Here is a 123,081-nt window from a genome sequence, read left to right on the forward strand (position 1 = left end):
AAAGCCAGTCTCACTGGATCAAGTTCACAACCATGTTGGTGTATTAATTAAACGAAATACTTTCAACTGGATTTTGAATAAATGCACACTTAATTGTTACTGGGGTTTTTACTGTTTTCCCTCAGCAAATAGTAAACTGCTGTTTTAAATAATACTTTTCACAGGAGGCACGGGGGATGAGTTTATTGAACCAAGGGCACAGTGGCACAAAAAGTTTTGGGAGCCACTGCTGTAGACCAAGGAGAAGAAAACGCAAGTCTGTGGGCCAAATGTGGCCCCCCAGAACACTCCCTCTGGCCCTCAGCTCAGGTTACACCCCTTACTGGTGCCACGAGGGTGTGGGGAATAGATGTCTGTGCCCCTCCCAGGCTTCACCGCCTTTCATATCAGAAGGCAACAAGCACAGAAACAGTAAAGGCAGGTTATGATATCAAGGAAACCAGAAGCAGTGGTGGGGACCCCCAGGTCCTGGTGGCTGCTGGGAGTTGTAGTTCAACCACTTCTGGAGGGCCACAGGGTCCCCACCCCTGATTACAATGCAGCATATTGTTATTTGTTTGAATTCCACCAGGCCCTATTTTCCTAGTCTGAAAATGTAATGGAGGGGTGGTCAGAGAGAAGCCATAATCTAGAGACCACATCCTGTCCTGTGTTTAACATACACCAGCCTCAGGCCGTTCTGCAAGGTAATCATAAAAATAAATAAAAAATGCAGGAGACAGATACAGGCTCTGACAGGTGCGAAGATATAAACAGCAATAAATGTCCAGGGTGATAAAGTAGGGAGGAGAGACTTTTCTGTTCTCTTATTTTTTAAAATGTCATTTTAACAAATATAAGAAAGGGGGGGCAGCGACAACAATAAGCTCTGTAAAAGGAGCATCTTAAAACCTGTCTGAGGTATAAAAGTGACCAGCTACAACGGTCTGAAAAATGGTACCTATGAATCATCAGCACGTCACAAAGCTGAGAGCGACAGAAGGCATCCGTGTTAAAAAATCAGTGTATTAATAGAAAACCTCCTGAACCTGTGAATCCCTGATACTGGTCTATGAGTCATTCTCAGGCCTTTCTCTAGCCCCAAGTGTCAAATGCAGCCCCCTAGGGCTAACTGTCCTCATGCCACCCCCTCTCCCCAGTCACACCCCTTCTTCCCAGGCTAAACCCCTCACTTCAAGCCTCCCTATTTGACCCACAGATAGATAGATAGATAGTCTTGGAGCTAGAAAGTTCTGGGGCAACCTTGGCTTTCTCCAAAATGGAAACCGTTCTCTCTCTCTCTCTCTCTCTCTCTCTCTTTCCAGTTTGATGCACTGTGCAAAACAAGGTTGGAACGACAAGTTACTTTCCAGCTACAAAAAAATAAAAGGCCCACCTCTTCCCAGAATTGCCACTTCACTGTCTTGGGCACGAATTCAGACCCTACTCTGCACCCTCAGGCAAACAGGACCACGCTCCCCAAACCGCCTCCTTCATTCCACTCTGCCAAGTTTGCTTTCAAGCACTCCCGCCATGCCGTTAACGGGAACTGCCTCTCAGTCCGGCCACCTCCCAGCCTCAGGCACCTTCCATTATGCTCACCGGTGCTTTCCTCTTTAATAAGCCGTTAATATCTTAATAAACTTTTATTGAATGCATTAAAGGGAGAAGCCGAGGAGCTCTTGCCTCTCGTTCCTCTGCTAAATCTTCCTCAGTGAGTGCTCTATAATTGTTTCAAAGTTTATCATTTATTCAGGCCGGGAATTGCTCACGCAGTGAAGAGACGGCTGAGGCATGCAGACGGTGCTCCGCTGCGTCCTGTGGAACAGGGAGAGGCCTCTCTTGTGGAACTGGGCTTGGCTTGTTACCCTCAGGGCCTTCCCAGAGGCGACCAGCCCAAATCAGAAGTGAACAGGGACCACTTCCAGTACATGGCCAACTCTACCATTGGGCAGAGTGAGACAACAGTCTTGGATGGCAGTCTTGGGTGGCAGATGAACTCACTGGAAGGACAGATCCTGAAGCTGAGGCTCCAATACTTTGGTCACCTCATGAGAAGAGAAGACTCCCTGGGAAAGACCCTGATGTTGGGAAAGATGGAGGGCACAAGGAGAAGGGGACGACAGAGAATGAGATGGTTGGATGGTGTTCTTGAAGCTACTAGCATGAGTTTGATCAAACTGCGGGAGGCAGTGGAGGACAGAAGTGCCTGGCGTGCTCTGGTCCATGGGGTCACGAAGAGTCGGACATGACTAAACGACTAAACAACAACAATACTTATTCAATATATCCTTTCTTACAATCCTTAACATTCCCACAGGAAACTCAGCTAAAGAATCCCTGGTGGGTGGCCACCCAAATCTTCCAATGCTAGAGAACTCATCACCTTCCAAGGTAGCCCCTTCCTTACTGTCAGAAGAGCTGGTCTGCCATACATGGTTGTCATAAAGGTGACAAGATAATTTCCATAAAGTGCCTCGAAAAGGGTTTTCTTTTTTTTCTCTTCCCCTCATTATTATCTGGCAACAGCTCCTCTGAAGGGACTCGGTTGGGATCTCCTTCTCTCTTCCTACTGTATCGTGAAACTGGCTTGCGTCCCCAGGAGGGACACAAGACACTAGTCCTGAGGAAGGTCACAGGCAGACGGCACTGAGCTCACCAGGCTCCGAGAGGCCTTTGGAGGATTCTCCTCGATGGAGATCGGTTACCGACAAGGGCCGGCTGTGCCAAGGTGGAACCTGAGCCACTGAGAGAGGGCGCGAGCCGCAGCGCCGAAGTTCCCAGCGCACATTAAGGAAATTAAATAATTCATTGCTGGGAAGCCCTGGCAGGAAACCAAATGTGGGAAAGGGGAATCAAAGCAGGGGGCTTGGGTCTGGGGGTGGCTGGGGTATCAGAATTGGCTCCGGTGCAGCTGAGAGAGAGAGGAAACTGAATTTTTGCACAACGCAATCCAGAGATGGCGTCCTGGAACCAAGCCCCGCGGAAGTTCAATGGGATACGCAGAGGAGCATCGTTGGAGATGCATAATTATGATTCTTTCTTTCAGTTATGGATCATTTCCCCCGGAGGCTCCCCAAAACATTTTACAAGACAATGAAGGCATATAGAGAGCTATTGCATATATAAAAGAGGTTTAAAGCTTTGCATATATAAATACACATACCATTTCAAACAACAATGTCTGTAAAAATCAGTTCAATTCAGGTATCAGCTGGGATTTAAAAAAATAAATCCTGTCTTGCTGCATGGAACAGTCTACCTCAGAAAGTGATGGCGTATTAAACAGAGGTTGGGTGGCCATTCATCAGGGATTCTATAGCTGCGGTTCCTGAGTTTCGGCGGTTTGTCTAGATGACCCCAGGGTACCTTCCAACTCTACAGTTCTAGAACTTTTTGTAGATTAGGATTCAAAACTGTCACCCAGTCTCAGTCAATTCATTGTATGCGTTTGAATGCCTTCATTAATCAATTAAATCTGCATGAATCTGCAAATAAAGAAAACAATCATTCTGAAGGGAAACACATTCATTTTTCTTTTTCCCTTTGCTTTTTAGAACATCAGCACGGGCATAATGGAGCAAACTCTCCCTTACAGGATCTGGAGAAGGAAGTGGCTCCTGCCAACCCTCATTTTTCTAATTATGGTTTTAAAATAATTAATGTTTAAGGGTGGGGGGAGACCTGCCACTCAGCTAACTGGGAGCCCCTTTTGAATTGATGCCAATGTTTTTTTGACTGATTCGCCTTAAGGATTCATTGATGCAAGGCTACATTCCGAGAATTCAGATCCAAATCAGCTGCTGTTTAGGGGACAGGGTTGTTGTCAACCAAGCCCTACTCAGAGTAGGCCCATTGTGATTGTGGAGCTCAGTTAGGATGCAATCCCAAGCAATCCAATGTGACTTAAGCTGGCGTAGAGTTATACCAGATCCAAACCCGCTTTGCCTGCAGGCTTGCTGCTGTTCCTCTGCCTAGTCATTTATTGATTTATTCATTGCATTTCTATTCCAGCTGTTTCTCTGCAGAGCTCAAGGTAGCACACATGTTTCTTCCCCCTCCTCATTTGTACTCCACAACAACCATGAGAGGCCGGTACTGGCCCCCAAGGACACCCAGTGAGCTCCATGACTGAGCAGGGATTTAAACCCTGGTCTCTCCCAGGTCCTAGTTCAACTCTCTAACCACTACACCACACTGTCTCTCCCCTTGAGCTCCAGCATGTAAGAAAGTGTGTGGTGGATCGGGCCCCTGGGCCAGCAACTCAGCACCTCCACACAGCGAGGCTGGCAGACACGCCAGTGTTCCTGTTCTTTTCTCCTCACCCTTTTCCTTTTCCTCCTGCTCCCTCCCCCCACACACAGATTCTAGGTCACTGGGTTGCCACTTCTGCTCATCGAAGCCTCGGGATATGAAGCAAGGAGAAAATAAAAAATAAAAAACAGAATCTATCCCAGAGCACCGCATTACTTTTACAAGAGGGAAAAACAAAACACCCAGTCAATAGTTGTGACTTAATCTGCATACTCTCATTCAAATATAAATGCAACCCTAAAACTGTCTGCTAGATTTATTTTATTAACCTCTTTGAGCCAGGCATGTCGACCCTTCCTTGCTTGTGAGCCGTGTGGAATGAGGGGTTGCATCCAACTTAAGCCGCATCCACACTGTGCATGGGACAAGGCAGCTCAGGAAGTTCAGGACCATGGAGAGCTCCGGCGGAGCAACGTGAACCGACAGAGGCTCAAAGCAAACTGCATATCTACACTGCATATCTGTAATGGTTCTAGCAGTTGCTCGTGCGTAAGCTCATCCCAACCTCTGGCTGGGTTGCCTGAGTGAACCTTTCCTGTCCGGACAGCCACTCGCCCGTGACTGTCTCAATCGCTGGCAGAATCCGTCAGTGGGCGTTTCTTAAACTTCTTCCAGCAAAGAAGCTCTTTGACGCCAAGTCTCCGCCTACTCTCCCTGCGCGGAAGCCTTCTGCGCAAGGAGGGCGTAGGCAGCGGAGGACCCTTCCTCTCCCCGCTGGTCCCCGGCAAGGAGTCATGTGACCACCTCTCCGATTCCCCCATCTGCCCCCCTTCTCCACTGGAGCTATGCTGATTCTCCAGAAGACGGGCTGCCTCTCCCACTCCTGGGACGCTCTCTGGGATCCCTTTGGAGCTTGCTCTCTACCCCAGACTCTGATGGCAGTTCCCTGACAATATCATACCACTTTAAACCATAAAGGCTTTCCCCAAAGAATTCTGGGAGCTGTAGTTTGTTAAGGGCACTGAGAGTTGTAGAAGATCTCCTATTCCCCTCACGGAGCTACAACTCCCAAAGTTCCCTGGGAAGAGGGATTGATTGTTCAACCACTCTGAGAATTGTAACTGAAGGAGGGACAGAGGAGTCTGCTAGCAACTCTCTAAGCCCCCTCAACAAACTACAGCTCCCATGATTTTTTGGGGAAGCCATGACTGTTCAAAGTAGTATCACTGTTGTTGGCATCCGTCTGTCTCGAGAGACAATGGAGTCCGCCTCCAGGGGTGAAGTCAAACCGTTGCATTGGTAGCACCAAAGTGACTTTCCCAGGGCACAAGCCTGGGCTGCCTAGATGACAAGACCCCCCTCTCAGCCTCACTGATGTGGTCCAAAGGAAAGCAGAGAAGAAGAAGAAGAGTTTGGATTTGATATCCTGCTTTATCACTACCCATAGGAGTCTCAATTCGGCTAACATTCTCCTTTCCCTTCCTCCCCCACAACAAACACTCTGTGAGGAGAGTGAGGCTGAGAGACTTCAGAGAAGTGTGACTGGCCCAAGGTCACCCAGCAGCTGCATGTGGAGGAGCGAGGAATCGAACCCGGTTCACCTGATCACGAGTCTATCGCTCTTAACGACTACACCACACTGGCAAAACATTTGGTACCAGCTTGGCTGCAGGAGTTGCCGGAAGGAGGCATACAAGGTGTGATCCAACTGTCTCAGGGACTCTACTCCAGATTTGTGTAGGGTTTACTCCTTAGACTTATCTTCTCCTGAAGATATTCCGCAAGGCACTGGAGGTTTAGGACCAGAGTTTTCCTTCTCCTAGATGAGCTGCCTGCCCAGGTGAACGAGCCCCGTCTGCCCCTCACTTCCCTCTACAGCACATGTAGAAACCATCTTCTTGACCACTGGGCCCACCAGTGGTCTTGTTTGCTCAATTCACCAGAGCCTGTCTTCTCGCATGCAGGGAAAGCCCCTTAACTCACTGTTTCAACTGTTTTAACTTTCACCACCATGACTACCCTCCCGCCCCCCAAACAGCTTTTCTCTTTTAAAAATGCAGTTGTTGGGGTTTATGCCAGAAACCCCATCTGGAAACTCCAAATCAGGGACATGAAGGATATCCTGGCTGATATGAACTGGCTGGCTTTAGAGGAGGCCGATTCAGGCTGGACCAGGCACTGATTTTGCAGCATTTGGTGGAGAAACAGACCCAGAACGTCTCTTCTCAGTCCTATCATTGTATGTTACGTGTTGCAATGATTTGAACTGCTCTTTCCCTGCCCACATCAAGTTTTAAAGTCATGAGGAGGAGGTTGGCTGTTTACGGCCCCGGCATTTCCCTCCCCTCCCCTCCTTGCCTTCTGCTCCTTATTATCTTGCCATATGAGGCTGTGGCTCCAAAGGACCCATTAGATATTCCTTGATCGACTCTCTGCTCCAGGGGCCTTCCTAAGGCGCTTTTCAAAATCATTAAGCTGTTAGCTGTTTGAATGCCGAATTAGGGACTCCATTAGCTCCAAAAATAGCTGCCCACACGGGAAACCACACTTAGGCTGCGATCCTGCTGTGCCCCGTCAGAGGCAAAAGGGCTTACTTCTGAGTAGACCTCCCTAGGATTGTGTTGTTTACAGATGCAATCCTAGGCACACTTACAGATGAGGTGCGGCCTACTGTACATAATGGGACTTACTTCTGAGTAGACATGTATAAGGTTGTGCATGGACTCGCATACTTTGTCAATTGCTTGGTGGGGCATTGGATTAGATAACCCTCGGGGGGTCCCTTCTAACTCTGTGATTATGTGATTCTATCCAACTTTGTATAGTTTAACTTCAGGCTGTTTGCCTTCATCCATCCGAAAACCATATCCAATAAGCAGTTCAGGATTTTAGCATCCTCCATGGGATCAGAAGGTGCAAAAGGGAGGCAAAGCTGGGCATCATCATCCCTGCACCCCAAAGCTTTGGACACCTTCTCTCTGCAGTTTCATGTAAACGTTTGAAGGCCTTAATAACAATAATTTATTATTTATACCCCACCCATCTGGCTGGCTTTCCCCTGCCTCTCCGGGCAGCTACCAACAGAATATTAAAATCATGATAAAATATCAAACTTCCCTAAACATGGCTGCCTTCAGATGTTTTCTAAAAGTCAGATAGTTGTTTATTTCCTTGACATCTGATGGGAGGACGTTCCACAGGGTGGGTGCCACCACTGAGAAGGCCCTCTGCCTGTTTCCATGTAACCTCACATCTCACCATGAGGGAATCGCCAGAAGGCTCTCGGAGCTGGACCTCAGTGTCTGCGCTGAACGATGGGGGTGGAGATGCGTCTTCAATCCCTGGCCCCTCTGTGTAGGACAGGAAATGCGTCTGAGTACCCTGGAGATCTGCTGCCAGTCAGTGCAAACATTACTGAGCAAGATGGACCAAAGGTCTGTCTCTGCCTGGAAGGCTTCCTAGGCTGGCCGCCCCCAGCCCACCTTTGCTCTCGTGGCAATTAAGCCTCTCCGATAAGTGGAGGCACAGCTGTCCTGGGGGGGTGTGCAAAAGGGCCCCCTCTCTCCTCCAAAACCGAGGATTATGCAAAGGCGTTCATGTATAAAATTGCTTCTTGTACCGAGAGGCGAGCAGGGACGCCAAAAATCAGCCACTCCGGGGGGTTCCAGGCACTGCGGCGGACAGAGACCTGCCGGGCCCGCTCCGCTGCACCGCCGCTCTATCTGGGCCATCCACCACTCGAGACTTTACATGCCTCCAGCAAGCGGCGTGCAGCACTGAGTGCGTTCTTTCTGCTCCAGTAACTGCGGAAAAAGATTTGTCGGAAACGAGCGGGGAGGGAGGGGGCGAGAAAGAGAGAAGGAGCAAGGAGGGACCGCCTGAGTTCCGCAGCCGTTTGTTGTTTTTTTTACCCAGGGTGTCCAAAAAGTCAGTAGTTTGACTAAAATGAAGTGAAAGGGAAACTGAGGCCCGGTCAAGGCTGGCAAGGATGGGACTGAATCTCTCTGGAGCCTCGTCTAAAAATAAAAAAAGGATATTGAAGAGTTGATAAAGGTCCCAGAAATGGCCCACCCAAATAGTCAAGGGGATGGAGTTTAGGGAAAAGGCGAGTGGAAAAAAAGGTAAAGCAACTTAACGGAAGCTTGTAAAATTGTGGGTGGAGAAAAGCTTTTCTTCCTCTCTTGTAGTGCTGGAACTTGTGGGCATTCAATGAAGCTGAATGTTGGGAGAATCAGGACATGCAGCACAGAGTTAAACTCTGGAACTCATTGCCACATGAGTCTAATGACTAGAAACTAATAAATCTGCTCTGATCTCTTCCCCTCCCAATTATGTCAGTCACTTGTACAACTCAGAGCAGGGCCTTAAGTGTGATTGCCCCTGTTCTGTGGAACAGCATTCCCATCAAGGTGTGACAAGCGCCCCCTAGTGGCACTTTCTGGAAACAGATGGAGGCACTTTTGTTCCAACAGTCAGTCTTTCTTTCCCAGCTGGATAATTGGGTATTTGCTACAAATGTCTGCTTGTTAGGGTATACTTGCCATATATGAGTGGTGGGGGGAGGGGGTTTAAGTGTTTTTAATTATTCTTATAGTACAACACCTTTAAACATTGTATGAAAGGTAAATAATAAATCAGTGAGAGCAATAATAAGTCTCCCCAGATCTTGCACCTGCTCCAAATAATTAGGATAGCACTGTAGAGCATATTTGCTGCTGCACAATGTCTGTACTGTATAGCTGTTTGCAAAAATGATTTGAGGGAAGTCTAGCTTAGCAATACCATCACCCACCTTTTAAGTGTGGTGGTTAGAGTGTCGGACTGTGGGACCTGGGAGACCAGGGTTCAAATGCCCAAATGGCCATGAAGCTCATGAAGCAATGATGACCTTGGGGGGCAGTCACTGCCTCTCAGCCTAATCTACAACACAGGGTGGTTGTGGGGAATAAATGAGATGGGGCAGAACCTGTTCCCTGCATTGCAGAGGGTTGGACTAGATGGCCATCAGGGTCCCTTCCAACTCGACGCCTTGAGCTGCATGGAGAAAAAGGTGGGATTTAAAGGGAACAGACATGATGGTACAGTGGACTCTTTTGCTGCCATTTCCAGGTTAAAAGCATCAGATAACTCCCCTTGAACCCAGAACTGGTGTCAGTCGATGTGAACCACGTTGACCTGGATGGGCCAATGGTTTGATTCGGATTCCTTCTCTGTAAGGAAGTTTTAATACAATTGTCACATATTTTTGAATGCCACCTTGCAGTGGTGGCCGGTGCCTGAGATAGCACAGAAGGCGGGGAGCCCAGCAGCAGGTGGCGCCAGAGCCAAGGAAAGGCAAATACAAGCCCTGATTGGCTGCAAGTAAGAAGATAGGCAGAATGCAATGCAGGAATCTTTTGCCCAGCATGGAACTCAAACCGATGACCCTGGGATTAAGTCTCATGCTCTACCGACTGAGCTATCTGCCTGAGGTCAGGCTGGGGTTGGTGGGGCGCTGGGCTCATTGTTGTGAGGATTCCTTGAAAGGTGGTCTACAAATAATTTAAACAAAAAATGGAATAAAGTATAAACGCATCTCTCCACCATATGCCAGGCCAGTTACAAGAAAGAAGATGTCTCTGTGCATGTGCTGAGTGCCATAACTGCAGCCGCCTCCCATGGATCTCAGGCGCTGGAGAAGTGGGGCCCTGAGCCCCACAAACCCCACCATTTCAGAAACAAAGCCTGAAGCCACCGCTTTCGAGGCAGCAGCCTCCAGCTGTGTGTTAATTGGATTACGGCACTTAGGCCTTGCGGAGAAGTTGACAAAGGGCCCTCCGGGGCTCCGCAGTTTAGTGAGAAATACGAGGTCTTTGGGAATAGAAGAACCCGAAAATTCCGCGGATGTTTCTCTGCCAAGAACCCGGCAATGCCTTGTCCTCTACTGCCCCCTACAGGGGCTGAAGCTGCAGCACAGTTTAATAATCATAGAATCATAGAGTTAAGGACCCCAAGAGTCATCTAGTCCAACCCGCTGCAATTAAGGAATTCTGCCCCCAACCACCCCTGGGTGGGCTCAAACCACTGGTGGAAGAAGAATAGATTTCTAGAGTTGGAACAGACCCCAAGGGTAAGTCCTACATGGTAAGGTTACCAGATTTTTTTCAATTAGTAAGGGTAAGGTTACCAGATTTTTTTCAATGAGTAAGGGGACGTTTTTGGACTTCAGTAGGAATGATAGGATTTTGTATGGGGGCTGATTTGTAAATCCGGGGACTGTCCCCGGGAAATGGGGACATCTGGTAACCTTGCAAGGGTCACCCAGTCCTCCCCCCTGCAGAGCAATGAGGAAGCATGACTCCCTAGTAACACCATGGGCGAAAGAGGCATTGAAATGAGACCCAGTGGAGGGTGGTTCCTTAGGGCAAAGGGGCACCACCTCCCCATTCTCAGTCTGTCCTCATCCAGCCCTGATCTGCCTGCCTTCTTGCTGTCAACCAGTCCAGGGGGTGGCCTAGTTGTCAGCCTCCTCCTCCTCCTCCTCCTCCATCTCAGTTTTGCCCATGTAGGTCTCAGCAAGGAGGAGGATGGAAACAAATCTGGAGCGAGTTGGATCCTTTGGATGAAAAAGAACAAAATGAATTTCAGTAGGAACCAATGTAAGGTTTAGGCAGGAATAGGCAGACACACAAATATAAGACAGGGGACACCTGGCTTGGCAGCAGTACATGGGGAAAGGACCCAGGGGCCTTAGCAGACTATATGCTTAACATGAGGCAACCGTGTGATGCAGCAGCAAAAAAAGGCTAATGCGATTCCAGGCTGCATCCACAGAAGTCTAGTGTCCTGATCAAGGGAAGTCATTGCACCGTTCTATTTTGTCTTGGTCAGACCCCACCTGGAGTGCTGTGTCCAGTTCAGGGTGCCACCGTTTAAGAAGGATGTTGACAAGCTGGAAGGAGGGCAACCAAGATGGTGAAGGGTCTGAAGCAAGCCTTTTGAGCAGGGGTCAGCAAACTTTTTCAGCGGGGGGCCGGTCCACTGTCCCTCAGACCTCATAGGGGGCCGGACTATACTTTGGGGCGGGGGGGGCAATGAACGAATTCCTATGCCCCACAAATAACTCAGAGATGCATTTTAAATAAGAGTGCACATTCTACTCATGTAAAAACACGCTGCTTCCCGGACCGTCTGAGGGCCGGATTGAGAAGGCGATTGGGCCGGATCCAGCTCCCGGGCCTTAGTTTGCCTACCCATGCTTTTGAGGAACTGTTGAGGGAGTTTGGGATGTTCAGAGACAAGAAGACTGAGAGGTAATATGCTAGCCATCTTCAAGTATCTGAAGGACTGCTCCATGGAAGATGAAGCAAGCTTGTTTTCTGCTTCTCCAGAGATTAGGACCCAACCAACAGATTGAATGGCAAGAAAGGAGAGTCTCACAAAAAATGACAAAGAACTTTCTGAAAGCAAGAGTTGTTCAAACAGTGGAACGGACTCCCTCGGAAGGTGGCAGACTGTCCTTTGTGGGAGCTTTTTGCACAGAGGTTGGATGGACCATCTGCCAGGGATTCTTTAGCTGATGGTTTACTGAGGGGGTTAGACTGGATGACCCTTGGTGTCCTTCCAATTCTACAGTTCTGTCATCCTAACACATTGCCAGTGTGATATATAACAATTCTGCTGTACTTGATGGCATCGTGCTGGTTTTGTTGTTGTCGTTGCTATCATTCTTTGTGGGGCCCTTTGGGGGCATAAAACAGGCTCAGAAATAGATCAGAGAAACTTTCATCCGTCCCCCTGCCTGCCGCCCCCTTCCAAAATAGTGACACACATCCAATTCCTTTCCACCTATTGCAAAAACAACACACTATCCACATCAGTGATGTAGATGTGAAGGACAAATATTAGAGGGTGGGGAGATTTTGCCACGTTCTGAGCAACGCCACCACTTTCAAGTTTAAAGCTTAGAAATCAGGTGGCTAATGTCACCACTTTTCAAGGTGCGCAGAGTCTCTTTTTCTCTGTAATCAGTGCAGCTGCAGTTCCCTGATGCAAAGGCAGGGCAGGCAAAGTGAGGGGGAACCACATCCCTCTCCGAGGAACATCTGTGCATCCTCCGCAGCTCGGCGGGGGCTCCCTTGGCTACAAAGCCGAGATTGTCAAGCCCCCGCTGTATTTCAAAAAGCAACGAGCCGAAATTCTGTTCGCCTCGCTCTGAAGTGCGGCGACAGCCGACGCTGCCGCTGTTTCAGAAGAGCTGCGTGAGGCGGTGTCAGAGCGCCTCTGAAATCCGGAGATGAAGGGGCTTTGTTGTCGCAGGACTCGGCGACAGTCCTTCCACCGAAAAACAAAGCAAGGTTCTAGTCCAGTTCTGAACAAAAGGGGCAGTTTAAACAGGAAGCTGCCTTATGCATAGTCAGACCACAGGGTCCGTCTAGTTCAGTACGGATTGGCATAGCGTGGGTGGTTGCCCCAGCGCAAAATGTTTAGGGGCACAAGATATCAACACCTGGCGCTGCTTCAATACAGCTCCAGACAACGGAATGACTCTTCTTTTCTTATCTCTGCAGCTGCAATCTCCTGGGTGGGGCGGATGCCACTAGGCAGTTGAAAGTGCATGCATACTCTGTTTCCTTCCTTCCCTCCCTCTGCATGTCCCCGGGCACTGGCAACTCACGCTATGCCACTGCTGTTTCAGTCAAGGAACATTTGCAGGCCTACCTGGAGTCGCCATTGGGAAATGAAGCTCCTGTTTGCAACAGGCCATGCTTCTCCCTTTGAAAAGTAAGATTCCAGTCCTCATGCTTCTGAATTAATGTATTTGTTTGTTTTGCATTGTAAGTCGCTTGAGGCTTCCAATGCGATAAATTTAATAAATAACTAATAAATTAAATTGGTGTGTGCAGAGGTCTTTGTGCGCAAGTACATAGCTCCACATCACGTCCAGACGCATGCTTCTTTGACCTTTCTGCAAACCAGCCCGAGTTTCATGCGAAGAAACTCCAAAATCCTCCAAAACAAGTGTTTCAAGCGACAAGTAAGATATATGACACACAGACGTGCGTTTCAATTAAATAAATAAATCGCCAAGGACATTACGGAAGGCCCTATTTAAAAACCCGACTTTAACCTGGAGGATTTAGGGATCTTCGAAGCCTGGCAAAAAGTTTCCCCATCATCAAAGGCCTCTCTCTCGTCCTTTAATAGACGGATTAAAAAGCTCCCGACGCAAACGATCCATGAATATTTAACTCCCATCAATATTTCATTATCGAGGGGGGAGAGAAAGAGCAGAGAAAAAGAGATTCCTGGCGCGGACCGCACTTTCTGGAACTTGGCCGCCTGACGCAGGAATCCTTTGAGACCTTTGGCTAGGAGAAAGTCTTGCTGTGATGTGGGAGGACAGTGGATTAATTGGGGGGGGGGTGCAGGGCCCATTTCCAGTTCTCCAGCCTAAAGATTAACCTCTCCCATTGCAGAGAAGTCATGTACCTGTTGGTACCACCTAATACCCATTCTGCATGTGCAAATAATCCATCTTTTAGTGTGGCTGCACCTACACTCTGGAACTCCCTGCCTCTTGACCCCAGGCAGACTCCTTCGCTGTTCTTTTTAGCACCTGTTTAGACAGGTCCAGACATGCAGGATGTTGGCGTGTATTTCAGTCTGCTTTTAGTTTATTGCTGATATCTTTTGAATTTTTAAAGAGATGTTTTTACTGATACTTTTATTGTTTGCTCCTCTTCGCAAAGTGCTTTTAAACAATCACACAGTGTATTTTATGATTATTATTTTTAAATGCAAATCCCCCACTCTAGAGACATGGAAAGCTACCTTCAGGAAAGTCAAAGCTGTGCTCCATCTAGATCAGTATTATTGACACTGGTAGGCAATGGCCTCTCTGGGGTTTCAGGCAGAAGTCTCCCCGGCCTCCTTGGAGATGCTGTTGGGGACTGAACCAGAGACCTCTTGCATTCAAAATGTATGCTCTGCCACTGAGCTGCGGTGCCTTCCCTTAAAAGAGAAATCAAGGTGCTGGTCCTCATGGTTTCAAATGTTTAAACAAGAGAGGAAGCTGCTTTGTACTGTATCAGACCCTGAGTCTGTCTAGTTCAGCATTGTCTCTGCACTAGGAGACGGGGGCTCTCTAGGTTTCAAGAAACGATCTTTCCCTGCCGTACCTGGAAAGGGATGGAACCTGGGATCTTCTGCGTGCAAAGCACATGCTCTACCCACTGAGCTATGGGTTCTTCCCATGAAAACAAACCAATTGGTCCAACCAGCTCAGTATGGTCCACACTCCCATCACAGCCCTATAAGTGTGTTTGCCAAACTTGGGTCTCCAGCTGGTTTTGGACTACAACTCCCATCATCCCTAGCTAGCAAGCCAGTGGTCAGGGATGATGGGGACTGTAGTCCGAAAACAGCTGGAGACCCAAGTTTGGGAAACACTGAAACATACTCGGGAACAGCCAAAGCGAAAATAAGGGACTTAAGCCCAGTGCTTTCAGGAGGTCTACGCTGGGGTGTGACTTCGCTGGATACCAGCCCCTGCTGAACTTTACATGCTTCAAGTTGCAGCTAAGTACAAATCCACCTGTCTGAATTTCATTATGGATCAGTGGGAAGGCTCCCGACGAGAAGCGCCATGAATCAAGCTACTTATTTTGAAAAATATTGGCAGCAACAACAAAAAACACCCGCTTACCTGCAATGGCAGAAATAAGTTTGCCTTCCTGAAATTCTTGTGCTCTGTGTGGTGCAATGAATCTTTGCAGGGCACAGCTAAGAACCTCACATTCATTGGACGCAGGCAGGGTCTTCCCAGCAAGTGCATTCCGGATGGTTCGGTCACAAACAGAGTTACTGATTGTTTAAGGCTGTATGACCACGAAGATCGTGGCACGGGGTTATTTCTTCGGGCCAGAAATGCAGTCTCAAGAATGACCAGAATGTAATAAGCAGGAGTGCGCTTGCAGATGTTTCAACGGTAACGGACAGCTTCAGGGAGGGATGGGGAGAGAAATTGCTCTGGGTTTGTGTTGAGGCCCAATGTGGTGTAGTGGTTAGAGTGCTGCACTAGGACCTGGGAGACCAGGGTTCAAATCCCACCCCCAGCCGCTGCCTCTCAGCCTAACCTCCCTCACAAGATTGTTGTGGGGATTACAGTGGTACCTCGGGTTACATACGCTTCAGGTTACAGACTCCACTAACCCAGAAATAGTGCTTCAGGTTAAGAACTTTGCTTCAGGATAAGAACAGAAATCAGGTTCCGGCGATGCAGCGGCAGCAGGAGGCCCCATTAGCTAAAGTGGTGCTTCAGGTTAAGAACAGTTTCAGGTTAAGAACAGACCTCCAGAACGAATTAAGTATTTAACCTGAGGTACCACTGTAATTGAAGAGAGAAGGAAAGCATGCACGCCTCCTTGAGAGTAAGTGACTGGCCCAAGGACACCCAGGGGACTTCATAGCCAAGTGGGGATTCAAACCCTGGTCTTCCAGGTCCTAGTCTAACACTCTAACCACTACTCTGACTTTCATAAACTGTTACTAATAGGGTCACAGCCTTCTGCAAACAAGGCTTTCCATGAAGACCCTTATCCCAAGCATGTAGGTAGGCTTTAAATGTTATTTGATGCAACCAACTAATGAAAACGGGTGAAGAAATCCCTCTGAGAAGCCCGTGCTCTCCCAACTATTTGACCCAGGATACTTTTTTAATTATCTAGCATGATGAAGCCTTCCTGGGATGCTCCAAAGCATGTGTGCTGCTTTATTTTGGGACCCGTTGATTGGCCTAATGGAAGTATTGCTCCAGTATGTGCTTTGGAATTTCTCTGCACATTTGAGGGGGGGGGGGGGAGAGGAAGGAAAAGAAACATATTTGTACCATCTGGTGAGTGTTTGAATAAGTGGGGAGAAATTGGCTCTTGCACCTATTTCTTTCCCTGCACTGCCACCTAGTGTTAGAGAAAAGGAACATCCACAGGGCTAAAATCTGGCAGGGAGCTTATCAGCATCTGGGCAGTACTGGAATATTTTATAGCAGGGATGTTTTATTCCTGCATCGTAGGGGGTAGGACTAGGTGACCCTTGAGTCCCTTCCAACTCTACGATTCTATGATTCTAATTACTTCTATTCTGGATAATAATAATAATAATAATAATAATAATAATAATAAATAATAGCATTTATTTCCACCTTTTTCTCCAAGAAGCTTAAGGTGGTGTACATGGTTCTTCCCCTTACTTAATCCCCACAACAACCCTCGGACGTAGGCTAGGCTGAGAAACTGTGACTGGCACAGTGAGCTTCATGGCTGAGTGGGGACTTGAACCCCGGTCTCCCAGGTCCTGGTCCAGCACTCTAACCACTGCACCACACCGGTCAGCAAAAGGGTATGCTGTGCTACAGTAGTTAAGAGCAGAGCTGGGAAAACGTTTTGTCCCACTGGGCTAGATCTTTACCTTCCCCACTGCCTTGGCCAACTGTGACAGGCAGACAGGCCCACGCAGCTGCCAATCATCTAGCGCCATAATGATGCCAAGTGATGGGTGGTCCCAGCTGATGTGGACCTGAACTCTCATCACACAGAGAAATGAGTAAGAGAGGGACACAAGTCCAACCACAACCGTAGGTCCGGGAACCACTTCTTACACCATTCATAATTGTGAAGGGGCAGATTTCATGGAGATGGACACAGACTCCTGTTTTCTGCACGATACTCCACAGTTCGACTGCACAATTGAAAATAAAACTGTTCATCGTGCCATTATACAAATCAATGGTGCTACCATATTTAGCATAATTGTGTACGGTTCTGGCTAACCCACCATGTAGAGTTGGGAAAAGGTTCAGAAAAGGATCATCCAGAATGATCAATGGGATGCACCCCTATGAAGAAAGGCTGAATCATTTGGGACCTTTTAGAGAAATGACAAGTAAAAGGTGACATGACATAAGTTTAAAAAATGATGCACAGCTTAGAGAAAGTGGAAAGAGAGCAGCTTTCCTCTATCATAGCACTAGAGCTCGCGGACATCCAATGAAGCTGAATGTTGGAAGATTCAGGAGAGACAAAAGAAAGTCCTTCACGCAGGGCATAGTTGAACTCTGGAACTCACTGCTGCAGGAGGCAGTGACGGCCATCAGATTGCATGGCTTTAAAAGAGGAGTGGGCAAATTCAGGGAAGAGAGGGGTATCAATGGCTACTAGTCTCCATAGTTGGAGGCAGTATCGGTTTGTTGGGAACCACAGGAGGGGAGAGGGCTTTTGTGCTCGAATCCAGCTTGCTGGTCTCCCCCCGGCATCCAGTTGACCACTGGGGGAACAGGATGCTGGAGGAGACAGCCCACTGGCCTGATCACTTGCCCCACTGCCTCCACCACCTTCCTGGGTGAGAGGAACAAGTTGTGCCAGGCTTAACACGTCCAGTTAAGAAACGAGGCATTGACTACTATACAAAAAGACAGTGAATGCAAGAGAACCTTGTTGTGGAAGAGGTTTAATTTCATTCAACAGCAATTCAGTAACAGCAGCAGAGTTAGGAGAGAATGTACGGACCTGGAAACCAGAATTAGCACCTAAGGGCGTCACAAAGAGAGGAACAACGGCAGGGAAAGGAGCCCCCTTCTTAAGGCAGAGGTGGATATTATCTGTAGCCCTCCAGATGTTGCAGGACTTCAACTCTCAGCACCTCTGACCACTAGTCCTGTTGGCCGCCAGGAGTTGGGATATCCTCAATGACAGCTGGAGGGACTCACAGATGCATGCACCCCTGCTCTCAGAACGGAAGTGGTAAAATACAAGTTCTCTGCGGTCAGCTTTGTCTGTTCCACCCATGTACCTGGGGTTAAGGAGCGAACGCCATAAAAATATTTACCTTTCGAGAAACTCCGAAGAGCTCACAGAATAAAGGAACACAAAGGAAGCGAGGACACAAATGGATCACAGTCTCGGTCTGAACTTATTGCAAAAAAATGGAGAAGGGCCCTGAACAGCAAAACAGCTGTACTCACGCTCTTTTGGCAGACTTGTGGGAATCTACTTTGTTATTTTACGAGAACCCCAATATCCACCAGCTGGTGCAAAAGACATAGGCTTAGAAAGAATGAGTCCTGAGCCCTGGAATGAATTCTGAGTACTGCAACTCAACTGAGCTCACAGTCCTGGGTATCTGAGGGGCTGCAACACGGGTGGAAAGTGGACTCTCCTTCATTTGGGGTTTTAAAACAAGGGGTTGTCAGGGATTCTTTAGCTGTGATTCCTGCACTGCAGTGGGTTGGACTAGATGACCCTCAGGGTTCCTTCCAACTCTACAATTTTATCATCCTATGATACTTTTCCTTCTTCTCTGACTTCCTCTGTGCTAATCAGTTGTAAACAATAGTAAACTTTGAAAGCCTTATCACCTCATTTTTCACCCTGGACGAGATGACCCTTGTGTTTCCTTCCAACCCCATGATTAATTTTTTTCTTTTAAAGGAATTCTGACCCCAAGAATCCTGTCTTGGGGTTAACTGAGCTCACTGTCTTTCCTACATAAAACCCCACTTCTGGAGACTCTTTCCCACCTTCTTACCTCTTCATTTCATCAATATCGTTCTGCCTTGCAAGCCAAGGTGTTTAACCATCACAAGCCACACGTTCTTCCTGATCCCTCCCTGCAGATTCCTCTCAATTTCCTGTCTGGCCTTGGTTCCAGAAGCTGCTCGAAAAACAAGATACTTGGAAATCTACTCCACAGTTCATCAATGATCTGCACATCTACAAGTATGATGGTTAAGACTGGAAGATCCGGGGGCCAGGGGAAGACATGCAAAAAAGTGGCGATTCCAAAACGTGTTGTACTGCGGCATCAAGCCGTTGACACTATAAAGCACAGCTTCTCTCCTTGTGTCGTTTGAAGGGGCTGAGAAATTGAAAGTCTTGTGTCTGCTTTCCCTGCAGAAGGTCCCAGGCTCAAATCCTGGCACCTTGAGGTTAAAGGGATAAGGAAAGACCCGTCTGAAACCCTGGAGAATTGCTGCCAGTCAGTGTGGACAATACTGAGCTTGATGGACTGGCTCAGCATATAAGGCAGCTTCCTATGCGCCTGTATTTGCAGGTTTGGCATTCAAAAAACAAAACAGAACCAGAAGTCACTGATACTTAGGATGAATTTAATAGCAGGGGAAACAGCTTTGCTCTTTGCAGCCAAGACCTTCTAAGATAGGGTCGTGCGCCACCCAAACCTCCCAGCCCTTCGCCAATCCCATACAGGTGTAGAAAAAGCATCAGCTACGGGCCAGTTCATCAATTCAGGCTGGCAAGTCACTGTGTCTGAACAGCGTCATCGGTTCTCTGGCCAAAGGGAAGAGGATTTGACAGGGTGGGTGGACCCAGGCTACTGAAAGACTGGGAAAGAGGGGCAGGAAGGAAAGAGACCCAATTCAGTGGAATATGGACCCTTCCAGTGAGCTACTGGTAAGGAAGGTGTGGTCAGAGACTTCACTTAAACCCAGCGCTGAGGAAAGGCTACAGAACGTTACAGATATAAATCCCAAAACAGATATATATACACAATACGGTCACATCTTACACGGGGGGGTTGGTTCCAAGGGTTCTGAATATACCCCAAAACACATATGCTCAAACAACCCCTGCATGAGCATCCCTAGCCTTCCAGAGTCTGCATTGCTGAGCATACAAACACACCCCAGGAAGAGAGCTGAAAAGCTGGTGCAAAGAGAGGTTTTAAGCTCTCCACCTTGCTTGCGTTGAACGTGCAGGATTTCAACCAGCCGGCCTTCAACTGCACGTGATTGGAACTGTGCGGGTTAAATGTGTGTAAGACGCACTCGTACTGTATATCCATAGAAGTGATGCCTGCAACTTCGGAAGGTTAAGGATTCCACAGAATCTCGTCCCGCTATTGTGTCAAATAATACGAGGAAAGGCAGGGAAAGGGGAAGAGGGCTGGTGTGGTCTTCTGCACCCATTACACATTCCATGTCTCTACCCTGGCTGGCCTTCTTTGACCCTGCAGGTACATATCTGGTCTTCGCGTTGCACTAAAGCCAGGCTGAAATTCCAGCTAGAAGTGAACATTACAGGGCTACGTATATACACGCTGCCCAGTTTTCTCTAACGCAGGGTGTCGTTTTGCCACAATTACAAACAATGCTTTGCAATGACAAAACATTTCAAGGTTGTTTTTATTTTTTTTAAAGGGAGAATGGCCACATTTTTCGAGCACGTTTAATCCCACACTGATGATGGGCCAAATCCTGCTTGCTTTTAGAGCAGTGAAAACTGGCTCATAAGCATGTGGGTCCCCCCCCCCCCCGCCCGATTTTGCTCTGACTTCGAAGAGACCCAGTTGTGCTGAAGGACAACACTGGAAGAAAGGGTTATTTTCATCTCTCTCTCTCTCTCTCTCTCTCTTTCTCTCTCTCTCTCTCTCTCTCTGTATAAATTCAGCTTGCACCCACCCACGTGCCCTCTCCAGATGTTTTGAAATACAGCTCCCATCAGCTCCAGCCAGCATAGGACACCTGATGGGAGTCAAAGTTCAAAACATCAGGAGGGCACCAGATTAGGGGAGACCAGAGTAACTGGATGAGGAATTGTGAATATTGAGGAGATGGCCTTGGTCAAGGTATACAGTTAAGATAAAGCAAATTGTTTCCCACTACAAGGTTCTAACTTCCTGCCATTCCACCTCCCCACAATTCCTGGGGAGGGGGGAAAAAAACCTGTAAGCAGTAAATTTAACTCATTGACGGTAAAGAAACAAAAACCAACATTTAGCATTCCTTACCAGATGCCATGCAGGTGAAAGCACAAGCCCAATATTGCAGACCTATTTACAATTGTTAAATATTTACTTTACAACATATTTCCTTCTCCCCGCCCCCAAGAAGGAATAAAAGAGTACCATTCTAGTTTTTTTTAACCTACAACTTGGCATCCCTTGCAAAGTGCTGATAACCACCTTATTTTTTATTTTTGAAGCAGGAAAAAAATACCAGCAAAAACTTCACTTAAAAAAAGAGAAACAAACCAAATATCACACACACACACATGCATACCTTGAAGGGAGAACAGGGGGAGCAGAGAAAAAAACCACCTGTGTTTCTTAAAAATTATACCGGATTTGTGTAAAAAGGAAGAAGTTAAATTGGGTTCGAGGAACACGCAAAACCCATAGCCCTCATAGTAGCTGGCTAACTCTGGCTAAAATAAGTATCATGTGACACACTTGCCAGCAAACAGTACCTTTAAAATGTGCCGGTTTTAAATTCCTCTGATTTTCCTGCCCCTCTTTAGCCCTCTCCCCAAGCAGAGGAAAGCGGGGTGGGGGACAGAGAGGGAGGGATGTCTCTGAGCCCCGGAAGGTGCTCATCACCCAGCGTAAACCTGGGGCTGCAATGGAGGCGGCAGCTTGTCATTCTCCACGTTTTCAGAGTCAATGGCAGCCAAGGCCGGATTGGGGGGCTTGATTTCCAAGGGATACTTCTCCACGATCTCCTGGACCTCCTTGGTGATCCCGTCAGTCCAGTCAATGAGGTCCCGCTCAAGTTTTTTGGCCTCGCTCACAATCCTCTCCTGCCGCTCGTTGAGCTGGGAGAGGAGGTCAAGGTTCCTGTACATCTGCCGGACCCCTACGCAGACATCGGCCGGCCAGCCCTCCGGCTCCTGCTTTTTCGGGGACGCTTGGCCGGACATGTAGCGGTCAAAGTCTTCCTCACTCAGGTTGAGGGACTGGGCATCCAGCTTCTCTATGAAGGCGACGGCACAGCACTGGAGGCAGGGGGAAAGGCACCACATTTACTCCCACGCTACACAATGCACAAGATCCATACACACACATAGCACGCCCGACTAGCTAAGCCACTGTTTTTATTCCAGCTGCTTGAAGTTACTCTTGAGCAGCGGCCGTGGAAGAAAAGGGCGAATTCTATGGTAGGGAGTGTTAGGAAAGGAACTGAAAATGAAACAGGCAATATCACAGTTGCAACCCCCACCCCGCAATGTACCTACCAGGTTTGTAAAGTAGTAACCATCTTCGCCAGACATCAGCCGGCTGGGATTGCAGAACCGAGTGATATACTGGATGTTGGACTGGAGGCGAGGAGGGTTCCCCTTCAGGACAATGTAGATGAGGGTGGGCAGGAAGTCATCGGCCGAAGCCGGCTCGTCCTTCGTGGTCCGGATGGCGGTGAAGATTTGTTTGCTGCAGCTGGTGATGCAGGCCAGCTTGTCCCGGGGGACACGCTTGGAATCCATCTCGATGATGTCTGCAAGACACGGGAGAAGCCCAGAGGGTTATGGAGGGGTGCAATCTCCAGTAGCCACATGCCCACAGAGGCTCTGGCAGATAGGAAGGTCAGAGGCTCTGGTCCGTCTGGGTCAGCACTGCTGACACTGAACGGCAGCAGCTCTCCAAGGTTTCGTGCTGCTATACAAGCCGGTGGCACGACCGCATTTGGAATGCGGGATGCAGTTCCAGTTACCTCCCCTCATATTGTAGAGGTTCAGGAAGGGTCAAGGGGATGAAGAGGCAAAGGTTGCAGCCTTTGGGGCGTTTTGGCTTGGAGAGAAGGCAAGCCGAATGCGCCCTCTTCAAAACTATGCATAGCATGGAGAAGGCAGGTAGAGAAAAGTTTTTCTCCCTCTCGTCCTACTCGTGGGTACCCAAGGAAGCTGAACGTTGGAAAATTCAGGATGGACAAAAGGAAGTAACTTCATGCAGCACAAACGGCGGAACTCCCTGCCACAGGAGGCAAATGCGGCCACCAATTTGGGTGGCTTTAGAAGAGGATTGGACAAATACGTGGAGAAAGGTATTGATGGCTACTATCTATGTCCTGGGACACGGGTGGTGCTGTAGGTTAAACCATGGAGCCTAAGACTTGCCAATCAGAAGGTCAGCGGTTCAAATCCCCGCAACAGGGTGAGCTCCCGTTGCTCAGTCCCTGCTCCTACCAACCCAGCTGTTTGAAAGCACGTCAAAGTGCAAGTAGATAAATAGGTACCGCTCCAGTGGGAAGGTAAACGGCGTTTCCGTGCACTGCTCTGGTTCGCCAGAAGCGGCTTAGTCATGCTGGCCACATGACCCGGAAGCTGTACGCCAGCTCCCTCGGCCAGTAAAGCGAGATGAGCGCCACAACCCCAGAGTCGACCACGGCTGGACCTAATGGTCAGGGGTCCCTTTACCTTTACCTATGTCCTGCCTCCACATCTGGAGGCAGCAATGCTGCTGAATTTCTGCTGGTTTCCCTTTTTGGCATCCGGCTGGCCACTATGAGAACAGGAGGCTGGACTAGATGGGTCTTTGGCCTGACCCTTGAGACTCTTCTGATGTCCTTGGGACTCTCCCTGGGCCACGCTCTCTCACCACCGCTACTTCCTATTCTTCTGGAGTGTTTCTGCCTAGCTGGAATAAGCCCTTTAACTCTGGAGAACACAGGTCCATGTATGTACAGTTTTCTGACTTAGATGTGGCCCAAAACGTAGCCTACTTTTCCCTCTGGCTCTCAAAGTTAGGTAGCCCTACCTGGACATACTGAGGACCTGGACCTAGCAGAGCTTTCTGTGGGTAGTGCATGTGTTCTACTGCTGAGCTTGTGGCCCTGAGCAATAAACATTGGGGAATCTTGTAAGAAACACAAAGATGCCCCTGTTTCTTGAGCGGTCAATCCCGATCCAATCTTGGATTGTTTTCCATGGAAACATGCAGAAAAAGCCACACACCATGGGCTGCGTCCAGGTTCTTGAGGGCCGCCTGTTATGGTGCTTTAGCAGAGAGACATATTTGTTTCTGTGTCGGTGATTTTAAGGCTGGGCAATGGTTTTGCAAAGAGATCATGGCATTGCACCCGCCCTTGCGCCAGCTGGGACCCAGCATCCCTCAGCATACCTGTGATGGCCTTTACGACCATGTCGGAGACTTCGGGGATTTCTTCATTGACAGGAACACAGAGCATCTGAGGAGTGACCCAGTGCAAAGCTCTGAAAGTACAGGAGGAGAGAAAGAGAAAGCTCTTAAGAAATCAAGTTGGTAGAGCATGAGACTCTTAATCTCAGGGTTGTGGGTTTGAGCCCCATGTCGGGCGAAAGATTCCTGCATTGCAGGGGGCTGGACTAGACAACCCTCAAGGTCCCATCCAACTCTACAATTTTAAGATTATGGATTTTGGGAAAGCAAAGTTACAGCTACACTTAAAGCACTCTCTTATCGCTTTAACAGACATGGAGAACCCCAGAACTGTAGTTTGTCCAGGGTGCTGGGGATTATAGATTGATGTGGTCAATCCCCTTAAATGAACTACAGTTCCCAGGATTCTTTGGGGGAAGCCATGACTGTGGCGTGAGAGTGCTCACGTATGGCATGAATGTGGCTGTAGTTTAACCTTCTTGGCAAACTAACATGCTCAAAAAGCTGAAAATATTTTAAAACAAGACTTTAAAAAAAAAAGGAGAAAAAATGTGAGAGAAAAATATTATAAAAACTGAACACAACCACCAACTACTTATTTTTGTATTTCTTGGGCTTGGTGTGCTAATATATAATCTTCAAATGAAATTGATTTAATCTTATTTGTAAAATTAGTAACTAACCCATGTAATACTCCTTTCTGAACCTGATGTCCTGCGGTAAAAACCATGTAAAAATAAAAACTGACAATTAAGTAAATTACAGGGATGAATAGCAGAAAATTGCTTTTTTCAAAACATCGTTTTGCTGCTGCTATTGTTATTCTGTTTTTAATACAGTGTACAGAATACAAATTACAAGACATTAATCCTCCTTTCATTATCAGGAGCAGCCCGATTAGACATTCATCACTAGGGATATACCATGCACCATTTTATTTTAAAGGCTGGTGGACCAAAGTTGACTGTAGCAGAAAATTTATTGGGGGAGAGGGATGAGACATGCAAGGGGAATCCAGCTAAACATGTACATTTGATAGTGCGCAGCGGCCTCTAACTTGCATGATCCAACTACAGGGTCAGGTTCCTTCACCTGCCACTCAAAAATCTATGTGGCTGGGTAAGATTCCCAAGCAACATTGGTTGCTGGCTTGAAAACTACAGGGGCTGAGACCAAATAGCACACAAAGGCTTATAAATGGGCTACTCGTTTACTGTGACTGTGTAAAAGTCCTGTGGAACGCTCTGCCACTGGAGAGTCAAGCAGACGCCTTCTGTGCCAACTTTTAAATGCCTGCTGATTTTTTTTTTCTATTCCACCAGGCTTATGCAGGTAATTAAGAATACATCGTCTTCCACAATGGGTAACAAATGTCTGCTTTTCAAAAACGAAGATGATAGTTTTTGGTATGATTTTCTCTTTTTATTGCTATAAATTTTTAATTGCTATACAGTGGTATAAAAATATGTTTTTAAATGAGTAATAAAATGAATTCAAAATCTCTTGTGTTCCCTGTAATGCTAGGGTCAGTGGTAACCCACCCAGACTGTGTTTTGTCTTAGCTTAGTGGACTATATTCCTGCTTGTTTTTACATTTTTTATTTGTTTGCATACTTTACCAAAAAGGTCATTTTGAAACTTTTTTTTAAAAAATGGGGGTTTACAAATGAGGCAAGGACACCCCTTGGTGCCACCCTGAAGCAGGCAGAAGCGTAGCAACTACATAGAAGTTTATCAAGCTGAGTGAAGGCAGAACAACTTCCCCCAAGGGGGCACCCAGCCACACCTGATCCTCCTTTGGACAGCAAGGTCCTTCTTCTCATCCTCCGTGGTTTCCGGGCAAAAAACGTATTTGTAAAGCCGAGTCATGACGTACTTCTCGATCTGGTCCATTGCCTTCTCCGCTTTTTCCGGGGACACTGAAAAAAAGACATCCCGAGATCAAAGAATACCTGGCTTCCCCATACAGTTCAAAGAAGCGGAGGCAGAGTCTGCACCAAACTTCCGGTTCTACCTGTTTTTAGCCAAATGCCGCCTGAGAAAACACCTGAGCATCTTCTAGTCAAGAGCTCTCCTTTAAGAGCTGCCCTGCTAGATCAGACCAGGACTGGGCTCCCTTGGACCAGCTAACTCGTTCAACCCTTTATGTATGCTACTACTGCGGCCTGTGTTTTGCTAGCCCATAAATGGAAAACGAGTGAGGTCCCAACCAAAGATGAATGGCAACTTAAGTTGACAGAATATGCACAGCTTGCAGACTTAACATACAGAAAAAGAGAACAAGAAGAACATAAGTTTAGAGAAGATTGGCAAACGTTTACTGAATATATGGGAAATAACTGTGCGCAGCTGAAAACGCTGGCAGCATTAAGATAAATTTAACAGTGTAAAGAAGTTTTGATGGATGCAATAATGGAATACTGAATGGTATAGTTTTTGTAAAATATGCAGGGAATAATGATATGTAAAATGAACCATGGAAAGAGAAGAAGGGAAGTCACTGGTATCTTAAGGATGTAAAAATGAGGATTTTAAACTGTAAAACAGAAAATTTAATAAGTATATACAAAAGAGAAAAGGAAACTCGTTCAGCCCTGACGCTGAGATCCAGCTCCAGCTCCGAGGGCTTTCGGGTGGTTCCCTCATTGCAAGAAGTTAGGTTATAGGGAATCAGGCAGACGGCCTTCTCAGTAGTTGTGCTTGCCCTGTGGAATGCTTTTCCATCAGTTGTCAACGAAATAAACAACTGACATTTAGAAAACATCTGAATATGGAAGTTCTTAATGTTTGATGTTTTACTGTGGTTTTATAATTTGTTGGAAGTAGTCAGAGTGGCTGGTCGGAATGGCCAGGTGGGGTATAGATAATAAAATTGATGTTGTTGTGGTTTCTGAACTAGAAGCTTGAGACCGGCTCAAGTGCCACGGGTCAGAGGGCCCATTTTCTGAACTCTTCAGCATCACAGGACCCAGCCCTTGTGCCCTAAATCCCTTCTTGTTGTTGGCTCTCCTCAGTGTCAGGCGCTCACGCTGTGTTTTAAAGTTCCCTCTTGCATGCTCCCACAGAAAAGAGGCCCACGCAATCACGAAAAAGGCTATGGAGGGCTACTAGCCATGATGGTTCTGTTCTGCCTCCACAGTCAGAGGTGGAAATACTTCCAAACACCAGTTGCTGGAAACCACAGGAGGGGAGAGTGCTGCTTGAGGGTTTCCCACAGACATCTGGTTGGCCGCTGTGAGCAAGATGGGGTAGCTGTGAGGTCCAACTGTGAGGTTACCAATGAATGGACAACTGTGTTCAAGTTTTCCCAATCCCAGAACGGCCGTAGCTGTCTTGCAACCGAAGCTGTAATGTGTGTGCATGCCTCTCTCCCAAGCCCCACTACCTATCAGCAGCTAAGAGCAGAAATGAGAAATACCTTTCCAGCGGCTCTGCAACTTATCTGCCACGTTCTGGTAGAAGTCCTGGGCATATTCGGACTGTTCCTCAATACTCAGGTCCTGGAAAAGAGCACCAGTCGCGCAGGTGAGAACAGGCAATGCAAAGTTACGAGAAAGAAGATTCCGACGAAACATCAGGAAGAACTTTCTGATGGCAGTAGCTGCTCAGCTGTGGAACAGACTACTTCAGAAGGTGGTCCACCTTCCAATGAAAACAGAGGCTGGATGGCATCCTGTCAGAGGGTCTTCAGCTGTGATGCCTGCATTGGTTTTCCTCAATATCTATTTCCAAAGCTTCCCCACCCCCTTGTTTGCCAACTATCCCCAAAAAACCAACATAAAATCTGAGTAGATTATTTTAAGATGTGGCAGCTCCATCTGGGCCAAATTTCAAATATTCCTGCAGTAAAGACTGAAGAACGTATGCATACTTTCCCCATAAATATAACAAAAGCATACTACTTGAGCAGATAATCAGGACATTCGCATTCTTTAAAGGGGCATAGTTATTTTCTATTTTCACAAGTCAGCTCAACACCTAATATACATTAATTTCACGCCTTCAAAAGCAAGTCCCTGGTTTTAATTCCACCCACCCTCACTCCCAGAGCCTCCGACGGAAAGCGAGGCCTCTCCGCTCTTGCGACAGGGACCTACCCGCTTGTGGTGCATGTTTTCCAAAAAGTGTTTGCACTGCTTGTAGATCTCCTGGCCGGATTTATGGTATGTCTTGAGAAACTCAATGAACTCCTTGGACACCCGGTCCGTTTCGATGCTGACTTGCCGGCTGATCGAAGGGCTGGGAGCCTTAGTGTCTGGGACATCTGCGGGAGAGAAGACGGCACAACCTTTAGGGCACCCTGTTATTTGACTTCACTCCTGCCAAGTTATGAACTGCAAAGGGGTCACTAACCATCACTGGGCCATTTGGAATGTTGAGAAAGCCCCTGGTGCGCCTGTCATAAAATGGCTGCCAAGGGAGGGGGAGAACACAAAATGGTTGCCACCTCTAAAAGAGCAGAAATAGCAGCCCAAAAAATGGTGTGGGCGCTGGGGGGAGGGGGGAATCAACACTGAGCTTGCTCACAGAGAGAAGCGCATTGCATCTATCCTCTGTTCGGAAGGGAAGGGAAGAAGTGGGTATCCAATTTTGGCACGTTCAATGCAGGGAAAGCCAAGCCAGTGCAAACAGAAACTGAGCTGGAGGAGCAAAGGGTTTGCCCTGCGCTGTGGATTTTTGAGGTGATATTTCGCTGGCGCCAGAGGAGGTACTGGCACCCTCATGGCCCCTTATGCCATAGAATAATGGTTTGGGAGAACTGTACCTGAGTAGAAGCTTTATATGCAGAAAGCACAAAGCTCCATTCAGGCACTTCCAGATTGACAAGGTTTCCTCTCCCTCAGATGTTGCCTGGGGGCAGCCTTACCACCAGACTGCCTCAGTGGGAAAGATGGGAAGCAGGCGGCTCACTCCATCAGCTTTGCCAAAAATCCAGCTGCTTTAGGCACCTCCTGCTCCTGAACTGCGACAGCTAATCGTTCTAAGAACTGTGCTGTAGGGGATTGGACTAAATGACCCTCAGCGGTACCTTCCAACTCTACCATTCTATGATTCCATGGTGCCTAAGTTTGGTTTTTCCTCTTCCCTGCCCATTCCTTTTCCCTTGTGTGTTGCAATTTCTGTTTATGGATTGTCAGCCTGTGTGGGCAGGGACTATCTTGATGCAATTGACTGCATGCTAGCCGCTACAGGAGCCCTTTCAGCCAAAGAGCGGGCTCCAAAGGCTGCCAATAGATAAATTAAGCAACACAATGTTTTAAAACGGCCACCAGCCCCGATCAAAAACGAGACGAGACAGCGTTCCGCAGGCCGCACACATATAAAAAGGCGCAAGCAAAGCCAAACATTGTCACGGTGTGCTCCAAAATGCAGTGGAAAGTCACCCACCTCTCCGTTTGCCAACCAGGACTGTTCGGAATGGAGGGATGGAGCGTGAGAAGGCGACGCAAATGGAGCAGGGCGGACGAGCAAAAAGCGATGGAACGAAAAGAGAGGGGAAGAAGGAGAGAGAGAGAGAGAGAGAACAAAACACACAAAGGACAGTCTCAGTTTGTGTTTCACAAATACAACAGCGAGCAAAGCACAAATATGTCAGAGGCAGGGCACACGATGACAGATGTCGGTTTGCAGCAGGGAGGGGAGGACACCAGGAGGCGTTTCACCATTTCGGGCTGGGGCCCAGGCTACCTGGAAGATCGCATCTCCCTGTACAAATCTGCCCAGGTGCTAATGTCCTCGGGGAGGACCTTCCCTGCGTCCCTGGCAACCTGAAAGAGAGCCTTTTCTGTGGCTGCCCCCACATTCCACACTGTGGGACCCCCTTCCGAGAGGTCAGGCTGGCTCCCTTCTGACGGCATGCTAAGATCTTGCTGTTCAGAGAGGCCTTTGGAAACTAAGGTGCAGGCAATGCACCTGATATATTTTAACTACTAACTAGGTTTTTATGACTAATTTGTGTTTTGCAACAATGTTTTTAAGTGGTGCAAGCTGCCTCAAATCCCAGCTTGGGAGAAAGTGTGGGATATAAATAGATTAAATAATAACCCTTCACAGGGTTGCTGTGGGGGCTAAATAAGGAAAGGCAGAACCATGTATACCACCTTGAGCTCCTTGGAGAAAAGAAAAGGTGGGATACAAATGTTAAATAATGGCTGTTCAGCAACCATTGCATCCAACCACCAGGAGCTCCTTGGTATGCAGTGATGCAAGATGGCAATGAACTGCTTATCACTGCTCTGTGGCAGGGCTGCTCCAGGTAAGCTGACCTTCCCACCGGAGCAACTTCTTTTAAACATGCACAAAAACTCTCCTCGTTTAACCTATTTTCAGCTACCTGACTTCTGAGTGCCTTCCCTCTGCATTATACATGCTTACACACACACTTAGATAGACAGATACACACACACACACACACACACACACACACACATGTTCTTCCCTTCCCCCCCTTCTTTCATCCCCTTTCCCCCACCTTCTTTCCTTCTCTCCTTCCTTCATCTCTTTCTTCCCCCTTTCTTTTTTCCTTCTTTCCTGCTATGGTATCTTCTCTCTTACATATCCTGTCTCAATTATTATTATCACTATCAGTTTTATTTCAATGCACCTCTCTCTACTGATTTCCCGGGGGGCAGGGGGAAGAGGGAGAGAGCGTGTGTCCCTTTCATATTTGCTTAGACTAACCTCATTTCCAATGGATGGGGTAAGGAAATTAAGTACATACAGACCTAACAAAATTGAATATCAACTTTTTCGTATTTTAGGCACCCCCTCCCCCCTAAAAAAACAAACCATGATGAGGCACCACTAAGATGTCTGAACCACATGGCAATACAAATGAGTTTATCTGAGCTTTTTAAACACAAACAAAAAGCACATACACCCTTTTTGGGTTTGTGTATCTAGCTCAGGGGCAGGGGCGCAAGAGAGGGAAAATGTATGGATTAGGAAATTAGTGGGGCTGTGGGACTGAGCACAAGACACACACACAAACACAGAAACACACACTGAAGACAGAGAGTGTCCAGGAAACAGTGTTCTACCCAAAGAGGACACACAGCCTGGCATTATCTTTTAAGTGACTTCTACATGGGGGTCTTGAAGACGTGCAACTGGTCACACCAAGCGTCTTCACTGTTGACTTTGCTGCAGCCCAATGTACACGGCGGAGGCTTAAAAGCACGCCTGCCCCTTTGGAGCCCCTTTCACACAAACACCAAACCCCCAAACCATTTACTTGAACAGGTGGGGCGGGGGATAGGAAGGTGGAGACTCACCGCAAGACACAGAAATACACAGGAAGCTCAAAGGCACGCAAAGCATCAGTGAAAACTGTCATCTAGAGGAACATCCACATCAGCCTAAAGCCTCGCACTACGGTTGTGCCACTTTCCTGGCTAAGCAAGTGCCAGAGGATTGTAATTTCTCCAGGACTACAGGAAGCAATGTGTTCCTTCTTCAGAGCCCCCCCTCCCCCCGCTTGAGGGGCAGGGAGTGGGGTTATAGCCCTCCAGCCACTGCCATGCTCCATCTCCCATCAGCCCCAACCCTTGGTCAAGAGTTGATGAGAGTTGTGGTTAAGATAAGAAGAAGAGCCCAGCTGAATCAGGCCCACTTATGTCTAGCATCCTCTTCTCACAGTGGCCAACCAGATGCCTGTGAGAACTCGAACGCAGTACCAGAGCACAAAAGTCCTCTCCTTTCCTGTGGTTTCCAGCAACCAGTATTCAGAAGCATCACTGTAACTGTTGAGAGAGAGCATAACCATCATAGCTAGTAGCCATCAACAGCCCTCTCCTCCAGGAATCTGTCTAATCCTCTTTTAAGGATTTGATTGTGGTTAAGAGACCTGATCCTCCCCAAACACGCCAGCAGGAGTGGGGCCCTACAGCCCTCCAACAACTCTCCCATTGCCCCCGACCACTGACCAAGCTGAGCAGGGCTGAAGGGAGATGGAGTCCCTTTGTACCTGGGTGCCACAGGTTCCTAGCTCTTGTTGTAGCATTATGGGGAGGGCAGAGAGAAGACGGTCAGGAGTCTAAATATCACGGGCGATATGATGCCCAATAACTGTTCAGAACAGATGCACTTCTGGAATCTTAGCAGTTTTACGGAGAGCAAGGATTTAACTCACTAGACATTTGAGGCCATTTAGGCCAGGTTTTGAACCACACGTCCTTCCTCGTCAGTGACATTTGGAGCAGAAATCAGGAAGGTAGGTTATCACAGAGGGCAAATTCCAGAGGCAAGAAACTAATCAGGGAATCTTAGAACTATCAGAAGTGATGGATCCTTTCATGCTGGATGCTGGGGTCTAGGATTTGGGACACCATTGCTACTATGCCATGCTGGGAGACACTCCAGCATCATCTAGCTGGCTTCTGCCAGAAACCCCTAGCTTAATCCAATGTGGTGTAGTGGTTAGTGTTGGACCTGGGAAAGACCAGGGTTCGAATCCCCAGTCAGCTCTGAAGCTCACTGGGTAACCCTGGAGCCAGCCACTGCCTCTCAGCCTAGGCAACCTCATAAGGTTATTATGGGGATTAAATGAGGAATCATGTATGCCACCTTGGGCTTCCTGCAGAAAAAGGTGGGATATAAATGTGATAAATAACATAAAATAAATCTTTAAAAAAAAACATAAAATAAATCTGATCCAACCTTTTACTTCAAAAATACGAGATCCACCTTTTGGGTGAGGAGGGAGGGAGTACAATTTCTTGAAACAGCCAATCAGGGCAGCTCATAAGAAGTTTGGCAAAAAGCAGCAAGGAAGAGGAGAGCCCTACTGTGATCAGAAGAACACAAAGAAGTAGTGCTCAGGAAAAGCTGGGGGACCTAAGGGAGGGCTGCAGCTCAGTGGCAGAGCATCTGCTTTGAATGCAGAAGGTCCCAGGTTCAATACCCAGTATCTCCGGTTGAGCTGGTTGCTCTGTCTGAAACCTCTGGAGAGAGGCTGCCTGCCAGTGTAGACAATACTGAGCCAGATGGTCCAATGGCCCAACAGAAAGGCAGCTTTCTGTGAAACAAGAGTTGTACGGCCCTGTAGTTTAAGCACATCAGATCTAGCTCTGTGGCAGCAGGGAAGAGCCACAGCTCAGTGGTGGATAGCATCTGCTTTGCACGCAAAAACGTCCAAGGTACAATCCCCAGCATCTCCAGGTAGCTCTGGGAATACTCTAACTGGAGAGTTGCTGCCAGTCAGTGTAGGAAGCACCATGTTAAATGGACTAACATCTGCCTCAGCATAATATAAGGCAGCTTCCTGGGTTCCCATCGGCCTTCCAGACAGATATGGTGAATGGGCAATGTGTCATGCAAGCACAACAGAAACCATGTAGGAAACTGTTTCTATGAAAATTGGACCCCACAGAACCCTTGAAAAACAGGTTAGGGAAAGGCAAAGAAACAGAAACAAAAACCGCTGCAGATAGAAAAGCTTGGATTCGGAAAGCCAAAAAAAGTGCAGGATACGGCTGTGGATACACACAGCTCTCTTTTTATTCCTTAAAAACTTGTTTGTCGTCCTTATTGGGACAAAGGTAGGGTTGGAAGTGTGTGGGTTAAGACTGCTTAATTTTTAGAAGCAAGAAAACTGGTCAAGCAACTGGAGGGGGAGCATCTTCCCCAATACTAACCATCTCAGACCCTATGACCAGCAAGTGAGGCCTTCTTGGTGGGGCTGCCACAGGGGCTGCCCACCTGGTGCTGACCCACAACAGAGCCTTTTCAGTGGAGGTTCCCTGGTTGTGGAATACCTTCCCTAGTGAAGTGTGATTGTCTCCCTCCGTATTCAGGAGAAATGTTCCTATTGACCCTGGTGCATACGGTGACTGAAGAAGACTGTTCCTGGCAACCCTGAGAACATGGGATGGAAAAATGTGTTTAATGGCCTGTAGAGTAATTTTTTGAACGGTAAACTGATTGTAGATGTTTTTTATTATGTTTTTAGAATGTTTTAAAATATTTGCTTTGTTTTTGTTTCAAATGGTACATCTGTCTCCTGCCCATGGCTCCTCAGTGAAGAGGAGCCGAATATAAACTAGACTGAATTGAATTGAACTGAAAAATAAAATAAAATTAATTCAGAGTCCCTGCCCCTCCCAAGACTAGCAAAACTAGAATTATGTAAGGTCAGTCAATTTGCAGACTAGGGGCAGAGTCATAGTGTGTGGTTATAATTATGACAAAGGGCACCTTCAGCCCTGTTCTATTTCTACATTCAAAGACTTGCTTTTTTAAAGGAAGAAGAACACTAATAGTTGACCTAAAAAAAATTAGAAATAATATAATCTCATTTCTGTCACATACAACTCCTAATTTCCCCTTTTCACTGTTATGGCCTGGAGGGGCAGCTTTGATCCAACAGCTTCTATCTCTCAGAGCCTTTTTTAAAAAATCTGCCCTTCTTAGAGCCGGAAGGAAATATTCCAATTCAGAACAGTCTCAAGGCCTGAGAATTTTTAGTTTTGCTTAAAACCTAAGAAAAGAAACATCAATGCACACAAGAGACTCCATTATGCACATTCAACACTTTTGTAAGTTAAAACCGTGTGGAATGCAGCAAGTATTTTTATCCATATTTTCTTGAAGGAAAGAACCAAGTTTTTAGGCTCCTAAGCTAGCTTCTGGAATGTTTTAATTACATTTATAACCCTCCCTTCCTCCCAAAGGAACATGGGTAGCTTCTGGCTTCTTATTTTATTTATCTAAACAAGATTTACATACTGCTTAATGGCAAGAAACTCTCTAAGAAAAAGCCCCTGCAGGCCCCCAGCAAATTGTAGAGCAGCCTTTGCTGATCAGGTGCTCTCCAGAGGTTCTAGACTACAATTCCCATCAGCTCCTGGGCAGCTGCCTGCTCCTTCCACAGCAACTAAGGTCGTCTGACAAGGTCCTCCTGGCTGTGCTGCAGCCTGCAGAGACTTGCCTGACTGCAACCAGCAGGAGGACATCCTCATGGAATAGCCTCTCTTCCGAATCAAGGCAGGCACATACACAGAATACCCTTCAGCATCTCACTAAAAACATATTCTCTCCCACCTTTGCTAGACCCTGATACCAGGTGATCACAACAGCTTGAAATATATCTGCTCTGGCCCAATGCCAGCTGCTATTTTATTTATTCTGCATGTATTTTTGTACACAGCCTTGTGATGCTCAAATACCTAAGAACACAAGAGGAGCCTGCTGGATCAGGCCAGTGGCCCATCTAGTCCAGCATCCTGCTCTCACAGTGGCCACCCAGATGCCTCTTCTGGGAAGCCTGCAAGCAGGACCTGAGCACCACAGCTCTCTCTCTCCTCCTGCAGTTTCCAGAACAACTGGTATTCAAAGCATTGCTGCGTCCAACCGCAGAGGCAGAGTAAAGCCATCACGGCTTGCAGACAAGGATAGCCTTCTTATCCTCCATGAACTTGTCTGATCCTTTTTTAAAACCATCCACGTCGGTGGCCATCACTGCCTCCTGTGGAAGCAGGTTCCACAGTTCGCTCAGTGCAGCCGCCTCCATGTTCTTGCATCCTCATAGTAAAATTGCTCCCTTCTACAGTGGTACCTCTGGTTGCGAACGGGATCTGTTCCAGAGGCCCATTCGCAACATGAAAAGAATGCAACCTGCAGCAACACGTCTGCACACACGCAGGTTGTGATTTGCTGCTTCTGCGCATGTGCGTAACATCATTTTTGCGCTTCTGCGCATGCGCGAGTGGCGAAACCCGGAAGTAACCCTTTCCAGCACTTCCAGGTTGCCGCAGGACGTAACCTGAAAGAACGTAAGTTGAGGTATGACTGTATTGAACTGTAACTTTCTACTCCATAGCCCAAGCTAGCAGAGGTAGAAGTACCAATGTAGCATAATGGTTAGGACTATGGTTGGGACTACGACCTGGGAGACTAGGGTTCGAATCCCCACTCAGCCATGAAGCTCACTGGGCAACTTCGAGGGCCACTCGCTGCCTCTCAAACTAACTGACCCTCACTGGGTTGTTGTGGGGGATTAAATGAGGAGAGAAGGCAACCATGTATGCCACCTCGTACTCCTTGGAGAAAAGGTGGGACAAAAATGCAATATATCAATAAATAGTAAGACCTGCTGCTTTAGTTCTTTGCTTAACTTGAGTCATGGTCTTGGCCCTTCCGGCAGAAAGTTCAACCAAAATAATAGAACCGCTATTTGTGTCGTCTTGCAGGGAAATGATGAACGTGCTCAATTTGAAGGACTGCGGTGTCTCCAATTCCAACACGGGAAAGGTGGTAAGGAAGCAGTTTGATCAATTGATGAGAGGCCCTATTGGAGCTACTCCTGGCACAACCCTAGCTTTGGATTCGGCAAAGCTGCTAAAATGAGCAGAGAGGCAGGTTTGGTGCGGCTGGGCCGCGTTACCTTCAGCAGGAGAAGAGAGTTCCCAGGGTGGAGTAAAAATCTCCTTCAAGTCCCTGAGAAGGTTATCAGCACTGAGCTCCTTCCCAAGCTGTCCGGACTTAACGCTGGACTCCTGAGCGGCTGGAACAAATGCAAAAAAGGCAAGGACTCCCAAGGGTGATACAATTAATGGAGAGGGAGGAGAGGAGAGACCAAAGATCTGGCAGTTCTCGTTCGCAGACAGGAAGGGAGGCCCTGATGAAGCGCAGGTAGTTTTATAGTGTTGGAAGTGTGGGATAGGACTTGCTGAGAAGGGTGTGTGAAGGGGTTAAAACAGGCAGAGAGGGGAATCTCCCAGTGCCTACACTGTCTCTTCCTGCCCTGTCCTTTGAAACTGCAGACTGATACTCTTGGGTTGCAGGCTCTGGCTTCCGCCCCCCCCCCCCCGGCCCTGGCCCCCTTCTTCCAACCCTGCGCAGAAAGGCCATCTCAAAAATCATCTCTGCTGAGAACAAAGGACCAAACATGGCTCTCAATGCTGTCATTAGCTGTAGCATTTCCTTTACAATAAAGGTAATGCAGCTGTTATGTTGTGTTGTGGGTTGTGAACTTTGAGAGCTCTGCTGGCTTATCATAAAATAATATTTTTCAGAGTTAAATGATGACTCAGACCAACTGATTTAAGAGTCTGGAAAGGGCCACAATAATTGCTGTCTACTAATCCAAAAGACTAGTGAAACAGAAAAACCTGAAATCATTACCCAGCTGTTGTTTTTAAAAGCCCCCCTAACCGCTCTCCCCCCTTACCCTTCTTAGCTCCTGGTCGAGATGACGCCCCAAAGAATTTCTTCACCGTCGTCACCTTCCGTGATTTTTCGTTGGTTTTCTTCTCCTCAAACTTGGTGAATGTGAGCGACTGAGCCCCTTGAGGGTGCTGAGTGCTTGCATAGGCCTCCTCCTCCTCACGCTGAAGCCTGCAACCGGGTGGAGAAAACAGAGCCACATTTAGTTCCAACAAAAAGCACTGCTGCTGAGTTTCACCGGCAGCTGGGAATCTCTCCTGTCTCCTCCAGGGTCAGATTCTAGCTCCACAATAAAATCAAGTCACACATTTAAGCATAGCTGTCAACGTTCAGATTTGAAAATAAGAGATCAGCAGCCTCAAAAAAAGGGATCAGCAGCCTCACCTGTCCCGGGGACAATCTATGGGATATCTAACAATCCAGGATAGCAGCGGGAAACGGCGCTGGGATAAGGGAATTTCCCACACAAAAAAGGGAAGGTTGACAGCTATGCATTTAAGCCAGGCTTCTGGCCTACACCTTGCAGCAGGCTGGGAATGGCAATACTATAGACTGCAGTAGGTGTATACCATTTCTGAATGTGCCCCCCGCAAGCAGAAGAATTAGCAGCTCAAGCATAATGGTTTTATCTCGCTCATTTCAGTCTGCCAACTTTCTACTTGCAGAAATTTCATTTATTCATTTGCAGCCACAGCACAAGAATGTGATCCCTTTATACTGTGTGAAGGGATGTTGAGGTCCATTCCAATGCGTGAGCACACACACACACGTACACACACACCAAGCGTAAGAATTCTGAAAGCTTTCTTCTACCCTATCCAGACAATTGCCCAACCAACTTTGGTATAAATCTCAGCTTATTTCCCCTTAGCTGTCCCAGGAGGGATGGAAATGCAAGAACAGAGACAATCAGCTGCTAGACCAAGAACGGAGACAATCAGCTGCTAGATCATATACAGTGGTGCCTCGGTTCTCAAACGAAATCCGTTCCGGAAGCCCGTTCAGCTTCCGAAATGTTCAAAAACCGAGGCATGGCTTCCCATTGGTTGCAAGAGCTTCTTGCACTCAGCGGAAGCTGTGTCACACATTCAGGTTCTGAAAAAAGTTCGAAAATGGAAGCATTTACTTCCGGGTTTTAAGCGTTCAAGAACCAAAACGTATGACAACGCTGTACTGCTACATCCTGCAGCAGCAAATTCCACAGGTTAACCATGTGCTGTGTGAAAAACCACTTCCAGTTGTCATCCAGTGTTCAGTTTTCTTGGGTCTTCGTTTTATGAGATGAGAGGTGAGAGAGAGAGAGAAACTTCTTCCACTGTGAATAATTTTGTGAATTTCTATGGTTTCCCAGACTCTCCATTCCTCTGTCTAAACTAAAAAGCCAAAAACGTTGTTCCTCAATGTGCTCCAAACCATTGATCGGTTTGGTTGAAGTAGGCACCCTCTATTTGCCCTCTACAGAAACCGCTGGAGATGTTTTTGGTTCCAATAAGCTTTCCCAGTTGGATACCACAAGCATCCACTTGTTTTAGTCTTCTTGTAAATGTATATGCTGTTTCGTGTTTTAATTATCTTGTGCGTGAAGAACAACAACTATGGGCCTTATGAAACACTGTGGGGGTTTTTTCTCTGATCAAGGAAAGCTTTTTAAAAGAAAAGGCTGGAAAAGACTCCTTGCCTGAAACCCTGGAGAGCCACTGCCAGTCAGTGTAGGCAATACTGAGAAAGAGGGACCAGTGTCCTGATTCAGTATGAGCTGGCTTCCCATGTTCCTTACTGCTTGGGGAACTCTCCACATTGCAGTTTCAGCCCAGCCATGACCAAAACGCCCCCTCTCAGTCACACACACACATACACTTCAGCTGTCCCCACCCAATATCCTACCAAAGAACTGACATGTTACTAAGCATTATCTTTGTAGAGGGCTGTTTAAAAATGCAATTCAAGCCACAAATTAACATGCAATTTGTGGCAATGCTACAAAAGCTGGAGCTAAGCATTTCTCCCTGATGCCAACACCTCCTTACCTCTCAGCCAGCTCCCAGTCCTCCTGGATTTGCTTCTGCCTGGCCTTTTGGTACTCCTCCCTCCAGCACTTGGAGCAGAAGCCCTGCCAAGCCGGGTTGCCATAGTAACCGCATCCTTTCTTGCAGAGCAGTTCGGACTGGTCCACGTGGATGCCTCGGCGTTCCGACTTCAGGCTCATCTTGCTCCTGCTGTGGTGGGAGGGAAAAGGGGGTTATTTTTAAATGTCACTCAAATAAGTAAAAGTGGGGGAGGTCCTACACAAATCAAAGAAACCAGCTGGGGAAAGTGGCATGTGCAATGCCAGGAATAAAATGCCACAGCACCTCCCCTCCCTAGTTCCTCAGGAGTTCAAGATAGGTATTAATAAAATGCTACTAGAGCAAAGCCATCTTCCAAGTTGCAGAGCTCCTGTTATGCAATCCTAGAAATCCTTCTTTCTCAACGTGGAGCCCTCCAGATGTTTTGCATTACAATCCTCAGCAGTCCCTGCCAGCACAGCTGCATGTTGCTGGGGGCCAATGGGAGCTGTAGTTCAAAACATCTGGAGGGCACCAGGATGGGGGAAGATGTCATAGAGTGTTGTAACTAGATAGATTAGCAATGAGTTCCATGAGTCTCGTCATGGAGGAGAAGGCTATCAATGGGGATAGCTCAGCTGTGCCGTCATGGTCGGAGGCAGCAATGCTTCCAGATACCAGCTGCTGGAAGCCACCGCAAGAAAGAATGCAGATTTCCCACAGGTATATGGTTGCCCACTGTGAGAACAGGATGCTGGACTAGATGGGCCATTGGCCTGATCCAGCAGGCTCCTCTCATGTTCTTAGAAGGTAATACGCTGCAAGATTTAGCAGCAAAAGGAAAGACACACACACACTGGCCAAGACAGTCCAGAACTTGAGCTATAAACATAAAATGGTCCCAAAAAACAATATTTGAGGCCAAGCTAAAGAGCAGCCTGGCTGGTGACCAGCTTATCTGCACTGGAAAAAGAGAAAGTCTTGGCACCAAAATCACTATGGGAGTTTGTCAACTATTTCACCAACCTGCCCACCCAAAATATGAGTGCTGTTTGACTGAGGCTATGCCATGCTTTGCATTCAGGGACTGTAATTTTTACACATGCATCCCTCTTATCATGGCAATGCCTAGAGTGGGCAACACAATTATATACAGGGCTATGTGTAGTCTGTGTGTAAAACAGGTCTGTGACTATCGTTCTTCCACCATTCTGGCAGAGATGAGTCAGGCTGCAGAAAAAGCCAGGGGTTCTCCCCCTCCTGCTGTGACCAGCTCACCTCCCCCCTGGTCTCCCAGAACCAGAAGACGGCAAAGCAAAGACAGAAGAGGGATGAAGAGGGTGGAGCAGACGGGCATGGCGACGAAGTTTCAGATTGATTGGGATGGAATCAGGGGCGGAGGAGGAGGCTTAGGCAACTGTGGAAAGGCCAGGGACCTTCAGTCTGCACAACTGCCTTATAGGAGCAAGATTTACTGGGACGAGTTGCTGGGCTCACTAGGCCCAGCCTCCTGAGTTGACCTTGTTTCCTTGAATAAAAAGTTAACTCTACTAACGCCATGTAATTTATTGCCATCCTGCTCCTGACAGCCAGCAACACACACCCAAACATAAGAGAAACAGCCTCCTGGCATCATGTGATAAGAATATGAGTTCACAGCGATTCAGTATAATTGCAGGAACAAGAGGCCAACTGCAGAAAACTATCAAGACAGCACAGAGAGAAAATGCATTATCAGCCACCCTGATAGCTATGAAGTTATCACCAGGACCTAGAAGGAAAAACTGACACTGTCAAGATTTGTCATGCAAGGTACGTGCTGTTATGCAACTCACTCAAAGTGTGTCTGCAAGGAGATTATGCAAGGGCTAGTCAAGCAAACTGTGTCCCGCCCAGTGGGTGGAGGCCTGCAAGGACAGTCTGTCATTCCTTCAAATGACCAAAATAAAACAAGTAAATAAATAAATAACAAGTAAATAAAACAAAATAAAACAAGTCAGCAAGGAGGGCCCAGTTGGGGCAGGAACTGCGTGCAAAAGCAACCTGCATAGAGCTGGTAGGCAAGGGAAGTGGTCACTTCACAAGATGCAAATATGAAAAATATACAGAGATTAAAACTGGAGGTAGAGTGTTCATCCAAAGGGAGAAGGAATCCAAGAGTAGCAGCCTTTATTGGAACTAAACAGTCACCAAGCAAGAAAGCACTGAGTTCCTCAGCATACTTCTTCAGGTTAGGGGTGTTTTATTGCGGGGTTTTTTGCTTAACATTAAAAAAAATGAGAAAGAAATAATGCCATTGTACAAGACTGAAGAGCCCCAGAATCTGCACACTTCAAGTTGGAACAGGGGAAGTATCATGCAAAATTACTCAGCCTAGGCCACCCTTGAAGCAAAGAGCTCTCATTCTACCCAACCTCTCCATCCAGAAAGACAGGGAAAATATCCTTCTGCCCAAGATGGTGAGGAGCTTCTTGGTTTAGCTGTCCCAGTGACCTCACTCAGAATAAGGGAACTGCACAGGTTCATACGGAACAAGGAACAAACAGAAAATGATTAAGCCTGTCCTAACTAAGCCACGAGAAGGCAAGCAAGTCTTCTGCTGTTCCTCAGGAGCAGCTGACAACCAGTGAGTGAAAACACCCTTTTTCTAAGTAGGAGGTTGAAAGCAAACTTGGCAGCCCAGCACTGATGGGGGAAAAGGAGAGCTGCTTTTGCAGGCCAGGAATACATCTAAGAGTGTGCAAATGTTTGCTCCTGCTGAGTCAAACACCAGAGACTCAGGAATGTCACCGGTATGTAAGAAGCCTTGGGAACGGAAAGGACCGGGATGACTTCATCATCAGGATTTTCCATGAATCCTCTGCAGGATCTAGGAGGCAACTCGACTCCCCAGCCGCACTCAGCACACAGTGGGATAGCTGCCCTTGACCCATTTAATCCAGAAAGGTGCTGAGAAAGAGGGGGGAGGGAGGCGTTCTGCAACCCCTGACAGGCATTTTGAAAAGGCAGTCAAGTTGTGAGGTCACCAGAGAATCATGGGGAGGGGCTGAGCTGCCTGCAAGTCAAGACAGCAGCCAGAGCTAGAAAGCTGTAGGGGTCAGGAGCTCATTTTTATAAGGGCAGCAGTGTCAATCTGCTACAAAAAGAGAAACGGAAACAGTAGCCGTGCAGCATTCCAGCAGCTACATCTGAAAAATGGAGTGGACAAGGGAGGGAAGGGCAAGAGCCGGGGGGGGGGGGAATCAGTTCCCAGGAAATCCTCTTTAACACAGTTACCAATCTCTTGCTAGTGACAGAAAGGGGGGGTGAGAGAGAGGGCACAAACACAACTGGCTCCTGGATTTAGCCATGTGGTGTCCAAATGCTGATCTTCTGAACACAGGGTAGGGAATTCAACTTGTACCAGAAAGTCTGGGGTGCACACCTTCACTCAAGGGGGTGGGAGAAACTCCTTAAAAGTTTCACTTTCCAAACCACAGTAACATACCAACATCAAAATTGTTCTTCCAGCACAAGCCCCTAACATTTCCAAGCTTGCTTCCCCAACGCATCCCGCCCTTTTCCGATCTAATAAACTAATCAGCTCCAGATGATTAATCTTCGGAACAAACTGGCTGGAGCCACGTCTGCGCTAGAGGCAGCACCACACTCAGTGGCCTGGGGAAATGCAAGGGGCAGCAGGCAGGGACAGAGGGAGAGAACTGGGATTCAAGCTGCAGAAAGGGCCGAGGAAAGGAAGTTGGAGTCTTCCTCTAGTTTCAGAACTCCAAGCATCGTTGCTCTTCAAAAGCGTGAGAGAAACACGAAGAAAAAACACTGGGCAGATTGCCGTGCTGATGGGTCACCATCAGCGAAGAGCCACTGTCTCTTCCTGGTACAGCACACTGTGCTGTGTATGCAAAAGGTCCCTTCAGTTATGGGATGCCTTAGGCTGAATCAGTTGGCCCCTTTAGCTCAGAACTGTTTACACTGGCAGCAGCTCTCTAGGGTTTCAGACTCAGGTTTCTCCCAGTGCTACCCAGAGAGGCCAAGGATGGAAGCTGAGCCCTTCTGTGTGCAAAGCAGACACCCAACCACTGAGCTACAGAATTTGCCCTTTAGGAGAACCATAGAATTGTAGAGGTGGAAGGGATCCTTAGGATCATCTAGTCCAGCCCCCTGCAATGCAGGAATATGCAGGTGGCCCGTAAGGTATCAAACCAGCAACTTTGGTGTTATCAGCACCACGCTCTAACCAACCGCTAGTGAGAGTCAACAGCACTAGGGGACATGAACCAAATGTCTAACGAGAGTAAGGCATCTTCATATGTCCAGAAACACTTCAGTTTAGTGTGTCTACGGGTAGATTTTTAAATCTGCTCACAGGACAGAAATGTCTGTTTACCTCCTTGTACTCAATTCTCTGTTAACCCCCATAGGAAGCCTCCCCATCCCCTCTACCGCCCTTGGGATAATGTTAGAAATTAACCAAGTGTCCAGCACCTTTTGCGACTGACACTTGTCCAATTGCAACCACATGGAGATATCTGGATGTCATGTTGGCGACAGACATCTCCATCTAGCTGGCCCCTCCAGCTCTCTTAAGCAGATAAGCAGAAGGGCTTCCTTATTGCATTTATATCCTGCCTTTTTCTCCGAGGAGTCTATGGTTCACACTGCTCCTCAGTTAATCCCTCCAATAACCCTGTGAGGTAGTTTAAGAAGCTGTGACTGGCCCAAGGTCACCCAGTGAGCTTCATGACTAAGAGGGGATTTGAACTGTGATCTCCCAGGTCTTAAGTCTGACACTAACCATTATATATAAAGTATATAATTGTAGGTAACATACCATTTGTGGTCATAAAGGACCACCTTGTCCTCAGGGGAGGAGAGAAGTGACCCACTACGCAGCACTTAGGGTGACCAGTGTTGGTCCTACTCAGAGTAGGCTCACTAAAATGAATGGGCATGACTTCCTTAAAGGTAAAGGGACCCCTGACCATTAGGTCCAGTCGTGGCCAACTCTTTTCTCTAAACTAAAGAGTCCCAAACACGGCACTTTTTCTTCATACTGACACATCATCTACTGCATGAAGTATCTTAGGAGATGCTTCAAGGAGTAAAGGTAAAGGGACCCCTGTCTGTTAAGTCCAGTCGCGGACGACTCTGGGGTTGCGGCGCTCATCTCGCTCTATAGGCCAAGGGAGCTGGCGTACAACTTCTGGGTCATATGGTCAGCATGACTAAGCCGCTTCTTGAGAACTAGAGCAGCACACGGAAACGCCATTTACCTTCCCGCCGGAGCGGTACCTATTTATCTACTTGTACTTTGATGTGCTTTCGAACTGCTGGGTTGGCAGGAGCTGGGACTGAGCAACGGGAGCTCACCCCATCATGGAGATTCGAACCACCGACCTTCTGATCGGCAAGTCCTAGGTTCTTAGGCCCCTTCATTTTGGTGGGTCTCCTCTTGAGTGCAGTTTAACTGGAAGCAACTCAACAGATCTACTGCCAGGTATGACTATTACTATTATTAATTTATCCCTTTATAGATCACCTTTCACTTAAGTCTCAAGGGCAATGATAGCCATATAATCAAAACAATAGGTTGAAAAACGGTTTTAAAAATCAAAGATAGATTTAAAAAGGCAGAGACCTCAAAACATTCATGCAGCTGGAAACAGCAGCTAACATTTGATAAGATCCATAATGCTAAAATTATTTTTAACATTCGATGCCATCATTCACTGATAATATAATGTACAGTTGATCCATAAGTAATAAAGATAGAATAAGGTAAATATAATGCATTAACTGATAAGCACAGAGTTATAGTTAACTTGCAAAATAAAGCCATCGTAAATATGATTGACACAACATATCTTTCACTTTGATCTTAGCCACATAATACGATGGGTTGCACCCAATTCTAAGCTCTACCCAAAGCTGACCCAGTGAAACCACTGAACCTAACTGAGCCAGTGTGGTGTAATGGTTAAAGTGTTGGGCTGAGATCAGGGTTCAAAGCCCCATTAAACCATGCAGCTCCCTGGGTGACCTTGGGCCAGTCCCTGTCTCTCAGCCTCGCCTACCTCACAGGGTCGTTGTGGGGATTACACGGAGAAAGGGGGAGAAGAACCACGTTCCCCACCTGGAGCTCCTCGGGGGGGGAAGAAGGTGGGACATCAATGCAATAAATAAATTAACAATAGCAGGGCCATTCAGTGACAAACACGATAATTGCAGCAATTAAAGCTCCCAGATTACTCAAGAAGGAAGGAGAGATGGGAGGGTGCGGGGTCCTTTCACTCTCCTTCCCCCCCACCCCCCAACTCCATAGGGTTTTGAAACCCCTTTCCCCCTCCCTCTTTGGCCCCACAGCCAGCCAGGCTCACCTGGGGGGCCCTTCGCCGCCTCCTGCGTCTCCTCACCAGCTTGTTTCTCCTTCTTCTTCCTCCTCCTCCTTCCCCCGCCCTTCGGCGTCCTTGCGTCACTTCCGCAGCGGGCCAAGCGAAGGGCGGCGCCGGGCGTCCGATCGCTCTGCGCACGTGACGGAGGCTGACAGAGGGGCGGGGCGGAGGGAGGAACTTCATAGACGCTGTAGAGATATGGAAGTTTGTAGAGATGTAGGTAGCCGCTCGCTTCCGGGTCCCCGTGTGGTTAGCCCGGCTTAATGCGCGGAAGCACCACGCGTGTGCACGTGTGCAGTCATGACGAGCACGAGAGCACTTTTGCCTCTTCGCGAAGCCAGCTGTTGGTGCATGTCTCACACATACCCAAAAAGGAGGGAAGAGCGCGAGTGGGGAAAGTTCCCCATTCCTGATATAGATTTTTTTTTTAAGTAATGAAAGTCAGGGGGTTTTTTTGGGGGGGGGGATATTTGGGAGCTGTTTTTACAAACACACACACAGAGAAACATAAGAGTGCTGAGAATTGGGGATACTGTATTGTTCTGTTCACCATCCTACGCACCTATGCAGCTAAAAGGTAGTTTTGTTGTCTGTATTTTTTTTAAAGTTTATACCCCCTCACCCTGTCTACTACTATTATTATTATTATTATTATTATTATTATTATTATTATTATTATTATCCATTAATACCCCACCCCTCTGTTTTGGCATGCACAAGGGATAGGCATCATTGTGTCCTTTCACATGTTGGACTCCAAGCCCCATCAAGCAATAGTGGTGTAGTGGTTAGTGTCAGGCTAGGACATGGGAGACCTGGGTTCAAATCCCTGCTCAGCCCTATCTCAGCCTAACTTACCTCACAAGGTTGTTGTGAAAATGGGAAGTGGGGGGAACAATATACTCCACCTTGAGCTCCTTGGAAGCAATTGTGGGATATAAAATGTAAAGTAATTATCATTATACCAGCATTGCCAGTTACCAGGAATGGTGACAGTTAGTGTCTGTCATTTGGAGAGCATCATGTTGGCTGGCTGCCAGAACTATTTTAAGAGCTACAGCTTCCAGAACAGATACCTGAGTGTGCTTTTTTCCTCCTCCCTACCTGTCCCTTTTTCCTCATCTTTCATTGCTTTTTTTAGGTTGTAAACCTGAGGACAGAGACTAGCTTGCTGTTGTTTTTTGGAGCTATTCTGGCAGAAAATAAAAGTGGTAGGGGGTCTCCTAAAGGGAGGAGCATATTATGATACCCACCCAGCCCTGCTTTTAGTGTTTGGCAGCCTTAAAAAAAGATAATTGTGAGCGAAGTTAGCTAGTGACCATAGTGAGATAATTTATTGCACATTACTGAGACACAACACGTTTCAATACAAAATATGGGCTGTAAAAGGGGAGAGAGGTGAAATAACATACTTGAATGGTTTTATCATTGCAATATCCACTGTTTGAAGACAACAAATAACTCCCACCTTGCAAATCCATTTACATTTCTCATTTTTGCAGAAGGCATTGAAGGTCGTAATGCATAGAGACATCTGGGTAAAATATACTCTTAAAGAAATGTTTTAACAGTCATAATGAATTGCTTGCCAAATCTACTAAAGGAGTATGCTCAGAATCCTTTTTTATCTCCCCATAAACGAACATCAGCTTATTTGTACTGGGAGGGCAGGGGGAGAGGGATGAGAACAATTCATAGAACCCCAGACCACTCTAATCGCGTGTCTTCCTGGAAATAATTTCCACTGGGTGGCATTCAACTAAGTTTTACTCAGAGTAGACTCACTGAAATGAATGAACATAAGCCATGCTGGATCAGGCCAACGGCCCATCTAGTGCAGCATCCTTTTCTCACAGTGGCCAACCAGATGCCTCTTTTGGTAAGCACGCAAGCAGGATCCAAGCACAAGAGCCCTCTCCCTTCCTGTGGCTTCCAGAACTGGTATTCAGAAGCATTACTGCTTCTGACCATGGAAGCAGAGCATAATCACTGTGGCTTTCAGCCATTGAAAGGCCCTTTCCTCCATGAATTTATCCAATCCTCTTTTAAAACCATCTAAATTGGTGGTCATCACTGCCTCCTGTGGCGGAAAGTTCCACAGTTTAATCATGTGCTCTTAATTCAGCCAATAATAGGCCAATCCAATAAAACATCTGGCTGCGATGATCCTGCATGCTCCAATCCCCAAAGAAGCATGCCAGCCATCGCCAAGCTGAGAAAGTTTCCATGCTAACAGTAACTTCTGGCCATGAGATTTGGGGCTGGCTCACTGACACTTCATCAAAGTGCGGGAGAAGTTTCCATCCAGGTATAGTCAACAGCTAAAGCACCCAAAGCAATAAACAGGCACATTTATATATATATATATAAAACCGTTATTTTTGAATTCATTTAAGAATGCAACCTATGTGGTCTGAACAAGCACCAAGGAGTTAAAAAGAACCACCCAACACCTGGCCTTTGGGGTCAGGGGAGTGGAAATAAATTAAATTTCAACACAAACATGTAAAAGAATTAACCAATACAGACACATAAATAAAGCAGGGATTTAACACAGAGAAAGTTCAGACATTTGTAGAGATAATTCACTTCTGAAACCTCAGCATCTCTGAAAAGTACTTTGTCCTTCTGTCCTGAAGGTCGGAACAGCAGCAAAAAGTCACATGCCAGTGGAAGTGGTGTAAAAATAAAGTGCTCCTGTGCACTTCCAACGCCAGGTGGCTACAAAACAGCTAACTATGTCTCCAGGGGTGCAGTTGGAAGGAAGATTGTGCAATGGTGTGGCGGTGCCCCCTAGGCAAGTGCAGGCAAGTGAGACCAGCGTGGGCCGAAAAAGGCTTGAATTGCAGGTTAGAGCCCTTCCAAAAACCTCAATACACACCAACTGGCATATACCTCTACTGGGACCCTGTGTGTCAGCCACAGTAGCATGTGTCCTTCCAGAAGGATTTCTCTTCCTTGAAGCAAGAATCACAGGAGAGACCCCAGTTTGCTGCATAGCTATGAATGGAGGTCAAGTTCTCTTGCCAAGCACGCTATCAGCAGTGCCACCGTTTCTCGGAACGCAGGGCAACAAGGCCATGGAGAAGATGGCAAAACCAGCCAGCTACCTCTACCTCACCACCACGTGATCTTGAATTCGTAAATGGGGCGCTTGCAGTAATAGTGGTTGATCAGGTGCTTATCGCAGACCCCAATGCACTGGTGGTCCACCGTGATGCCCCTGCTGGAGAGGTCCGTCACGATGCAGTGGAGGAGGTCGTACACGTCCGCCACGGCCTCCCAGGGCCCAAAGGACACGTCCACCTCACAGTGGTGCTCAAAGAGCTTGGCCTCGCCCTCGCTCCGCTCAAAGCGCAGGGAGTTGAAGAGCGGGCACTCGTAGGGCGTGATGGGCATCTCCTCCTTGAAGACGCAGATCTTCAGCTTGGCAAAGCGGGCCTTCCGCTGCATGGCGCGCAGCTTTGCAATCTCCACAATCCGCTCTAGGTGCTCTGAAAAGCAAGGAGGAGAGGTGTGTGAAAAAACAAACATTGAGAAGATGCGCATTCCTCAAACGGATGCCTTCAGATGTTTCAGGCTTCAACCTTCCACAGCCCCAGCCAGCACAACCAAGCTCCTTTCAGACCAAGTACAGTGGTACCTCGGGTTACATACGCTTCAGGTTACATACGCTTCAGGTTACACACTCCGCTAACCCAGTGCTTCAGGTTAAGAACTTTGCTTCAGGATAAGAACAGAAATTGGGCTCCGGCGGCACGGCGGCAGCAGGGGGCCCCATTAGCTAAAGTGGTGCTTCGGGTTAAGAACAGTTTCAGGTTAAGAACAGACCACCGGAACGAATTAACTACTTAACCCGAGGTACCACTGTATTATATGGCTGGGATGCAGGTGGTGCTGTGGGTTAAACCACAGAGCCTAGGACTTGCCGATCAGAAGGTCAGCAGTTCGAATCCCCATGACGGGGTGAGCTCCCGTTGCTCCGTCCCTGCTCCCGTTGCTCAGTCCCTGCTCCTGCACGTCAAAGTGCAAGTAGATAAATAGGTACCGCTCCGGCGGGAAGGTAAACGGCATTTCCACGCACTGCTCTGGTTCACCAGGAGCAGCTTAGTCATGCTGGCCACATGACCCAGAAGCTGTATGCCGGCTCCCTTGGCCAATAAAGCAAGATGAGCGCCACAACCCCAGAGTCAGCCACGACTGGAACTAATGGTCAGGGGTCCCTTTACCTTTATTATATGGCTATGCTGGCTGCAGGTGATGGGAGTTGTAGTTAGGGGCAGACCTTAGAAATATGCCACCCTGTGCACGCCACTTGCACTGCCCTAAATCTGCTTCTGTTGCAGTTCAAAACATTGGCAGGGCACCGTTTCAAAAGCACTTCTGGCCTGCTGCAAGACACCCCCACAAGCTTCCTGCCCCCACCCCTTCAATTTACCTTTGTAATATGGCATCAAGCCCAGGAAAGCCTGCCGGACTTTTTCTCCTTTGAGGGGCTGGAGCTCTTCAAGAAGGTCTAGCAAGGGTCCAATGGAATAATATTGGGCTTCCTTGTAAACTGCCCTCACGCGTTCCCTTGGAGGCAAGTCTCCAGACCGCAGGAAATTGAGCACATCCCTAAAAAAATAAAAAGTGGAAGGAACTTGAGTATACATGTTGGTTGATGGCTACCTGTTCCCAAAACACACACTCCATCTCCTTTTCATTACATTGCAGGCAACAGTGTTCAAAACTAGGGCTGTAGCTTTCAATAGACTAATTGGTTAGATCAGCGTTTCCCAAACTGTGGAACTCATACCTCCGGGAATATGCAAAAGGGTTCAAAGGATACAGGGCAGATTTTTTAAATCTTACTTTATCATACTCTAACTTTTATATAACTTTTATATATTGCATTTGCTCCAGACTAGATAATATAATGTTATTAAAGCTACCCCAGAATTATCTTCACCCAAGAAACTCCAACTGGCCCAAGCAACCCAAGCAGATGCTTAGATCCAACCTGTTTCAGTGAAGAAGCCATATACCACAGGGGATTCTGGGATGCACATGGTGGAACAAATGCTGCAGGCCTTTGGGGCTAGCCCAGAGAGGGAAATTCTCTCAAGGGGAATCATACTGTCTTCATGTTTGTCAAGATAACACTGCACATGTGTTTCAGAGTTTTCAGCCATTTCTATTTTAAAAGTTGGGATATAGGAACAAAACAAAATGGGGTCTATTTGTAGGGTTGCCATATTTCAAAAAATGAAAATCCAGACACAAAAGTTGTTGAGTTTTTTTTTAGCAAAAAAAAAATAAAATCCCACCATGAGGCTTTGAGCTATTTTTAAGGGAATTCAGCTAAATCTACACTTCCAACATGGCTTCCCATATGTCTGGATTTTCCTGGACATTTCAGCTATTTCCACCCAGATGCCATTTCCGAGGGCTGAATCCCAGCTATGTCCGGAAAATTCCAGACGCATGGCAGCACTAACTTAAGTAGCTGATTTTGCAAGGTCAGGATATTACACATTTATTCTGAAACAGGAAGGTCAGCATTCCAAGGGCTGAAGAACCTTTTAATATTCTGTTTCCAGAGGCAAAAGCAGCACAGTCACTTTGACTAATCAATCCTATTAGTGACCACATGCAGCACAAACAAAGGGCATCTGTTACTTGCCATCTGACCCTGTCCAGTGCTCAAAGTCAGGGCATGAGACGGAAAATCCGAAGGGTGCCCCACCCCATTCCAACCATCTCTTGAGCTGAAGCTCTTATGCAGTTTCCATTCATATTATTATTACTGTATTGGCCTGAACATAAGCCTCACTTTCCCCCAAATTAAGACCATGAAAAGTTAAAGTACGGCTTATATTTGCAACCTTATGGTATGCAGCCAGGAGCATGGGGCAAAGAGCGCCAGGAGTGCAGCAAAGCGGCGCCCTCCCCGCGCGTACTCCCCAATCCTCTACCCCAAGGCTGGGAAGGGAGAGAGCGAGGAAGGGGAAAGGCTGTTGGCATCTCAACACGGCTCCCCGCCCCCAGTATGCAGCCAGGAGCAGTGAGGAATGGGGCAGCTTATATTCGGGTATTTTTCTTTTCTTTTCCTCCCTCCAATTTTAAAGGTGCAGCTTATATTTGGGTGTGGCTTATATTCAGGCCAATACGGTATTGTTAATTGCTTGATTAAACTTATTAGTCACTTTTTTACAAAAGGAACTCAAAAGCGATTCTCAGAAGGAATTAAATAGCATTTACATCAAAACTAGCATTAAACAAAACAGCTAAAAAAGACTTAAAGCAAATTTGCATTTTTAAAAGGCAAGATTAAGACATCCCACCCACTCAAGAGAGCCAGTGTAGTGTACTTTTTTTTTTTTTAGAGTGTCAGACTAGGACCAGGAGACCAGGGTTCAAATCTGCGCTCAGCCATGAAGTTCATTGGTTGTGTCCTTGGGCCATTAACTGCCTGTCAGCCTAACCTACTTCACAGGGTTGTTGTGGGGTTTAAACGAGGCAGGATGAGAACCACATACATCACCTTGGACTCCTTGGAGAAAAAGGTGGGGTTTGAGTTTAATAAAGAGGCCACAGATAATTAAAAGCCAAAAGCCTGACAGAAATGTATTTGCCTGGTGCCTAAAAATATGTAATGATGGCACCAGGCAAGCCGCCCTGTGAACAATATTCCACAAATGTGAATCCAGCACGGGAAAGGCCCATTGCCACACTGCTACCCTCTGGATCTCCCTACCACCCAAAAAAGCACTCAAAATCCACCACTTCCAGTAATACAATATATACCTCCAACCACAGGAATATGTCAGGGAGCCCTGGTCCAGCAGAGTGCAGACATTCTGACCACAAACAGCTCCAACATTGTCCTTCAAAACAATTACCCCCAGTTCTTAGAATAACAGCAGCATAGACTTGTAAAGTTAGAACAGACTCCAAAGGTCATCTGCTCCAACCCACTGCAGCAAAGGAATCACAGCGAAAGAATCTCTGGCAGTCATCCAGCCTCTGCTTAAAAACCCCAAATGAAGGAGTCCACCACCTTCTGAGAGAGTCCGTTCCACTGTTGCACAGCTCTTCCCATGAGAAGGTTCTTTCTCATGTTTAGTTGGAATCTCCTTTCTTGGAAGTCTAGACCTTGTCAGCTGCTGTTCTTTGGCCGCCTAGAGCAGTTCCCCTCACCCCAATGGGAACATGAGTGTGAAGATAGAAGGGGCATACAGATCACACTACCTCCAAGGGACAGAGGAACCGCCTTGCTCCTGGAGCTTTTGTGGCTAAGGGAGTGCCGCAGGCAAAGAAGACATACCCAAAGAACTTCCCATCTCGGTCAATAAAGTATCTCCCCTCCGCATCCGTTGGGATGTAGTGTCGGCCACTGAACATAGCCGAGAGCATTGTGTCTTCGTGGCGCCGCAGTGTTGACAACCTGGTAGTGAAATAAGCTCCTCCAACATTCAGTGGAACCACTTCAGGGAACTGGGAGGAAGAAACAATTTGTGTCGAAATTCAGCACATAGGTCGGCATTCAAGTATCATTTCCCATCAGTTGAAAATTTACACTTGCCCAATAAAACTTCCCAATCTTCCCCATGCCCTACATCCTACCCAAATCTGCCCCCTAGAACAGATTTAGAGGGTATGCAGTTCCTCGCAGTGATGGATCAAGTTAATTCATGCTGCATTGAATACAAACAAGCCAGTGTGGAGAAAGTGGATGAACATTTTTCTCTCTCTTTTTATACTTTTGATTTTTATTTTATTGCATCTGTATTCCAAATTTTCCTCCAATGAACTCAAGGTGCCATACATAGTTTTCCTTCTCTCCATTTTATCCTCACTACAACCTCACAAAGTTAAACTGAGAAGTAGTGACTGCCCCTAAAGTCACCCACTGTGAGAGCTTCATGGCCAAGTGGAGATTTGAACCCTGGTCTCCAAAGTTCTAGTCTGAGACGCTAACCACTACACCATGCTGGCTCTCAGAGTACTAGAACCTGATTGGGTAATCTTAGAAAGCTGAAGAGTGAGAGATTCAGGGCAGGCAAAAGAGAGGACTTTGTCACACACTGCGGAAATCCCTGCTGCAAGATATGGGCAATGGCCACCAGCTCAGAGAGCTTTAAAAGGAGACTAGACAAATTTGAGAAGAAGGAAGTGGTCTATCATTGGCTATATTTTACTTCTTTAAGCGAGTGTATATCTTTCCTTCCTAATTACTAATCTATTTACAAAATAAAATAACATGAGCAAAACAGTAAAATCAGTTAAGAACAATAAAAAGATGAATGTACGGCAGATAAAAACAAGGGGACAGCTTGAAACTTTAATTTTTAAAAAACAAAAACAAGGGGACAGTTTAACTATGTGCTATGTGAAGAATGGCGGGTTTTTTTTACCTGTTCTTAATCTTCCACCCTTCAGTTTCATTGGATGTCCACGAGTTCTAGTGTTATGAGAGAGGCAGAAATTTTTTTCTCTATCCACTTTCCCCATGTCATGCGTAATTTTATAAACCTGTATTTTGCCACCTCTTACTCACCTTTTCTCTAAACTAATGAGTCCCAAACGCTGCACTTTTTCTTCATACTGATACATCATCAACTGCCTGAAGTATCTTAGGAGATGCTTCAAGGGGTAAAGGTAAAGGGACCCTTGACCATTATGCCCAGTCGTGGATGACTCTAGGGTTGCAGTGCTCATCTCGCTTTACTGGCCAAGGGAGCTGGCATTTGTTCGCAGACAAAGCCGCTTCTGGCGAACCAGAGCAGCGCACGGAAACACCGTTTACCTTCCTGCCAGAGCAGTACCTATTTATCTACTTGCACTTTGACGTGTTTTCGAACTGCTAGGTTGGCAGGATCTGGGACCAAGCAACGGGAGCTCACCCGTCACAGGGATTTGAACCGCCAACCTTCTGATCAGCAAGCCCAAGGCTCAGTGGTTTAGACCACAGCGCCACCCGTGTCCCTTCAAGGGGTAGCCCCACACAAAGCAGCAATCCAGCCTATGGCACATGCCTTCAGGTCTGAAATTCCCAGGTGGTGCACCAGTCTCAGATAGGTCAATGTACCTTAGACCATAGCTGCTGTCTAGCCATGAAGCACCAAAGCCCGGTGCAGGTTCACTCCCACCCCTATATGGCATTCCCAGGCTCAGGAAGTCACTGGGTATCAGTTGCAGGGGAGCAACAGCAGGAGAGAGAGCTGTCACCTTGCCGCCCTATACATGGTGGGTTTCATGGAGGTGGCCTGGTCGGCTACTGCAGAAGGCAGGATGCACGGGGCTAGGTGGACCTTTGGACTGATCCTGCAGGGCTCCTCTTAGGCTCATGTCACTGCTCAAAAATGACTCAGCAGCAGATGACTTTGTGTAGAAGGCAGAAGCAGAAGGCAGACTGTGAGGAGACAAGGAAGGGTGGCACTGGCAGAGTCAGAGAGAGGGCAAGCGATCAGTCGCTCTGGGCTGGCACTTGCACCCAGTTCTGCACATCCATCTCCAAGATCAGCTGGAGCTGCAGACTGTAGGGTTTTCAACTACTCAAGAGTACTAACAGAACTGCAAGCCACCAAGCAAACACAGCTTAGCAGGAGTCTGTAAATCTCCTGTTTTCCCTCAGCTGCAAAAACAGGACAGTCATGTGATGTGCCCAGTGGACTGATATCCGCTCAACTGATGATTTTGTGCCCAGACTCCTCCTGTCACCCCCTAGTTGGGTGTATAGAACATGCTAACACCAGGAAACCTAACAGGTCTGAATATTCCTAACGTACACTGAGTTTTCTCAGTTGTGAGGCTGGAAAAACCTTAGCAGCCAGGGTATTAAAAATGCTAGGTATAAACACTTTTTAAAATCAAAGTTGTTTTGAAAGTCATGATTTGTGAATAGCTTCTAGTTCACCCCACCCTTCAAGCTCAGGGTGGGTTACAAAAACAAGAAATCAGTAATATACATTTTTTTAAAAAGTAAGTCCATTTAGGGCACTGGTTCCCAAACTTTTTTGAGCCACCCCCCTCCCCTGGTTCCAGACACTCAACCATACCGTACCCCATAAAAAACATTCAGAATAGTGGTTTACACAACCCACTCTGGCAGATAAAAGCAGAATAAAATTCAAAACAGTAACAATTGCACATTTACTCAAAATCCAATTAACACTATTGAGTTTAATCCAATCAACAAAACTGCTGAACTTGAATAGTCATTTACACCTCCAGCATCCCCCTGCCACCCCCTTGCCTCTTAGTGCCTCCCTAGGGAATCCCACCACTCTACCCAGGGGGTGGTATCACCCACTTAGGGAACCACTGATTCTGGGGCTTGACTCTGCGCCCACCGCTACAAGCCAGGCTGAAAGCAGAGTATTGTTTCGGAAAGAAGCTGATCCTCAGTGTTGCTCTGGAGAAGCCTCCAGGGAGAGGACCATTCCAGTGGCAGCCCCTGAAAACTGAAGCAACCAGGGTACAAGAAGCACCAGCTCACTCACCTGCTGAGGCAGGAGGGACAGGGCGTGCTCTGCCTGGGTGGCCGTCGGCGTGGCAGGTTCTTGAGAGTCATCCTCCGCATCCGAACTCGACATGGCATCGCTCACTTTGGTCTGCCCCGTGACTACCACCATCCCTCCGGCTCTTGTCAGCAGGTCTGCTGGGCGGGCAGCCGTGGCAAAGCTGGCAGGGAGACAAGGGCCATGTTCATTGGGATGGGAGACCACAGCAGGGGAGGGGGCGCTTTCCTTAATAAAGAAAGACCACTGAGGGGCAGCAGGCACCCAGAGATGCTCCACGCCAACCCTTTACGAGTGTCATTGCTATTCTCAGGAGTGAGTCACAACACTCAGGACTGTTCTATCTGCTGCCAGTCAGGAGCACACGCGCACGCGGGGAGGGGATCCAATTTGCACAGCAGCGCCAGGAAACCTCCCTGCCAGCTTTCGCAGCCAGAGACTCCCTCACTGGAGGAGGCAGCCGCTCTTATTGGCCGCCTAACCAGCTCAACCTGCTCTCAGCTGCCCAGGCTGTCATTTTACTTGCTCAAATCTGATTAGCTGCTGGGGACACCTGCTGCTGAGCAGCCATTTGACAATCCACACAGCTGTCAACCGAAGGCGCTGCCTGACTGGTTCAGCATGCGCTTGGCCACACCCCCCTATAGCCTGTGATTCCCCAACACCACACTGCCCCTCCAAGACCCTTTCGAAATGGACAAAGGAAAGCATTCCTTGCCCGATCCGCAGAGTTCCACCAACAATATTAATAGTGGGGAAACTAGGGCGGGGGAGGTTTTGGCAGCAGCATAGACATTCAGAATCAAGTTAGGCATACTAATGGTCAATCAGAAAAGGGATGGGGATTCAATTTTTAAGTTAGTTTAACCTGGGTTCTGACGTGCATGCAGAGATCGCCGAAATTGCTTCTTATAACCATTTCATTTCTCGGTCATCCAGACAAATCCTGATATGTAACGGAGCAGAACATCAGCACTGCAAGCAACTGGCGCTGGAATAAGGAGGTTTGCCTGAACGTCTGAAATGAAAGTAAGTCAGCTGGACTGATTGCAAGGGGATCCGTTTGTACTACAGATTGAATTTCCGACCCCTGCACCTCAGGCTGGAGGAGGCACAAACTGGCTATTTTTCTCTCTAGATGGCAAAAAGGCATGAGCCTACACGAGGGAATCAGGCAAAGTTACCACATGGACACAAAAAGGCAATCAAAACAGCAGCTCTCAAGGAGTCAGTACATTGCAGGACAGTGAGCTCAAACCAGCAATGTCCCAAATAAATTCATCCGATTTCATCGTAATGAAATCTATTGATATCTTTCACAGTCCACCTCAAATGGCCAAACAGAATAAACCTCTCTGCACTTTATTTATTTATTTGCAGCGATTTCCTCTCATTTCATCTGTTTCAGAGCCCCACACTGGTAAGCTGCAAAGGTCTGGTGTGCAGCTTCATCAAAACTACTGTTCTAAATTGAGCTTGAAAGACAGTCTCATCTAATTGATTCCATTACGTAGGAAGATGTTCTCCCAATTTACAAATCACTTACCATTAGATCACTTCCTCATAATGCCTCAACAAGCAATTTTGTCACCTCTCCACATAGCTGGATAAATCATTTCCTACAACTGACATTGGGTGGTTAGAGTTAGCCTGTTGCAGTGAAAACAAATCTTGTGGCACCTTAAAGAGCTTCCCACAAGAGTCTGTCATAAAATAAATTTAAATGTCTTCAAAATGTCACAGAAATCATTGTTGTTTTCTGCTACCTGCAAGATTTCCTTGTTGCTGTGAAAATTGCTGCCCAGCTGAAAGAATATTTCAAATGTCAACTTTCAGACAGAAGAACTTAGCAATAAAATTGTTCTTACTTGATTTAGAAAGACATTAACCCCTTCATTTTTTTTAATGATGCAAGGGACCACCAGACACAAATCTCTCAGCTACCACTGATTCCATTCTCTGCTTAAGGAGGGGGGGGGGAATATTCAAACCAACCTTCAAGACATCCCAGATGTCTGGCACTGCTTTGAAACTGAAATGCTGACCCTTAGGAATTTGAAATATTTCTCCAGCTGTTATTCCGGCATATTTTGTATAATGTGATGCAGTCCCAAGAACACAAGAAGCTATGCCCTTAGATCATGAGCCTCTGAGTGGTCAAAGGGAATGTCTGTCAAAACATACTAAATAAAGGATCACACTGTATAGTCAGGGGAATGGGTAGATTTCTCTCAACAGCACAGAAATACAGCAAATTTCAAAGAGGAAGGATTGTAGCTCAGTGATAGAACACCAGCTTGGGAAAGATCCCAGTTTCAATTTCTGGAATCTCCAAGAAGGGCTGAGAATCTTCACTGCCTGAAACTGCCAGCACTAAGCTAGAATCACTATAAAGCTCAAGGTTGGTCCACACACTTTTTCCACCTCTCCATTGTATCTTCACAACAACCCTGTGGTTAAGCTGAGATATAGTGACTGCTCCAATGGTCACCCAATAAACTTCATGGCTGACTTGGTGGCGATTAGAAGCCTGGGATCCCTGATCATAATCCAGCACTCTAACCGCTACACCAGGCATAGGCAAACTCAGCCCTCCAGATGTTTTGGGACTACAACTCCCATCATCCCTGACCACTGGTCCTGTTAGCTAGGGATTAGCTATGGGAGTTGTAGTCCCAAAACATCTGAAGGGCCGAGTTTGCCTATGCCTGTACTACACCATACTTAGAGCTGCCATTTCCTTGACATTACAAAGGTGGAACTGATGCCTGGGGAAATTTCCAAAAGGTGGCACTTTGTATAACTTTCTTACACAGTGGTCTTTAAAAGTCTTCTACTCTGCTGTTGCCCACCACCTATAGATCAGTCTAAAGTTCTTACATAAAGACAGTGGAGACTGCTCCATTAGGGCAAATGGGGCATCACCTCACCACTCTCTGTCTATCCTCATCCAGCCCTGATCTGCCTGTCTTCTTACTTACAACCAGCCAAGGAGGTGGCCTAGCTGGCAGCCTCCTCTTCTTCCTTAATCTCAGTGTTGCCCTTGTCAAACTCAGCAGGGAGAAAGAGAATGGGGAAAAAATAGGATGAGTTGGCCCTGCCTGTTATTGGTTCTGGCCGCACCTTCTATTGGGCTCCCTACCTTCCGCCCCATCAGCCCCAATGGGCACCACCTGCCACTGTTAGTAAAGTTCTCACAATGGGAATCCACAGTCATTCCATCTGAGTGGATTAGCAGAAAGGGCTGCTCAGGAGGCTCAACAAAAGTGAAGCAGAGCCGGTTTGGTTTATGGCTCTTTTTTGCTTCAGCCATAAGGGACCAAAGGAGCCACTTTTCTCCCTCCTCTGCTGTCCAGGGGGAGCGGAGTGCAGATCACAACACCAGTCTTGCCCACAGGGTCCTGGACGCAGGTGCACCAATTATATGGATGATGAGAGGCAAGGCGGCTCCAGGCTGTTTTTCAGCTAAGTATCGCAACAGGTGTGGTGTGCCACTGTGCTAGACAGACCTGTTGTGTATCAGAGCCACTAAAATTGTGATTAAGCCACGCAGCCTGTGCCAGCAGAATAGTCCCTGTATACCCCCCGCAAAACTGCATGCATATAGGCCAGTGGTTCCCAAACTTTTCTCCCCCACCCAAGGGACAATTTGAAAACTGCCAGCTTGGTTGACATCAAACCATGGCAACCGAAGTTCAAATGCCCATACAGCCACAACACTCTACTAGGCAACATTGGCCAACCACTATCTTTCAGCCTATTGTACTTCACTGGGCCACTGCACGAATAAAATGGGGACAGGCTGCTTTGCCACTTTGAGCTCCTTGAAGGAAAGGTGGGCTATAAATGCAATAAATAAAATTAAAAAGAAAAAAAAACCTCTGCCCAGAGAAACATGCCACACTCAACCCACACTCACAGATCTAAAAGATCAAGCTATGTATAGCCTCTATTTCTCTGGCCTTAGATGATAAAGGGCAGAGAGACGCCACACAAACAAAAGGGAGGGGCCACAAAATGGACCACCCTTTTCCAAATCTGGATCCAGGAGATTGTTTTAGATTTTTCTCTGCATTGTTTTTATGCTGGTTTTAATGAGTATATTTCTTTATTGTGGTTTAGTTGTTTTTAGATACTGTTTTGTTTTGAAAAGGGGTTGGGAAAAAAGAAATTTATTTCCCCCTTTTTTCTCCAACGAGCTTAATGCAGCGTATGTGGTTCTCTCCGTCATTTAATCCCCACAGCAACCCTGTGAGGCAGTGACTGGCATAAGGTCACCCAGCGGAGCATCATGGCCAAGCAGAGGGAGTTTGAACCCTGGCCTCCCAGGTCCTGCTCCAACACTCTAACCACTACACCAATAGCCCATACCACACAATATCACTATACCACCCTGGCTGATTATTTGCTTAACTACAACTCGAATAGTCCTCTAACCACCAGCCTTAGTGGCTGGGGCTAATGGGAGCTGGAGACCAGTTACATCTGTGAACCCAAGTTTGAGCCAGTGGAGCCCAGGAGGTGGTCCAATGGGGAGTGGGGTGGCAAATGCTTCGCCCTCCTGCCCTCTCTCCACCCACCCATAGTTAATGGGCTTCCTTTCTGGGTCGGACGCCAAAAAGGGGAGTCACCAGCAGGATCTCCCCTACTTAGTAACAGGCAACAATGCCCCATCCGCAAAAGGGGAGATCTACTAATATGTACCTCCAGATGGACTCATTTAAAGAGAAGGGGGCGTGGCCATCACACCTCGCCCTCTGTCCCCGCCCTCTCCGAAGAAGGGGAGGGGCCGTGTTGCCACAGCAACCTCCCCTCCAGCCCCGCCTTCGCCCTCACCTGTCTGGTTTTCCCTCCGTGGGGAAATGACGGCGCTTCACTCCTCCTCAGCGCGTCCCACCTTAAGTATATATATTTATTCCCCACCCCCGACCCCCTCACGCGAGGCCCACCAGCACCTCCTCAGTGCCTGTCAGCTTCGCGCCTGTCAGCTTGTGCGCATGCGTGCCACTCCATCCGGGTACCTCCCGAGCTAACGGGACCTAGGTGGGGAGGAGGCAGAGAGGGGGAAAGTAGGCGTTGCAATGGGAGGGGCGTGTCGTAAGGAACCCTCACATCCTATTGGTTCAGTCCAAAATACGCGGGGAGAGGGAAAGCTCTGTCTCCCATAGCGACGAGAAGCGGTGAGCCTGCGGCTTTCTTGCTGCCATAGAGACAGAGAGGGTCGCTTTCTTCTTTCGACCTACTGTCTGAGCGGGTACCATCTTGACTCATCCCGTCTCCATGGCAACGGGATGCAGGCCTCTTTTGTCTTCAGCCTTTCATAATGATGGAGAAGGAACGAAATCTTCATCCTCTTGCCCACGACAAATGGGGAAAATCTTCCCCTGCTGAATTATATTCATTTATAGGACACATTTATGGGCATAGTCCACACAAACCAGTTTTTTATTTTGAAAACAAAGTATAGGCCACTTAATCAGAAAATTCCCTAAGCTGTGTACTTAACAGAATTACCAATGACTCTGGAATAAATCATCAAAACTTTTTTTTTTTAAATACACATAACTAGAATTACATATGCTTCCTGAAACTTTGTCAGTTTTGCAATAGCACAAAAACAATACATACAGCGCTCCTGAAATACTGGTAACGGCAGCAGTATTTTTTAAAAAACATTTTTTACTTATTTAAACAAGAACATACACTTCAAAAACACACAGGAACGAAAAAGTTAAAGAAAAACAACAAATGAAAGAAAACTAGAATTAAAGACACACACACAAAATTAATCTGGTTTGTTTCATTCACATTCCCTGGATAAAGAGATAATGATTATTGGCGCTGGGGTCATACAACAATGCTTTTTAAAAACTGTTATATATAAATGGCAGCAGCATTACCAAGGCATATGCCAGTTAAGAATTTAAGAACGTAACAGCCTCCTGAATTAGGCCAGCTGCCAATCTAGTCCAGCATCCTCTTCTTACTGTGGCCAACCGGGTGCCTCAATGGGAAACCTGAAAGCAGGATTCAACCACAAGAGCACCCTCCCCTGCTGCGGTTTATAACCACACAACACACTCAGAAAAACCTAGTATAAGATTGACAGCTTTGCTAACAATGAATGTCTTATTTAGGAGAATATTTTATGGCTCTTGAAAGATCAGTCTCCCTATCTGGAATTAAAAGGTGCAGCTGATGAGTGGGTTACTGGCCCTTTCATTGTGTAAAAATGGGGTGAGAGATCTCTGACTTTTAGTTTCAGCAGTTTCCCCCCAAATGAGTTTTGCCTTATCGAGCCACACACCCTTGCCAGCCCTGCTGTACACCCTTTAAGTGGTTTTGCCTGGGTGGAATGTTTTCTTGCACTGCAATGCCTCTTGCTTGTCCTGAAGAGGTGTAGCTGTAGAACAAACTCTTTTATCTAGCCGGAAAATAATCTACTAAAGGTAGGTAAGAATTGCATGCATTGCTTTGCCTGCTTTTGCTCTCAAATGTGCCGAACACTAAGAATGCAAATCTTTGGCTGAAACAGGTTTTCCACCAATGTTAAAACAACGTCCACCTGTACATTAAATATTATTGGAGGGAGAAAAGGCAGGGGCAAGATTGCCAGCTTCTTTTTTATGGGCCTGGCACCCACTGCAAGGTAAAATTATAGCTCTCCTTATTCCAGGTGGGAGTTGTGAGTAGTCTACAGCTCAAGCTGTGGAACTGTCAAACAGAAGAGGGCATGGCAGGGTTGTTGCTACAGTGTCTGAGAAAGAGTCTTGCATTGCACCTCTGTTTTATATTGCCCTGTCCAGTCTCTTGGTTGCTCTGAAGGGTGACCAGAAGATGAAAAGATGTTTAGATCAGTCGAATTGTAAACTCTGTGCATTTGGGGAGAAGAGTCTTCCTCTCCTGGCCTATTAATTCACAGCTGAATGATAAGGAACAAGTGTAACCTGTGATGACACTTTCCTAATCTTGAGTGTCTGTCGATACCTCAATGAAACTGATTTCGAAACTTTAAATAGAAATTGCCAAAAAGTGGTATTTTGACAAATTAGCACAGCCATCACCAGCTTCATGTCCTCCACATGTTCTGGACCACAACTGAGGCTGATAAGAACTGTAGTCCAAAATAACTGGAGGGCAACAGGTTGACAAAAGCTTGTCTACCAGTGATAAGCCTTTAAATATTAAGGAAAATACTGGCCAGTTTTCTGTTATGTTGGGTGTTGCTGCAACTCAGGATTTCCAAAGCAGCTTTTTCTCCTTCCTCCAGCAGAGGTTACCCTCAGCTTGTCTATTGCTGAACTGCAGTGCATTTTATAATTTTTTTGTCTTCCAATAGTTCTGGGTTTTGACACCCTTTACAGACTTGACCTTAAGCCTTCTAGTATGTCAATGTTAGAAAACAGGAAAAGAGGCACTTTTATTATTTTTTTATAGCATCTGAGAGGTGGCGAATGTGGGATTACCCTTATTCCATATTCATAAGAATCCCAAATGATGAGCTTGGGCTGAACTGGGAAATGGCTACTTTGCTTATACAGGTGAGCAGGGCTTTGCACCCTGACTGAAATCTGACCTTCTACCAAGCAGAGTCCAACCACTATCTATGCTGACTGGCTGTGGCTCCCCTGGGCTTTCAGGAGATTCCAAACCCTACCTGGAATAGGATTCTATGATCCTGTGCTGCCATTGGGGATTGAACCTAGGACCTCATGTGTACAAAGCAGATGCTGTACCACTGAGGCCCAAGGGCTCAGCAATTCTGAAATGTAAACATGGGAGGCAGAGGGGGAATTTGGCATGGGCAGCTTTCAGCCGTGAGATCGTATTTGCTGCCATTCCCAATTCCCCATGCTCAGCCACCGTGGAGTCTTGGTCCACTCTACACCAGTCCCTGAGATTTGAAGGTAAAGAAAACATTTTAAAGTTTTGATCTGGCATGCCAAGCCACACTTGTTATCCAAAGGACCATCTGCTCCCTTGCAAATTTATGGACAGATCAAAGAAAGCACTGGCTCACAGAGCACATATTGAACTCCATCACAAAGGAGGCAGCAGTGGCCACCAACCTAGATGGCTTTAAAAGAGGACTGGGCAAATTCATGGGGAGAGGGTGATCAATGGCTATGCTCTGCTTCCATGGTCAGAGGCAGTGGTGCTTCTGAATCCCAGTTGCTGGAAGCCACAGGCTTGTGTTCGAGTCTTGTTTGCGGGTTTCCCATTGGGGCATCTGGTTGGCCAGGATGTTGGACTAGATGGGCCATTGGCCTGATCCATCCAGCAGGCTCTTTTTATGATCTTAACATACGTTTTCTTTAGGATATGTGTCAGAAAGCCCTGCTCCGGATGCCAATGTCTTTAGAGGTGAGGCAGGTGACAGCCATAGCAGGGCATTCTTAGTGGTGGCACTCCTGGTGTGGAATGATCTTTGCCCCTAATGACATTCATGGGAATAATTGCCTCACAGATACTCTGCACACTTGACCTTGACCTTGTCCATGTCCTGTTTGGGATGATGGGACAAGGGGGATGCAGTCCAAGTCTCCCTTCCTCCACCCCCATCAAGCAACGACCACCTATTGTCACCTAAGTGGGTAGGCATGCAGATAAACCAACATTCACCAGTGTGGTCACAGCCTGCTGCTCACACACTTGCAGGCCACAGGTAAATATCTTCAAACCAGCAGAGAAACACCTTTCCCGCCCCCCCCCAAAAAAAAATCACATATTTGACATTCCAAATCTGTGTTTTGTTTTGTTTTTACAAAAACCCGCTCTGGTAAAAACTAAGGTGCAAGAACAAGAGAGAAAAGGCAGGCAGCCTAGGCATCTCCAAGCTCAGTCCAAGCAATCTCTGCTCCTATGGCTTTCAGAGGAGCTGTGTAAATGGAGAAATACAGTCCTGGATTTCCAGCAATGAGTCTTAAGAATTTGGACATGGGATGAATTCACGAGAACGTCTCCTGCACAAGCACGGTGGATATCAAATGGCATGTGTGCCCAGCAAAGTACTTTTGCTCACTGTCCACTCGTTCTGAAGAGGTTTGCACAGATGAGATCTCCAGCTGCAGTGCACCCTCTTTGGTGCAGTGATCCTGGAATCACTCACTCAAAATAGCTCCAGCATTTCAGAGGGGCCGCTATGGAGTCAATGGCACGAGGACTAAGACACAGAGGGTTAACATGTGTGCACAACCCCCTTCACCTCCCACAAATATACCCCCTTTTTAAAAAGCAAAACAAAAACCACAGGATGAAGAAAAAAAATTCTGAACAAACAGAACAGCTCAGCAGGTTCTTGACGATTCCACCCCAATGCTTTCCTCAAAAGGGCAGCTGACGTCCCTGGTCAAAAGAGGGGAAAAAAGATTTCAGCAAGTGCAACTCAAGGGTGGGCTACCTGCAGCAGCTTTGGGGCAGTGACTCATTCCTTTTTGCATGCAGAAGATCCCAGGTTCCAATCCTTGGTATCTCCAAGTAGGACAGGGAGAAGGACTCCTGCCAGTAACCCTGGTGAAACGCTGCCAGTCCGTGTAGATAATACCAAGGCTAGATTGCCCAATGGCCTGACTCAGTGTATGGCAGCTCCATATGTTAACACAACTCTGGGCTGTTGACTGGCGCTTAGCATGCAAACACGTGCAACAAGCGCCTCTGCTCTGTGACTGATGCAGATGCCTATTGTGGCTGGTAGGGCGGAAGACAGGGAGCCAAACAGTAGGTGGCGCCAGAGCCAATGATAGCCAGAACCTACTAATTCTTTTTGTATATATCTAAATTAAAATCAATATACTAAAAATACACAAAAGCAGCACAGTATATCCATAAAAGTCTTAATATTGGGATGGTAGAGTACTTAAGACTGTTAGGAAAGCCTAATTTTAAGTTGTGCTGTAGAGAGGGAGTTCAGAGTATCTGTATTTGTTAAAATCCCATTAAGCAGCACAGAATTTTTCAAGCTCCTCTGAGCCTTTGGCTTCACATAATCTATGAGTTACTTTTTTCAGCTATTGCTAAATGCCGCATATAGTTTCTAGAGTGGTTTAACAATCAATTCCTCTTCCAAGGGAACTCTGGGAACCGTAGATCCCAGGATACTTTGTGGAAAGCCGTGAGTTTAAAGTGGCATGATAGTGCAGTGTTTCCCAAACTTTTTTGGGCAACGGCACACCTGTTTACTGAAAAAAAAATCTCGCGGCACACCACCACTAAAGCCCCGCCCCGTGACGTCAGCGCGCAGCGTCACGCCGGGAGGGACGCACGGAAGTGAAAGTTTTTTCCCTCCCCCTTGCCGGGGAACCTCCAAGCTTTGGGGGTGGGAGGAGGCAGCAGAGCGAGGGACTGAGGGACGGCGGCAACTGAGGCGGCGGCGGCTGTTGTGGTGGTGGCGGCGATAGCGGGCGGAGGAGGGGGCGGCGGGGCTTGAGGAGCCGTCGCCGGGAGTTGCTGCTGCTGTTGTTGCTGCTGCTGCCCAGACATGCCGGCCTCCTCCTCCTCCGCTGTCTCGCGCTCCTCCCTTTTGCACGCGCTGCCCCGCCGCTCGGCACCACCACCGCGGAGCCGCCCCCGGCTCGACGCGGATCCTCGCCGCCGCCGCCTCTCACCGCCCGCCTCGCCCGCCTCCCTCCCACGGCACACCAGCCAATGTCTCACGGCACAGTAGTGTGCCGCGGAACACCGGTTGGGAAACACTGTGATAGTGCTTTAATTGCATAGTGTGGATTTCAGTGGGTCTACTTAGAGTATGGTGATCAGGAGGCGGCTTTCCTCCCAAGAGGGGCCCATCACATTCAACCACAACTTGAAAGGTTTTCACCCTCACTGGAGACAACACACTAGACATTTACACTTATTACCATGCTCATCTCAAGAGTGCTTGTGGAGAACACAACCCAATGAGGGTGGGCTCAAAGCAGAAGGCAAGAATAAACCTTCCCCCCACCCCAGCCATATACTAATATACTTTGTGTTAACAAACAGAGGTTGAAAGACAGGATGTTCTCTTTTATTACCAATTAAGCACAATTAACTCCACCAGGACTTCTATTTCAGCACATCAGCCTAGAGAGAGAGAGAGAGATGGAAGGCACATTAATTTCACAAGTAAATACCAGCTGTCCATTAAAATCAATTATGCTTGTTAGTAAACAGGAAAAGGCAAAAGGCAAATACCATTGAGGGGGTTGTCACCCCATAAAACTGTCTGGTAACAATTCAATTATGCTTTTCACGCAGAATGAGTTTATGAAACTCACTGCCACAAAGTTTAGTGATGGCCAGCAATGTAAATAACAGGACAACAGAAATACATGGAAATGAGGAGGGGGAAGGGGGAAGTGGTCTATTGGTTGGTTGGGGTTTAGTTGACTAAATGGAACATCCTACTGCAGAGACAGTCTACCCCAGAAGAGCAGGTGCTGGGGAACAATCAGTGCAAGAGCTCCTTATGAACCATCTTACTTAAAAGCAGACTGGAACAAAAAAAGGTCTGTTAATAAGAGCATACAAAGGACTCTGCCAGTTCTGTCTAGACCAGCATACTGTTTTGCCACAGTGCCTGTCTGGGGGCTGATGGGAGTTGTAGTCCAACAACAACATCTGGAGTGCCCCCATTTGCCAAAGGCTGCCGTAAATAATCATTATTTTTGGCTCCATAAGAGACAGGATTTGTTGAGTGAGAATATAGGGGGACAGATGAACTGAGAGAGAGAGAGAGAGAGAGAGAGAGAGAGAGAGACTGAGACTTTACTTAGATGTCAATTCTAATGAAAATACACAGCTTCTGCAACACTTTATTTTATGGGGGTGATGAGCACGCAAAGTCTGGAGCGGAGCAGAGCCAAGGCAGCATATGAAGCCAAACAGGGGCAGATCCTCTACAGCTTCAGGTTAGAGACAGCCAGCCAAGGCAGGGAGGCCGAGGGACAGCAGAGACCAAAGGAACTACCTTCCTGTCTGCACCAAGCAGGTGAAACACAGCACACACACACACATACATGCATGTGAATGAAAGGAACTGGGTGCAAGGAATTCCAGTGCCTGCAGCCAAAAATGGGGGGGCGGGGGTCCGTGTTTGGGGAAACACAAGACAGACACCACACACTACTATACTTTCACATCAGCTCCTCAATCATTTTATCTTGGCCTGGGGCTTCCTTTCTACAGTCTTCCGCAGCTGCAATGAGAAGAAAGGGCTACGGCTCATTTAAGGATGGAACAAAAACTCTCGCCTCGAGTTTGACCAAGGGTTTTTTTAAAAAAGAGGAGTTCAATTCACAGGAGAATAGTATTGTGTGTTATATTTCCAAAGGCAGGTTGGTAATCTGAACTGTAAACCTTTAAAAGAATTTGTACCCAAGCTTGCTTTTTCCTCTGCCCTCCTGTTGCTTTCCCCCCCTCATGTGTCATGTATTTTTAAATTCTTAATTGAGTTCAAACTCAATTAAGATGAAGAAAGGTCCTCCAAATGAGTTGATGGACAGGCCAAAAATATTTATGGTGCAACAGGCAAGACGAATGCTTCCAAGGCGCCTTACCTGTGGCACTCCTTTGAGAAAGTCAGGAAGTTGAAATTCTCCTTTGTAGACCTTCAAAGAAAACAAGCACGCTTTTAAACCTTTTTAAACACAAGTTTTGATTTAATTCAGAGCTGGTGCAGTGTTATAGTTAGATGTGGGTTCACAGCCCCACACAAGCTGTGGAGTTCACTGAGTGACCTTGGCCCAGTCACTACCATATTGGCTTTACGGGGTTTTTATGGAGCTAAAATGGAGGCTGGTGTAAGCTCCTTAGGAAATGAAATAATATATGTGTTTCTCTCAGGTACCTTTCAGACAGGATGAATGTGGCAACTTAACAAGGGAACAAAAACTATGACAAAGATGCTCAACTCAGATAACAAATATCAGCAGCGAAACAAAGCATCAAGCTAAAAAAAAATCCAGAAACAGAAAGAATAAGCCTGTTTAAAGCCACTTGAAACTTGAAAAGCTTTAATAAATTTAAAGAAAAGACGATAAAAATTGACAGAAGCACTTTCTCTTTTTTGAGGGGGGAGGGGAGTGTGGAAGACCATGAAGATACGTCAAATGCTAACTGTATGCTCCTTGGGGCTTCAGTTTTGCCAACAGCGCAGTGTATCATTCTAGGTAAATAACAATATTATAGTAACAATAAGCCTTGTCTGTTACCCTTCTAGTGTTTTCCAAAACTTTCTGATCCGGCTTCCCGTAGTTAGGGGGGTTGGCGTAGGGGTCATAGCCAAGTTTCGCCAGCATCGGGGCAATCACAGGCATGTCGTGAAGGACGTCATCGGGGATCTTCCCCACCCATTTTGACAAAGCTTCCACGTTCACTGGCTTGATTACTTGGTCGGTAGATCTTTCAACTCTGCAAAAGAAAGGAATTTATGTTTTAAAAAATGATCACATTTAAAGCCAGTATGGTGCTGTGGTTAGTGTGTTGCACTAGGACCCAGGAGACCAGGGTTCAACCCCACCTCCACCTCCCAAATTTGGCCACGATGCTCAGCTGGGTGACCTTGGGCCACGCACTGCCTCTCAGCCTAACCTACCTCACACGGGTATTGTGAGGGATAAATGAGAGGGAGAACACCTGTACACCACCCTGTGCTCCTTGGAAGAAAAGGTGGAATATACATGCAATACATAAATGTTTTTCCAGGTACAGTGGACGCTCGGGTTGCAAACGTGATCTGTACGGGATGCATGTTTGCAACCCGTGTCTGCGTGTGTGCGCATGTGCGGGTTGTGATTCGGCACTTCTGCGTATGTGCGACCGCTGAAACCCGGAAGTAACCCATTCCGGTACGCCCGGGTTTCGGTGGTCCACAACCTGAAAAAACGCAACCTGAAGCGGCTGTAACCCGAGGTATGACTGTATTGATCAAAACACTGGATTTTATTTGCACACTTAAGAGAAGCCTGCTGGGGAAAAATACATCGAGACAGCTCCAAAAATCCACAGCCACCCAGAGCCCATAGATTTGCTCTGTATATTCTGGAGAATATAGTGGCTTGGAAGCTTTCCCAAAGGTGCATACGAAGAGCCTGCTGGATCAGGCCCATCTGGTCCACACCCTGTTCTCACAGTGGCCAGCCAGGTGCCTCAAAGGGAAACCCACACGCTGGACCCACAAGCACAAGAGCCCTCTCTCCTCCTGCAGTTTCCAGCAGCTGACATTCAGAAGCCTCTGACAGCGAAGGCAGAGCATAGACATCATGGCTAGCAGCCACTTATCACAGCTTTTCCCTCCATAAATTAGTTTAAACCACACACACTTTTCCAGGGCATCACAGTTTCTTCTATGGGTGACTCAAGAGGCCAGAGATAAGCCCAGCAAAGAGGGACAGCACAGCTAGGAGCAGGAGAATTTGGAAGGGGTTGGAGTTGTCTTCCTTTCCAAACACAGGAAACTGCCTTATTGGACCCATCCAGCTCAGTCGTGCCTACACGGACTGGCAGCATGGTTCCCCAGGGTTTAGACAGGGCTCCCTCCCAGCCCTACCTAGAGACACCACTGGGCTATGGCTCTTCTCTCCCTCTCACTACCCAGCCAACGTCAGCTTTGGGAACTTGCATCTGCCAAGGTAAAGCACTGCTCCAGACAGAAACTCTGCCCTGAATTGCCAATCCTTGGATTTCACCAGCAGATTAAAATAGAATCCCAGGCATTCTGATGCTCTTGGACACAGAGCTCCCTTAATGGATTGTCAATACGGTGCTACACTTTCACAGCAGCCCAGGCTGGGTGGGGGAACAAATGCAAAACTCAAAAAAGGAGGATGGGAGCAGAGTCTCTCTCCATCCCCATCCTAGAATGAGCGAGAGCAGGGGATGACTCTGGCCAGTAGGTTTCCTGGTAGCATCTGGTCAGTCTGATGTAGGAAGCAAGAGTTCTTCTTATAATAATAGCTGAACAGACTGAAATCCAGACACCGCACACCCCCATCGCCACATCCTAAGAGAAGATAAGCCAGTGAACAAACCAACACACACACACAAACGTTGCACATTCCTTCTTGCAGATTTGTGGGTTTTGCTTACAGTAATGAAAAGGAAACTTGGCCCAGATCCTCTCCGGGGAAAATGACACCTCCCCCCCCCTTTCAGAGGCTGTTGCAGACACAGATGTTTTCCATCAAGGAGAGGGCAAATGCCAGAATTTTTCAGCACTCGGCTATGGCAAGACTGCCTGCCAGCAGCCACGCTGGCAATGCCCCCAAGCCACAGAGAGTCCCGTGCTGATCTGCGCTGGTGCCAACCCCTTCCCTGTGAAAAGCCTCCCTTTGGACGCCCTTGCGCCGGCTTTCGAAGCAGGAGATAGGAAAAACACGCCCGGAAATTGCTAGAGGGCTGCGGAGTCGCCCAGAGCGACAAATGCAAGAAGGCCTGGTTATCCAGAGGCCAGAAAACAGCTCAGGCTGGAACACGCCAGCAAAGGCCACTGAGCTCAAAGTAAATATTGTTTCGTAATGGGAGATGGATGGAATCATTAGAGAGAGAAGGGAGGAATGAACTGGGCTCCCTTTCCCCTCTTTTAACTCTTCCCCTGTTCTTCTACCCCAAAAGACACACACATATATTTTGCAAACTGTCTTAATGAGCTTGATTAGCCCATGGAAACTGCTTTTAAGTACCGCCGCAAGCCTCTTGATTGAGATCTGCGTCTCTGCAAGGCTGATCAAGAGAAGTTTCTCAAATGGCATTTTCCTCCCAGCCCCCAGCTAAGATGAGAGGCACCCAAAGAGATCTATTTTTATCACATGCAGGTGGAAGGGCAGGAGAATGAGAATGCCCTGTCCATATGCAAAGGAGATGCCGTGCCACTGAGCCAACTGTGGTGTTCATGCATGGCTCCAAAACAGGCTGGAACCCTACAAAGAGAGGACCCTTCCACCTCTTCAAAGGTGAGATTTAGCAGCCAGAGACAGTATCAAAGACAGCTTCGTGGTGAAGCACCCCAAGCCAAAAGAAGTTCCAAACCTTGGCCTGGAAGTCCTCACTGCTAGGGGGGGTGTCTCGAGAGTGCCAATCACAATCATCAGGGGAGGGCAGATTTCCAGCCCACGGGACATCCTTCAACATTTACTAGAACCCCAGTGCCCACCACTCAGAACCAAGTATAATATCATTAACTCAGCCAGGCACACATGTGAACAGCATTAGGGTTCGGGGTGCCTCTGAACATACACCGAGCATGGGGATTTGTGATCAACGCCAGAACCAACCTCAAAAAGCCTTTCAGACAAGCCCATCTCAAAAGTCTTTCCCTGCCCTTTCAGACTACTACGGAAACCACATTTTAAGTTTCTTTTTCCTAATCAAATATGACTGAGGTAAAGCAGAATGGGGTGGAGATTTATATAGGACATAAAATGGAATACTTACTTACTAAAGGTAAGCAAGATTAAAATGCTAATATTAGAACGAAACTATCTGCAGCAGCGGGGTGGGGAAGTTCAGGCCCAATAGCTGAATGCCCCCCGCCCCCTCAAAACTCTTCCCAGCAGGACCAGATTTTAGGGCTGTGTGAATGAAGCACATGCACTAGGTGTTGCACGAAAGGAGCGCAGTCTCAACACATCTTATGTTCTGTTAGTGCTAGGAAAGAGTTTAGTTTAATAGTGGTTTATGAGGGAAATGGATGCATCTGTGTCAGAACTAGCTTGGTGGGATTCATAGCCTGGGTAGGGTTGCAAGTATTTCAGGAGTGTTAGCAATAACGATTCACCCCGGTGTGCGGACTTTATAGCTACGATACACACAATACAGTGGATGGTCAGACAGGCACGAGCTATGCATGTTCTTGAAGAATTATAAAAATGCATACTCGATTCTGACCAAACTACAGTGGTACCTCGGGGTACATATGCTTCAGGTTACAGACGCTTCAGGTTACAGACTCCGCTAACCCAGAAATAGTACCTTGGGTTAAGAACTTTGCTTAAGGATGAAAACAGAAATTGTGCTCCGGCGGCACGGCAGCAGCAGGAGACCCCATTAGCTAAAGTGGTGCTTCAGGTTAAGAACGGACCTCCGGAACGAATTAAGTACGTAACCAGAGGTACCACTGTATACACTTCCAGAGTTAATGCTAAACACATTACTTATGGTAAATGAGCCACCATAACCGCTAGGGGGCCAGGAATATTTGTGTCCCGAGCTTTTTAGACTCATCTACCCACGTACTATCTGAAACCAGCATTGGTCGCCCGATGTGAAAATTTTGCCACCCCGATGTGGCCCACAGAAGATTCCCTCCAAGAAAAAGTGGCTCAAAAAGGTCCCCTACCCCACCTTAAGATAATTTTCTCCCTACAAAGATTTTCTGGAAAACCCTCAAGGGATCCCGCACCCCAGGGAGGAACCTACTCACTTTGAGAGGGAGACGCCCCCGGCTTTCCCAATCATTTCTTCGTGGTGCAAAACAGCAGGGTCCCACGGGATGTGAAGGAACTTGAGGAGCGTTTGTAGCCACCTCTCAGGGTGCAAGACAAGCTGCTCGTAATGGACCATCATGCAACGGTCCAAGCCAGCCTCCAAGCACTGGTTATACATGGTCTCTATGGCCCGATTCCACTTGGTCAAGCAGTCCCTGTAGCTGCTGAGGTCAAAGCCAGCGATGGTGACCTTCCTGGAGATCATGGAGTGGACGGAGGCCCGGCCGTCCCGCACCATCAAGACGAATTTGGCATTGGGGAAGATCCGGGCAAGGTACGCCAGGGACTTGAGGGCAAAGGGGTCCTTATTGCACAAGTACGGGGCTGGCTCCCCATGCTTCACAATGATCTCCAGCAAGAAGGCCCTCATAGCCGAATCCAAGACCTCGTCCGTGACGCCGGCCTCATCGAGCCGGATCTTCTCCTTGCTCGACCGAGCCCACATCTGCTTGACGGCCAGGATCCGGGGGATCACCCGCGTCTCTTCCCCGCAGCGGATGTCCGGGTGAGCGTCCAGCATTGCCCGCATCAAGGTGGTGCCACTCCGAGGGACCCCTCCAATGAAGATCAAGGGCATGTCTTTGTGGTAGGCCAAGGTGGCATTCTCTGGCGAACCCAAACCAGCTCTCAGAGTGGCCCTGACCGGCTCCAGGCGGACTATCTGCCTGCGTTCCTCCATCTGGTGGTGGCACTCCATGGCGTGCTGGCCCAGGTAGAAGACCGTCACTGAGCTGACCACCAGGCATGCCAGCAGCAGGTTCTGCTTCAGTTTGCCAACCATCTTCGCGCAGAACAGTGCCTCACACGACTGAAGCAGATCGCTTGGGCCACGACGACGATTCAGACCATGAAGAAGCTAGATCTGAAAGCAAAAGAAATAAATTGCGGTCAGGACAATTTACATACAACCTCCTCCAGCCCATAACAACACACATTCATGGAGGACTATCAAAGGCTGTGTTCTGCCTCCGTGGCCAGAGGCAATAAGGCTTGTCTGTGCCAGTGTTCTTGTGCACGGTGGCCGGTGATCTAGCAGTCTCTTCTCATGGTCAAAATGACACACTTCTCAGAAACAGCAGCACCCAGGTTACAGTACCGTCTGCCCCAGGAGCAAGGCAGCGTTCAAAATTAACAAGGCACATTTTTGCATCTGGCACAGGTCCAATTGTGACCACAAGGGAGATCTCTGGGTGCCAGGTTGGCAAGTGGGCTAAGCAAAATGTCACTTAGAGAAGGATCTGAAATATTTTATGTGAAACTTGAATTTGTTTTATTCTGCATGGTTTTAATGTGTTGTAAATAGCTTTGAAATTTATTCTTTAAAATATAAAGCGGTATAGAAATGAAATGAACAACAAAGATCAATGGAGAAAAAACGGCACCTAGACATTCTGTTGTGGCAACCATAACCAAGGTTTAAGGTGTCATTTGGCGATCAGATTATTGATCTGAGTTTCTAACACTGAAACAAGGGTGCTCCTTGGCACTTCAACATTTTGGGGCCATAGGCCCGTGAGACAAATTAGCCTAAGATTTGAAGGTGTTCATTTATATGTACAGATGCCTCTGGGGAATTAAGATGAAGGGCTGCCATCACCAGCGCAGCCCATTGCAAGGTGCCCAGATGCTGTTTTAAGTACCTATTGCCGTATAATAATATATATACAGTGGTACCTTGGGTTACATACGCTTCAGGTTACATACACTTCAGGTTACAGACTCCGCTAACCCAGAAATAGTACCTTGGGTTAAGAACTTTGCTTCAGGATGAGAACAGAAATCGTGCAGCGGCAGCAGGAAGCCCCATTAGCTAAAGTGGTGTTTCACATTAAAAACGGACCTCTGGAACGAATTACCGTATTTTTTGCACCATAACACTCACTTTTTTCCTCCTAGAAAGTAAGGGGAAATGTCTGTGCGTGTTATGGAGCGAATGCCTGCGGGTGGCGGGGGGGGATCTGCTGCAGTCGTGAGCAGAGGATCCATGGTTCCCCTTCCTTCCCTCCTCCATGGTTACAAAGCATGGATCCACATGGATCCTCAGGATTTTTGCATTGGGCTACTCCAAACTCACTGTCAGATCACGTGTCTGTGGCCACAGCATGAACCACAAAAATCATATATCCACTATTTCATTTAGAATATTTTTTTCTTGTTTTCCTCCTCTAAAAACTATGTGCGTGTTATGGTCTGGTGCGTGTTATAGAGCGAAAAATACGGTAAGTACTTAACCCAAGGTACCACTGCATTAGGGTCTGCCCCCCCCCACTTGCTCTGCTGTTCTTCATCCCCACCTCCCCCTCTTTTCGCTTCTTCCACACCTGACCAAGCCCCTCACTTTTTGCCTCTTCCACCCCCTCACCTGTCCCCACCCCCAGCTTGCTCCAGCAGCTGCTTGGTGCTGAACTGACTCGATTCCACAACAGCAGCAGGTGGAGAGGGAAGCACAGGTTTGGACCTGCCCGCCAATAAGCAGAGGCAGCCAAAAGCACCGCCAAGCCGCCCCTCGAGGGACGGATGCCTCCAACAGCTGAGGTTTCGTTATTCTGACTATTTGGACAAATTAATTCCATCTTGATTTGACAGCTGCTTTTGCTGGGTGAGGCCAAAGGCCCATCAACATGTTGCTCCCAGCGGAGGCAAGGCAGTTGTCTCTTTGTCCCCAAGTGCACTGTATGCAGAGGTACACCATCTCTGCACAGGGATGCTCCATTAGCTCAAAGAAATTCATGGGAGAGGATCAGATATCCCTAGAGGACTACCTCTGAAGGACGCAGACTCTCTTTCATTGGAGGTTTTTAAGCAGAGGTTGGGTGGTCATCTGTCATGGATTCTCTGCCTAAGATTCCTGCATTGCAGGGGGTTGGACTAAATGACCCTTAGGGTCCCTTTCCAACTCGACAATTCTAGGATACTATGTGTGGAATAATGCACAGCGCCCATTCATGGAAAAACCATATTTTTATTTAAAGCAAGCCGCTATTGTTTGTGGCTGCAAAGACTTATAAAAGGGGACCTGCATCAGCATATGGAGACAGAAAAGGCTATCAGCAGCTACGATAGGAAAGCAAGCTCCACATTCAGAGGCAGTCTACCTCCGAATGCTGTTACTGTGGGGGAATTACAGGCAAGAGCTGTTCCCTTCACACCCCGCTTGTAGGCCTCCCCAAACCATCTGGTGGGTCACTGTGGGAGATGGGAAGGAGGACTAAATATAGTTTGGATCCAGCAGCAAAGAGGACTAGTGGGAAGAAAGGAAACACAAGAGAAGCTTGCTGGATCAGGTCAATGGTCCATCTAGTCTGCATCCTGCCTCACAGTAGCCAACTTGATGCCTGTGGGAAACCTGTAAGCAGGATTTGAGCACCAGAGCCCTCTCCCCTCCTGCGGTTTCCAGCAACTGGTATTCAGAAGTGTTCCTGCCTCCGACCGTGGAGGCACACAATAGCCATGAATCCTCCATGAATTTGTCCTAGACTCACATATTCAAGGGTCATTGGAGTGTTTCTAGCAGGAAAGCCACTGCACATTTCTCCCCCCCCCCCACCCTAAATACCTCAAGTGTTTCTGGGTGGGTAACGAACTCAGAGGAAATTGAATTGGGAGGTGATCTGGGTTCACGGGCAGAATATTAACGTCGGGAAATAAATTAATCATAGATGACTAACTCGAGATGATGGGGGGGAACTAAATTGATTTGCAGCGGGAACTCTTGTGAAATGAATAAAGAGTAAATGAACTGAACTCTCTTGGGATGATCCAATTTGGGTGGGCTGCTGCAGACTGACTGAACAGCTCACCTGGGGCGAGCTTGGACAGGAAATTAGCCGGCTCATCTCCTGTGACATTTAAGTTTGTGTCTACAGACTCTTAATCTTTTATGCAACCCACCTGCTGCAGGGTGCTATGAGGCATAGTAAGAAAGATTATTTGGGACAGAGGCCCTCTTGCAAGTAAGTGGATGAGATCTCCTGAAAGCTGTGTTAGGATTCTCTTCAAAGGGGCATTCTAACCATGTTCAGAGGCCCCTTCTCAATCTTTTAAAATTTAAAATGCCCTGCTCAGAGATCCCCATATATTTCAGAATCAATTACAATCAATATAAAGACACAGTATATCCCAGCAGGTATAAAACACCCTTCATTTCCAACAGAAAGCTGATTAAAAATACAGCAAAGAACAGTTTCTCTGAGCATGTACAGGCCACTATACGCAGTTTTTTTATTAAAAAAAAACAAACCACAGGGTACGGAGTTATTGTACATGACCAGAAAGGTTTTCTATCTACATCTTAAACACACACCTCTATTAGAAACCATCCAGAATATCAAAGACAAACAAATATCTGGTTTTTCTGGCTTAACAAACTTTCTGCTCACTTAATGAAACACAAATATGAATTATTTAGCTGGCAACTGAGTCATTCAAAATCCTCGGTGGCAACGCTGGCTGGCTGCTCTTCTCAAGCGGTTGGTATCTTTAAAAGAGCATTTTTAAAAAAACGCCTCCGAGCAAGTGCAGACACACATACCGCTTCAGTCTTCTGCATAAAAGCAGATTAAAATAAAGCAGGTGGGGGAATTCTGTGCGTGGTCAGAAACTTTCTATTTCAACAAAAAGGGGAAAAAATCAATGTAAGGGCAAAGCACCTCTGAGCACGTGGGAGGCACCCTTTGTTGGGGAACAAGCCTACATACGAAGAAACAGGCTTGATGGAATCTGTGCATGCTCAGAGACTCTCTCCCCCGATCCCCGTTTTTTGAAAAAACAACAACGCAGAGTTTATAGAAAGCTCGAGAAAGAAATAGTAAGAAGCATCAAGCCAGCACCTACGCAGGCAGAGAGGATGTCGTCTTCTCGGCTCTGCGGTCGGTTAAATGGGATCCGAGCTCCCGATTACCCGCCCCCGGGAGTTCAGGGATCAGCCGCATGCACAACACAGGAAAGCTGCTGCGAAGCAAGGGGTGGGTGCTCCCACTTTACCTGCCGGGGGTCTCCTCGCGGATCCCATCCTGTCCCCGCCGCTCCCGCTGCGCCTCCAAGCTTCGCCAGGCTCCTAGTCCGCTCTGTACGCTGCGGCGCTGCCATGGAAATCACAAGCCCTCCCAGGATTGGCCGTTGTGTCGCCGCGCCCCATTGGTGGCGCGAGGGGGTGATGGGCGGGACGGCGGGGCCTCCTCTGGCTCCACCCCACCCCCAGATTCCTTCCAGCCTGGGCTTCCCCCATCACCACCCACGTGGGTCATCTGGACAGGCAGCTGGATCAGAGTGCACAGCTGGCGGTGGGGGGGGCGGCGGGAGAAGAAGCGCAGCTAACGTCTGGCCTAACGTGAAATATTGGCATCGTAACCCTAATAATAGCTGCATTGAGTACTGCTACTGTTCCCTACAACGTGGATAAGGCACCTTGCAGATTAAAACGGGATGGAGCGATTCCCCCTATGAGGAAAGGTTTGGGGGTTTTTCGTTTAGAGAACAGACGAGTAAGATGTGGCATGATAGAAGTTTATAAAATGATGCTTGGCACAGAAAGAGTGGGTAGAGAAAATGTTTTTTCTCCCTCTTTTTGTGGACACCCCATGAAGCTGATTGTTCGGAGATTCAGGACAGTTGAAAGAAAATACTTCTTCAGGCAGCTCATAGTTGAACTATGGAACTCTCTGCCACAGGAGGCAGTGATGATCACCAGCCTGGAGGGCTTAGATTAGAAAGAGGCATAGACAAATCCATGGCTGATATGGCTATCAGTGGCTACTAGCTGTGCTGGCTATGCCCTCAGTCTCCATTCTGGAGGCAGCAATGCTTCTGAACACCAGTTGCTGGAATGCAAAGGAAAGGAGCAGGCTCTTGTACAGGTCCTGCTTTTGGGTTTCCCCACGCAGCCATCTGGTTGGCCACTGTGAGAACAGGGTGCTGGACTAGATGGGCCTGATCCAGCAGCCAGACTCTTCTCATAGACTGGAACAAATGACCCCAGAGGGCTAAGGAGGCCTAACCAGAAGCCAGAGCAAAGTGTAAAGAAGGGGAGGAGGCATCACAATTATTAATCCATGGCACATCGGGTGGAGGCATCTCAGACAGACGTCATCCCTGCAACCTGCTTTGAACACCATGGTTCACAGAGTTCAGTTTCTTTTAAAAAGAGAGTCCAGTAAGTCTGTTTTCAAAGTTATGCCTGCAGGTTTTTACATTTCCCCCTCTTTTGTAATTTCTGGCATTTCTTTGATAAGCATATTTAACTTAGGTATTTAACAAGCAATGCTTCTGAATGCCAGTTGCTGGAAACCAAAGAAGGGAAGAGCTAATTTTGTGGCCAGGCCCTGCTTGAGTTTCCTGTTTGGGCTAGGTTGGCCATTGGACTGATCCAGCAGGCTCTTCATATGCTCTTCTGGGATGCACAGCCACATAGGCATACTTAGAATCACAGCCTTCCTTTTATGGCTCAACATGTTTTATTTTTTTGGTTGTTGGTCTTTTACGATACGAATTTTAATCAGATTGAGAGGTGGGTGGTTGTTGTTGTTTTTATAGTGACTTTTGTTAACTGCCTGGGATCATTGTTTGTGTATTCATTTTTTTTTTTTAAAGAATGATGACATTTCTTAGAAATAAAAACCACATATTCCAAAGATTTCAGGGCAAACTGTGAGATTATTTGGCACCACTCAATCCACTTGAACCCACCTAAAACACTTGGGGGAGATGAAATAGGGTGGCACCCTTACCAATTTTAAGTCACCTCTAGGAGGAAGGAAAAAGCACTTTATACAAACTAAACTCTCAAGCCACTGGTTCGGATTATGCATGCGAGTCCAAAGTTTCCATGTTAATCATCAACAGGTTATTTGGTTCCCAAAACCTGCTGGCAGCCACAGGATGCTTCTACCCATGTCCAGAATACTTTCTGCCGGCTGTGGGGCTTGCAGTCATTCTACAATGATCTAGAATTCAGGATTATGCAGGCTAGAGTCCAGATACCTCAATATCAATATGATTTCCAGCAACTGGCATTCAAAAGTATCATTGCCTCCAACCATGGAGGCAGAGAAAACCATCAGAGCTAGTAGCCATTGCAGCATGTGAAGAAGTCCTTTTGTCTTTCCTGAATCTTCCAACATTCAGTTTCATTGGATGACACACACACCCCCCGCGCGCCCCCCGTCCTGGTATTACAGCGGAGGAAAAACTTCTCTGTCCACTTTCTGTTCATACCATTTATGTTTGGCACTGTTCTCGTATTTAAAAACTCTGCAGGTCTCCCCTCTTTCCCCCAACCTCCCTACCTTCCTAAACATCTGCTTTTCTGCTGGGCAGGAGGGAAGCTTAATAAAATGCATACAATACGTACAGTGCATTAGGAGAACTCAGCTGTGCAGCTAGATCTATCAGACCTTGGCTGACAGCTGAACCTGGGACGTGTCACAGCAGAGAGATGAGAGTTGCTAATAAAAGCAAGTTAAACACGCCAAGCAGTACCTGGAGACAGCTCACGCAATGCTAGCCTCCAAATCTATATATCTGAACGGGGGTCAAAGGCATGCATCAGCAACAGTGCAGAAATGGAACTGCCTGGATTTGGAAGATTAAAGGGCGATCAATGAGCCGACAGGTTGAAATGGATTGCTCTCGGTTCAGGCATGAAGCATTTGTGCATATATGTAGTATTCTCTGTCATCCCAAATTAACCTCATAAATCAACACATGTAGTAAGTTTTTTGTGTACGTTTAATTCTGCACCTTCAAGAGCAGCATGACCTGAAATAATGTAGCAGGTGGAGTTTCCTGGCTGGAGTTTGTGGGGTGGGGTGCTCATTCAAACTGACTTCTTCTTTTTTTGGAACATGTCTGGGGGCTGTTAACATCTACTCTGGGAACAAAGTTCCAGACCCTTTGAAAGCTTACAGCTCTATTTCAGAAATTTGTGCAGAGAGTCTTTGGGAGGTTGAACTGAACTAAGACTTGGGAGACCAAGGTTCAAATCCCCACTCAGCCATGAAGCTCACTGGGTGACCTTGAGCCAGTCACTACGTCTCAGCCTAGCCTACGTCACAGGCCTGTTTGGGGGATTAAATGAGAGGTAAGCCTTTGCTGTATTCAGTGTTCACACAAAGGTAAATGGATATAGAATTGCAGCCTTGGTCTCACTAATTATATTAGAATTAAGAGACCCAGGGTGTAGATTTTTTGATTTTAAAAATGTTCTATTAATTGCATTTAGCCAATGACTAGAATGCATCCATGAATGATTGCTGCATGCCTGCACCTTGTGACTCATGCCTCCCTCCTACGTAGCATTCCACCTCTCCTATCTGACCCTGAAAGTGGCACAACTGGAAGGATGTGTTCCTATGTCTGTCGTGCGTTAGCATCCGCATCTCCTTGAGAAGTTCCAGGGACAGATACAGGAAAAGAACGTCAAGAGCCTCCACTGAAGGTCTGGTTGTCTAGACAACTGCCTGATAAGTTGTAAGTTGAGACCACATGTTTTGGAACACCCCAAGGAAACTGATCTCATTATGAAGCCGTGCGTATTTAACATCCCATGACCTCTAACCTTTCTTTATGTATGTAGAAGGACGTTTAAAGATGTTTTGATGACTGTGTGCTGTGTGTTAGTGGCCTACATAAGCTTTGTTCTGAAGTATCTCCGAATCTCTGCCCCAAAGTGTTTCCAACCTATGGAAAACTAGAAATCATGTTTAGCAACTCTAGTCATGATTCTCAGCAATCTCTACAATAGCCCCGTAGGATAGGCTGCTTTTATTGTCGCCATGGTGCAGATTGGGAAGGGGTTGAGTCAGAGAGAGTGACTCCATCACTAGGCCGGAGTCAGGAGGATCAAAGACCCGTACCTGCTCATAGAACACTCCATGCCATAATTAGAAGGTTAAAACACAACTCCCTACCACAACTCTTATTTTAAAAGTTAAGTATGGTGTGTTTGGAATACACCCAGGAGGGGTATCTCTGCTTCAGCAGGCAGGAAAACCAGAAAGGTCTTCTAATCCCAGCAGCTCCATTGACAGTGCCCAACACCACTGGCTAAACCCAGGCATCAAATGGAAAACCAGGAGCACATTTGTTTTCTCATCTTTTTCTTTTCTAAAAAAGCTAGTCATTTTTGAGGAACAGTCAAAGGCTTGAAAAGCAAAGCTTAGGCAAATCAACAGAAGCGTTATCTAGGAAAGCCCTGCAGCACACACATGGCTGTAGCATTATCATTAGCTGTCTCCCTGGCCTGGGCCTAAAAATGAAGGAGTGGGAAAACTTCAAGCTGGCAGCACAGACATTTCCTGCGGGCCTCTCCCCAAAGCCCACCCCATCTTAGGTCCCACTCCTCCATACGCACACTGCTGAGCTGTTTCTCTCTCATCTGATGTCCTCTCTCTGAATTATTCCACCCAGCTGATTTCAGTAGCAGGAAACATGAGCATTCCCAAGTTCTGGTGCCAAACTACCCCACTCCCCAGTTTGATCTTTTTCCAAAGAGATCCAAAAACTACCAAATTTATTGTCTAGACTCTGTTACATTTTTTTTATTCTCCTAGGCTTCTGCTGCTGGCTGCACTGCTTCTTAACAGTTGTTTTCAATTCAACTTAGACTATCTGTTGTATTTTATTTGCTATAGACTATCTGTTCTATTTTATTTGCCCACCCTCCACCCTTAGGTCTTAGCGTGGTTACAATTTAAAATCTAACATTAAAAATTACAAGGAAGCTACAACTGCAAGAAAATCAACCACAAAAAATAACATCTAATAAAAATGCAACATCTAATTAAAAGGTAACAAGACTTCATATAGTTGCTTATAGATTCCCAAGCTTTCTGCATTAGAAATCTTCAGGCAGTTTTCTAAAAAGAGACCACAACTCCCATCAGCACCAGAGGTTGGTATATGTGCTCTGGCTTGTTGAGATCTGCCTTGGAGGCCATGAAGGAGAAAAGCCCAAGCAGCACTTCCTCACCCGCTGCCAGAGCAAATGTATTAGGCTGAGGTCCTGTACTTGACTTACTTGGGCATAAGTCTCAAGGAACTAAAATATTACTTCTTCTTGTTGGCATCTGTCTGTCTCGGGAGACAATGGAGTGCACCTCGGGGGGGAAGTCAAACCACTAAAGAATCACAGCGCCTGCAGTGACCTCTCTGGGGTGCAAGCCTGGGCAGTGTATATGGAAGCACTGGGTTTACTTTTGAGCAAAAAGGCATAGGAGGTTGGACTGTTCCTCATTTCACTATTCTCAAGCAAAAAAGCTAAGTATTTTATTTACTTTGACAACTTATATATAATGCTAAATTAGTTGCTTCTATGTGGCACATACAAGAACCCAATACAATAAAGTGGTTAAAATTATAACATCAGAATTCACTTAAAATGCCTGCTGGAATAAAGAACTATTCATTGGGTGCTGGAGGTTCAACAGAAAGGGGGTCTATCTGACCTCAACCAGGAGGGAGTTCTACAAAATTGGGTTCACAATACTAAAACAGCATGTGAATCATGGGCGACTACTCCCCCAAAAATCCTCAGTGATCAAACAGGAATAGAAGGAAGCAGGTGGTCCCTAAGGTATCCTAGACCAAAGTTTTTATACCTAAAGAGGTATAACACAATATGATCATGATGTTTATTTGTGAACTACTTAACATTACTATGTGGCTTCTGAAGAGTTAGATCTGGGGTAGGTAACTTTCGGCCCTCCAAATGTTGCTGGACCCCCCCCCCAAAACTATTGGTTGGGTCACCAAATGGTGCAGAAACATTCCAGGTCTCCTCAAGACACACCTCAGGCAGTTGCTTCGTACAGCAGGCTGGGGTTTATTCGAGCTAAGCTTACAAACCACGACATCCGCAAACAGAAGAATGTGCTGGGAGGGAAGGGGAATGCATTCTTAGCTGCTGAGGAACATTTCTATTTGTTTTTGCTTTCAGGGATTGGTCCCTCACACACTAACAGGCCCTAATAATTAACTGTCAAGTTCTGATAAAGACGGTGCAAAAATATGTATCATTGCCTGGATAAACAGAGCACACACCCCAAATTTAAACCACATCTCTGCTTATCTTTTCATGCATTCATTCTTTTACACAGCTTCTACAAACACAAAATGCAAAGTTTCAGAAACGGGCCCCATGTTCCCATGAATGGGAGGGAGGGAGGTGGGCAGATGTTGACAGATGCCCAGAACTGCAAGGGCAGGGAAGAAGGACAGTCACCCTGTAGCAAAAGCTGGGTGTCTCCAACCCTGGTGTTCTAAATACAGCAATGTAATACAAGCCAGGTCCTTCATGTTTTATGCTTTCTAAGTCCAAACCAGTTCTAAGCAGGTGGAGTATGTGAGATCTAGAAAGCTGAGAGAGAAAAGTATCCAGGAGACTGAGGAACTAAGGAGATGAGGGGCCCCAGAGGCAACAGGGCTGAAGAGAAAAGAACACAGATTGGGCGAAGGAGAAGGATGGTGACTGGGGTCAGAGGGCCTAATAGAATGAGGTGTGGATATAAAAGATAAGGGAAGGAAAAATGGGTCACAGGGCCTAAGGACAGAAGAGACTGTTGGCTGTTGGTTGAAAGGCATAAAGCAGGGAAAGTTTTGCCTTATGAGATCAGAATGAGGTCCAGAATTCAATTTCTGCCAGACAATGGATGGATGCTTCCAAATGCTCATAAGCAGGGCACAAATCCAACACTCTCCACTCTTGTTTGTCCCTGGCCTCTGGCATTCAGAAGTACTAGGGCTTCTGTGTATGGAGGTTCCATTGAGTTATCGTGTCACCCCACTTACTCATACAAGTAACATCAGTTTTCCATCTAGTTCAGGGTTGTCTACACTGACAAGCAGCTGCTCTCCAGGGTTTGAAGCAAGGAGTCCATCCCAGCTCTGTCTGGAGATGCCATTGGGGATTGAATCTGGGACCTTCTGCATGCAAAACAGATGCTTTGCCCCTGAGTTGCAGCCCTTCTAATTCTTTTTACAGCTATCTGAGCTCATGTGTTGGCTATCAATTCTGTAAGGTCATGTGTTGCGTCAAGAGCTGCTCCCTTTCTCCAGTCCTGAACCTACTGCCAGTTTACTTTGTTGGGTGATCCTGCACTCTGGTAATGCGAGAGAAGAAAAACTGGATACACCTCTCTAGTAAATAAAGAAGCAGAACAAGATTTTGCAATCAATTGTGAGACGTATTTTGCAAAACAGGTCGGGTCATTCAGAAGCACTAGAAACCAACTGGTAATCAGAAGGCCAGCTGCATGTAAATCTTACTCAAAGGAGTACACACATAAAAGGCACATGGAACCAACCACAGCATCTGCATCTCAGACAAATCCAGTTTTCTTATCCCACAAATAGAACATTTGTTAAGAATTCTGTTGTTGGTAATTGTTGCTCTTGTGGAGGATAAACAAACATGAAAAACACCGCAGGGTGATATCACTGTGTGTTAGTCAGCAAATGAGGGAGGGGGGAGTCTTCATCCTCCCTGGAACCTCTTTGTAACTGGAATGCTTGGCTGACTCTCCCCAGTGATAACATTTTGGCAAGGCCACCCACATGGTCCAAGTCTTTCTATACCCCATCTCCTTCTTCCTCCGCAGCCATGGCTGACTCCTGCTGCTCTTCTTGCTCTGGGTCTCCAGGAAGATTTCTAGTGACCGTCTGGAGCAGGGATTCAATCTGCTCTTCAGTGAGCCTCTCCTCACTTTCTTCCACGATCTGCAGAGGAAAAAGCAGTGAGCCACCTCTGGTCTCTTGCCACCATCACATGCTAAGAGCAAACCGTTCCTTAGGGCAAAGCACAGACAAACTTTGCCAACCTGGTACCTTCCAGATGTTTCAGACCACTACTCCCATCAGCCCCAGCCAGTTGGCTAATACTGTAAAAGCAGAAATAGCCAAAATGGGTGTGGTGCAAAGCTAAGTTAGGGATGCTTAGGCCCCAATGAAATCAATGTGAAGAGATAGCTGTGGCGAGCTCAAATTCCATTGATTTCAAAGGAAACCAACAGCTGCAATCCTAGAAGCAGTTACTGGGGAACTCATTGGGACTTATTTCTGGATAACCATTCATAGGACCATGCTGTCACTCCAAGTTAGTCTAGATCCAACCCTTCATTTCTACCCAGTGAATTCAATCCAAGATTCCTTGTGTCTTCTGAAACTGCTCCTCATGTTCCTAGAATGTTTGGCAAACCTAACTGTTTATTTATTTGGGACATTTCTCTTATGCTTGGAACACTCTTCTTTTGGAGCAAGAGACACAGCAGTTCATAGAAAGCACAAAAAAACAGGATAAAACCTGCAGCAGATTAAAACACAAAAAATAAGATCTTCTTTAAAAAGTTTTTTAAAAGAGGATCAATAAAACAGACATAAAATCAAATAGAGAAGCAAGTGACAGTCACTAAATCTGGGAGATTTTCCTTCTATGTGACAGACTAGCACTGCTGAATCTCTAGCCTGTGGGCCTCATTAGACCTGCCAGGCCTCTGAATTTTGCCCACAGGGCCCTTTTGGGCAAAGCATGCCAGGATGTCAGGCACTTCACAGATCTGCTGCATCTTTGCTAAGCTGAGAGATAAGATCAGGAAGCTGCTGCCCTCCTGCTGTGGTTGTTCAAGCAGCAAACTGGGCAGTGTAAAAATGTACAGCGATGGTACTGAATAAAGGAACTCAATGAACTATTACTGTAACCAATACCAAATTTTCACAAGCTGCAAAGAGATCATTGGGAAAAACACACACACAATCCCCTTAATGTTCAAACGTTAACACATCATGTTTTCAGAAATGTCTTGTTCTGGGACACACACACACCCAGATAGTCCCTTCTTTTTCTATGGCAACTGCCAACCCACACCTTTAAATTGGCCTTTGTTCTCTGGAACTGCAGGGAATTTGCCTCAATGGAATAAAGACTCTCTGAAAGGACGGTCACATTTTCATATCATGATGATCATGACAAGAGCAAACAGAAAATTATTCCTCATGCCAAGTAAAATCAGATATACGTAAGTCTCCATCTCTGACCCGTAAGCCTCTGCCCGTAAACTCTTATCTCAAGGAGAAAAAGAACATCTCTTAACCATTTGCTGACGCAGGATCCCACTCTTTAACTTCTTTATACTCAGTCTCAAATTAATTTCTCCTTGCGATAGCTTGTATTTCAATTTCTTTTCCTCCTGCTTGCTGTATATTGCTTTGAAAAGAGACAGCACAGACATGCAAATAAATAAAGAAGGGGAAATCTACTGCTAAGTCAAATCTGCAACATGGAATGATATCCACATGCTTCAGCTTCCAGATCCATTTCCTAGGCTTTGCATTCAGGAAGAGGTTTAGAAACAAGTGCTTTTATTGGGGGGATTAACCTGGCAGTCACCTTTTGTCTTCAATCTGCTGTAACCTAATGGACTTCCTTTTGTTGGGGGAAGAGGGAAGAGGGAGCAGAGAAATCACCTTCTTCCCATTTCATTGACTCAACAACTCCCACAGCTTCAGTGGGTGCAGAGGCCATCTCAGAGTGTTTACTTCAGCTATTCATCTTCTAAAACAGTAGACATTTTATATGCTCAAGGGTACATGGGTTCTCAATGACGCATCAGTCAATACTTGTTTATTACACAGTACTTTAAGGTCTGTTAGCTTCGGTTGCTAGGCTTTAGGTAACCTGGAGAGGCAGGCAGAGTGGAAATTGGGACTTGCCAAGTCCCTGAATGGTGGCTGAGGGAGAAAACCCACATATAGCAGGCAGGCAGGCAAGCTGACCTAATAGGGCTCACCTTCTAGCCTTTGTAGATAACTCAGTGAGCCAGGATTAAGGCAAACCATTCTAGAGACAGAGGGTACATCGTCATCAGTGCATGGGTAAGGAAACTAAGGGCCGGGGGCCGGATCCGGCCCAATCGCCTTCTAAATCTGGCCCGCGGACGGTCCAGGAATCAGCGTGTTTTTACATGAATGTGTGCTTTTATTTAAAATGCATCTCTGGGTTATTTGTGGGGCATAGGAATTCATTCATTTCCCCCAAAAAATATAGTCCAGCCCCCCCACCAAGGCCTGAGGGACAGTGGACTGCCCCCCTGCTGAAAAGGTTTGCTGACCCCTGATCTAGTGGAACCCTCTGAACTGCAGCCCCAGCTGGCTCACCAAAGGGGGCAGCCAAACATAGCCACTGCTTCTCCGTGTGTTTCCCTCTGGCCTTTCATATCCCTCCTTCAGGATACACCACTGCCACCAGACTTTCCCCTCCTGCATCCTCACCCTTCACTGTTCACCACCTCTCATGTGGACCACTATGCTGTGCCACACACTTTGGCACGAGATTGGTGCCCACCCCTGCCAATCATCCTCTTGGCCATAAAGAGGTCTGAGCCAAAACCACTAAATTTGAGAGCCAGTGTGGTGTAGTGGTTAGGACCAAGGAGACCAGGGTTCGAATCCCCACCTGGCCATGAAGCTCACTGGGTGACCTTGGGCCAGACACTCTCTTTCAGCCTGTTCCACCTCACAGGGTTGTTGTGGCAATCAAATGGGGGAGAGAATCATGTAAGCCTTGAGCCCCGTAGAGTGAAAGGTGGGCTATAAATGCAATAATCATGTTCAGTCTTATGACTGACAAAAACACAAATGATTTCTGATTATGAATGTCTTTGTGCTGTTCCAATGCTGCTTTCTGAGCATCTAGTTATTAATTATACTTATTTCTGAAATGTAGATCCCAGCCCTCAAATAAATTGTTAAGGAAGGCTTACAACACAAAAGCAAAGATACAATAAAAAACATTTTAAAAGAAAAGAAAAACTGACTACAGACTAAAAAGCGGGGCACAAAAATTTTAAACAGCTGCATGAAGTTTATCTGTCTTCTGCTGGCTCCCACTCCATTTCCCCCTCAATGCCATTTAAGCAGCACAGGTTTGTCCAACTACGTGGCTCATTTACTGTTGTCCATGATGTCATCACATCAGATGTCACTTTGTGACAACGCTGGCAAAATCACTGGGGTTGTTAGGGCCCGATTAAACAGCAAGGTAAGTGGAGGACAGTCAGGTAAACAACAAAGAAGGAGCAGGAAATATAAAAAGGTCAATGAGCAGCATCAAAAGACTCTGAACATTTCAGGACACAGAAGGAAAAGGGTTACTGTTCTTCAAGGGCTAGGGATACCTGGAAGCTTCGCAACTTACCAACTGGATCTCAACGGCAGTCACAGGCCTGAGGTTGAGAAGTTGCAGTTTTTCTGCCCTGTGCAAATGCAAAGAACACAACACCATATAATTTAGGGATTCTGGTTACAGGAGCCATCCGCATGCTAACACTTCTTGGCCGCAAAACAATGGCTGGAGAGCCAAAGTTGCAGCTTGACCTCAGATGAGATGCACAACAGGCAAAAATGAAACCATTTGGGAGCTTGGAAACAGGCTCATGGCCACATCCATAACCCAAACCCACTGTGGCATTTAGTGGCCCGAAAGTTTTAAAACCATCCAATTTTCATTGTAACTCTTTGTTCAGACACACTCAAAACCACTACTCTTTCTGAACCCAGGATTCTTTGGATGCCGACTACAACCCACAGCACACTTTTCCATAGAGCTGTCCCAGAGACAGTTGGAAAAGAAAATATTTCAAGTTCAGAGGCGCCAGAAAAAAACCCTTTAGGAGTCTCATATTCTAGGGTGCACAAATATGCTCCAGGAAGACAAAAAGTAGAGTAGGGAAGAATCCTCAGCAGGGTGCATAAATTAAAAAACAAAAAACAAAACAAAACCATGGATTTTTAAACATGTAAATCAGTTTTAATTTCTTAACAACGTTAAGATATAAGTTTGTTTTTAAAATAACCTCAGGGAAAATCTGAACTCAATTAAAACATCTCCCAGAGCTGAATGTATGATCCTCTTATGAGCAGCAACTGTGAAAAAAGCAAGTTCCATGCTAGGGATGAGTAGGAACAGAACTGAAAATAAAAGCGCTAATATAATAATGTAGTTACACAAATCCACGGTGCAGCCATATTTGGAATACATTAGGCCCTCAATTTACACGGGAGTTATGTTCCAGAGATTGTGCCTAAAGGTTCAATGGCAGATGAAATTGCCAAAGCCATTTCCCCGAGAACCCCGTCCTCTTAATTTTTTTTTTTTATTTACCGTTCACTTAAAGCTGAATGCACACAAGTTATATGTGTGCAAGTTGCAGACTTACTGTACTGTGTACAGTTATGGCTGCTTCACCTAAAAAAAAGATATAGTGGAGTTTGAAGGCGATGGTGGTCACCAATTTAGATTGTTTTAAAAGACAACTGGACAAATTCATGGAGGAAAAAGCTATAAATGACTACTAGCCATGATGACTGTGCTCTGTCTAAATACTTGGAGGTAGCAATGCTTCTGAATACCAGTTGCAGGAAAACACAGGAAAAGTGCACTTGTGCTTAAATTCTACTTATGGGTTTCCCACAGGCATCTGGTTGACTACTGTAAGAACAGGATGCTGGACTAGATTGGCCATGGGCCTGATTCAGCAGGCTCTTCTTATGTTCTTAAAATACAGTGGTGCCCCGCAAGACGAATGCTTCGCAAGACGGAAAACTCGCTAGACGAAAGAGTTTTCCGTTTTGGAGGTGCTTCGCAAAACGAATTTCCTATGGGCTTGCTTCGCAAGACGACGATGTCTTGCGAGTTCCTGCTGGTTTTTTTTCCTCCCCCCTTTTTTCTAAGCCGCTAAGCCACTTATCAGCTGATTCGATCAGCAGATAAGCCGCTAAAAGCCGCTAATAGTGCTAATCCGTCAATGGGCTTGCTTCGCAAGACGAAAAAACCGCTAGACGAAGAGAATCTCAGAACGGATTCTTTTCGTCTTGCAAGGCACCACTGTATTATTAATAATAGAAAAACAATTTCTCTTAACATTTCTGGAGAGCCAGTGTGGTGTAGTGGTTAGGAGCGGTAGTCATGTAATCTGGGTAACCGGGTTCGCGTCTCCACTCCTCCACATGCAGCTGCTGGGTGACCTTGGGCCAGTCACACTTCTGTGAAGCCTCTCAGCCCCACTCACCTCACAGAGTGTTTGTTGTGGGGGAGGAAGGGAAAGGAGATTGTTAGCCGCTTTGAGACTCCTGAAGGGGAGTGAAAGGCGGGATATCAAATCCAAACTCTTCTTCTTCTTCTTCTTCTTCTGTTAGGTCCAGACAAACAAAACTAAACCAAATAGATTATTCTGAAGTGGTAATGCAAGAACAGAAGCAAGTAACAATGGTCATTCAAGGGCACTGGGAACTTCTCCCGCCTTAAGACCCCCTGGAAAATTCAGCCTCCATTCAATCCAGCAAGGCTTGCTCAGGAGAACTCCCTGGCAAATTGTCGCTCAATATTTACTTACTTCTCTTGCCTATCTTTCCACTCAGGAAGCAACAACGTACTAATTCCGCACACAAGAACTCTGAACTAGTAGCTCCCTCTGCTGTCAGCATAGTATCCTTGCATGTAATCTGGTGAGGTTTCATTTTGGTTTAATAAACATCATAGAAATACTGATCTTTCAAATCTGACTGCCTACAGGGAAACACCAAAATCTTGGGGCAAACTTCAAAACAGACTGGGAGCCATTTATTTTTCAAACTGTTCTTTGGCATATTTTTGTATAACGCATTCCTAGTTCTGTTTGTGATTTTGTATAATTATAGCAGAGTGGTTATACTCAGAGAAAGGGACGCGGGTCTAAACCACTGAGCCTAGGGCTTGCCAATTGGAAGGTTGGTGGTTCAAATCCTCGCGACAGGATGAGCTCCCATTGCTTGTTCCCAGCTCCTGCCAACCTAGTAGTTCAAAAGCACGTCAAAGTGCAAGTAGATAAATAGGTACCGTTCCGGCGGTAAGGTAAACAGCGTTTCCGTGCACTGCTCTGGTTTTGCCAGAAGCGGCTTAGTCATGCTAGCCACATGACCCGGAAAAACTGTCTGCGGACAAACGTCGGCTCCCTTGGCCAGTAAAGTGAGATGAGCGCTGCAACCCCACAGTCGTTCGCGACTGGACTTAACTATCAGGGGTCCTTTACCTTTTTATACTCAGAGCGTATCTACCATTCTCAATGAGTCTACTCTGAGTATGACTCATGTTGCATATCACTAATACATTTTAAAAAGGCTCATGGAAGGGATATCAGTGGTAATTCCACCAGACTTAATACCCACTTTACATTTTGCAGTTCCATGTTTTCTCATAAATTGCATGCTTATGGTTTAGGAGAAGTAATGCCCACTCTCCCCGTCAACCCCACATTGCCTATAGCAACAAAGTCTCAAATTGACTACAACTAACCTGTATGAAGGACTCTACAATTTGAAAACAGAGATGATGAATGTATTTTTATTTTTTTTTACTTATCGAAAATATATTAATAAAAACTTTTTTTTAAGTGAATGCCTGGACTTTCAGTTTAAAACACTGGTACCTTGAATGTCATTAAAGATATTTTCACTTTTATAACCGCTATATGCTTGTATGCACTGGTCTTTGACACACAGGGTATGTCATTTGTTTTATTTTTATCCTATGCTTATCAGCAATGTTCCTCTTGGATTTTTTTTTCCTGCTGTAAATTGGACCTGCCCAGTGGAAATAAAATGCATTTTAGATCTACAAAGCCACTGAGAAAAAGTAATGCTTCAAAATCTGGTAAAAGATAACAGATTGAAAAGCAGATTCGCTCATCCATCTCTTGGGACTGATTGCTTTTGACAAGTTTCATTGCTACTTTGAAAACATGGAGCCCACTGGATTGCAAAGGCACAAACATCTGCTAAGTAGCACTAAAGGATAAAGACTTAGCATTGGCGCCTCACAGAAGAATGAGAAGAGCCAGTCCAATCTGACTGAAAACAGAACACAGAGTTTGGTCAGCTTTGAAGGGGGGTAAGGGAAACCACCCTCCCACTCATTTCATCATGGCACTGTCAGAAAAGCTTGAGAAATTTGTTATTTGCTAATTCTCATACAAATGGATCTAATCCACACATCCCATGAATGCAGTTACCTTTCAGATTTTGCATTTCTTTGAATTCTATATTGCAGCTCTCAGCTCAAAGAGCATGCCAGTATGTATATAAAATTATTATTTTAGGGTAAAATACATTTAGTCATACATACTTTGGGAGAAAAATATATAGCAAAGTTCCTCTGGAGCATAGAAAGAGACTTGAGATGCAGTCGTCACATGCACCCTGAAGGGACTGTGAAGAGGGTGGCTGCCTGTATATACAACCACCAAGGTTACAAGCACTCATTCAGTGGTTCTGAATGTGCCCAGACCAAATAATTAAGTCCTAGCCAATGACTGCTGGCAGCGGCAAGCTCTTTCATCACTTGACACCTCCCTGTGCTTCATGCTTTTCTATTGGGTTAGCTGACAGGGGTCTGCAACCCACGGCTCCGGAGCCGCATGTGGCTCTTTTACACTTTTGCCGCGGCTCCGGGACGGATACTAGCGAGGGGAGGAGGCGCATTGTGCGCCCCGACACTCCCCACTGTGGCGGGCGCTGTACTGGCTGTGACGTCGCATGGGGGCAGTGCGTGCGTTAGTCACGCACCGTCCCGACGTCACCTTCCCGCCCGCTGTCAGATCGGAGGGCAGCGGCATGCATGCTTTAAATGTTGCAATGGTTTTGCGGCTCCCAGGTGTTTTTTTCTTCGGAAACGGGTCCAAGTGGCTCTTTTTGTCTTAAAGGTTGCAGACCCCTGGGTTAGCATATACTGAAACCAGAAATTCAAAAGCATCATACATCAAGACCAAGCTCAGCAGTCAGTAACAAACACAGTGCTGGGTTGCTGCCTCACTCCTGCAAAGCTTGGAATGGAGAGGGTTGCATGGGAGAAGCAGCAGACTGGGGGAAGGAATTTCATCCTCTTGTCAACTGTTGGAATAATTGAACCTTTCATCTGGCAGCTACAATCCATCAGCCCACATTACAATATTAATGACTTACTTCGTTAACTTGTGGCTTTTCAGTGCCAAGAGGAAGTCTCTTACAACCTCAGGATTCTGGAATTTGCATGGTGTCTTAGATATGTATTTCAGTGTCTAGAAGGGCAGAAAAAGATAATTGTGCAGATTCAGTCTACCTTTACGCCTCCTTTTCAAGTCTAACTTAAAAGCCGATCCCTCCAAACCAGGAACAATGTTCTCTGAAAGCAAAACTGCTCTTCAGATTAGCAAATGTATCACAGCCATGTTGTAACCAAATAGAGAAATGATAATCAAATTGTTGGGAACTTTAAAATATTCACTGAGCAGGAAATCCAGAGGTCAAATGTTTAATGATGACATTAACACATTTTCTTATTTCACAACTGTTAATGTTCATAATTAGAAATAAAGAGAGTACAGAAAAATAAAATAAAAATGATTGGGGCATATGTGGGAAAGGAACACAGCTCACTGACAAAGCATGCAGAAGGTTGCAGGGTACAATATGCAACAGCATCTCCAGGTAGGGCTAGAAAAAGACTCCTGCCTCAAGCTCCAGAGAGCCACTGGCTACCTGTGTACACAATACTGAGCTAGATGGACCAACACTATGATTCACTCTGAGGCAGCTTCCTATGTTCCTAGTTAAAATCAGACCTTTTTTCAGAACCATGTGGACTGAAATCTTCATTTTCAGGAAAAGGACCATAGCTCAATGGAATAAATAACACATGCATTACATGCAGGAGGCCCCAGATTCAATTTCCACCATCTCTAGGTAAGGCTGGGGAAAGACCCCACCTGAAATCCTGGAGAGCCGCTGCCAGTCAGTGTTCACAGTACAGAACTAGATAGACAGATTGGTCTGGTTCAGTCAAAGGCTCTATGTTCCCTTTTTTAAAAAGAGAGCTTAAATGGGTTAGTTTTTCTGGCTTAGAAAACTGCATGTGGATATAACTGTGCTACCTAAAATTATGAATGGTATCAAGACAGCAGAAGCACATTTTTTCCCATCCTTCTCTCTCTCTCTTTTTCAAATGCTCTTGTGTGTGAGGAGGGCTGGGAGAGGTGAGGGAGGGGGAGCTGGCAAAAAGGGGGTCCTGTGAATAGAAGCATGGCTAGTGGGATGTGGAGAGAAGGTTGCAGCTTGGGACAGGATCATTTCCATTGTTGGTTTTACTCACTTCATACATGATAGTATTCAAATTCTGCTGCCCAGCACTCTGCTTGCTTCTCCCGGTCTCTCGGCGCTGCTGCTTAAGATCAGTCAGCAACTTATACACCTGAAAGAAGGAACTTTGCTATGAGGTGGCCTCAAATGCCATAAGAGCTTTGATAATGCTAGCAGCTCATCATATGAGCTGAACCGTTTAATTCCTGTTCTTTCTGCTAATTTTGGTATGTGGCTCTCTTCCATTTTTGAAAGAGGTCCTGGTCTTCAAAATGAGCTCATAACAACTATTGTAGGTCAAGCATATATCATCCTATTGCAGATAGAGAGAGCAAGCACACATTTTTATGGAAAATAGGACCTTAAAAACAAATTTTCAGAGGGGTGCAGCTTTCACCCCAGTGAGAAGAACTTTTTAAATTTTGGCTGTAGGAACATTTCAACATTTATATTCCCCACTCCTCCAAGAAATGTATGACTACAATGCAAGCTTTGTTTGTTGATCTGACATGGAACAAAGATTAGAACTAGCATTCTGAATAGGGCAGGACTTTACATAAATTATAATTGCAGTAAAATGATTTTACCTCATAATTGCTCAGAAGAGCTGCATTTCCATCTTTCCTAGAAAAACAATAAATAAAATATGTTAAGGTGCTTTAGATGTGTTGGCGTGTGTGTGGAAAATCCACCTTAGAAACCCCTGCCTCCCGTTACAAAGCTCCAAAAGAACTATTTTTAAAAAGTATATTTCCTTAGTTCCCTTTTCTCCAGTGTTTTGTGCCAGGCTTGGGTGAGGCTACACATGTGTGAGTGGACACATCTCATCAAAGCCAACCATTACAATTAAGCTTACATGCAAGCTTTGCTTGAAAGAGAACTCAACTGGCAAACTCAGAAACTCACTGCCCACATAGACAAGGATACACTAATTCTCACAGCACATATTCATTGCCACAAGATGGCTTTAGACAAGGATCAGACTTCACTATGAATTTGTCTATCAGTGTCTGTTAACCATTTCTGTGCACATACCATACATTTGAGACACATTTTTTATCCCAAGAATCTTGGGAACTGTAGTTTGTTAAGGGTACTGGGAATTATAGCTTTGTGAGGGGTATAATAATAATAATAATATAATAATAATAATAATAATTTATTTATACCCCGCCCATCTGGCTGAGTTTCCCCAGCCAGTCTGGACGGCTCCCAATCAAGTGTTAAAAACAGTACAGCGTTAAATATTAAAAACTTCTCTGAACAGGGCTGCCTTCAGATGTCTTTTAAAGATAGGATAGCTGCTTATTTCCTTCACATCTGAAGGGAGGGCGTTCCACAGGGCGGGTGCCACTACCGAGAAGGCCCTCTGTCTGGTTCCCTGTAACCTCACTTCTCGCAATGAGGGAACTGCCAGAAGGCCCTCGGTAAATTAAATAATCATTTTTGGAGGGGGCAGGGGTGTGCTTTAAAGTTACGCAGTGTACACAATCCATGTACCTCCACATCCAGAGGCAGAGTACCAGTAAATATGAGTTGCTGGGGAATACCAGTAGGATAGTGCTGTTGCTTTCATGCCTCTTTGTTGGCTGATTACAGACATCTGATTGACCATGGTGGGAAATGGGATGCTAGATGCAGTCCTATAAGCACTTATCTGGACGCAAGTCCCACTGAAACCAATGGGTCTTGCTTCTGAATAGACACATGATATATAGGATTCCACTGTAAATCAGTTTCAAGCCACTGGTTGTGTGTAGCGGCTGTTGCTGCTTATTATTATTTTTCCAGCAAAAGGCTTATAGCGGCAGGAGGGGTAAATGCAAAGTGGAGGTTTGTTGCTCCCCCTGTAAGAGCCACTAACTGTCAGATATGAAGGGGGCAGATATTTCCCACACCACAACACTGTTTCTGAGCAGGACTTTAAGTTTTTTCCCTTAGCAATGACCAGTAACCATCCATCTATGCCCCTGGTAACCCAAGCGATAAACATTCCCTTGAGTTTAGGTCTGTTGGAGAAGTTTCCTTCTGTGCTTCAACAGCAGAAATGTTGGCTGGATCACAACAGTTCTTTGGGAGAAGGCCTTGTTGGCAGTATCAGAAGGCTGCAAAATCCCCTGCCTAAGGAGGCTGAGCTTGCCTTGAAACCTTGACAGTTGTGCTGGCCCTGTTGGGTTGCTGGTGTCCCTTTCTATGCTGCCTGAACTTGCCATGAAACTTTTCCTGACTGTCTCAGTACCTTCTGAATTGCTTTACTTGTTATTTGTAAATTTCGCACTGCCTTGTTTCTTTAGAAATGGAGAAGTGGGATAATAAACATCGTATCAACTGCTGAATCAGGGAACAAATGTACATCCAATTGTGGATGCTATCTAGTCATTCCATAGGGTAGATAGGCAGCTCCCAAGATTCCTGCATTGCTATCAACACCATTCACAAATGTGGACCCTCATACTTTAAGCAACCAGCCACACATAAATACCTTTTTAAAGCACAACTAGAGATGGAGCAGACTGGCATGTTCCACAGCCAGCAAGCACTACTGCAACCCACACTTATTTACAATTGCTTAGATTCAATTCCATTGGGACTTGCTAGCTATTGTTTACTATTTAAGCACAATCCCGATTAAGCTACAGACAATATTATTTAATTTATTTCCATTATAAATAAATAGAATGTTAGTTTTTAAAAGAAAACAAAACCACCACAAAGCCGCGACCGCTATACATCCTCAGGACAATGGGTTCTGCTGAACAGACAGACAGCACTAACAACAGAAAGTTGCCACAGCTATATAAAAGGAGGAGGGTAAGGCTATTCTCGGGTCCCCCTATTGCAACATATTTAAAAGTACAATGTATTATGTCAAGCACAGCCAACTGTTTGAATAGAACTGTCATACTCATCACTTTCAAACAAGTTCAACGCCTCTTCCACAAACTTCCACAGTTTCTAGCATTGTTTTTGAAATTGCATTGGGATAGGGCGAGGGGGGAAAGAGGGGACCCCCTTCTGAAAATACGCTGAGGTGCAGTTCTCATCACACATTTTGCTGATCCAGCAGAAACTTCAGCAAGCAAGCAAGATCACAAACACACACATTCATGCATTGCAAAAACGGTTACTGCTTTTTGTTGATACGTATCTTTGATTCTTTGGAAGAGGGCTATCTTTGCATTCCATCTGCATCTAGAGAAATCCCTGCAGATTCTCTATGACCAAAGCCTATTTTTTTAATGCCCCACATAAAATAAAATAAAGGAGAACACAGTACAGAAAGCAACTGAATGTACTAATGGGTCTAGGAAGAATTATTGTTGATGAAGTGCATTTAAAACAAAGGGTGGTCCCATTTGGAGCAAAAAGAGAAAAAGTTTGCATTGTTTCATAATAAATCAGAAGGTTCAGGGAGGTCAAGGCTCTTTTCAGGGTGTTAGTCTTGCTGGAAAATATGGAACTACTATCACACAATTTAATCTATTTTTGTATTTCCGTTTTGAATGTAACTACATCAATATGCTAAGAATGATACCAGTTGACATTGCCACACACACATACAGTTTGATTGCAACCTACCGTATTTTTTGCACCATAACACTCACTTTTTTCCTCCTAGAAAATAAGGGGAAATGTCTGTGCATGTTATGGAGCGAATGCCTGCGGGTGGCGGGGGGGGATCTACTGCAGTCATGAGCAGAGGATCCATGGTTCCCCTTCCTTCCCTCCTCCGTGGTTACAAAGCATGGATCCACATGGATCCTCAGGATTTTTGCATTGGGCTACTCCAAACTCACTGTCAGATCACATGTCTGTGGCCACAGCATGAACCACAAAAATCATATATCCACTATTTCGTTTAGAATATTTTTTTCCTTGTTTTCCTCCTCTAAAAACTACGTGCGTGTTATGGTCTGGTGCGTGTTATAGAGCGAAAAATACGGTAAGTACTTGGTACTGTGTACTAGTAAAGTCAGTGGGACTTCTGAGTAAAAGTGCATAGGGTCAGATTGTACCAAATATAACCCCCATCCATTTCTACTTCAGGACACCCTGGGAGGAGGGGGGGAGGAACCTTTTTCCTTTCTGGGGAAGACACAGTAATAAACAAAGAAAATGTGCATCTTTAAGATGGTTTCCATTTAAATAAAGACAATCATGTCCAGTACAACTTTCAAATTAAACAAATACATTTCTATGAACAGAAACTCAAAATGAACTTCTCAAAACACATCTTTTTGTCAAGACCCTTGCGATCACCCATAAGTTTTCATTTGCAAGAAAAACTGCTTGCAATTTACTTTTCTTACATTTATGTCCTATCTTTCTTTCATCATGGAACCCACATGTGGTTCCCAGCTGGCCTCCCATTCAGACACTGACCAGACTCAGACCTATTTAGCTTCAGCATGATGGTGGCCTTCATCCCACACAATCTGTTCTGTGATAACATGTGTAAAGCGTTTTAAAATGACTCTCCATCTGGCACTCAACAGTAACCATATTATTTTTTTAAAGTTATCCTTAACAGCTTCATTTAAAAAATAGTAAAGATGAATGATGCATATCATATGGGAAGATGGAGTAAGTCCAATTTCTATAGTGCAGGAATGGGGAACCTGGAGCCCTCAAGAGGTAAAGAGTTCATATTAAATAATCTGAATATAAACATGTCAGCCCTGCAGTTAATCATTTCTTGTAGAGGCACTGATTAAAGCTTAAGTGTTTCTATGTAAATGAAGAACCAATCTGATCATTTCTCAAGTATGAAATGACTTTACACAGGGATTTGATTTTCACTTCATGAAAATGAAGCTGCTCTATCCTAGCAACTACTAATGGACTTTGCTTTTGACTTATCCAGTCCCAGGCATTTAATTTTTTTTGTTACAGACCCTTTGTTTTTGCAAGGGTGGGACTGGGCCAAGACAGAGCGAAGCAGAAAATGAGCAACGATGAGGGTGTGGAAGAAAGAAAAGCTGGCAATATTGTCCAGTGTGCAGGATCCTTTCTATTTTCAGATTTAAGCTCACAAACTGTTATGTGTGCCGGTTGTAAGAAAGGCCCCATGAAACAGCCACTCCTGGACTGGTACCCTCTAGATCATGGGTAGGCAAACTAAGGCCCAGGGGCCGGATGTGGCCCAATAGCCTTCAAAATCCAGCCCGCGGACAGTCCGGGAATCAGTGTGTTTTTTACATGAGTAGAAATTGTCCTTTTATTTAAAATGCATCTCTGAGTTATTTGTGGGGCACAGAAATTTGTTCATTTATTTTTTCAAAATATAGTCCGGCCTCCCACAATGTCTGAGGGATAGTGGACTGACCCCATGCTGAAAAGGTTTGCTGACCCCTGCTCTAGATGTTTAAATCTGGCTAGGGATGGTGGGAATTGTGGTCCCCAGCATCTGGAGTATACCAGGTTGGTGAAGGGTGCTATATGGAAATATTTTACAGACATTCATGTCAAGGATGTGACACAAAAATGTGCTTTCCCCCTCCCTCCCTTGTAGATTAATAATTCTGAATTAGAAAAAGATGATCATGCATAAAAATCTCCACAGATCTGGTAACCTGTAGGTGACACAAACAAGTGACCGTCAGTTAGGGAAATCTTAACAAAATCTGCAGTGCAACCCTATGCATGTTTTACTCTAAGTGGACGTACCCACACTCTGGCCCCATCCATTAGCCAGAAGACTGAGAGCTGCTGGATATTGTGTGTAGTGTACTTAAAAAGCAGGCGATGGTCAGGGCAGGATTTTGGTGCAGAAGCCCAGAGCTCCCCTCAGGAGAATGGAGGGGGACAAAAGTGGAATAAATACATATTACCACCCAACAGAACATTAAACCTAGAGTCTAAAATTAATGTTGACAGTGCCACTGAAAGCAGGGAGCCAGATGATGCCATTGAGATTATATAACTTCAAGAACTGGGTCCTGGGTCCATCTGCTTTCCTCTGCCCTCCTCACTCGCTTTTCATTTTGTACTGTGTGCATTAGATTGTGAGCCTGCATGAAGGGACTGTCATCTCCTTTTATCTCTGCAAGTTTTTCAGGCAGCCCCTTCTCTGTCTGCTCAGTACCTCCTAAAAATATTATCATTTATAGACAAGCCTACCCAGATACTTAGAATGCTGGTGCCTGATTTACACTTCTTTTTAGCTTACTGATTTTAATTTTTTGAATGTTTTAAATTGTTTCCAGTGGTAATTTTATTGTTTTATTTTTTTTGGTATTGTATGTCAAATAATGTTGTGTGCCCAAGGAGGTCTGCACCCGTCCGATTGTTCATTCACCCCTTCAGAACTTTTGAGGAGAGGAATTTCTCTAGGCATCCCTCCAGCACCCTCATTTCTTCAACCATCCCTTCAAATATATTGGTGTTCTTTTATTTCAGGAAATTACATCAAGCAATGCCAATTCCAGGACCCCATCTCACCTCTCCCTCTTAGGAACGATTTCATTTTCTACCCCCCCCCCCTTTCCTCAGCCATCCCTCCAATTGTATTTTTTTGGGGTGGGGAAGGGTAGGAAATTACCTCAGGCATTGCCAATTCCTGGAAATCCACCTCTCCATTTGCTCCCCCCACATCACAGAAGCCCCCCACCCCACCCCGTCAAAAAACCCTTAGCCATCTAAATGTGAGATTTACCTCTGGAAAGGGCAGCTGCAGGTCACCTCTTCCCCCTACCCAAAAAAACCCCATAGCCATCTAAATGTGAGAAAGTTTGCCTAGAGAAAAGTCAATTCCAGGAATCCCCCCAAGTAGGAAATATCTCTCCCCCCCCCCCTAAAAAAAATTTCCCTCAGCCACCTAAATGTGAGGAAATTCACCTCAGGAAAAAGGACCATTCCAGGAATCCCCCTCTTCCTCCCACCCGAGTTTGAACGGTCTCAACCACTCCCCTGAATTTACACGCCCCCCCCAATAGGCAGGGAATTCCCCCCCCCCTTATCCTACGGCGGGGAGGGGAGGGGAGGGGAGAGAAACGGGGTGACTTCGGAGCAAGCGAGGCTTCCGCAGTCGCTCCGCCATCTTACACTTCCATCTTGCCCACGCCGCGGCCTCTTCCTGCCTCTCGCGCCGCCTTCGCTCGCTCCTCCCTTCGGCCCTCCGCCGCCTTTCTCGGCTGCGTCGTCTCCGGCCGCGTCGCTCTTCAGGCAGCGGCCGCTTTGCCTCTTTCCCCTCCGGGCGATACTTCCGAGACGGGAGGGCGGCCCGGTCGGAGCGGGGATCTCGGCGGCCTCCTCCCACCTTCTTCGAGGGAGTTCAGGGCGGACGGCTCTTTCCGTAGGAAAGGGAGGAAATAGTATATGAAGGTATCAATAATACCTTTCACGCTGGAGTATGACTTTTGCCCCGGGAAGGAATAGAACCCGCGTCAGTCTCGCAGCACCATCCTCATTGTTATTATTAGGTCGCTTTAAGAATACTTTTTATAGTGTAAATTAAAATAACCTCTAGCATATAAAGAAATCGAACCCACGTCCCTCTCGTAGCACCATTCTTAATCTTATTATGTCACTTTAAGAGTACTTTTTACAGTGTAAAATAACTTCTACCATAGAAAGGAATCGAACCAGCAGCCACCTTATAGCAGGTACACATCGTATTCCCACCACTGCTACTACCCCATTTTTTATTATCATAATCAACATCACTTCTTGGCCTTTTGGCTAAGATCAAGTGTATTATTATTATTATTATTATTATTATTATTATGGGGGGGATAAAAAAAATAAAAAATTGTCTGGTAGCACCTTATAGACCAACTAAGTTTATACCAGAACGAACTTAGTTGGTCTGTAAGATGCTACTGGACAATTTTTTTTATTTTGACTGCTTCAGACCAACACAGCTACCTACCTGAATCTATTATTGTTATCATTATTATTATGGTTGTCACTTTATCCACTGAAAATGACTCAAAGCAACTTGCAGATACTAAAACTCATTAACAACCTGTGAGGTTATTCCTAGTAAACCACACCATGTGTTTTAGAGCATAGCCAAGGCACGTTTAGAAAGTGTGCCACTTCCCCTTATGTGGTGCAGCAATAAAAATGCTAGCACATTTGCAAAGCTAAGCAGGGTCCAGTATGGTTTCAAATTGGATGGAGGACTGTGTGTTGAGATTCCTGCATTGCAGTGAGCTGGGCTAGATGACCCTAAGGATCCCTTCTATGAGTCCTGGGAACAGTAGTTTGCAAAGGGTTCTGGGAATTGTGGCTCTGTGGGGGGGGAGAAAGTACAGTTCCCAGGATCCTTTGGGGGAAGCAATGTGCTTGAATTTCTTCACCAAGAGAAGGACCTCCCCTGAAGATCTCAGAGCCTGGGCAAGTGAGGGAATACCATCTTTCAGATAGCTTGGACTTAAGCCACGTAGGGCTTTATAGGTCACAACCAGCACTTTGAATTGTGCCTGGAAACAGTGGAGCTCTTGTAGCAAAGGAGTCATCTGCTTCTCTATAACCAGCCCCTGCAAACAGTTTGGCTGCAGCTCTTTGAGCCAGTCAAAGTTTCTGATCACATTTCAAAGGCAGCCCTTTGGGAGAGTCCTGTACGCTACCTTGAGCTCCTTGGAAGAAAGGTGGGATATTAAATAAACAAACAAAATGTGCATTTGGCGTGGGACCGCAGTCCTGATTCTGCAAGCGCTTCTTACGTTCTTACGCAGTCCAGCTACAGAAATTTTTCCCCTTTTACTTGGGTGTGGAAAAACTTTTCCCCACCAGATAATGCAGATCTACAACTTCTACAATCCCTGGCTGTTGGCCATGCTTGTTTTTACTGATAATTTAATTGTTTTATTCTCTTTGTAAACCACTTCAAGGTTTTTCTGCTACAATTGAGCAGTGTGTTTTTGGCAACAGCTAAGTCCGTATGGTATAGCTCAGCCAGTAGAGCATGAGAGCCGAAATCTATAGCTTTGAACTCTATTGTATCTGTCCCTTAATAACATCAGAGCGGGGATAGCTCAGTTAGTAGATAGTGAGAGACTCTTAACCTCATAGTCACAGGTTCGAGCCCCACATTGGGCAAAAGATTCCTGTATTGCAGGGGGTTGGACTAGATGACCTTGGTGGCCCCATCCAACTCTACAGTTCTATTATTCTATGAAATAAAAACAGCAGCTACGATAAGTGGTTGCATGAAAGCACCCTCTGGTTAGCAAAAGAGAAACATATATATACACACAGAGAGAGCTTTCTTGCTGGTCCCTGGCCCAGCCATGTTGCTAGACAACACAGAGAGAACAAAGGCACTTTGTCCCCTTTTTCCTCCCCAAAAAAGTGTGCTCAGCATAGCAACGTTTCGGTGCAGCGTTCTGAGTGAGATGGCAGGGGGGCCCAGGGTCACTTGTGTGCATGTTGGTATTAACTATTGAAAGCAGAGAGGCCCAGCGCCAGCTATTGTGAGTATTTGTATTCTTTGTCATGAAAGATGTTTACTACGCTCAGCATTTTGCTGATGACACCAAAGTGTCTTTTTTCTCTCCCCTTTCCTTTCCTTTCCTTTTCTGTTTCTTTCTTTTTTATAAAAAAAGGAAACACGCACAAACATTCCCTATTCATTAAAACAACTGGTTTTTTAAAAAACAAAAATGTCAACACCTCTACATACAAGTTCAGCTGATCAAGCATTTCACCAGCACTTTCAGGATGTATACAGAATCTTTCTTGCAATGCTGAACGTACTTTTTTTTTTAAAAAAAGCTCATTTTAGCACCCCGCATTCATTAAACATAATTGCTTCTTAAAGAATGAAGAATCATTGCTATGCTATTCAGTTTTAAAATAGTTTAAAAGGAACTTTTATTTTATTTGTACACATAAATCTAAGAATAATGAAATAAAAGTTTTATATTATGAGGACCCAGATGTTTATTATTTATTTATTTGTTGGTTTGTTGCATTTATATCCTACCTTTTTCACCAAGGAGCTCAAGTTGACTTACAACCCCCTCTACCCCTCCAAGTTCATCCCTGCAACAACTTTGCAAGGTAGCTTAGGCTGAAAGTCAGTGACTGGCCTCCAAGGTCACATCCAGCAATTTTTATTTGGACCCTTGTCTCTCCCAGGTCCCAGTTCGACATTACCCACTACAGTATACCACACACAAATCTAGGAATAATAATAAAATTACAATTATTATATTTCCTACCTGTTCTTCACCAGAAAGTCCCAGAGTGGGTGACAGCAATGCAAAATACAACATTAAAAACTACTTTAAAACAATTATGCGTACTCTTAAAGACACAAGACGTTGCCCCAACCATTTTTGATTCAATTACACTGAATTTTTTTCAGTATAATGGCTTGTGGTCTATTTGTCAATGTGCCTGGCACTTTGCAAGGGACAAGAAGGCAGGTCCTTGCCCCAAGGAGGTTACAATAAACAAAATGACATAGGGGAAAACACAACAACGGAGGAAAGGGAGGCAGAAATCATCTTCAGTACCTTCAGGGGAAATAAGAATCTGCATATCAAAGAAAAATGTTTCATATGAATTTAGATTTTTTGCAATCGGCTAATGGGACACACAGCTTCAGTTGTTCCTTTAGGTCAGCCTTTACCATCCTGCTGCCCTTCAGAAATTTAGGACTACAACTCCCATCAGCTCATGGTGGAATACACCGTTCTCACCCTCTTACTCTCCATTTTATCCTCACAATAACCCTGTGAAACAGGTTAGGCTGAGAGAAGGTGACTGTCCCAAAGACACCCAGTTAGCTTCATGGTGGAGTGGAGATTTGAACTCATCTCCTGGGCCCTAGTCCAACACTCTAACCACTACACCCATGCTGGTTTGATTTGTGTTGTGGGTAGTAGTTTCTGAACATCACCCATTTTTCCTTCTGTGAAATGGGTATTTTGTGGTGCCTTAACTGCTCAGATTTCCACATGGGCCCAAGAGGGTTGGGGGACTCACCCCCTGGTTTTAGCATAAGGAGGCTTATGGGAGGGGAGTTGCTGGTTTGTCGGGGGGGTTGGGTCTTGTTTTTATTATATATTTTGCGTTCTCATTTTGTATTTTCATGTTGCAAACTGCGGTATACAAATTTAATAAATAACCAACAAATAAATATTAAGCTTCCTGTGTTACTTTGCTTCCCTGAGCCAGTGCAGACTGCATTTCTCATCACAACAGCAACCCAAAAGTGAGATTTCCAGACAGGGCAGGGGTGGATAACATCTCCTATTTAGATAAGTAAGCTAAAGTGCTTAACCTTATCTGATTTGTGTCATTAATAAAGGGGGGAAACCCATTAAACAGCATAGGTTATTACATGGTACGAGGAGGGAGAGATTGATACATATGAAAGGAATTTGGACATGATGGACAGGGTTGCTTTTGAAACCATTTTCTTGATCTGATTTGTCAACCGCTGTTGGAATGCAGGAGTAGCAACTTAAAATCACCACCCGGAAGCTGTCTGCGGACAAACGCTGGCTCCCTTGGCCCATAGAGCGAGATGAGCTCCGCAACCCCAGAGTCGGTCACTACTGGACCTAATGGTCAGGGGTACCTTTACCTTATAACAAAATAAGAAATGATAAAAGCAGGAATGTGACATTCTTTGACGCACTTCATTCTTTGCCTCTTGGATCTTAGATGGCAAAAGCCTTGCACAAACACAACACCTCTAATTTTGGAATATTTGATGCAAAGGGGGAAGGGCGACAAAAAGAACAAAACCATTACATGATCAGTAAAACCAGTCAAAGGCAGCTAATCTAAAACATCTGAATAATAAGTTGTTGTTTTTTTAATGAACCAGCAATAAGCTAAAAACAGATCAAAACACATATCAGCATCCTACAACCAACATGTTTAATCAAGGCTGTGCGCTGACTTTTCTAAGCCCTCCCGGGCTTCTTAGACAAAAAGGTGGGAACTGAATGCGATAGATAGATAGATAGATAGATAGATAGATGGGGAGGGATCATCATAATCTAGCTATAATATAATACTTCCCTCTCTCCGCCACACACATAACTTGCTAAATTATTTCCTAAGATTTGGAGGCAGAGTCGGTAAAAAAACGAAACTCTGCAACAAGAGCGAGTTTGATATCTCTTGATGAGTTTAATCACTTCGAGCTATTAGGAATACAGATTTGAGAGCAGCCCTTCCAGAAGCGTTGGGGTAAAGCCAGAGGGTCGGTGGGCGGGGCCAGCTATCCGTTCTGCCAGTAAGCCCCGCCCAGGGGGCGTGGCTTGCTGGAGACCGCCGCTTGAAAAGGGGAGCCCTGGGCGGCTTGGAACAGCACAGATCGGCTGGTTGGTGCTTCAGAGGCGCAGCAGGTGAGCCCATCGTGGGAAGCAGCTGCGGGGCGCTCCCTGGCGGTCTCTCCAGTAGCCTTGCAAAGAGGGGAAAGGATGCACCGCATCTCTGTCTCGCTGTGTCTGTCTGTCTGTCTGTCTGGGATGGTAGAGGGGCGGGCTTCTTATGCAAGTATCAAACCACCCCCAATCTCTGGCTCTCTTCCAGATTTTGCAAAGTTTGCTTTCTTTCTAAGCCAAATTGGAGAAGGAGGAAACATCGCCAGACATGGCATCCGAGGTGAGCTGGGAGTTTTTGGAAGTTCACCTCCCCCCCCTGTACCCCCCGTACCCCCCCCAAACCCCACCTTCCATCCCTGTCCCAAAACCCCACCTTCCATCCCTGTCCCAAAACCCCACCTTCCATCCCTGTCCACAATAAGGTTTGTCATTGCGGAGGCTTCCCATCAGAAATCAGTTTGAGCAAAATTAGGGTTTGTAGTTATTTCTGTGATTCATTTTCCGTTTTGATGGCACTGACAGTAGCTTGCATGCTGGAGAGGGCATGGTTGCAGCATGGGATTTTTTGGGATGGTGGAATTCACTGTCACCGAAGAGCTGCTGAAGGGTCTTACATGCTAAGAACCAGTTTCTGGGTTTGCTGTTTTCCTCCTCCCTCCGAAACCCTTTTCCTTTTGTGTCATGTGCTTTACAATTTAAGCCCGAGATCAGGAGTTGTTTTATTACTGAAATTTGTAAGCCTCTCGATGAGCATTTTTTCCAGGGCTGGAGAGTAGGATGTGAATAAATAAAATATATGGTGTATTCCATTGCTGCAGAGCAGACATATGGGTGCCCCTTTATTGGGGTTGTTAGCATGGTTAGATGAGACTCGTATACCCTCCATGGTTAGAGGAAGCGTACCTGTCACTGCTGTTAGTGAACAAGGGCCTGGCTGTTAAACCATGCATATATGTGAGTCCATTGAACTACCCTGTGTTGGAGGCAGAGTACTGAGCTAAACAGCCCCAATGGAATGGTTTCATTTATAGCACTTAGATTCTAGACATCTGGTGCCTGAGTTTTCAGACAACAGCTATTGCTGGGTATCTAAGTTTCATTTTTTTTGACCCGTTGTAGGATTGAATCATAGAACCTTCTTATTTATAGTGTGCCATCAGCTAAATGTTGGCAGATTTCAGGACACACAGAAGGAAGTTCTTCTTTACAGGGCATATAGTTAAACTATGGAACTCCCTCCCACAGGAGGCAGGGATGGCCATAAACCTAGATGGCTTTAAAAGAGGATAGGACAAATTCACGGAGGTGAAGGTTATCAGTGGCTAGGAACCATCATGGATGCGCTCTGCCTTCAAAGCTGGAGGCAGCGATGCTTCTGAAAACCAGTTGCTGGAAACCACAGGAAGGGAGAGATGCTCTTGTGCTCACATCCCTGCTTAGGGGTTTCCCACAGGCATCTGGGTGGGGTCACTGTGAGAACTGGATGCTGGACTAGATGGGCAATTGGCCTGATCAAGCAGGTGGTTCTTATGTTCTAGAGGCGAATGAATTTAGGGTGGGAATGTGAGGGGTTTGCAATGCTGGAAGGCCCAGGGGTTGGGAAGAGATTGGAAGGGGCCGGGTTTTGTGGTGGTGCACCTGCACTGCATACAGAAGGCTCCTGGGGAGCCTGACGCCCACCCTGGCACATCCATTTCAAAGGAGCTTGCACGGCTGAGGGCCGTTTCCTGGTCAAGTCAGACACTCTTGGGCAAGGTGGATCCACAGTCTGACTTGCACATGCTTTACTGGAAGGATCTATACTGATTCCTAGAACTTTAGAGTTGGAAGGGACCCCAAGGGTCATCTAGTCCAACCCCCTACAACATAGGAACCACAGCTAGATAATCCCTGACAGGTGGCAGCCCATCCTCTGTTTAAAAACCTCCATAGGGCAGAGGGCAAGCAGCTCAGTGCATCAGTTTGGTGTGCAGAACCTCCCGGGTTCATTCCTAGATAACATCTCTAGGTAGGGCTGGGAGAGACTCCCTGCCAAAACCTCTGGAGTGCCACTGCCAGTCAGTGCACACAATTCTGAGTGAGATGGACCTGCGGTGCATCTCAGCGTAAGGCAGCCTCCTGGGTTCTTTGATTCAAAAGCATGAGGACTAGAATCTTAACTTTATTTTCAGGGCAAAGGCTGTGGCTCTGTGGCAGAGCATCTTCTTTGCATGCAGTAAGGCTGGGATGGACCGGCAGGTCTGACTCAGTCCTGTGTTAAGAGACCTTTCCTTTTGAAAGCAAATCCTCCCCTAACAAGACTCGCTGTCTCTTGCAAAAAAAGGGTATTTGCAAGTGATGCTTCTCAATGCTAACCTCCATTACTGGCATTGCCCAGGAAAAAGAAGCATTTTTACTTTTTAAAGTGCTGAATGCAGGCTTCAATGTGGCTTGACCCTGAAATGATATTTCCTGGCCGGCTGACCTTTGGCTCCTGAAGAGGCAGAGCAGTCACATGTTGCCCTCCTATTTGTTTTGAGGCAACGGGAGCAGCTGCAGCAACGGAATCCTGTGCTGACAGAAGCAGATTGTGATCCACTGAGTGTTCCGCTGAAGATCAATAATAAGCTATATGTGCTGGATTCACCAAAAAGTTGGCTGGGGGGGAGGGAGAGGCGGTGAGCTCCAGAGGTAGACCTGTGGGTCATATGATTTCAGAATCAGACTTCAACATTTGAGGGGAGCTCTGCCGCTTGGGGGGGGGGGTCTCAGGTTCAACCCTGGTAGGGCTGGGAACGTGCCCTGCCTGAAACCCCAGAGAGCCACTACCAGTCAGTGCTAGATGGACCAACAGTGTAATGAAGTACAAGCCAGCTTAGAATCATAGAACTGTAGAGTTGGAAGGGACCCCGAGGGTCATCTAGTCCAACCCACTGCAACGCAGGAATCCTGACTGAATCATACATGGTAGATTTGCCATCCAAGCTCTGCTAAAACAAACCTCCAAGGAAGGCTCAGTCCCCAGTTGCATTCCCAGATAGGGCTAGGAGATGCTCCCTGTCTGAAACCCTGGAGATCCAGTCCATGTGAATAATACTTAGCTAGAGTTATTTCCTACATTCCTTCTTAATTTCTCATTCTTGCTAACCTGCGCAAGGCATCTTCCTTCTTTCCCTAGGGTGATAAACTTTACGGAGGAAGGCTGACGGGGAGTCTTGATCCCATCATGGAGAAGCTCAACTCTTCGATAGAGGTAGACCATCGCTTGGCAGAAGTTGACGTCCGCTCAAGTATAGCTTATGCCAAAGCTCTGGAGAAAGCTGGGATCTTATCCAAAGCCGAAGTGGAGAAGATCATCGGTGGGCTTGAGAAGGTATTGATCCGGGAACTTCAAAGCAAGCTTACAAGATCTAGAAAGGGTGCTTTGGGAGACGGGGACTGTTTCATCTTGAGTAGGGAACATTAGAATTTAAGAACTGGGGCCTGTGTGGGTTTGTTTCCCCTCTTTCCTTGCCAAGAACAGGTTAGAAAATCTCTACTTCAAGAGCATGCAATTTGTGTCCCCCCATCACATCAGTCTGGGATTCCTTGTTAGAAGGAAGAATCAACTTCTCCTTATCCAGTGTACAGTTCCTTTTATAAAAGCACCCCAGAGCCAAAAATATTTCTGTGGTGGGTGATGTCATCCACTTCCCAATATGCTGACACCCCTAAGTGCATGCTGGCTCTTTTTGACTTTCTCCTGGAAAGAAGCAGGGCTCCTAAACACAGTTTCTTGGACTCAGCTGTTAAATGCATGAATGACTCTCTAACTCATCCCGCCACAAACACAAGCAGCAAAGACCGCCTTGTTAATTACTAACCAGCCATTTTTCTGCTGTATTTGTAGATTTCTGAGGAGATTTCCAAGGGCACTTTGGTGATCACCAAAACTGATGAGGACATCCACACTACCATTGAACGCAGGCTCAAGGTTTGGTGCACCTGTTCAATCTACGTTCTGTGGCTTTTTTCTTCTGGGGACTGTAGACTCTAAGGGATTTTTGGCTATGTCCATTTCAGGAAGAAGCAAGCTTCCCCTTACCTCCTGTTTGTCCACCAAAAGAGATCCATACCCTAATTTTCAGTGTCCTAATAGCCCTTTTGGGCTACAAACACGGTTGGATAACTATAGGACAGCAGGATCATAGAGGCCGAAAGCACAAGCAGGTCGAAAACAAACCAAGCTTTTAGATCCACAGAGCCCTACCTCCCCAAACAAGCAAACCTCACAGAACCATCCCCAAGCAAAAATAAATAAATAAATCACCTCAAATTATGAAAATAAAAAAGGGATGAACATGGGGCCTAAGTGGGTGCCAAGGGGGCTGTCTGAGGAGACCATGGTGCCTGCAAGCACCACATCAAGGACCCCAGCTTTAAAGTAATAAACCATGGTTTGTTTACTTGTTGGGGAGACAAGCATGGTTCATTCGGCAAACCATTGGTTCAGACAAACCATGGCTTAGCATTACATGCAAACGTAGCCAATGAATAACTGTTTTCAAGATCTACTTCCTCCAAAGCATTGGACTGACAATGACGATGACTCCTTTTTTCCAGGAGCTGATTGGTGATGTGGCTGGCAAGCTTCACACTGGAAGAAGCAGAAACGATCAAGTAGGAAAACAAGAGTGGATGGCTTATTAGCAGTTTTAGCTATCCTACCCGTTTCTCTCTCTCTCTGCCCTGTTTCCTATGTAAATGTAGTAGCAGATGGTATTGATGAAGGGGGCGTTCTGAAAAAGCTACTCTGTTTTAAAATATAACGTCAAGTTTCTAGTCCTTGAAGCTTTCCAGATAAGTCACACTTCCAAAAAAATCTCACAAGATGGTGGGGAAATGAGGAGGGATTCTTGTAGACACCCTGATTTAAGCCATTGCCCTTTGCCCCTTCCTGTGTCCAGCCGAAGTCAGATTGTGCAAGGTTTAGGGATTTTCTGATACAGAGGATAAACAGCCAGTAATCCCACATTTCTGAACTCGGGAGTTGCACCATCGTGCTCTGAATCTCTTTGCATGAGATCAGCTTTCCGGCTCCTCTTCTGCAAACTCCACTGGGGTGGGGATGGTGGGTCCTTCCTCCTTGCTGAGGTCGTAACAACATAAATAAGAGAATCGGGTCAATGGCCCATTTAGTCAAGCATCAGAGGGAGCGGGTGGCGCTGTGGAGTCACTGCATCCCCTTGATCATTAGGGTTGCCCTTTTCTGAACCTTTTCCAATATCCTTTTTGGGATGAGGCGACCAGAACAGCACACATTATAACTCAAAAGTGCTTTGAGTTACCACTGTATCTCCATCTCAGCTGCCTTTGTTTTTCTCCCTAGCCCAACAGCTCTGGTACCCAACACTCTGAACCGAGTACAACGAGCTATTCATTCATAGCTACTGAGCTTTCTGTCTCTTCTTTATTATTATTAAAAATATGTTCTTGGTCTTGGGGACCAGTTGCTTGTGTAAAATTCGGAGTCTGTTTGCTCTTTCAAGGTGGCCCCTTTCCATAGCTGATTCCTCCAAAGCCCTCTTTTCCTCCTCTAGCCCAGAGCTGTTGCAGTTGAGAGGCAAAGTGGCCTGGTGGTTAAGGAGCTTGTCAGCATCTCTGAAGGCCATGGGTTCAAGTCCTGCTTATTCTCACACTGGATGGCCGCCTCCAGTTCACTCAGCAATGAAGCGGTACCTGAACTGTGCCAAATATATCTTGTATCTTGATTCCTGCATTCCCCACAGCCAGATACTGGTCCTTCAGGCCTTGTAGGGAGCTAACTGGCCTCCAGCTGAGCGCCCCCCCCAATGCAATTCCATACATGGTTACTTGGAAGTAATTCCAACTAAATTTAATAGGGCTTACTCCCAGGTAAGTGTGTATAGGACCAAGGCACCCAGATTCTTATCAGGAGACCCTCAGTGGAAAAATCTGCTTTTGCAGACAAGTTTCCATGACTCACTACCTGCATTTTTAAAAATTAGTAATAGTAATACATTATTAAACGAGCAATTTTTAACCCACAGCAGAGGCAAAGGAGTTGGGGGATGGAAGCAGGGGCAGACCAAGGATGTGGTCTTACCCAACTGGCCACTGAGGTGCAGGAAAATGTTTGCCCAGAATGTCACTGAACGGGGGAAGAAATGTTCCCAAGCTGTAGGAAATAGAAATGTGTTTTAATGAATTCATCGTTGCATTATTATTAAAGTGTATGAACATATGTGTGCAAGACAGGTAAGGGTCATAGCTCAGTGAGAGAGCAACACTTTGCTCCCAGATTGTTCGTTTGCAAACTAGAGAGCTGCTGCAAGTGAATGGAGCCGGCATTGAGCTAGATGGACCAATAGGTTTTGTAGAAGCCATCTTCCAATGGAACAAAATTCTACTCTCCTTTAAGTCAAACCCATGAGATCTAGCTCTGCACTCTCAGCAGCAGCAGCGAGAGCCATAGCTCAGTGACAGAGCACCTGCTTTGAACAAGGTCCCGAGTTTGATCCCCAATGGTGTCTCTGGGTAGGGCTGGGAACGCCCCCCCCCCCATCGGAAACTAGGAGGCCTTCACTCCCATCCTCCCCACCCTCCAACCCAGTAGGAGAGAACAACATGTTTCTCAAAAGTAACGGCTGTGTTCCAATAATGGACATCTTTGAGGCCAGGGTAAAGGATGTCCACTCCAAGCAATCAAATGCTATATGGATTCCAAAACGGTTTTCTTGGATGCCATCAGGACCTTCTGCTGGTTTCTTGGGTAGAAGGGCTTAGACAAAACACCCTCCAATGCTCTTCTTCCTTGCCCCTTGTGGTTGGCATGCGCATCAGGGAAAGAGGCAAGTGAGCAAGCCAGGGGCCACAAGGCAGGGCTCTTTTTCAGTGTGAACCCCCCAATCTTAGCAACTGCCCAGCCACTATGACATGTGGGGCGTGCCTTTGGAACGGTATCCTTGACCAGCTAAACGGATCCCAAATGACCTTCTTCAGCATCCTCTGTGAAAGGGGCCAGATCAGCGTCTCCAGGTGGAATTGTTGGTCTTTCTTTCGTGAGGCCTGAGCAGTGAGATGCTTTGCGGCTTTTCTTCCAGGTGGTGACCGACCTGAGGTTGTTGATGAAGAGCTCTATCACAGTGCTTTCCGGCCACCTGCAGCAGCTCATCCGCACCCTGGTGGAGCGTGCTTCTGCGTAAGCTTCTCTTTATTTTCTCCCTGCCCCTCCGCCACATTTTACTTATATATAGTTTATTGCATTTATATCTCATCCTTTTCCTCCAAGGAGCTCAAGGTGGTATGCATGGTGCTTCCCCATTTAATTCCCGATAACAGCCCTACAAGGTAGGCTAGGCTGAGAGAGGCAGTGCCTGGCCCAAGGTTGCCCAGTGAGCCGAGTGGTGGATTTGAACCCTGGTCTGCCCTAGTCCAACACTCTAACCACTAAACCACGCTGTCCCCTCTTCTTCTTGGACTAGTCACTCTGGCTGCCAGTTCATTTCTGGGGACAACTTTAATGGCTGGTATTGGCTTTCTGAAGCCCTAAGCTGGAGGAGGGAATCTTTTCCTTTTCCCCAGTGTGAGGACTACATTCTTGGGCAACCATCTGGGAGCCATGTGTCAGAAAAGGGCAAGGCCAGAGGCCAAGAATGGGTGGAGAGAACTCTGCAACTCTTTGTGCAGTAGGCAACAAACTTGGTCCAAAGTCAGTGAAATGTGATTTTGTAACTTGGTGGTCTCCTGTGTTTCTTTGCAGTGAAATTGAAGTGATCCTTCCTGGTTACACCCACCTGCAGAGGGCTCAGCCAATCAGATGGAGCCATCTCTTATTAAGGTAACGGATGCCTTCCCCACCTTCCGGAGTTCCTTCTAGTAAGTTGCCCCAATCCATCCTGCAGCAGCTTTCAACCTGGAAGGGAGAGATAGCCTGAGCATGTGCAGAGTGCTAGGTCACCAAAATCTGCTTTCTATGATCCAGGAGGCTCCAGATCCAAGAAGTAAAATTCCTTGGCCCTGGCGGGCGGGATGGCGGGCACCTCTTTTCAGAGATGTGGGTTTGCTTCCTCCTCTTCAAGTCTCTTCCTCTTGACTTCCAACAGCCACGCCGTGGCTTTGACCAGGGATTCCGAGCGTCTCTCGGAGGTGAAGAAGAGGATCGACGTCCTGCCTTTGGGAAGGTAAAAACTGAATCTCCTTCTGGTGTTAGTTACACCTGGGCCAGCTAAGACCAGTAGCTCATCATCACCTGTGAATCTTGAGGATGTTGCGTGTACACCTGTCTCCTTTGGATTTTAAGAATAATTGTAATGTAATGGACCAATATATCCTGTAACTGCTGACAGCAAACTGTTAGTATGTATAGGGAAAGGAGGGAAGTGTTTTCTCAATTCCATGGCTCCCACCCCATGTACAACCTCCCTGCAGTGTTGCAAAGGTTTTTGGCTGGGCAATGTGGGCCTCCCCTGCTAGTTGGCTTCAGCCCTTGCTGCCCTTCCTCTGAACGGGAGGTTAGAAGAGGACCCTGTTTGGGGAGGAGGGATTCTTTCTACCTCTTCTCTCCATTTATTTTATTTTATTTTTATTATTGCAGTGGTGCTCTGGCTGGCAACCCTCTTGGCCTGGACCGTGAACTTATCCGTAAAGGTGAGTGGTGCATTTTTCCTCCCAAATGAAACAGAGCAAAACCATTCTTCCAGGAGGTGAGGGAGTTCATTTACAGACTGCCAAAAATAAAGGAGCCTAGATTTTAGGCTGAATTGGTCTGAGGTGTTTTCTCTTTCCCCCCTCTCACACAACAATACATTCACTTTCTCTTTCTCTCTCTTACCCCATTAATCTACTCTTCGCTTGTGGCAACATCTGTGTGCAAAGTGAATCAATCTGACTTTGTTACTCTTTTGCTCAAATTTCCTTGACGTGTCTCTTTTTGTCTGTCTTTTTTCATTCTAGAACTCGAGATGGCATCCATCAGCATCAACAGCATTGATGCCGTGAGCGACCGTGACTTTGTGGGTAAGTGTGCTGTTTTTGTGTCAGGGCAGAGTTCCGAATATTTGGAATCGGTTGCAGGCGGTAGGTTTGCAGAGGACTAGAACCTTGAAGGCTTTGCAATAAGAGTGAGCTAGTTAAAACAGGACAGCCTGATGGACTCTATTCTTGTTCCCTGTTTGAGGGCAACCATTGAGATCTCTTTTCCCCTCATTTTTTTTCCTCCAGTGGAGTTCCTTTCCACTTCTTCTCTGCTCATGATCCACCTGAGCAAATTAGCCGAAGACCTGATTCTCTTTGCCACAAAGGAGTTCGGATTCATCACTCTCTCCGATGCATTCTGGTAACACTTTGGAATTTCTTAACCCTGTTCTGGGGATTCCTCCGGCAGTCTTGCCCAAACAGAGGTGGAAGGGCCACCTTTTCAGAGAATATTTAGCATTGCAGGGGTCCCTTGCAAATCTATGATTCTACGTCCAATGGCTTTTAAGCTAGGCATTTGGGGATCTCTGTTTTCCTTGCTCACTTAACAGGAATTTCTGAATGAGATGGCTGATAGGGGATTAAAAGACACCCCCTCGCAAAGATGACAGCTTCCTCCTCCACTACACTGGATATTCCTGGGGTCATGCTCCTAGTCCACATGGCACAATTAATGAACTGCAGCTTGTGGTCTGACTGTGCACTGTAAGGCACAGAGGTATTGACATACTTAAAAGATTTGGGACCAGGGCACAAATTTGCATATGCTAATATAAGCAAACATAGAACTTAAAGTCACAGGAGTGAAAAGAAAACTTAAGCCCCCACCCAAATTGTCTCAGATAAATTCTTCCATTAATTTGCACTCCGCAGCAGTTTCCCTTCCATTCAATTTCCACATGGATCTTGCTCCAAATAATTTCAGTTCCCCTTATATTATCACCAAGGTATCATCTCAAGGTAATGCAAACTTTTAATTTGTTCCCCTTCCCAAATGAATACGCCAGGTAGTAATTCAGCTCAACCCAGCTTCAGTTCAATTTCCCCCAAATTCATTTTTATTTTACTCAAACACTGAGATCTGTGGCTCATAGCCTTGTGCCTACCACTGCCCCTAATGGGGCCTGTTCCAGAATCCTCTGCAATTTCAAGCAGAGCAAATATAGAGAAGTTGCTTTTCTCCCACTCACAGAGAGGCTGAAAAGTACTGCTGTGGCCTGAGAGGTTGAACCCAGATCTTGCTTTGCTCTAAGTGTGACATATTCTGTTTTGTTTTTTTCAAAGCACCGGGAGCAGCCTGATGCCTCAGAAGAAGAATCCGGACAGCCTCGAACTGATCCGTAGCAAGACTGGCCGTGTGATCGGAAGGGTGAGTGCCCAGGTTTGGTTTCGGTTCAGTCAGTGACAAAGCCTCGAAAATATTAGTTGTGATTCCTGCATTGCAGTGGGTTGGACAATTGGACGACATGACCATTACAGGGGGTTGGACTAGATGACCATTGGGGGTATGTTGATAAAGGAATAAAATGCAGGTGACCCTTGAGAACTTTCCTTTAAAAGAAAAATCCAGTGGATTTGTCCGTACCTGAATGTATTTGTGACACATGCTTTTTCAGTGTTATTAAATGCCCCCTCCCATCTCATTCCTTCCTTGTTCTTTGCAGACTATTGGACTTCTCGTGGTACTGAAAGGACTCCCCAGTGCCTACAACAAAGACCTGCAGGTAAAAGGATGGGGGCATTAATGGCTTTACCTAGGTCCCAGTTACAGACTGCAACCTTTTGGTGCAGCTGGGTTGCAGCTGGGGCTTGGATCGAGGGTAAGAAACACAGAGGATCTGTGGAACTTCTTGCCACAAGATGTGTGCAGCACTCAGGTTGAGAGAAGGCTTGAGACTGTTCTCTGGGTCAGTGTGGACAAATTGCAGGGGATGGCCATTGCCTACAAGGCCTTGCTCATGAGCTTCCCAGGGGAAACTGACTTATGTCAGACCCTCCAAGTGTTCCTATTTTCCAGGGACATCCCTGATTTAGAGAAGCCGTCTTGGTTTCTGATTTGATCCCAGAATGTCCCGCTTTTCGTTAGGATGTCCTTATTTTCATTGAAGAAATATTGGAGGGTATGTGATGTTTTGCAGGACCAGGTGGGCCTTCTCGTCTGGTTCAGCAGCACATTTCTCATGTAAAAAGAGAAAAGCATTTGTCTGTTTTTCCCCCTGAAAACAGGAAGATAAGGAGGCCGTGATCGATGTGATTGACACCCTGAGTGCCGTGCTTCAGGTCACCACTGGTGTGATCTCTACTCTCCAGGTAAGAATTATTATTTTTTAGGAAGGTTTGCCCTTACTTGCTGAGGAAGCCCAAAAGTGTTCCCATTCTCTCCCCCTCTCTTTCTAAGGCTGGTTCCAGACTGTTACAATTTTTAAAATTTGGTATACCACCAAATCCCAGGTTGCACAATTAAAGTGGATTTGATTATTTTAAATTGCCTATCCATTATACCTGATGTCTTGCAATGGAGCATTCACTACTCTTGCCAAAGCTTTCTGCTGCTATTGGGTTTCTTTTCTTTATTTATTTCTTTTTAATGAATTTCAAGCATTTTTGTTATAAATGCATTTTCTATAGTGTGTTTTTTAAGCAACCAACAAGTTCAATGTGATAATAGGGGATTTGTAAGCAGAGACCTACGTAGAATATGGATGTATGTTTTAATCTGTTTTTGGGGTTGTTTTCTTATTCCCAGTTGTATCTTTATAATGTTTTAAAGAGCTGCTTTGACTGATAACTTGATTGTTTTGTTCTCTTCGTAAACCGCTCTGAGGTTGCTGCTTTTCACAATCAAGTGGTGTATACAATTTTAAAACAACAAAAGAAATAAATATTCTCTTCCAGATCAACAAGGAAACCATGGAGAAAGCCCTCAGCCCTGATATGCTGGCTACGGATCTTGCCAACCTCCTGGTTCGCAAGGGGGTGAGTGTCTAAAGCAGGGGTAGCCACCCCAATGGTGTCCCCTAGAAGATAGGACCAACTGCCAGGAATGATGGGAGCCCAAAAACATCTGGAGGGGACAGTGCACCATGTTGGTTACTCCCGATCCAAAGTGGTAGATTCCACTTGCATTTGTACTTGAGAGCTGTGATCCAGTGACTTCCCCAGCGGATCTGGGCCTGGGTGGGCACCAACCCGCAGGACCACCAAAAACTATGATCTCCTGGAGAAACCGCTGCAAATTTCTGCTTGCACAGGAAATGTGGGCATCTGTTTCCATTACATTCCACTACATAATTCAGCAGGGAACACCCACCCCGAGTTTCAGATAGCACTTTTTGATGCAAGATGGGCTGGTTTCCCAAGAGATGACCCCCCCCAACAGGTGTTTGGGTCTCCTTGTCTGCGCAATACCCCTCAGACCAAATGGACCATTGATCTGATCCAGTAGGCACTGCTTGTGCTCTTAAGGTCCTAGGGGGGAAGCTGCCACAGCAACCTCCTACTCTTTGTAGATTCAGTCTGAAGATTGCAGGGATCAGCTAGGTCCACGTAAGGGGAAGCTCCTGAATGTGTGCTTTTGCGATTGCAGATGCCGTTCAGACAAGCCCACACTGCCGTCGGGAAAGCGGTCCACTTAGCTGAGACCAAAGGAGTGACTCTTAACCATCTATCCCCAGAGGACCTGAAGAGCATCACGTAAGTGTCGCCCTTTTTGCAAAACGTGAAAACCAAGTTCCGTGGAGTTGGAAGGGACCCCAGCGGTCATCTAGCCCAACCCTGTGCAATGCAGGAACCTCGACTGCATCATACATGACATAAGGGCATCCAACCTCTGCTGTTTCTAGCCCTTGTGGCTGCAGACCCAAGGCGTCAGCATCTTATACTGCGTTGAAATCATTCCTTCCAAGAGTCTCTCTAAGGCAGAATGTTAGTTGGCCAAAGAGAGCCATCCCAGCTCAAGGATACTTCCAGCCAGTCAAAAAAACATACTCCGGGGGCTTCGGAGGGGTATGGCTTTTGGCCAGAGATGTGTGGCCTGGAGGAGGGCCCAGAGAACTGGACAGAGAAACCTGTTAGGGGTACATTTGGCCTCCTGGTTTGAGGTTCCCTCACCCCTGACACAGCTCTGCCCTGCATGACTGTCTCTTGGTCACTTGAAAGTGTGACCAACATAGATTAGTTCTCTGGATATTGTTGAATACCCACCGACTGACCTGCATTTTCTTTTCCTCCAGCCCCATGCTGGGAGGCGACATCTCCCAGGTGTTCAACCAGCAGAGCAGCGTGGAGCAGTACACCTCCCCTGGCGGGACGGCCAAGAGCAGCGTGAGCACCCAGATCGAGCAATTGAAGGAGCTCCTGAAGAAACAGAAGGATTAAGCTTTTGAGTGTGGGGGAAGGAAACTGTCCCTTTGCTGCGGGTTGTGCTTATCACGTTTAATCCCGAGTTAATAAACACAGTGGTGTATTGGATTTCACTGAGAAAACTTTGTTGCGTGGTTTTTCTCCCCTTCCCTTTCTCCTTCGTTACAACTCTTCCTGCATTGCAGGGGGTTGGACTAGATGACCCAAAGGTCCTCTTCCAACTCTACAATTCTGTTATTCTACTGAACAAGTTCTCCCACAAGGGCGGGCAGCCGGATCCTCCTTCCATCACACCCTCTTGATGTGCCGGACTCCTAACTCTCAGCAGTCAGCATGCCAGGAATTTGAGGGCCCTATCAGAAGGGTAGATTTGTGTATGGTGTACAATCTCACACAGACTCAAAACCACATTCATGGTTTAATGAATAAAATAAACTCGGGTTAGCTCCTGTACAGTTTTCACTGAGGGTAGCTGCTGGCAGCCATTTTGTCCAAGGGTAAATCCTGAGGAGAATTTTGGAAAGCACCCACACCTGAGAATCTAAGCTTTGATAACAAACTGGAAAATCAAGTTGCTAGTCCTTATGGTTTGAAGCTGAGGGGTGGGAAATGCTGTGGGTGGCAGCACACTGCAACTTAAACGAGTGCTTAAAACACTTTTGTATTCACAAGTGAATGTGAGGGGAGAGATTTGGCAGCCTGCTGTGGTGTAAGGTGTTCTGAGGAAAATGTAGGCCTTCACATTCATTCCTAACAAAATTTCAGTTCAAGAGAAGGGGGGGAGATTATGGGTATCCCCTGCCTTCGGAAAGACCCCACTAGTCCTGTTTTTAATCGTTTTCTCAGTGGTCTAGCTGTCAAAGTGCACTTGTGAATGAGGCCTGAACAGCTTCCTAGTACAGAAGCTTTATTATAACTGGGTCCTTGAACAAAAAATGAGGCTTCACAAAGGAAAATAGAAGCAAGAGGCTGAAAAGATGTCTCTGCCCCAAGCCACTTGCAATGGATGGGTGCCAGGATGGGTGTCTGAGGAAAGCATTGCAGCAGAATTGGGTGGTACCACCACCCGGGGAATGATGGGATTACAATAATAAAACAAAAAAATTAACTGGAAAAAAACACTTTAAAAGCAGCTATTTAAAATCTTAATGATTAAAATCAGTGGTAAACTAAAAACCAGATTAAAACACATGTCAACACACTACATACCTGGGTAGGCTTGCCTTAACAATGTTTTTTAGCAGTCGACAAAAAGAGTACAGGAAATGCTATTATCTGGTGTTTAATAGGCAGGGAGTTCCAAAGTGTAGGCACTGCCACAATAAAAGGTTAATAAATAAATATCATAAAAGCATAAAAATGCAGAGTGTCTTTAAGCACATACAAAGTATCTCTCCTCTTGAAAAGCACCACCTTTTCTCTTCTTTTATAAAGACAACACATACAAAGCAGGAAAATATAAAGAACGCATGAAAGGCACAGACTTTGCCCTCACCTTGCAATCCATGCTGTTGATTCTGGTTTGGACCGTTTGCATAAATAAGTAACAACTGCTTAACTCCGCAGTCTGCTGATCACTGAACTTGAGTGACAGTAGAAAAAAGAATCAACAGGTTTATTGTGGAGTCAGCTTTCCA

The 123,081-nt window shown here is 46.3% G+C and overlaps 5 protein-coding genes and 1 long non-coding RNA gene across 15 annotated transcripts; 2 read left to right on the forward strand and 4 right to left on the reverse strand.

The window, feature by feature from the left end:
* Positions 1–17,702: 17,702 nt before the first annotated feature.
* Positions 17,703–45,823, reverse strand: RABGEF1 (RAB guanine nucleotide exchange factor 1). Of its 4 annotated transcripts, none has more exons than XM_082201455.1 (10): positions 45,719–45,823; positions 39,327–39,515; positions 37,304–37,470; positions 29,524–29,544; positions 28,233–28,399; positions 27,554–27,635; positions 25,922–26,054; positions 24,118–24,209; positions 22,239–22,495; positions 17,703–21,998 (listed from the first exon to the last, which is right to left on the reverse strand). In XM_082201455.1, exons 2-10 carry the CDS (start codon positions 39,503–39,505, stop codon positions 21,600–21,602), a joined length of 1,497 nt encoding a protein of 498 aa, XP_082057581.1. In that variant the 5' UTR covers positions 39,506–39,515; positions 45,719–45,823; the 3' UTR covers positions 17,703–21,599. The 4 variants fall into 4 exon arrangements, with proteins under 4 accessions (XP_082057581.1, XP_082057582.1, XP_082057583.1 ...); XM_082201456.1 differs by having other exon boundaries at positions 45,755–45,778; XM_082201457.1 differs by lacking the exon at positions 29,524–29,544.
* Positions 45,824–47,040: 1,217 nt separating this feature from the next.
* On the reverse strand, positions 47,041–61,211 carry KCTD7 (potassium channel tetramerization domain containing 7). 2 transcript variants are annotated; one of them, XM_082201573.1, is made up of 6 exons: positions 61,075–61,211; positions 57,107–57,256; positions 56,221–56,401; positions 53,043–53,212; positions 50,172–50,350; positions 47,041–49,227 (listed from the first exon to the last, which is right to left on the reverse strand). In XM_082201573.1, exons 3-6 carry the CDS (start codon positions 56,350–56,352, stop codon positions 48,851–48,853), a joined length of 858 nt encoding a protein of 285 aa, XP_082057699.1. In that variant the 5' UTR covers positions 56,353–56,401; positions 57,107–57,256; positions 61,075–61,211; the 3' UTR covers positions 47,041–48,850. The 2 variants fall into 2 exon arrangements, with proteins under 2 accessions (XP_082057699.1, XP_082057700.1); XM_082201574.1 differs by lacking the exon at positions 57,107–57,256 and having other exon boundaries at positions 61,075–61,195.
* A 3,755-nt stretch (positions 61,212–64,966) lies between these two features.
* Positions 64,967–78,820, reverse strand: TPST1 (tyrosylprotein sulfotransferase 1). Of its 4 annotated transcripts, none has more exons than XM_082201504.1 (7): positions 78,684–78,820; positions 73,637–74,562; positions 69,429–69,627; positions 68,775–68,825; positions 68,350–68,413; positions 67,251–67,299; positions 64,967–65,583 (listed from the first exon to the last, which is right to left on the reverse strand). In XM_082201504.1, exons 2-5 carry the CDS (start codon positions 74,479–74,481, stop codon positions 68,369–68,371), a joined length of 1,140 nt encoding a protein of 379 aa, XP_082057630.1. In that variant the 5' UTR covers positions 74,482–74,562; positions 78,684–78,820; the 3' UTR covers positions 64,967–65,583; positions 67,251–67,299; positions 68,350–68,368. The 4 variants fall into 4 exon arrangements, with proteins under 4 accessions (XP_082057630.1, XP_082057631.1, XP_082057632.1 ...); XM_082201505.1 differs by lacking the exon at positions 78,684–78,820 and adding an exon at positions 78,534–78,555; XM_082201506.1 differs by lacking the exon at positions 68,350–68,413.
* Positions 78,821–78,968: 148 nt separating this feature from the next.
* Positions 78,969–93,987, forward strand: LOC309520164. The gene is made up of 4 exons (XR_014214156.1): positions 78,969–79,234; positions 81,993–82,166; positions 92,106–92,192; positions 93,390–93,987. It is a non-coding gene; the product is annotated as an uncharacterized lncRNA (long non-coding RNA).
* CRCP (CGRP receptor component) lies at positions 84,493–103,017 on the reverse strand (the record flags this gene model as incomplete). Of its 2 annotated transcripts, none has more annotated exons than XM_082201610.1 (6): positions 84,493–86,411; positions 89,884–89,941; positions 94,683–94,777; positions 95,848–95,946; positions 96,422–96,458; positions 102,879–103,017. In XM_082201610.1, 6 exons carry the CDS (start codon positions 102,884–102,886, stop codon positions 86,265–86,267), a joined length of 444 nt encoding a protein of 147 aa, XP_082057736.1. In that variant the 3' UTR covers positions 84,493–86,264. The 2 variants fall into 2 exon arrangements, with proteins under 2 accessions (XP_082057736.1, XP_082057735.1); XM_082201609.1 differs by lacking the exon at positions 102,879–103,017 and adding an exon at positions 102,376–102,428.
* An 18-nt stretch (positions 103,018–103,035) lies between these two features.
* ASL (argininosuccinate lyase) lies at positions 103,036–121,566 on the forward strand. 2 transcript variants are annotated; one of them, XM_082201475.1, is made up of 17 exons: positions 103,036–103,157; positions 108,336–108,407; positions 111,285–111,479; positions 111,996–112,079; positions 112,709–112,765; positions 115,210–115,307; positions 115,869–115,946; positions 116,212–116,289; positions 116,703–116,755; positions 117,062–117,124; positions 117,329–117,443; positions 118,367–118,451; positions 118,747–118,806; positions 119,309–119,392; positions 119,978–120,058; positions 120,669–120,775; positions 121,315–121,566. In XM_082201475.1, the coding sequence occupies exons 2-17, from the start codon at positions 108,396–108,398 to the stop codon at positions 121,457–121,459; spliced, it is 1,395 nt and encodes a 464-aa protein (XP_082057601.1). In that variant the 5' UTR covers positions 103,036–103,157; positions 108,336–108,395; the 3' UTR covers positions 121,460–121,566. The 2 variants fall into 2 exon arrangements, with proteins under 2 accessions (XP_082057601.1, XP_082057600.1); XM_082201474.1 differs by lacking the exon at positions 103,036–103,157 and adding an exon at positions 108,042–108,148.
* The last annotated feature ends 1,515 nt before the right edge of the window (positions 121,567–123,081 follow it).

Source organism: Podarcis vaucheri (assembly GCF_965113315.1).
Source record: "Podarcis vaucheri genome assembly, chromosome: 15".
In the NCBI taxonomy this organism is placed as follows: Eukaryota; Metazoa; Chordata; class Lepidosauria; order Squamata; family Lacertidae; genus Podarcis; species Podarcis vaucheri.

What these genes read in the sequence shown, in the direction of transcription:
- RABGEF1 (XM_082201455.1), bottom strand. Translation starts at nt 39,505, where the DNA reads ATGAGCCTGAAGTCGGAACGCCGAGGCATCCACGTGGACCAGTCCGAA. An exon ending in TCGACCAGGAGCTAAGAAGG is followed by an intron (nt 29,545 to 37,303) that starts GTAAGGGGGGAG and finishes CATTCCGAACAG; the next exon opens with TCCTGGTTGGCAAACGGAGA. An exon ending in GTTGCAGAGCCGCTGGAAAG is followed by an intron (nt 26,055 to 27,553) that starts GTATTTCTCATT and finishes TCTTTTTTTCAG; the next exon opens with TGTCCCCGGAAAAAGCGGAG.
- TPST1 (XM_082201504.1), bottom strand. Translation starts at nt 74,481, where the DNA reads ATGGTTGGCAAACTGAAGCAGAACCTGCTGCTGGCATGCCTGGTGGTC. An exon ending in TTTTGGAAAACACTAGAAGG is followed by an intron (nt 68,826 to 69,428) that starts GTAACAGACAAG and finishes TTTTCTTTGAAG; the next exon opens with GTCTACAAAGGAGAATTTCA. An exon ending in TTCTCAAAGGAGTGCCACAG is followed by an intron (nt 68,414 to 68,774) that starts GTAAGGCGCCTT and finishes TTCTCATTGCAG; the next exon opens with CTGCGGAAGACTGTAGAAAG.
- ASL (XM_082201475.1), top strand. An exon ending in GAAGAAGCAGAAACGATCAA is followed by an intron (nt 112,766 to 115,209) that starts GTAGGAAAACAA and finishes CTTTTCTTCCAG; the next exon opens with GTGGTGACCGACCTGAGGTT. An exon ending in ACTCTCTCCGATGCATTCTG is followed by an intron (nt 117,444 to 118,366) that starts GTAACACTTTGG and finishes TTTTTTTCAAAG; the next exon opens with CACCGGGAGCAGCCTGATGC.
- KCTD7 (XM_082201573.1), bottom strand. Translation starts at nt 56,352, where the DNA reads ATGGTGGTAGTCACGGGGCAGACCAAAGTGAGCGATGCCATGTCGAGT. An exon ending in TGTCCCTCCTGCCTCAGCAG is followed by an intron (nt 53,213 to 56,220) that starts GTGAGTGAGCTG and finishes TCTTCCTCCCAG; the next exon opens with TTCCCTGAAGTGGTTCCACT. An exon ending in CTTGATGCCATATTACAAAG is followed by an intron (nt 49,228 to 50,171) that starts GTAAATTGAAGG and finishes CTTGCTTTTCAG; the next exon opens with AGCACCTAGAGCGGATTGTG.